Below are 144,179 nucleotides of genomic sequence, written 5' to 3'. Positions count from 1 at the left end.
GCAAAGTGGAGAAACTCCAACATTTACGCGCTAGTCTACAAGGAGCCGCTTTGGAAACAATTTGCTCACTAGAACCGGTTGAGGAGAATTATGACAAGGTCATTGCCCTATTAAAAAATCGATTTGATTATTTTTCAGGCTCACATTAGGGCGATTATCGAGTTGAAGAGTGTTGATAAAGGTTCAGCCAATCGTTTGCGCGAATTGTGCCACAATTTTAATTCCCATCTTCGTGCACTTAACACCATGGCAACACCAGAACAAATATCGGATGGTTTGCTTATACATCTGTTACTAGAAAGTTCGATCAGAAGACGCAGGAAAAGTGGGAGGAGGACTTGCCCACGCAGACATTGCCAACTTAGAATTCAATGGCCTCATTTCTGAAGAAGCGGTGCCGAATTATGGAAAATTTGGAAAGTGCTACGCAAACACTTAGCAATCAGATTGGCAAACATTCGAATGCAAATAAAGGTATTAGAAACGCTTTGGTAGCATCCTCAAGTAGCTCTAGCTTTTGCATATTTTGCGATTCGAAAGAACACTACATAAATAGCTGTTTAAAACTTTTAAATTTGTCGCCGAATTTGCGTTACAAAGAAGCTAAGCGATTGCAACTTTGCTTGAATTGCCTACGCAAGGGCCATAGTTTACAACGGTGTAAGTCTGGGCATTGTCGCCATTGCCCAGGCAAACACAATTCCCTTCTCCATATGAACCCGCTTACCTCGTCTATATCCCCGTCTTCAAACCTGCTAACAATTGAAGCTACATTCCCTTCACAGCAAACACTCATTTCATCGTTAACTTCAAGTACAGTCGCTCAAGCCCCAAAATCGGGCGCCAATAGTAATGTGTTGCGTGCTTTTCTCGACTCGGGCTCTCAAATAAATTTTGTAACCGCTCGCTTGGCAAATATGCTGCAACTTCCATTCAAACAATTTGCAATTTTGATTTCCGGTATCGGCGAATCAAACTTTGTTGCCGACAAAGAGATTGACGTTTTCGCACAGTCGCAAGATAAAGGCTACATCACTTCGTTCACTGCTGTGGTCACACCCAGTATTACAGATTATCGACCTAACTTCAGCCTTTCTTCGGAATGGATAATACCGTCAAACATTAATCTAGCAGATCCATTATTCTTTAAACTCCAGCGCATTGACTTGCTTATCGGCGCGAGTTTGTTTTTTGATTTGATGTGCGTTGGCCAAATACGCATTGCTAGTAATTTGCCATTACTGCAAAAAACTCGACTGGGCTGGGTTGTCGCTGGTGGTGTTTCATATACCAAAAAACAATCATCCTCACTCGCTGCCTGCAGCAAAAACGTATTTGAACATCAACATAATAACTCATTGAACGATATCGTAAAACGATTCTGGGAAATAGAGAATTGCTTCGACTCTGCTCCCCCTCCAACTAAAGAAGATGACTGGTGCGAGCAGCATTTCAAGAAATATTTCTCTCGGCTTACTTCGGGAGAGTATTCAGTGCGTTTGCCAACAAAAACAGGCTTTAGCGATCTTGGCGACTCATACAATCGTGCTCTTCGCAGATTTAAAAGCTTAGAGCGAAAATTGGAAAATAATCATAACTTAAGAACTCAATATATTCATTTTATGAGTGAGTACATATCGCTGAACCACATGTCACTGGCAACACCTGGGGCAACAACAAACACATTTTTTCTACCGCACCATTGCGTGCAAAAGTTTGACAGTACAACGACAAAACTTCGCGTCGTATTCGATGGCTCCGCAAAAACAACAACAGGCTACTCGTTGAATGACCTTTTGCTAGCGGGTCCAACTATTCAAGCAAAGCTGTTCAAAACTCTCTTACAATTTCGTTTTCGTAAATTCGCTCTGTGCGGAGATATATGCAAAATGGACCAATGCGTACGTATGACATCTCCAGACGAATATCTGCAATGTATTTTATGGCGCGAGAACCCACTCGATGAGGTAAAGGTATACAAGTTAAACACTGTAACATACGGAACAAAATCTGCCGCCTTTCTTGCAATACGAGCTATGCATCAATTTTCGTACGATGAAGAAGGGTCATTTCCAATAGGTGCAAAAATCGTGAGGAGAGACTTTTATGTTGACGATATCATTTCAGGCGGAGATACTATAGAAGAAGTGGTTAAGATCAGACGTCAAGTTTAAGGTTTGCTTCAGCGTGGAGGATTCAACATTCGTAAAATTTTCCTGCAAATCCTTTGGAAGGAAAAACTGCAGTGGGACGAAAGCTTGCCTCAGTTGTTGCAAACTACCTGGAACGCTTTGTATTGACGCCTAATTCTAGTTGGGAGATTCACGCATTCTGCGACGCAAGCTTGGCGGCGTTTGGTGCATGTGTATACATTCGTTCGGAGTCTGATGGTATTTTAAAATCATGCTTACTTTGTGCAAAGTCGACAATCTCGCCTCTGAAGAGTTTAACTATTCCTAAATTAGAACTGTCGGCAGCCTTGCTGCTTGTGGAATTGGTGGCACCCATTTCACTAAATTTTCCACATTCTCATACCGTTCACTGCTGGTCAGACTCAATGGTCACTCTATCATGGCTTCGCGAACAACCATCAAGTTTTAACATTTTTGTCTCAAATAGAGTTAGCCAGATACAAACACTAACCAAAGGTATGACTTGGCATCATGTGCCTACTTCTTTGAATCCGGCAGACATTCTTTCGAGGGGGTGCACTCCAAAAGAATTACTAAAATCTGAACTTTGGAGAAGTGGTCCACAATTTTTGTCAAGAAGGCAATCGGATTGGCCTAATCTCCTGGATTTGTTAACTGATTTACCCGCACGGCGACGTAAAGTCTTAGTTGCTTCTCAACTACGAGACATAACGCTCGATTGCAAGTACCACAACTCCTTTGAAAGGTTGCAGCGCATCTTTGCCTACATTTGCTATTTTTGCCAACCGCACTGTACTCGCGTTGATGGCCAACCGTTGACTCCGCTGAATATTAAAATGGGTACACATTTGCTAATCCGTAACAGTCAACAAATTCATTTTGCAGCTGAGCTCAAGGCGCTAAGATTTGACAAGAAACTTAATTCGTCAAGTAAGCTACACTCATTAAATCCGTATCGACTCATTTGGGCTTCTTCGTGTTGGAGGACGTCTGCAAAATTCTTTATTGGACTTTGAAGCAAAACATCCACCTTTGTTACCAAAACATCATCCGGTCACAAACGCAATAATTGACCACTTTCATCGCAAATATTTTATCTACACGCTGGACCGCAGAGCGTACTGGCTTCAATTCGGCAGAAATATTGGCCGATTGGCGGTCGCAAGACTGTTGCTAGCGTTATAAGTAAATGCATTCGTTGCTTCCGTTTGAAACCAATCATCTATGAGCATATCATGGGAAGCCTTCCAGCCGACAGGGTTCAGGCTAACAGAACATTTTTCACCACTGGCATCGACTATTGTGGACCATTTTACTACAAGTCGGAAGTTCGCACCAGGCCACCCATTAAATGCTACATTTGCGTTTTTGTCTGCTTCAGCACGAAGGCTTGTCATCTGGAGCTTACTCAGGACCTTTCGACATCATCGTTTTTGGCAGCTTTGAAAAGATTTATTTGCACAAGAGGCAAACCGCACACCATTTGGTCAGACAAAGCAACGAACTTCGTTGGCGCTAAAAACGAGTTGCAGGAGTTAAGTCAATTGTTCTCAAGCAATTCCCATAACACTAAAGTCACTAATCGATGCAACTTGGAAGGCATCTCTTGGAAATTTATTCCGCCTCGTTCACCACATTTTGGGGGATTATGGGAGGCGGCTGTTAAATCAGCGAAATTTCACTTTCTCCGTACTGTTGGCCTCTAAATCCTGACATTCGAAGAGCTTCGTACTCTTGTATGTGAAATCGGAGCAAAAGTTAACTCTCGTCCACTTTTTTTAATTTCAGAGAATCCATATGATTTCAAAGTGCTCACGCCCGCTCAATTTCTCATAGGTGCGCCATTTACATCTGTCGTTGAACCAGACGTAACCGGCCTCGATATCAGTCGCTTAAGCCGATGGCAGCGTGTTTGTCATATGCAGCAGGTATTTTGGAAAAGGTGCAGCAGTTCTTATCTCTCACTGCTGCAAGAACGAGTTAAGTGGCGAAAATAAACTGGGATTGTTCAAGTTGGAAATATGGTCATTTTGAAAGAAGAAAACCTTCCACCACTAAAATGGCGACTATCGCCATCATCCGCACTGCCAATGGATTGGTCAAGCAAGTTGTGGGACAAATTGCTGTGCTCCCTATTGAAACTGAAGCGGTTGGAAATTTACACCTTCCAACGGGGGGAGGATGTTCGCAGCAGCACTAATTGGTATTTTCGATATTCGCATCACTAAATGGCGTGATCATAACTATAACTCTAATTCTCTCAATGAACTAAAATTCTTCGTATTTCCCTCTTATTTCATTCTTATATAAGGCGTTTTTCAATAGGTGCGCCTCAACTTTTTTTCGATAGGGAGGGCGAACGACGCAATATTTTTTATTTTTCGCTTGTCATTTATAAACTTCATTAGTATACATTTCATCATGGAACGCTACACACTTGAGCAACGATTGCAAATCGTGCAAATTTTTTATGAAAATAATCATTCTGTTGTTGCTACTTTAAGAGCAAAAAATCCAAAAAATCATCTTCAGTGATGAAGCTCACTTTTGGCTCAATGGCTTTGTCAACAAGCAAAATATGCGTTACTGGGCAGAAAGCAATCCACACGTGATTCATGAGGCACCGTTGCATCCCGAAAAAATCACTGTTTGGTGCGGTTTACATGCCGGCGGCGTAATTGGCCCATATTTTTTCGTTGACGAGAACGATCGCCACGTTACTGTGAATGGAAATCGATACCGCGACATGATAAACGATTATTTTTGGCCGCAATTGAATGGTATGGACTTAGACGACATGTGGTTTCAACAGGACGGGGCCACAAGCCACACAGCACACGCTACAATTGATTTGTTGAAGAGTAAGTTCGATGAGCGCATTATTTCCAGAAATGGACCGGTCGAATGGCCGCCGCGCTCGTGTGATTTGACGCCTCTAGACTATTTTCTTTGGGGTTATGGGAAGTCATTGGTCTACAGTAACAAGCCGGCGACGATTTGTGAGCTCAGAGCCAATATTAAATGCGAAATTGCTGGAATTTCGGCCGATTTATGCAAAAGAGTGGTCGAAAATTGGGTTCAACGATTGGACTTCGTAAAACGTGCACGCGGTGGTCATGCAAAAGAAATCGAATTTCATACTGAAATTTATATGTTCAAACTCGATAATAAAAAAAAAATTAGGTAAAAAAGTCAAACCGTTTGTGTTTTATTCAAAAAAAAAGTTGAAGCGCTCTTACTGAAAAACGCTTTACATATATACGGGTATGTACCAACATACATAAGTGTAGCATAAATTTATATTGTGACAACTTAAAAACTCACTTCTTCCGCGATCATGAAACAATAAAGTTGTAAATCATTTTAGCGCTTATTTTTTATTTGAAATTAATAGTATACATAGGTGGTGCAAAACAGCTCCTCCTCGAAACAATTAGTTTGCGGAAAAATAAATTCATTATTTTCTCTGTAGATAGCTGCAGTTGTTCCATTCAGTTTGGAGTTACAGGGTGTTAGCAATGAAAGTCATGAAACAGGAAATTCGGTACATTTTGCACTTTTTCTTTGATCAAGGCGAAAATGCAAGCTAGGCCACTGAAATTGTGAATGGTGTTTATGACGCCGATACTATAACAAATAATTACGAGCAATTTTGGTTTCGCCGATTCCGTTCAGGCATTTTTGATGTTAAAGAATCAATGATATTAAAAAATCAGAGAAATTATTTACCGGCATGTTAGTAGGCGTAGCATCACTCAGGAGCTAAATATCGACCATAAGATGGTTTTACACCAAACTATTATATAACTTTATAAGACAATTGGCCCTTCCAAAACCACCAACCACTTTGACTAAAAACATTGCGTTCGTTAGGGAGACCATTAAGCGGACGAAGGTCATTGCATACCAATTTCAGCAGATGTTGTGTTCTTCTGTAATATATATATAGAAGGAACGGCTAAAGCGTTTTAAAAGTCGACGACATCTGTCAAATTAAGGGAAAAATATTAAAGTTTATAAAAGAAATTCCATCTTCCACTTACATTTAATTACATTCCAGTCTTTTAGCATTTTTCTTCTGTGACTTGCAGATGACCAATAACGTGCCCTTTAAGTATTAAGCCATTAATTACTGAATTTATTTACACTTAAGAAATAAATTAAGCCGCCGAATTGAAAACAAAAATATGAAAAGTTCTTGTATGTGGGAGTTTCTGTTGCTACTCATTTTTATCTGCTTATTCGCAGTAGTGAAGCCCGGTGAAATCAGTAGGCGCAATCTTGTATTCTATCAATCTTGCATGTGCCTAACAACTATCACAGTTTGTAAATGCCGCAACTCGTATTGTTTTCGTTACGGTCAAAGAATGATAGACTACAAGATTGTACCGTTCCAATACGCCGTGACGTCAAAGTTGCGAATAAACAGATAATATGAGGAGGAAAAGTAAAAGATAAAAGACGTCGGCAAAAAAACTGCATGCGGAGGTATTGTTATGACTCGCGCTTCCATAATTTAACACGCGGCATTTCATTATCACTAGTTCGATTAATTTTAAACTCACAACCAAGCCGTTCACGGAATATTCGCAATATTGTGACTTCTCTTCCTTTTGTTTCTTTCTTCGCAGAACTCATGTCTACGGTTATCAAACAGGCGGAAAATAAAGTAAGGGATTTGGAAGGTGCCACCTTCCGTATTCTGTACACCGTGGCAATGGTCGTTTAATTAAATTGATTTTGATTATTTGATTTAATATATTAAATATATAATTTGTAGAAGTTTTGAACCTGCTTGTTCTATTCTCATATAAAATATGAAGGAATTTCACAATATTTTCGCTATGTGCATTCGGAATTGTCTTTTAGCAGTTCACCTTCTCGTTCTATCTTCATCTTTTTCGTGCTGTCGAAGCAGCTTAAAGATCTACATAAAGATGGTGTGTGTCGATTTTCATTTCATGGATCTTTTCCAAGACTTGGGGTATTGTAAATATCTGGTCGATTATGGATTATCCAGGTCTGAAGCCACACTGATAAGGTCCAAGCAGTTCGTTCTTGGTGGGATTCAGCCTTGCACACAATATGCTCATTAAATCCTAATACGCGATAATTGGCACAGATTGCAGTATTACCCTTCTTATTTCAGTACCAACCTTCTGTAAGCCGCCGAGCTTTCTGGTAAAATTTTCGGACATTTTTCCTATTGATCAACATCTCAAGCTCCTCGCACTTACGTATTTCGGCCTCTCGTCTCTCTTCCTCTTTCAGCTCCTGGTAGCGAGCCCACATGAGACGCGTTGTTTTTGTTCTTTGCAATCAAATTTCTCGCATTACACACGTACACGTCACGCGAAACCGTTACAGAATGATGAGTTTTCATTTACATGACGCTCTCATATGTTTGATTGAGTCAGCTGACACGTTGCGTATGTTTACGTCGGGGAATGTGGAACGTCATCATGTAGAGTATACGCGCTCCAACCGTTATTTCAACACGTTGTACAATGATTTGGACGTATGTTTAGTATAAACGTTCCAACATGATAGAGAACGTGTTGCCCAACTTTATTATTCACTTTTTCGTGGTGTTGAACATTTCGCAAAATGCAGGAATCGAGTGAAATTTTTTCTATAATATTAATTGATGAAATTTTATTTTATTTTTATCCATTTTTTTAATTTTTAAAACTTTTGATTTTCAATTTTTTATATATATTTTTTCAATATTTTATTTTTGGTGTAAGTAACCATCTGCGTATACACGTTCCAGCTCATTATACAACCGCTAATTCCGCCACCAAAAGCTAATTATTATTTAATAATTTTTAATAATAACAGTAATATTAATTTTTTATCGTCCATGTTTACAATTTTTTGTTTTGTTTGTTTGTTTGCATTGTGTTTATTTTCGACAGTTCACTTTGCCATATGTTTTACAATTGTACAAAAAAACCTTGCTGAATCACAATTGCGGACGATTTGAACGAACGAAAAGCAAATAATATATATGATCGCCTGGCTCTCTCAATTTATGTAAAAACATAACTTAGGAATCTAAACCCTATACCATCCCAATTGTTCTAAGTTAATAAGCTAACTTTTGGAAGGCCCTATCTTTAGTATTCCGTACATGGTGGATGGAAGCAGTAGTACAAAAACAAAAAGTTATACACATATGTACTTAGTCCTGTATTCATTTTTGTGTTACAAGTTAAGTCCGTTATAGATATGCAAATATAAATAATGCTTGTTTTAATGAAGTTAGTTTAATTTAATCATGTAAATACTAAAACAAAAACTTTAAATTTTCATTAGAAATGGTCACCATTTGTTTTTACTGACACTGCTGGGTGGCTTTTGTCTTATGTTCTGGAGCGTAATCTTGCTGGAAGACCCAAAGTTCTCCACGCCTTCTAAGACATCCTCATGGTACACTTTTAACCATAACCTTAACCTGGTACTCTTAACCCCTTTTTCGCAGAAATGAATTGATGTAATGTCTTTACAAGACACTCCCCACCAAACCATTACAGAGGTCATCCAGGCCACGATGAACCCTTGGAACATTTTTAGCTTCGTTAGAAGTTTTATGATAGATTTTGTCGTTTTGCTTATTAAAAACTTCTTCACCAGTGAACATTTTCTCATTTGTGAAAATAATATTTTCGTGGTTGTTGACTGCGTGCCACCGAAGAATCTGTCTAATTTTCTTCAAGCGCGTTATTACAAGATGTCCAAGCCAGCGACGGAAGTCTTTCATGTGGATATCATCTGCAATTAGTCTTGACATGGATCTGGTCGATACATTAATTTCCGTGGATATAATTTTTTGCGAATTCTTTCTCAAATGGCCTGAATGGCTACACTGGTTCGAACCACGTGAGGACGAAAACTTCTTTTTCTGTCTGTCACTTCAGACGTTTGGAAAAAACGATGATCGTGCGGTAAACATACATTCCAGAAATATTAAGTTTTTTTAGCAGTTCGTAAATCTCACTTGCACTTTTACCACACTTATGCAATGCAATCACTGTAATGCGAATTTCCTTAGCTCCCCACTTGATTGTTAACAAGCGAAATTTGCCACGAAACTGAGTATAATTTATTAGTAGACAATACAAACGAGCAAAAGCAAAATTAACGGAACTTTTTTCTGCTAATTTGTTCTCGCCGTATGCATTGCAAAATTTGGCACAGAATTTATGGCAAGACTAAGTATATTTTGTTTTTGTTTTAGTGCAAGGATCATAAACTAAAAGATTTGGCCAACCGAATCAAAATTGTGAGGGTACCTTTGGCTTTGGTGAGGTGAGTAAATAGAGAAGAGAATGTGTAAAGTGAGGTTATTTGAATACAATCAGAATTCCAACCAGCCATTGTTCAAACGGTAACGAAGTAACATGGACAGTGGTTGCATTTATTATTTCGTATATCACCAACACAATCTTAGTTTTTCCGACCTCTATTGCAAACAAACCGCTGCCATATCCCCAGTTACGGCAGCAAATATGCTGATTCCTTCGACCTCGGTGAGAACCCGATCCGGTGATTATTTCTAAGGTGAATTGCTTGAATAAAGAAAACATGAAATGTAAGCAAAGTATTTTGAGCTTCTCGTTAGGAATTGATTCAAATATATATTAGTAAAATTTTACCCGCATTTATTATTTACTCCTGGGTGATGAACAAGTAATAGCTTTGATAGTAATAACGAAGTGCAATGTGAATTTTGGTTGTATATATATACATAAATATATATAAAATAAATATATGATATACAGGTTCAAATCATATATATTAACTACCATCAGCAGTTTACGAGAAGCACATCGTGGTCTAGAACTTTCAATTTGGTTTATTCATTTGTGGGTCCGACTATCAACTAAGGAAATTGCTTTGGTTTGCAGACTATTGGTGTATTACAAGAATGATAGAATACACGACTGCGCCTTGCGAATTCACCGTATCGTAAAAGCCCATGAATAAACAAGCAAAAGGAAGGGGAATTACTTGTTTGTGAAGAAGAAGAGTAGGCGAAAGGAATAGAAACAAACAAACACAAGAAATTGCACACACACACACACATACTGCATAAAAACGCTAACAAACTGAATTTGGCGGCTTTATATTAATTTGTGCTTTCCCAATTTAACACACGGCACTTAGTTTTCATTAGTTTGATTAGTTTTAATCTCACAAATCACATTATTACCAAGCCATTCCCTTAAATTTCACAAACATGTAATTTTTCCTACTTTTGTATTGCGAAGGGAACTGACGTAAGACTTGTCGAAATCGCGAAAAATAAAGTAACTGTTGTTTAAGGGCGCCACCTTAAATACTGAACTCGCCTTTGGTGTATTACTGATTCTTTGTTTGTTTCAGCAACTATCGCACGTGCGCGCGAAAACAAAAGCTATTACCAATATGGTCGATGTTACCACCACAGTCGGTTGTACGTTATATAAACGACTCAAATCCGGCCAAGGACTGTCACTTCAGCAGGATTCACCAAATATTTCCCTTCGGCACGCAATGTCAAAACGCCGAATGTAATTCTGCAATGAAAAAGCTTCTCATAAAAAACTATCTGGCATAAAACTTGTGGAAAAATGTCAAGACGCAAACCACAAATAGGAGGAGGAACTTGGCGGAATACCTAATAATGCGCGTAAGCGCCAAAAATGGTCCTCGACCAAAAGGCGTTTTTTAAACTAATTTGAGGTCGCTGAAACCAAAAATGAATTTCATTTTTTTTTTCAAAGAACGGTTTCCGAGATATTCCCAAAAAACCTGTTTTTTGGGCAATAGTGCAGTTAAACCTGCAAACAAAGTTAATTGTAAATTTTCCAATCAATTTATATGATAAATATATTTTGGAGTATGTACGTTTTACAATACTAACCATTAGTTTTAAAGTATTTCATCATTGTATGAATCAATTGACGGCCGTTGTTGCTCCTGTTCTTTCCCAAGAATCCATGAACAACTTTTTGGAAAGCTTTCCAAGCTTTAGCTTCGGAACTGTCAAGGCATTGTTGAAATTCTGTGTCCGTAAACAATTTCTTTATCTGTGGACCGACGAATATACCCGCTTTGATTTTCTCTGTTGGGAACTTGGTTTTCAAGTATTTAAGGGCTGTGTTTTCCGGTTTTATTGCCAAAGCTTTCACAAAATTCTTCATTAGCCCTCTGTCGACGTGCACAAATTTATACTTGCAGAAATATGGCGCCACCGAAAATTATACACAGACGAACAATGTTCATACCTAGCTCCTATTTAGCTGGAATTGGTACAATGGGCAAATAAGCCTATTCTGCGACATATATATATATATATATATACAATACACACAAACATTCGTAGGACGCTTGGTCTAAGCAAGTATTAGGTAGTGTAGTATAGGTATACATAATGCCTTCTCGCTCACCGTGGCCCCGTAATACGCAGGCGCGCACACATACGTACTAGCATACATACAAACATACATACTTATGACGCTTGAACTACCCTACAAGACAGCTGACTATCATATTAGCACTCATATTATCATCATCGCTATCATCAGCCAACTACACAATTTTGTTCTAGCCATGGGAAAGTTCTGATAGTTTCCCCTTGTCGGAGTGATATTCCATCTCTCTTTTACCAATAGCAATTTCTTATAACTGAAAAATATATCTACTATGCTCTAAAACTACTCATTTTCGTCATCAAAAAGTAATCAGCACAAACTCCTCAATAACTCCTCATTAAAAAGTAATCAGGCTGATGAGTTTCGTTAAATTGTTTTATTTAGAAATTATAAAATTTATATTTTTCATTGAGATTCGAACTCACGAATTTTGAATATTTTTTTCTTTACATTAAAAAACTTGTACACACCAATTCGGTGTTTCATCCACTGAGATTCGAACTCACAAATTTTGAGGTCTTAGCCAAGCATCTACTCGCTCGGCTATAACAACTATATAACAAACACAGCTAAATTTCACACTAGAACTTTTTCCAGAGCACCACATTATTTCCTAAAAATTAATCAACACTGATGACAAAAGCTCCTCATTTTCTTTAAAAAGTAATTAGACTGCGGAGTTTACTTAAAATGTTTTATATAGAAATTATAAAATTTATATTATTGTGTTTTCATTAAAAAAAATTTTTCACTCCAATCCGGTGTTTCATCCACTGAGATTCGAACTCACAAATTTTCAAGTCTTAACCAAGCATCTACTCGCTCGGCTATAACAAGTATGAAAAAAAACAGCTAAATCTCACACTAGAACTGTTTTCAGAGCAGCCACATTATTTCGTTAAAATTAATAAACTCTGATGCCTTGGCGTTTAAAGTACAGTAGATATATTTTTCACTTATATAAAATTGCTATTGGTAAAAGAAAGATAGAAGTCACACCGAACAGGGGAAAAGAATATCAAATGAAATATTTGATTTCCCCATTAAAAAATGTTGTATATGCTATTCTGATAATGAGCATGTATTAGAGACTAATAAAATACTTGTAAATGTGTTGGAATTTTTGTCAAAAGTGCTCAGCTCTGTCTTGTAGGGTAAAGACCAAAGCAAGTAATAGGCATACTACAATACTCACTATACTAGCGTGGCTCAGCAGTACGCAGCCACACATAGATACGTATATCAACATATAACGCTTCGTAGTGTCGCTTTTTCGTTTCATCGAGTCTCAAATCACTCCCAACGATTCTAAAGAAGTTTTCACTTCAAAAATAAAACTCATTTTTGGTTTCAGCGACCTCAAATTAGTCTAAAAAACGCTTTTTGGTCGAGGACCATTTTTGAAAGTGAAAATTCATACTAGTGTTATATATTATGTATACATGTATATAAGATTTATATCAGCAGAATATCTGATTAATTTGACTTGGTACATAAATGTCGAAACTATGTCTTTTATTTACATATGCTATTGTTTACATTCTTATTGTGAATTGAAAATCTTTATTTGAAGTGGAAATAATAGTGTCAGAAAAAAGTGAATACATTGTTTTTGATAAAAGTTTAATACAAACAAAAAATGGATAAATGTATTTTGTGCGCAAAAAGAATGGAAGACAAACTGATCAGGCGACGTCCTCTGAATAGTGATTCAGACCTTTGTATATGCTGCATTTTTCGTTTACATCACAACAACCTGGCTAGACAACCCTAGTCTGGTTTCGCCTGCTGCAGCATATGGCTCCTACTGTCTCGGTTTTGTGCCTGTGTCCTCCATGCCCGAAATCTCAAAAATCTGCACCTTCATTTATAATACTTCACATCATTACTTTGAAATTTATTGTAACTTTTCATTAAAAAATTTATTAACAATTTGCACAGTCTCTTATAAACAGTATAAGCTGCATATTTTTATTACTAAAAGTGCGACTTAGAAATGCAGTTACGAATGAACTATTTATTTTGTATTAAATATGAAAAATGCTATCGGGGGAAAAAATTTTACAATAATATAACGTTTAAGGGATATACAAGGTGAAATCCAAAATAAACAAGACTGGCGTCATAAAAATGTTTTTGATGACGCCATTTTTGATGAGTTAGTGCGTTGGAAGTTACATCCCTAGCTGACTTCCAGTGAAATCATCGAAAACTCCATCAAAATTGTTCGTAAATTTATCAAAAATGAACAGAATTCATCGTTGAAATTCATGGAATCGAAGTTGAATATCTCCACAACATCGATTTATCGTATTTTAAATAATCATTTGGGCTTACAAAAAAGCTGTGAACGATTCATTCCGCACAAGTTAACTAAGGCCCAAAAATTGCTCAGAATTTAACATTCAAAAGACCTCATTAAAGATGCGAGAAAAGATCAGAACTTCCTTTACAACATTGTAACTGGTGACGAAACGTGGTGAACCAGAAAATAAGTGTTAAAGTGCCGAATGGAAAGCCCCAGATGAGCCCACACCCAAAAAATGGCATTTGGAGGAGTCAAAAGTCTTTGCTCATTTGTTTTTACGATTCCAAGGGAATTGTCCACAAGGAGTTCATACCAACGGACCAGTATGGCGCAGAAGCTTGGACGATGACAATATCCGATGAAGCGTCGCTTGGAAGAACCTTTGCACGTTGCCTACGGCGAATATCGCAGGCGATAGCAGGATGAGCTGTATGAGCTATACGACGACATAGACATAGCGCAGCGAGTACGTAGGCTGGGTCATGTCGTTCGCATGGATACAAAAGCTCCGGCTCTGAAAATATTCGATGCGGTACCTGCTGGTGGTAGCAGGGGACGAGCAAGGCCTCCTCTGGAAAGATCAGATGGAGAAGGACTTGGCTTCACTTGGTGTGCCCGATTGGCGCTGATTAGCACGAGAAAGAAACGACTAGTGCGCTTTGTTAAACTCTCGTTAAGAAGAAGAAGAAGGGCTGGTTTGGACTAAGTAGCCAATTGAGCAGTAAAATCCTCTCTCGACTAACAAAACTAACACTCTACAAGTCTCTCATCATGCCTTTCCTAGCGTATGGCGCAGAAGCTTGGACGATGACAAATCGGACGAGGAGTCCCTTAGAGTGTTTGAGGCAAGGATTCTGCGGAAGATTTTTGGACCTTTGCACGTTGGCAGCGACGAATATCGAAGGCAATGGAATAATGAACTGCATGAACTTTACGACGATATAGCTAGAACTCCAAATACAAACTGTCCTGTCATCAAATGTTAAGTCAATTCACAAACTACCTCCCCCACCAAAAGTTCACACACATCTTCCTACCAATCTGTGAACGTGAGTATATTAAATCAATATTGATTATTTATTTACACTCACTAAACAAACATAGCATTGCCGTACCAGAAGATTTGTAAGTCACTAACCAAGTTCACTGAAGTAACCAAGTTCAAAGTATTTGACGCGCTATCACATTGTGCTTTTCGTAAATTACTAATGATGACGGTCATACATACATACATGATTTATTTTTGTATACATACTTTTACACACATCCGTGACACAGTTTCTTTCTGGACATGGAGGTTTTAGGAAATATATGCGCAGGTTCGGGCATGATGACAGCCCCTACTGCCCTGTATGCATCAATGTAGAAGAAGACGTGGAACATGCCAGTTTCCACTGCCCACGCTTTACAACATGAAGATTAATTCCAAATGCAACTGACGTAGTTTAACACCGATAACAATGTCAGCCTTGAAATCCAACGTAGAATCTCTCTTGCCAACAAGTGCTACTTTGGACTAAGTAGGCAATTGAGTAGTAAAGTCCTCTCTCGACGAACAAAACTAACACTCTACAAGACTCTCATCATGCCCGTCCTAACGTATGGCGCAGAAGCTTGGACGATGACAACATCCGATGAAGCGACGCTTGGAGTGTTCGAGAGAAAGATTCTGCGTAAGATTTTTGGACCTTTGCACGTTGGCAACAGCGAATATCGCAGACGATGGAACGATGAGCTGTATGAGCTTTACGACGACATAGACATAGCGCAGCGAATAAAGATCCAGCGGCTACGTTGGCTGGGTCATGTCGTCCGAATGGATACAAACGCTCCGGCTTTGAAAGTATTCGATGCGGTACCAGCTGGTGGTAGCAGAGGAAGAGGGCGGCCTCCTCTGCGTTGGAAAGATCAGGTGGAGAAGGACTTGGCTTCACTTGGTGTGTCCAACTGGCGCCGGTTAGCACGAGAAAGAAACGACTGGCGCGCTTTGTTAAACTCGGCCAAAATCGCGTAAGCGGTTATAGCGCCAATTAAGAAGAAGAAGAGAACTGACGTAGTCGAGTTCATGTTGCAATCGGAAGAAAAGTGGGAGGAGATAGCTGCATACGCTACTAGAGTTCAAAAAGAACTCAGATACATTGAGCAAATGAGACGCATTAACCGATTGACATTGACGAAGCTATATAGCTAACCAGCCCTGCGAAGTAATACGTTGAAGCAGTTCCGCAGGGAGAGTGGTGGAGGAGACGGAGTTCAAGAGTTTAGTACGTAGGTGTACTGTTTTGCAAGTCCAGACAGTATGAAAATTACTGACTGTGCGTGGTCCCGAATGAGGTGTATCTTAGCAAGCAGTATGAATCGTGCATGCCGTCTAAGTTGACGTTATCTATGAAAGATTCCCCCTTCGTAAACAAAAAAAAAAAAAAAAAAAACAAAAAAAAAACAAAAAAAAAAAAACACATCCGCACTATCAATTATAAATTTTCATTGTATAATAAACTAAGGCCAAAAACCACCAAACGCAAATAATTCATTTATCTATAATTAACATTATTCAACATTGTTTTTAAGTTATTTTAATAAACATTTATTTTGTTAATGATTTCAAAATGTTCTATTTGGCAAGATTGTATAGTGGAGAGCAATCATCAGTCACGGCTTCGCGGGAAAACTCAAAATTTTTTATTTCAGACATGTACAGGATACCGTCGTAAGTACGAGATGATGAGTTCTCCATGATGGAAAGAATAATGAGATGGCGCCTATCGTGGTCCCGTTACTTTGCGCTCAGCGAATTTGACAACTAGTTAAGTGATTTTAGCTCCAGTATGGCCAGATTACCATTTTCGTAACTTGATTTAGCATTTTATTTTGTTATTTAGTCTCGGAGTTTTAGTTCTTTCTTCATGACATTTTTCTAGCTGTTCTAATTAAAATGTCATGTTTATAATTTTGTAAAATATATTATAAATTTTTTAATAATTATTTAAATACAGTAGAGAGTCGATTATCCGAAAGCCGGTCATCCGAAACGTCGGTTAACCGAAAGGAAGCATGACGCCTTTTTCGGATATAAAGAATAAAAAAAAGTATGTACAAATGAAATAGAAACGTTTAATAGAAATGACTCAGAGAGCGACGCAAAGGAACATCATGATTTTGGCATTCTCCGTGTCTTCATCGATAGCATGTTATATTTAGAACATGATTCATAGGTATTGACAGCGTTGTACATATGTACATACTTGCTTTCTGTCACGCGCCTTATGAATTTAAGTTAGTATCGCAGTTCCTAAATTTAACAGCGTCGGTGGTGTTATCGTGCCGCGAAACGAACGCGCATCGAACGCTAATCCGACGCCGACAGTTTTGTTTGGGCAATCTCTCATTAAAACACGAGCGGCCGGCAAAAGTACGGATCCGCCTAATCAGTTTGTTTCTCTATTGACGTTGACAGGCTTCAGTGTTTTTTTAACGGTCCGTGCTGGTTTTTTTTGTGCTGTGTGACTCCTAGCAATGCCGAAACGTAAACGAGTTGTTCTTAGTCTTTCTGACAAACTTAAAATTTTGGAACGATTAAAAAAAGGTGCAAGTGGATCAAGCTTAGCTAGAGAGTTTGGTGTTGGGAATTCAACGATAACTGACATTAAAAAAACAGTGAATCTATTACAAAATTTACTTGCGTGCTGGACAGTGAAGATGGAAGCTTGCATAGAAAAACAATCAAAATGGCAGAAAATCAAAACCTAGACATTGCAGTTTGCTCATGGTTCATGCAGATACGTGCTCAAGGTCAACCAATAAATGGTCCTTTGATTTGCGAAAACAACAATGATTTTAAAGCATCTACTGGTTGGCTCAACAGATTCAAGTCTAGGCACGGAATTAAAGAGCTAGATATTCAAGGGGAAAAGATGTCAGCTGACATTGAAGCTGCTAAAAAGTTCAAAGAAGTTTTAAGAGTTTGCTTGTAAAGTAGTGTTATAAGGGCAGTAACGTCTACAATGCAGACGAGACTGGGTTATACTGGAAGAGAATGCCGACCAAATACCTTGCCTCTAAAAAAGAAATGGCAGCGCCTGGATTCAAAGCAAGCAAATCCCGCATAACAGCCATGGTATGTGGAAACAATACGGGCACACATAGACTACCTTTGCTGATCATAGGAAAATCTAAGAATCCAAGATGCTTCAAAGGAATAAAAAAAACTGCCGCTTATTTACAAAAACCAAAAAAACTCTTGGATGGACACTCAAGTATTTATCGAGAGGTATGACGCTATATTCATTCCAGAGGTTAAAAAACATCAGATAGAAACTGGAGATACTGGAAATGTTTTATTAGTGATTGATAATGCTCCAAGTCATCCCTCAATCCTTTCACTTGAGAGAGAAGATGGAAAATTTAAGGTGATTTTCTTGCCATCCAATGTTACCTCAGTCTTTCACCCTATGGACCAGGGGGTGATCGAAGCCTTCAAACGTTACTACAGAAAAGCGTTGCTTCATAGTGTCTTAGTCGACCAAGAGGTAGATAAAACAATTCTTGAAATCTACAAAGATATTAACTTGAAGGATGCTGTTTACATGGCAGCAGAAGCGTGGGCTAATGTCAAAGCGACTACTCTAAAGAAATCCTGGAATAAGCTTTGTCCAGCAGCTGAATCCGAAGCTAGCCCTGCATCTGAAGAACCAACAAATGAAAACTTTGTTTCAGAAACGGTTGAGTTGATGTAAAAGGTTTTAGGATTTGAAGAATGTGACCAAGAAAACGTGCATGAATGGCTAGAATTTCACGAGGATGATCCTGGCTACGAATTGTTGACAGACGACGATATAATAGCACAGGTTCAAGTTCCTGAATATGACGACGATGAAGACGAAATTAGTGATGACATCGTCTCAGTTGAAAAATGTCCGTCCAATGAAGAAGCCTTTAAAAGCCTTGAGACTGCCGTATTATCACATCTAAGTCACTTAACTAAAAAATGTTTAGACATATGTATTTATGTACCGTATGTGCAATCCCTACTTTAATGTGTATGTGTCTATTCATAATATTTACTGTACTCTAGTGTATCATTAAAAAGCATTACATACATAATATGTATTCCTAATCCAATGACGTGTTTTATTACCCTACCCTCAACAAAGAACTGGAATTTCGGAAATGTTCGTTTATCCGAAAAATCGATTATCCGAACTCCCTCTGCACCAATTGTTTCGGATAATCGGCGCTCTAATGTAATTCACTCAGTTTTATTTAGCTTTACTTTTTTTTAACATCTGGTGGCATTGCCTGCGATTGCAGGTGTTGTTGGTGTTCTTCTGCTTTCGGCAGTCAAATCTCTCTCTCGCTACTGCAGTGTTGCCTAGCTTTGGATATATAAACGCACTAAAATGCCCATTCAAAGAAAATAACCCAACAAATTTTTATTGAATCACTTAAAGAACTTTGTATGCGTGACAAATTGTCTTTAAAATGTGCGTTTTTTTAAATAAATGTGTTATGCTTATGTACAATTTAATTTATGAGGTTTTTTTGTTAAGCGAGACTCTTTTGTTAAGGGAACGACTGTTTTGCTATATTTGAAGTTATTTAACTAGATAAGGTACTCTTTTTGTAAAAATGTCAGTATGGTTTCTTTAGTATTTTCTGGTATTTTCTTGTTTATTTTTACAATGAATATAACTCTTAATGTCCTATGTCTCACTAAAGATTGATGTCTGGAAGAAACGATTACACCTCTATGGTTCGCATTCAATAAATTCAAAGGCTTTTTAAAATGTGTAAAAAGGTTTTCAATCTTAAGAAGAGTTGAGAGAGGGGCATTTAATATTTTTGCATAACCTTATGGAGCCAAAAATTAAATTTCCCTTTCAAATTATCAAATTTTATAAGAGTAACAAAATTTTCATTAGCACTAAAATCTTCTCAGAGTGACCTTTTTTAACCTTTTTTTTGTTTAATAATATAGTTTGTTTTTTAACTTAAAGTTTCGGTAGCTTTAAATTAAAAAAAAAGAAACAAACACGAAACTTAAAAATTTTTGCATTTTGGGTACAAAAACGCACTAAATTTATTGCGAAGAGCAAATGGTTTGCAATACTGCACAACTCAGCAAACGTGACGTCACGTACGCTCTGATGGGCGCAATCTTCTTTCTATCATTCTTTTGAGTTTTCATTTACATGGCGCTCTCATATGTTTGATCGTGTCAGCTGACACGGCACGTACGTTTACATCGGTGAATGTGGGCACCATTAGTGTGAAAAGTGTACATACTCAAAGAGCGCTCAGTGAAGTATTGCCTCAGATTACTGGTTTAAAGTTTAGAGCAGGGAAGCATTGCAGTATTATGCATTATTAGTATTAACGATTTAAGAAATCAAAAAATTTTGTATTTTAAAATAAAAAGTTCTGGATACAGAAAAATTTCTTCATACTCAAACTAATTAAGTCTGTCAACGTCTTTCTAACATATTTCTCATCTCTATTCTCTACCTGAAGAAAGCCATACCTTCTGCTCAAATATGAACGAGACGTTATCAATAAAATGGTCAGCGGATGACATATGGCAAAAATAATTTTTTTGTTTTTTGGTAGAGACTGTTATAAGCTTACATGGCAAATTTTAGCGTGATATGTCTAATAGTAGGTTTTCTGTGCTACTGTAAACAAGTCAAGCTCGAGTGTGTTCTTCGAATTCTCTTTTATGACTTCAATTGTCTCAAAATGTTTTCCACGGAGCGGCAACTTGAGCTTGGGAAACAGAAAAAAGTCACATGGAGCCATATCAGGCGAATACGGTGCTTGCGGAACGATATTAACATTATTTTTGTTCAAATAATCGCGAACAAGACGTGATGTGTGAGCTGGTGCATTATCGTGATGCAAGAACCATGACTTGTTGTTCCACAATTCCTTCCTTTTAAGACGAATGTTCTCGCGCAAACGCTTTAAAACGTCTAAATAATATTCAGCGTTAACCGATTTTGCGATTTGTGCGATTTTCAAGCACAATTTCCTTTACTTTTCCGATGTTTTCGTCGTTTACTGATGTTGCTGGACGACGTTCTTGAGGCAAGTTTTCAACCGATGTACGGCCCTCTTTGAACGATTTGTACCACTGGAAAACACGTGCACGCGATAGAGCAGAGTCCCCATAGGTTGTCTGCAACATTTTTAAGGCGTCTGAAACCGAAATTTTGTTGGAATAACAAAATTTCAAACAAATTCTTTGTTCAACTTGAATTTCCATCGTTAAATTCGAAGAACACACTCGAGCTTGACTTGTTTACAGTAGCACAGAAAACAAACTACGTGACATATCACGCTGAAATTTGCCATGTAAGCTTATAACAGTTTTATTGATAACGTCTCGTTCATATTTGAGCAGAAGGTACTATTAATTTCAATTAAAGTGGAAAACTTAGAAATACGTGTATTTGCCAAATTTTATTGATTCATAACTTTTATTTTATAATTTACTCCAGTATACGAGGCGTTTTTCAAATTTCGCGGGCTACGTACTTTCGACTTTCGATTATTATTAATTTATATGTTGGTACACTTATCTCGAACATATGTATGATATATTCACGGTTTTAGCAATAGGCATAAGTAAGACAAGTGTTTTGCATGTTCGGCGATTTATTGCTATTGACTCTTGGCTCTCCTGAACTCTTCCATTGGGACGATTAGGCTTTGTTTTCGATGTCGTAACCATGTACCCATGATTAGTCACCAATTATGACCCTTTTAAGCAAATCTGCATCATCGCTGACGTCATTCAACAATTCCTGAGCGATGCTCATGCGACGTTGTTTTTGGTCAATTGTTGTTTTTGGCCAATTCAACAATTTTAGAACGAACATCGTTGCCACATGCTTCTTTCTTCTTTATTTGCATATTCGATTTTGAATCATTAGCGATCGGACAAAAGTAATTCAAATCATAAAATAAGCTCATGTTAATAAATTGACTTGACTATACTCACATATAACAAATAAACAAATAAATACAATATTTTAATGTATATTATTAACTATGTTACAAAATGCTTCTCTATACCTGGCAACGTTCCATAGCTCTCTTATATTGCTCAAGCCCGTCCAGTTTCTAACTTTTCGCAGCCATGGCATCGTCTTCCGTCGACTTTACCCTCCAAGATTAGTTGCAACAGTTGGTACTTTGCATTTCTAAGGATATCACCCGAATATGTTGTCTTCCTTCGCTTAATTGCGGTTAAAAGTTGTCTATTTTGATTTATTCGGCTTAGTACTCCGGGGCCATATTTCCATTGCGTGCAGTAGTATTGACCACACGTAACACCTTCAAGGGAATATTAAAATTATGACTGCAATAATAATTAATATAGTTGTAAAATGATGCCCTTGCTCTTCCGTGCAGTCCGAGTTCCGGTTAATCCAGCTTCTAAGATTTTAAATTTAGTCACCATTTCTACCGCTTCTCCTCGAATCATCAGTGTTATGTTGTTATATTTGTCTACTAACAACTATAAATTTTGTTTTATTAACATTAATCCTTAGGCCGTATCTGTTGCTACACTCATCTAGCTGGCGTACTCGCTGCCAAATGCTTCAAGCTCAAAATTTCTTAAAATATTGCATGGCAAGAGCCAATCGATATGCCGACATCCCCAGAAACTTCTCTACTTGTAATTCAAAACACTTGTCTTATTTATGCTCTCCCACAATCAAACTAAACATGCTATATTGCTAAAGTCGCGAACATATCATCGAGACGTGTATGCCAACATAAAAAATAATAATAAGCGAAATTCGAAGTTCGTAGCCAGCGAAATTCGGAAATTCACCAAATTTTTGTACACACCTCGTAAGTAATTTTTTTTAAAAGATTTGTTAATTTGAATGGAATGTGCAAATGTCTTGTATGAATGACAGTTTTTACAGAGGCTGCACTCCCTTAGGGGGTAGGGTCACAAAATCGAAATTTTTTTTCTTCACTCATCTTATAGTAAATCATTTCAAGAATGTTGTGTCAAAATTTTAAGTGGATCGGAGCAGAACTCTCAAAGTTATAGCCTTTGTAGGCACTCTACCTCGAATGCGGAGCATCGATAGTTTTTCAGAGTCATTTTTTCAAACGCGTTTTTCCCGAAACGACTTCTTAAAAGTCGGTGCCAATCACAACTCCGAAACTATTCAACCGATTCTTTTCAAATTTGGCAAACGTTTTCTAAATCAAAAATACCTCCCCTCCCCCACTGTTTTTTTTTATTTTTTTTTTTAAGGTTGTTTTTCACTTACAAATATGGCGAAATTTTTCGCCAAAAATGCTCGTTTAACGTTTTTTTGCCACCAAAACTACAAAAATGAAAAAAAAAAAATTTTATTAATGGGGGGGGGGGGAGCATTACGTCATACTTTAACTGAAAAATTCGACTTTTTTAGTTTCAGATGATTCTACGACGAATGCCGATTGGCACCGCAGAGCACCTCTCGAAAAACATATCTCCAAAAAACTCTTTCATGGGCTTATTTGTCAATATTTTATTATTAATATTTTTTAAAAACTTATTGAAAAGATGTACAATAACATGCAACTGATCTTATTAAAGTATCTTAAGCCATATTTCTGTAAAAAATTCAAAAAAAAAGGGTTTTTTTTTAGCGCTAAACCCTACCACCCCCTTAATTTTAAACTGAAAAAGGTTTTACATTATTTAATTGAATTATAGAAATTTGCGAATTTTCTTATATTGAGTATATTTTATTTAATTTAAAGCACTTAACTGAGAAATTTTTACAATCTCTGCTCAACCTTCAACAGGACACAAATAAGATACAAACAAAAGCAAAAATTGATTCTACGAATTTCGTTCATTCATAAAATTTGGTATGTCGTAACGTTATTTTTTCAACCATCCGTAGGATCATTTGATATCACCTTGGTACCGAATTCCCTTTGTGGAACAACATCAAGACCCACGCCACAAATAAGAGGAGTAGCTCGGCCAAACACCCAAAAAGGGTGTATGCGCCAATTATATGTATATATGTACATATATATATCGGAACAAAGTATCGAGCACTGAATAAACCTCATGCATTTTGTTTTGGTATTTTAATGCGATTAATGTCAATCTGAATTTGGCTTCGGTTGTACTGTCAAAATCTGATATTTCTTTGGTAATTTGGCATTACGCCCATCAAGGTGAAAAAATAATAATGAAAAGTCACGGGACAAGTAATACATAGATTGATAAATTTGCCTTGAATTAGTTTTTTCTCTCTTGGTTCGTGCTTTTGACCTATTGTCATGTGTCGAGCGAATTCTCGATTTCTTTATTTGGGGAACCGCAACCTTTTCTTAATGAAAAGTGAAAAACTTCATAAAGCTCTTCCTAGAGATTTTTGAGGAATGCTGCTGGAGAAATAACCCTTGCCAGGATATAAATTAGGGGTTTTCCGGTTGCGTAGACGTGACTGACGTGGATCGTTTGACAGTTTATTTATTTTTACCGCTTCATCAGTAAACTTTTGTTGTTCTTAATATTTTTGCACACAAAGCAATAAATGCTATTATGAATTCGTGAATTTTCTAACATTCACACATGAGTACATTCTCTATTATAATGAAGACAATTGATCGATAGCAATTTATTGCCTGTAATGACCTAGATGAAACTCTAATATCTAACAAAAATATAAATCATTCCAAAGATTTTTTATTTATGAAATCTGATCAATATCTATAGGGTTTTTCAGTAAGAGCGCTTCAACTTTTGAGCTTTTTTGAATAAAACACAAACGGTTTGACTTTTTTATATTAACTAATTTTTTTTTTATTATCGAGTTTGAACATATACATTTAAGTATGAAATTCGATTTCTTTTGCATGACCACCGCGTGCACGTTTTACGAAGTCCAATCGTTGAACCCAATTTTCGACCACTCTTTTGCATAAATCGGCCGAAATTCCAGCAATTTCGCGTTCAATATTGGCTCTGAGCTCACAAATCGTCGCCGGCTTGTTACTGTAGACCAATGACTTCACATAACCCCAAAACGGGACGGCTTGTTAAATGGACCGTAAAATGCTCTTAAAGTAGCAGCAACAGAATGATTATTTTCATAAAAAATTTGCACGATTTGCAATCGTTGCTCAAGTGTGTAGCGTTCCATGATGAAATGTATACTAATGAAGTTTACAAATGATAAGCGAAAAATAAAAAATATTGCGTCGTTCGCCCTCCCTATCGGAAAAAAGTTGAAGCGCACCTATTGAACAACCCTTTATAACTAATTTCATTTGGCAATACCAGTGATTAATACATAGGGTATCAAATTTACAGTGTGTATCACATTTTTCAGATTACCCTTAAAAACTGATGAAAAACAATCAAATAATATATCAATGAAAGCCAGTTTTAATGTAGAAATTGTAGATAACTCTTTCATCGCACTTCGCTAGCTGTATACATATGTCCTACGAGTATACTTTGGTTACTTAGCGTTATTTGGTACTTCTCCGGATTCTTTGGTAAACTTCTTAATTGAAGAATATGAAATAAAAAAAGAATATTTTTTTTGTTCCTTATCAAAATTATAGATATTTATGTAATTCTTATTGAACACGTTTGCGATTTTTAAGGGTAAAGGTGTATGTTTCTTATTTTTAATGTATTTGAAGGGTATTTACCATACGACAAGTGTATAAAAATATTGTCTATGTAAAAAAATGTCCGACAAACCTACGCTATCTTGTTTGAAACAAGTGTCAGTATCTGCTGTTTCTGCTTCAGGTCATCTAAAAACTAAATAAATGTAGAAAATATTCATTTAATTTGTTATGAAATATAATTATGTATATGCATTTGCATGGGAAATCATATGTACTATACATAAGTGCGAAGTAATAAAACAATAGTAAAGAAAAAAAATGTTTAATGTTGGAAAAAAGAAAGTGTTCAATTCAAGCAAATGCTTTACAGGTTATGGACGAAAATGTGCCTAGGTTATACATATATATTCTATTTATTGACCTTAAAAAAATGTATGTAAAAATATACTCTACTGATGTCAAGGTATGTGTATTAATGATATTTATGTGTACATTTTTATACTTATTGCTTTGATATTCGGAATGCTCTTTAATTGTGCATATGTACATATATATGTGCGTATTCAGGGTTAACGGGAAATTATTCCTAGATACTTAAGGCCATTATTGCTTAGGTAATTTGTGATTAATTTGGTTATATGGAACGTTGTCTAAAACTTAACCGTTTTTGAGATATTGGGTTTTGAATATTATTTAAAATAAATACGTACGTCCACTTTTTTAATTTTTATTCAACGGTCCAATTCTGTTCTGTTTTACCTTAAAGGGTATGTCAGTTAATTAATATCATAAATTTGAATCAAGTGCTCCCAGTTAAAAAAGGGAGATGTGCTACACCGTGCCTATTTCTTCTTCTGACGGTGTAACTTGGCTTGTTAATTGGATTTTGATCTCTGATTGTGAGCATGACAAGCAATACGTCTACATCATAATGTGTCATGGAGTCTCGAAGAAGTGTCGTCGCGGACCAGTGATGAATACAGGGTACGGTTTCTACTCATCGAATAAGTGATGTTAGCGTCTTGGATGGAACTTACCGAAAACTACGAGAAACTGGATCTACTATGAGACGGGGTACTGATATGTGGCGAGCACGTAATTTTGACGAGGAACAAACAAACTTTGAAGCAGACTCTACCATAGTTACGAATGGTGTTGAAGAACACGTGGGTTTGTCGCAGTAGAAGGTGTGGTCTGTAATGTATTCTACTGGACAGTTCTTGTACATGCTTATACAAGAAGGGAATTCGAAGATGCATCTTTCTCCAAAAAAATCATGTGGACAAATGAGAATAAGTTCGATAAAAATTGTATGAATAACTATTATAACGCCCACTATTGGGCCTCGAAAAACGAAGCAAAGGTCACAAAGAAGATTTTGCGTCAATGTATGGATATCCAAATATTTGCTTATTGCTGGAATGGCGAGAAGTATGAACATTTTTGAAAGAACATTTTATTCGAACTAATGAAAGACGTGCCTCTTGCCGTAAACAAAACATGCATTTCCAACTTGATGGCTGCCCAACTCACTACACAGGAACTTTTCGAGCATGGCTCGACCATGGCCTGTGAGGACCCCGACCTAACGCTCGCTCTATCCAGTAGTGAGATTTTCAGTTCGTCGCAAACGTATTTATAATACAACGATATGGACCTCTTCTAATCGAAACTCCAAAAATCAAATCGAACATCATCTTATTTCAGTAGCTCGGCTTTAAAGTGAATAAATAACAATTTTGGATATCCCACAATACTTACTAAAGGGTTTTCTAATAACAGGTGATATTTTGGATAGCTCGAGATCATCGAGAGATTTTTGACGGTTTTTTATGGCCGGAATTGAATGGTTTTGATCTGGACAACGTTTATTTTCAACAAGGCGGCGCTACGTGTCACACAAGCAACGAAACCATTGATCTTTTACCGGAAAAGTTTCCGGACCGTGTTATCTCTCGAAGAGGCGATCACAATTGGCCACCGAGATCTTGTGATTTAAAACCTTGTGACTTTTTTCTTTGGGGCCACGTGAAAGAAAAGGTCTACGGCAACAACTTAGGGCCGATTCAAGACCTCAAAGATGGAATTCGTGAGGCTATAGAGGACATATGGCAGCCACTTTGCAATTCGGTTATGGAAAATTTCATGAAAAGGATATTGTCCTGTAAGCGTGGTCGTGTTGGTCATTTTCCTGACGTTATTTTAACGGCATACCTTCCTCTTTATAATGAATAAACATCATTTAACACCTCTTATTGGAAAACCCTTTATAATCAGCTGCTAAGAAAAACATCAAGTCACATAATGAGTGGTATTCCTACTAACCAGAACTTCTCAAAGCTGGCCCTAAGGTGAGAGCACGAGTTTTACTTTCCTTCCAAGAGCCATTTGTTATATTACTTTTACAAATTCATAACCCACGTAATCAATATGAGATTGTCCGACTAGCAGGTTTCTTACAACGCTGCTGATGTATTAAACTCTCAATGAGGATGCCATATGAGAAGCGCTAGCATGCAAAGGGGTCTCCAAAAAACTATAAGTTATAAAAGAGCTAAGAGCTATACTTAGGATGTATACTACCGCCACTTTTACCGCCTTACAATTCAGCAAGTGAATGCAGTAAACAGGCCATATCGTGGAGTCTGAATGGCTGTATTGAGTCTTGAAGAGACAAAAAGGTGTGATGTTTTCACCTTGCTGGACAAGATATGGGATCGTTGTACATGAAGACAGACTTTGTATGTTTGCGACACGTGGGATGTAACGACGTTTCAGGTATTTATTAATCGCTATCTTTGTAAAAGTCTTACATGTGTTTTGGTTCAATACCGGATGGATGACGAATGTCTAATCAGAGACGGGTAGGCGGCTGTACACATCGTCGCCGCTGCAGTAAAAGCTGTTAACTCAAATTTTTATCATACATATGGATTTTACTATGGTTCAATATCTTAGGAAGATCATTAACATATAAAAAAACAATAATTGCTCGGGTACCGAAACATGGGGGAACACCCTAGACACAGGCATAAAGTTTGGCATGACTTTACCTACATTGGTAGTTAGAAACTTACTGCGTTGAGAAAACTCGGCATAGGAGGCTCCGATGGAGTCTCATCGTCAGACAGTAGATGAAAGTTATGGCAGTAGCTGAAGACAAAGCGTTAAAGAAGAATAAAAACCGATGTCCAGCTCTAATAAGGCCCAAATAAATCTTTACCATGCCAAAGCTGTAATCGGAAGGGCAATTATCTGAGCATAGTGTAGGTCTAAGAACCTTGGGTTCTTAGAGGCCAGATTAGAGGTTTGGTCGCAACAAACAAATGCCCAGGTAATTTGGGTCATGATATGTCTATATACTATCGTATTATAAGGAGATTTAGCACTGCGATGTGCAAGATCTATTGTTCCTCTTTCATTGATTTAAAGTATTTCTCTGTGCTAAATTTTATAACAAATTTTATAATAGTATAATAACAAATGTTCCCAACGGTATTAAGCCGATTTTTTTGAACTGGCGTGAACAGGTTGAACTGTGAATTTTAGTCGCCGCTTACGATATCCGTTGCCGCGGGCAAATTCCAACGCCATAATTCTTTGGAGGTTGATATAACAATATAATAAGAAATTAGACAGTATCTTATTAACCGTTGATGTCCGATCATAGGATAATATGATTTGGCATTGGCGGCTCACCAACAATTAACATAATCCTTAGGAAATCGAGAAAGGCAGATATACTTACGGAATCTAAAAACGAATCTAGGCAAGCTAGGTTTAGATAAGAACATTAGAATTATTGAACTACTGTCGGAAGTGTTAATAAAGCCTTATGAGCACAGTTAACCAAAAAGTAAAGTAACTTCTGCTAAAGAAGTGCTGTAGTGGAATAATGACCTATGTTATATTATATTAGCTGAGAAATAGGTCCAAAAGAATCAAAGTCAGGTCAGAATCCGGGGATTTTAAAAGCGAACCTTACAGTTCCAGAAGTTTTTACGAAAACATTGAGCAGATCAGCGAGGATCCCAAACTCTATATACGGAGGAGATTAATATCTCAGGACAGTAGTATATTACCGACCAACCTCAAAAAAGTAGATGGCGCTTTCACCGAAAGAGAAGAGGAGAAAGATACACTACTTCTTGAGACACACTTTCTAGACTCCTCTATGACGATAGTGCCAGGAACGGAACATACTGAAACCTTGGGCTCTTCCCACTGAAATTAATGTATTATTGCCAATACGGCACCAAGATTGAAGTGGTGAAACAGAGACTATTCTCTGCCAATGTACTTCGAGATAGAAAGAAAGATGTAAACTGCAATAAGTGCCTTCTGGATTTATAGTGATAAACAAAATTATTGACACAGAAAGATACTTCCACTTTAACTTAACTTAATTTTTTGTCCACTTATGGAGTGATTTTTATTCACAAACAAAACTCACTAGACAGGAGGACAAATTATATATTATACTCATTCTAGTTCATAGTAAATATAAAAGAAAAAAAAAACTTAGTATAACGAAACAAAAGTATTGGTTAAGTTTTATCGGGCTATTTCGTCTAAATTTGATTGATCCAGCAACTTCTTTTCAAAATACCCGTTATGACTACACAAGCAATCACGTTATTGTCAAAAATAAATGTGCTAACAACATAGTGCCTTCAATTATTGCGAACTTTGCTTAATTTGTAGTAAAATTAGCAGCAAAAAAACTGAAACCACCGAATCTCAACTCGAAATAATACTATATTTGTCATACGCCGAGATTGGTGAAATGATTGACAGAAGCCGCTATACCATACGAAGTATTGTTCAACGTTTCCAAAGTGTGAAACGTACGGACAGGCCTAAGGCTGCAAACGACCGCGAACGGTGCCAAATAGTCAGGAAGATGAAAAAACCGAAGAATATTCTCTACACAAATCGCAGCGGAAGTTAAGGAAGAGATGGAAAAGGATATTCATCCAATAAGGGTCCGGAGAGCATTGCATGTGGAGAACTACAATTCTCCCGGGGTTAGACGCAAACCTCTCATTTCAAAAGTGAACCAAAAGAAACGTTTTGCTTATTTTAAGGAGTATCTAAACAAGTCATAGTGTAGGGCTGCATATTCGCTGCAGGTGTCGGTGAGCTGGAATTCATTGACGGCATCATAGATAAGAGATATTACACAGAAATCCTGAAGAGAAACGTCAATAAAAGCGCCGAAAAGCTGAAATTGCTAGACTAATTCGCATTTCAACACGATAATGACCCGGAGCATACTGCTCACGATGTGCATATATGACTTGCGCACCACATTAAACATACATACATTCTTGCATACGCCCCATTCGCCTGATCTAAACCCAATTGGACATTTGTAGGTAGAGCTATAATAAATAGGCACGTTAAGAAGCGTGTTACATCAATAAAAGCAAAGTTGAAAATTGATTTTATCGATGCCAAAATATTAATTTGTTTATATGCTACTATTTTGTTATTGCTTTTTATTTTTTAATAAAATGTTCCAATGCTTTTGTTTCGTTATAAGTTCTTTTTTCTTTTATAATTAGTGTTAATTGAATATAACAGATAATAAAATTAATTAAAGAGAATATAACCGCCCTTCGGCCGCCGTAGCCGAATGGCTTGGTGCGTGTCTACCATTCGGAATTCGGAGAACGTCGGCTCGAATCTCCGTGAAACACCAAAATGAAGAAAAACTTTTTTCTAATAGTGGTCGCCCTCGGCAAGCAATGGCAAACCTCCGAGTGTATTTCTGCCTCCTCATAAAAAATATCTGCCATTAGGAATGGCTTAAAGCTGTAGGTCCCTCTATTTATGGTAAAATATCAAGAGGCGCACCATAAATTGGAGGAGGAGCTCGGCCAAGCACTCAAAAACGGGTGTAGGCGCCAATTATATAAAGGGTGATTTTTTAAGAGCTATAGGAAAGCTTTTCAAAAAAACACACGTAAAGTTAAGAAAAATGCATGACATTTTTATTTAAATCGATAGTACAGTCCACATAATTTAATGTTTGAAGATTAATTCATGCAAATGTTGACCGCGACTGCGCTTCAAATGGTCCATCCGCTTAGTCCAATTTTGGCATACTCTCTCCAATGTTTCGGCCGGTATCACACATATAAATGCTTTAATGTTGTCTTCCAATGAGTTAATTGAAGCAGGCTTGTCTGAATAGAATAGCCCCACAAAAAATAATCTAAAGGCGTTATATCGCACGATCTGGGTGGCCAATTGGAAGGTCCCGAACGTGAAATAAAATGTTCACCCAACTCGCCTCTCAACAAATCCATTGTTACGCGTGCTGTGTGGCATGTGGCACCGTCTTGCTGACACCACATGTCATGCAAGTCAAGCTCTTGCAGTTTGGGCAAAAAAAAGTTGGATATATTTTACGGTAGCGCTCACAATTCACAGTTACGTTACGATTCGCAGCATCATAGCATCTTTGAAGAAGTACGGTCCAATGATACCTCCAGCCCATAAACCGCACCAAATCGTGACGTTTTCTGGATACATTGGTAGCTCTTGAAATTCTTCTGGCTGATCTTCACTCCAAAGTCGACAATTCTGCTTATTTACATACCCATTGATCCAAAAATGAGCTTCGTCGCTGAAGACAATTTTTCGATAAAAAAGTGGATCTTCGGCCAACTTTCCAAGAGCCCATTCACCAAAAATTCTGTTTTGCGGTAGCTCGTTCGGCTTCAATTCTAGCAGCCGCGCAAGAGGAGGGAGTGCAATTATCATCAAAAGAAACTTGAAACATCACGAAGATCAAAAAACATTCACGGAAGAATTCCAGGTAACAACTGTTACGATATACACCAAAACTGAAATATCAATTTCCGCGGTATATAGCCCTCCACGACATACAATCAAATGCGCTCAATATATTGAAATGATAAACAGCCACAAAAATAGGCGATTTTAATGCCAAGCATACTCACTGGGGATCGCGACTCACAACAACCAAAGGAAGAGAACTTTACGATGCACTTAAGAAGACAGGATGCATTTCTATATCGACGAGCAGATCAACGTACTGGCCATCAGATCCACATAAAACACCGAACTTAATTGCTTTTCTCATCGCTAAAAAAGTATCCACCGCTTATGTAAACATTGAGAATGGCATGGATATGTTATCAGATCACTCTCCTATTTATCTAACACTGCACGAAAATGTAACGACAATACAACATCCATTTAAACTGACTAACCACCTTACAGATTGGGATTACTTTAAACACATTTTGGAAGGCCCAGATGACCACCTGCCGATAATCAACACAAAGGATCAACTCGATGACGAAGTACTTCGATTGACAAATAACATCCAACGCGCAGCTTGGCAGAGTACACCAACTATAAGGAAAACCATTTCAGGTCACAAGTATACCAAAGAAATAAAGGAAATGGTATTGAAGAAACGGAAAATACGAAGAAGATGGCATCAAACAAGATCACCTCTTGACAAAGCTCAGCTAAATAAAATAACCAAAAAACTTAGCGACGAAATTAAAGCGTACAAAAACAGTTCATTCACAAAATACCTGCAAGAACTAACAAATGAACGGAAGACAAATTATTCACTGTGGAAATGTACCAAAAAATTACTACAACCATTATCTCAGAACACACCCATCAAGATACATGGCAATAAGTGGGCCAAAACAAATAAACAAAAAGCAGATACATTCGCAAACTACCTCGAGGTGAAGTTCACACCATATGCATTCGATAGCAATGCTATAAATGAGATCCCTCCGGCTTCACAAGACGAAATATTAGAAGAAATTTCATATCTAAAGATAAAAAAATCGCCAGGCTACGACCTTATTACTACTGAAATATTGAAACAGCTCCCGAACAATATTATTGCTGTATTGACGAATATCGTCAAAACCACATTTAAGCTAAAATATTTTCCAATAATATGAAAAACAGCGGAAGTCGTTATGTTCAATAAGCCAGGTAAAGATATTCATGATGTAACATCATACAGGCCTATCTCGCTTCTTCCAATACTATCGAAAATGGTGGAAAAATTGTTAATCAAAAGGATCAACATAATAATAGAAAACAAGAAAATTATACCGACGCACCAATTTGGATCCCGCACCAGTACTCGACTATCGATCAAGTACATAGGATAGTGCGAATAATAGAAAATGTTTTTGAAGAAAGAAAAACCTGCTCTGCGGTATTCCTTGATATATCCAAGGCGTTCGACAAACTATGCCACTATGGGCTACAGAAGAAAATAAATGCGTTGCTACCCAAGCAGTACTTCACCATCCTACATTCGTATTTATCCGACCTTTACTTCAGAGTAAAACAAGAAGATTCATATTTATGTCTCAAACCAATCAAAGCAGGGGTTCTCCAGGGAAGCGTACTTGGCCCTTTATTGTATTTGCTCTTTACATGCGATCTGCCATGCAATTCAAACTGCGTAACAGCTACCGACGATACAGCTATTCTTTCGATAGGAAACACGAAAAACACATGGACATCACAATTACAATTAGCCATAAATGAAATATATGACTGGACCAATAAATGGCATATTAAATTAAATGAATGCAAGTCTGTGCATATAAATTTCACCCAAAACAAAATCAAATATGTTCCAATATATTTAAATGGTAGACAGGTTCCATACTCAAATACTACAAAGTATCTGGGCATGACTCTAGACGCCAAGCTAAGATGGAACGCCCATGTAAAGAAAAAGAAAGAAGAAATGGAATTAAAATACAGAAATATGTATTGACTTATGGGAAAGGAATCAGCACTATCCACCAATAATAAAATGATTGTATACAAACAAATTCTGAAGCCTGTATGGTCCTACGGCGCACGTTTATGGGGCTGCTCCAGCAAAAGTAACATTCAATCTATACAAAGGCTCTCAAATAAAATTATTAAATATGCAGTCGGTGCTCCGTGGTATATCCGTAGCTCCGATCTTGAGCGCGACCTAAATATTGACTCGGTGGCAGACACAATAAAAAAGATAGCAAAAGCCCACGATGAAAGATTAAAAAACCACGTTAATACGGAGGCCTCTATTCTTGTTAATCCAGCTAATTGGAGAAGAAGACTGAAACGCAAAAAGCCCAAAGATTTAATGTACTAACCACACCTTAGCGTTAATTGTTGTATATACCTTATTTTTTAAATTCTAAACAAATTGCTCGTTAGTTAATAAAATTTGTCTTTGTAACTAGTCGCAATGTAAAAAAAATAAAATAAAAAATATAAAAAAATTCTTGCACCAACTGTATATGGAAAAGCTTCACACCTCAATCCTTTCGCAAAATTTTCCACGTTGCTGAGTAACAGAGGCCCAATTGCTGCGAACGGCGACGATCCATTCGGAATTCACAGAGAGATCGTTGGTTCGAATCTCGGTGAAACACCAAAATTAAGAAAAACATTTTTCTAATAGCGGTCGCCCCTCGGCAGGCAATGGCAAAACTCCGAGTGAATTTCTGCCATGAAAAAGCTCCTCATAAAAATATCTGCCGTTCGGAGTCGGCTTGAAACTCTAGGTTCCTCCATTTGTGGAACAACATCAAGACGCACACCACAAATAGGAGGAGGTGCTCGGTCAAACACCCAAAAGGGGGGCACGCGCCAATTATATACATATATAAAACTAAAAAATCACCCTTTATATATAAAGTGATTAAAAATCACTTCATAAGTGGACAAAAACTAATGTTAAAGTATGCAAAATAATGTTAAAGTGCAGATCGGCTTTATGTACTTCATTGTAAATTCATAATTGATATTGTCGGTTTATATAATGTAGATTTCTGAGATTCAGACCGAGAATCTTGCGTTTTGTAAATGTGTTTGTTCTCTAAGTAAATCTCCTATCCAGGTGCGTGCCAAATTTCATTATTTTGTAACATGAATTACATCTCACCCACATAAACAGTTATTTGGTAGGAATTAGTTAATCATTCGACGAATTAATATGATAAAATGGTAAGGGATCGGGATCAGCGGGTAATCTTCTAACAAGAGTAAAAAACATTGCCACATCCACCGCCTATTCCTAATTGTAATTTTTTTAAGCAACGACTTTTGTTACGATATACGATATATTCGGCAATTATAAGTAGAAGACTTATAAACTTTTGCGCATAACTACCTATGTAGGTCGAGTTACACGTTTTGTCTCATATGGTTTGAAAGCTCTATTAATGGAATATTTTTTCCGATTATTGCAAATCGTTTAAGACAAAATCAATTAAATATAATGAAAAATAATTAAAAATGAGCTGGAAATGAAGGAAAAGGGGTTAAATCGCTAACAAATTCGTCAGCGACTTATAAAATTAAGTAAAAAGCCCTCCGTATAATGCTTTTGACCAAATTTGTTACTTCATTTTATTCAACATATACAGAAAAGGTATTTGGTAAAAGATTCTCTACATAACTAATGTTATAAAAAGGCCAAAAAAATCTAAATAAAAAATTCGACATATTAAGTTTTCCATTGTGAATAGAAAATTAAATCTTTAGCTTCCTGTCGATGCAAGCTATCGAATTAATTCAGTTAAAGCAGCGAGGCATCGATTCTTTAATAATCGTTTTGATTAATACTTTGGTAGTTGCTTTGTTTGTTAATTCGGCAGCAACTCAGTGTTTCTGGAGTCCTTTTTTATGTATTTTTTATGCTTTACGGGGGGAAAAAAATTTAAGACAAATTCGACAAACAAGTTTACTAAGCAGTTTGATTTGTATGTTTGTTTGCTAGTGTATTTTTTCCCGATCGTCTCAAGTTGTATTATCTTGTAAAGATTTGTACTTCAACAAAGATGGCGCTAGTATGAAATAATAGAATGAATGTTGTGCCCCGCCGTAGACAGCGTCCAAACCTAGACCACACTCCTCTATGCTGAACTTTTTATACAATTTTCTGAATTTTTATTGTACAAAATTTTAGAAATATTTCTTTCTCAGAGACATCATCAAGAGCTATCCCCACAAGAAAAAGGCCAATGACCGAAACTACACTAAAAAAATCATTTAATTCATCGCACATCATTAATAAACATTTATTTTATGGCTTTGAAAAAGTAATCCCACTGAGCAAAGTGGGACACAAATAAGTGCATTAAGAGACCTACATATAGTATGTGTTGAAAATGAATGTTGACACCATAGTGTGTTCGTGCATCATACTTTTCGTATTGCCCATAAATTTGGTGGGAAATTAAAATCTGTATTTTATGAAATTATAATTTCAAAACCTGAAAATGTATTTCTGTTAATAATTAAGTAATAAATTTGCCTTAGAATTTCGTGGGGAATTGAGGGGTCACAGCATGGTCAGTTTTCTTGTAGGGATCGCATTTAATATCTGAAAATAACAATTTAAAACCAGATAATCCATGGCTATTAATAATTAAGTAATAAATTTGCTATTGAATCGATTTTGAGGTATAAATAAATTTGTTAGCTTATAAGTATTTGTAAAACTATGTGTGTGGCAAAGATCTTATGTATTAAAATATTTTCCGACATCCATATGTATATTTATATAATTATATAAAGTTTACGTACACATATACGTATTTTTTAGAAATAATGGACGTCCCGAATACATACCTGCAGGGCTTGCACCACTGGTTCTGTTGATCTAAACCAAAACGAGCACGGCATTTTTTCATATTATTACCTAGACAAAAATCAAGTATTTGGAAAAAAGGAAATTATGTAAAAAATCGAGGCAGAATTAAAATCACACAAACCTTAATTATATAAACATATGGGCATTTCCACCAGAGGGTCCATTGAAGAGAAAATATTAAAAGTTAGTAAAATTACAATACTTTCTTTTAGTATATTTTTATAGGGAAACAATAAAATTTAATGTACTTATGTATGTATATCCATAATAGGCCATTTCGAGATGTTCCTGATACTATTGTTATATAACTTTATTTTTGTTTATTATATTTAATTCTACACAATACTTTGTTCATGCTCCATATTTGTATTAAGTTTGTTGTTATTATGTGAAAATAAATACTCCGAACGCTTGTTAATTCAAAAACACTTTTAATGAGCTCATATACGATATAATATAAGGGGCAACAAACACAACACAAATATCATGTCGGAAAAAAATTTCACGTGCGACAGTGATTAAAACTTAGTGAAAGGAAGGATTAATAATTTTTTATTAAAACCATTTTCAAAAGACATCAATGCACAATATTCTAAAATTATTCACATTCAAATAATGCCTCAGGTTCGCTGATATTTACGATTGAATTGTTGGCTGCGAAACACTTATGTTCTTTCCCTGTGCGAATGCCTTGGTTTTTTGTAATTATCTTGAAAACGAAAGTTTCCCAAAATCAACTTTAGCTCGAATTATAGGACTAATTAAGATCTATATGTTAAGACTTTTGCCAAAATAAATATCGATCGTTACAATGGTTATGATGGAAATGCCAATATGTACTATGTGCCATACAATATATAAATTTACATTAAGATATTTTTAATAGAGTTACATAGACAAAACAGTAGTTTAGCTTATACGTTTTTAAAATAAAAATGATTATTTATTTTTAGAAATTTAATGGATACGACAATTACTTACTTAAGCACAAATATCCATATAAGGGTTTAAATGTATTAGTAGACGATCTAGTAAATATAGTATGATATTCGTTTGAAAATAAGATATGGTTTATATATACAAACATGCTACCAAAAATTATTCTAATGATTGTTAGTTTCTTAATATCATAACTATAAATACGGAAACCAGAATAACACCTTAACCCACATAATCCAAAGCATGGTTGAACTGCTGAAACAATTTTATGTTACAATAATACATTAAAAAATTATTAAGATTGGTGCTTTCGAACAGGATATTTTTCTTTTTATAATACCATTAAGTCTATTTCAATACTTTACCGAAGTTTTTTCTAAAAATGACTAAAAAAATGTTCCCCAAATATTGAAAATGAAGGTTTATAATGCGGAAATGGGAGGGCTTAACTAAAGCAACTATCATGGAGTATTGACCGTTGGGAAAGCATACAGCAAGAAGAGTTATTTTACAAAAAAAAGTCACAAGTTAAAATAGCCGTATTCTTTTATACACTAGTTGCAAAAGAACATTCCAACTGGGTTAACTCGGTTATGCCAGTACTGAAATACATTGTCATTGACTCACTATTGGTGATTTGGTTTCTCATAAAATATGTTGCCTTTCTGTGTTGGATTAGGTGTGAGATTCCTCGCGGTCATTTATCATGCGCTCAACATGCCTAATGTAAAGGCAGATCGATAGAGTCTGACTTCCATACTATTGTTAAGGACATCGAGGTGTCCCTCTATCAGAAGGAGTTCACTATGTTCACTCGACATTGAGGGGGCTTTTCACAATGTCCTCCCGGAGCTAATCACCAGTTCTCTGGTTAAACTAGGAGTCAGAATCGAACTTATTAGGCTTATCCACAAGATGCTTAGCGATAGAACGGTCACGGGTCAACGATCAGAGTGGGGCGGGACCTCTCTCCGCCGGCAAGTGAACAGAGGAACTCCGCAAGGCGGTGTTCTCTCGCCACTACTCGGAACTTTTGTACTTAACGACTTGATGGAGGAGCTGGAGGAGGTGGTGGAGCTGGGCTGCAATGTGATTGCTTACGCGGGTGACGTGGCACTTATTGTCAGAGGAAAGTTTTTAGATACTCTGATGGAATTAATGCAGGGTTATCTCAATCTAGTCTTGAAATGGACCGCAAATTGCGGCCTCTCGATAAAGCATCTGAAGACGGAGCTCGTCTTATTTACGAGGAGATATAAATACCTATAATTTTTCTCCCTTCAATAGCGGGCGCTCCGTTGGTGCTCTTTGACAGGGTAACGTACCTGGGACTTCGGTGAGACACTCCGCACCACTCCTACTCTGGCGCTCAACGTTATGCTGAATGTGGCAACCGTGGACATTGCAGGGAAAACTACCGCTGCACGGGCCGCAATCAGATTGAAATGTTCGAGCGGAGCTTTGTTCACTCATATTTCATCAAGAGATGAATAGGCGGGTGTAGCATTTGGCGATAAGGCATGGCAAACATGTTCACGGATGGCTCCAAGTGGGACGGAGGGACTGGTGGGGGACTATTCTTTGAGGAGCTCCCCTTAAAGCTCCAATTCAGGTTTCCGGATCCCTGTAGTGTTTTTCAAGCGGGGGTAGCCGCAGTTAAGGAAGCAGTGGATTGGTTGCTCAGGTAGCGTTAGGTATGTAAATATTTACTCCGACAGCCAAGCGGTAGCTAGGGCCTTGGACTCGTTATTTGAGCGTTCAATACCACGCTCATTTGGGTTCCCGGTCACAGCGGTATAGAGGGAAACTGCTGGACTGATAAGCTGGCTAAACAGGAGACCTTGGAGTCAGTTTCGTCGCAGAATGAGAAGTTTGAGTTCCTTTCAGAACCTGTGGTCTGCTTCTGGAAGGATGGGCCTCACGTCGACTCAGCGAGCGCTGGGCTAGTGCGTAAATGTGCAAAGTCCCGAGATCCTTCTGGCCACGGGTAGTTCAGGGGTGCTCGAGAGAACTTATATGGCTAACAAAGCCGCAGCTCTCGATTTTGGTGGGTATCCTCAGTGAACATTGTCCGTTAGGTGGCCATGCGGTGAGACTTGCCTCAAGTTCGTTCTGCAGAAGCTGTCTGGAGGACGAGGTGAAATCATCTCAGCACCTTCTTCTCAGCTGACCTGCTTTCGTCTGGCAAAGATTTGCACATCTGGGCCTTCACTTTTTGGCTACACCTTCGGATATAGCGGGATTAAATATTATACATGATGTACAATTGGCTAAGATAGATCGGGCGGAGAGAGTAAACCCTGCTAAAAAAACCGCTCCTAACTCAGGGTGTTATGTGATCCGTGCCTATTGGGTGGTTTGCAGTCAGGGGGGTTTTCCAGCCGCATTTTTATGGAGCTACCTCGATATCCGGTCTCCTCGGGGTATAACCATGGCCTTGCCGTGCAATGGAGAGCTGGTATGGTTGACCATTACGTTTCCCCTTTCCTTTATGAGATCACCATGTCTGCCACGGTGGACGGTGATCGTGCATAGTCATCGTTTCATAGACTTCTTTGGACTAACAGTTCTAAATGCAAAAGACTGAGAAAGAGAGAAAAGAATTTGCAAAAACCAAGCCCAGTGGAGTGTCAGTATAAATAAGTCTTTCTGGGCTAGTCCATTTCGTACGACGAAAGCTGGCGTTGAGAACAAACCTGCCAACAGCAGAAGTGACGGTACAAATAAAATACCTCAAATTTTCGCATCACCAAGTATAACAATACCAAAGATAACAATACTGTGGGGGCAAAAAGTGACTAGTACAAGGCAATCGCTTTTGCAAAACACTTAACAAAACCATCCAACCCAACGAAAATCAATGTGAGAGCTTGTATGCTCTTACTGTGAACGAAAACATCCCTATTTCATTAATTACCATAAAAGAACTCAAAAGAGAAATAAAATAACTAAGAGATAAAGTAGCGGCAGGATTCGATTTAATTACAGCTGAGGTGTTAAAAAAGTTACCCTACATAAGTTTGGTTAAACTAGTAAAGTTATTTAATAATTCAATTCATCTCCACTATATTCCAACACTATGAAAGTTGCAGAAATGATAATGATTCCAAAATCAGGAAAAATCTACATCTTGTTTCCTTACACCGATCAATCTCGTTGCTACCTCAAATTGGTAAACTATTTGAAAAGCTCATCCTCAATCGATTGGCGCCAATTATCGACTCTAAAAATTTGTTACCTTCGCATCAATTTGGCTTTCGCAGTAAGTACTAAACCATCGATCAGGTGCACAGAATCAAAGCTGAAATAGAAAACTCCTTTGAACAGAATAACGTGTGTTCAGCAGTACTCTTGAACGTCACGCGTTAAACAAGTAAATGAATACTCTAACCCTGAAGAAACGCTGGTGTGCCGGAAGGAATCATTCTTGGTCCGCTCTTATACCTTCTATATATCAGAGACTTGCCGATACCCCCGAATAGCTTGATCACAATTGGAAAAAGGAATGAAGAAGCTGGAACCAAACTTCAAATGGCAACAAACGCATTTGAAGATCGGACGACGACTTGGTGCATAACATTGTACAATACCAAGTCAGTTAATGTAAACTTCACCCACAAAAAAATGAATCAGTATCCAGTAATCCTGCTAGGTGCCGCTGTACCACATGAAAATACTGCCAAATACCTTGGCATAACGCTCGATACTAAGTTTCGATGGAAGGAGCATGAAACGCCACGAAATTCATCTGAAGATAATAAAAATTAAAAGGCAAATATAAACAAATTATAAAACCTACGTGGTCCTATGGCGCGCAACTATGGGGTTGCACCGGTCAAAGTAATATAAATATATATACTTCAACGACTCCAGAATAAAATCCTTCGAGATATTCTCATCTCACCTTGGTTCGTTGGCAAAAAGGATATTATGGTGACTTCAAGATCCCTACAGTCGCTGAATACATTAAAAAGAAGCAGAAGCCCACCCCCTCAGGCTTCAAAGGCACGTGAATGAGGAAGCTAGCAAACTCCTCAACACCTCAGGCCTAAACCGACGACTCCTTCGAATCAAACCACATGACCTGGCATGATGGCTGTTAACTTAAGGAAGGGACTGTGGAAATCTCTTCACAAAATTCTCTTTATATGACCAAATTATCATATTTGCAGTGTCAACAAACAATGTTATGCATTTTATATTGTAAAAATGTATGTATTAAAAAAAAAAATTAACAAAACCAACACCGGGACAGGCATTGGTAAAGGTGGCAAAACGGAGTCAGAAGCCACTGGTACTTCCGCAGTAGCAGATCCTGCACGGCATAGCTACAAGAAGAGGCGTGCTTCCTTCCGGCTACTGGAACGCTTAAAAACTGTTCTAGAGAAGGAGTGGTCTGACAAACAGAAGAACTCTTTCAGCTGTGCGACAAAGGTGACAGGTAACAGGCCCTTCGGGCCTCTGAACCGAACCTAAAACGTGAGCTGTCGGATGACGCACCCAGCAACCGCAGCACAGTGAAGAAGCCCCGACAGAGCAAGACTTCTCCAGGAATTATGGGCTGTGGTTGACAAGAGCAAAGTTGACAGCACTATCTCATTTGACAATTGGAAGAGAGTGGAACTCAGGCTCTCGAGCGTTTTCTTCCAAATTCTAAAGGAGAGTCCTGGTCCAGCTCCTTTCTGTCGCGATAGTGGATGGTATCAGAACCATGTAAAGCAACTGATCTTTATAAAAAAACCATTTCTAGGATCAGCGAGGCATGGCCTTGGTCTAAGCTTGAGGTAGTTTCAAGTGATGTTATTCTGAGTTTACCAAGAGCTAGAGCCAGCGGACCCATAAAACCCTCAAATGATACTTGAAATGCTTCAGGTATACAATCCTGAGCTTCCTTGATCGTCATAGAAGGTCACAAAGCTCGACGATCCCAAGGGTGAGTGCCGAAGCGCTACTTTCGTAGTCTGCAAAGACTCGGTGGGCGCACTGGCGAGATCTGACGGTGTAGTAAGCTACCGACTTTCGTCTATAACACTGAGGGTCTATAATAAGGACAGGACATCTAATTCAAAGGACCCGGTTGGAGATAAGGTAGGCCTCATGGTTGCATCTGGTTCTGGCCCTAATACTGCGACAAGGGCATCTGCCGATGGCAGTATCTCTTCCTTGTTAGACAGGTTTTTTGATACTACTCTCTCTGATGAAGAAGAGTTACTGGCATCAAACTCAGAAGATACTAATAAAACGGTGATGGAGATAAAGTCCAGTAACCACTCAAAGGTTGCTTCCGCCAACCTCAGAATCCACTTGTCAAAAGGTGGACATCGTATTGTCCTGATTCAAGAACAATGGGTCTTGAGTGCAGACTAAGGACTTAAAAACATAAGCTGAGGTATGCACGCAACAAAGGTAACCCTAGAGCATGTAATAAGAAAATGGACAAATGCTTTCATGATTTCCAATTACAGCGATACTGATCAATTAACCGTCAGTCTGGAGTCAGGAAACGAACGGATGTGGCTGGCTATCTTCCTGTTACCTCGCGCATGAACATGTGGAGCTACAGAGATCAATACTTAAAGATCTGTTAACGCAGGCGCAAAAGCTTGACGCAAAGCTTTGGTGCGGATGTAAATGCGCTTCAAATGATATGGGGCAGCACTGATACTAATGCTAGAGGTGAGTGTCTTTTTAACTATGTGATGGGAACTAAACAACAGATATGTACATAATGTAAGGTAATAAACCTACTTTTGTCATAAGTAATAGACAGGCCGCCGCAGTCGAATGGGTTGGCGCGTGTCTACCATTCGGAATTCAGAGAGAACATAGGTTCGAATCTCGGTGAAAGACCAAAATAACGAGTAAGTTTTTTCTAATAGCGGTCGCTCCTCGGCAGGCAATCGCAAACCTCCTAGTATATTTCCGCCATGAAAAAGCTCCTCATACAAAAAAAAAATATATATATATGTATATCTGCCGTTCGGAGTCGGCTTGAAACTGTAGGTCGCTCCATCTGTGGAGGTCCCTTCACAAATAGCAGGAGGAGCTCGGCCAAACACCCAAAAATGGTGTTCGTGCCAATTATATATATATATATATATATACATACATAATATATATGTATTAATATACAGGAAGTGTTAGAGGCTACTTTGGCTTTTGACTACGTTATTAACAAAATTAGAAACTGGAAAGTGTTTGAAGAACATTTTTTTTCTGATTATAGATAAACATAACTCATTTGAGGCTATTAACAATCTACCGAAACCTAACCCTCGCGCTAATATCAGGAATACAGACTAGGAAAAGTATATAGCCGCGAACCAAACTGGCTAGGGAGGAGTCCCGAAAAAAAACAAAAAGGTAATGGAAAACAATAGATCTATTACTCCAGGTGGAGTCCACACAAGTGGCAATCCACCCGCTTCGGTGGCAGGGGCATGGATTCTGGAGGCCCCAACCATTACCCAAGTCTTTCAGCTCTACGAGCGAGAGGGAATCCTGGAGGAGACGGGGATTGCTATCGCAATCTCCTCTCCTTCAGAGTCTGAGAAACGTTTCCTTGCTTCGGAGGGCCTGAGTTGTGAGGTCTCTTCGGTGGCTGCACGACCTCCCAAAGAAGCAGGGAAATCGAAGAGCGTGGCAAGGAGGAAGAGAAGAAAGCGGCGGGCAAGGCTCATGCGGGAGAAATCTTCATGTGGCTCTGCCGGCCCTTCTGCGTCTGTGTCTTCCAAAAGACCTCGGTCAGCGGAAGTGACACCCACGGAAGCTAGCGAATCCTCGGTGCGCATGGGCACTCCCAAGTTGTCTCGCTCTCGAGGTAAGCGTAGAAAGACGGTGGCTGAAAGCAGCACACCTCCCTGCCCTGCGGTTGCCGCCAATGGCCGAGCCACGACCCCCCAAGGTACGAGCGCGGTCTTGGCGCCAGTCAATGTGGCGGGAAAAGGTTCTGCTGAGCCACGTTCCTATCGGCGCCTCGACAAAATTCCCAGCACAGTTGTCTGCCCGGCAAAATCTTCGTCAGTGGAGGATCGGGAGCTGGACCTTCGCCCAAGCACATCCAAGGGTGCGGCCAAGCCATCTTATAGCGAGAAGGCTGGTGGCCCACGGCCTGTGGCTGTGATTGGAAAACGGGGCCTGACCATCAGCTGATGGATGCAGAAATCAAATACTGCAAAAGTCAACTGATGCGTCAGGTTATTGCCTCCCTATGGCCAACGCGAAGGGCTATGAGACAAAGGACGGCACCATAAAGGTGACGTGCGCGTCTCTGGCCCACTTCGAGTGGATCAGGACCGTGGTCAATAACGTGCCCCCCATGGGGACCACTCGCTTCGCAGTCTACAGCGAGGAGAGTGTACCCCTCAGGAAGGCCATCTGCTGGATTCCGGATCCAGACCTGTCTACGGCGGATGTCCTATCCTGTCTACGTGCCCTGATTCCGGGCATCAACTCGAGGCTTTGGCGAGTCGTCTCGTACACCAAGAGCAAAAACCGGGAAGGGAAGGAAGGGACTGTTCTTGTGGTGGGACCCAACTGCAAAGCTGGGGTCACTCAGGAAATCTGATGGCTCCTTGACGGAGCGGCAAAGTGAGACACTCAGCTTGCTGATGGAATCTCACTTTCCTGGTAATCAGATAACCATCAGCCGGCAACAGCCCTTATTGACAGAGGCAGTTGTTACACCTTCTCGGCATGACTGGTTCGTTGCCAGATCTGTGGTGAATGAGGCCGCCATTCGATTTGCCATCAAATCTTTTGGCGGCTACAAGTCGCCCGAACCAGATGGCATATATCCTACCATGCTGACGGAGGGTGTAGAGTTCGTGACAGCAGCCCTGAAGAACATCTTCTCTGCATGCCTGGCACTGGCTTATATACCACGCTCTTGGCGGATGTGAGGGCCGCTTTCATCCCAAAGGTTGGAAAAGACGACTACACCAGCCCCAAAAGCTTTAGACCCATCAGAATGACCTCTTTCATGCTGAAAAGTCTTGAACGACTGGTGGAACTGCGCATACGTCAGGAGTCGCTGAAGGCTCACCCTCTGTCTCTATTTCAGCATGCCTATCAGAGTGGAAAATCCTGCGAGCCGGCACTGCAAAATCTTGTTGCTAGGGTAGAGCTGGCCATCGACAGAAGGAACTACGCTATGGGCATCTTTTTAGACATAGAGGGGGAGTTTGATAATGCCACTTTTGACAGTATGTGTAACTCTGCTAGCAGGCACGGCATAGACCAGATGCTAGTGAATTGTATTCGTTCGATGCTGGCCCAAAGAATCGTCTCGGTACGAGCAGAGGAAGATCTGCTGGTGTCATCCGGGGTTAATAAAAGTTGCCTCCATTGCTCTGGTGCATGGTAATCGATCCTCTACTCACCACCTTAAACTATTCGGGAGTCTACGCACAAGCATATGCGGACGCTGTTGCTTGTTTGGTAACAGGCCCTTCGCTTATGAACATCTGCAGGAAAGTGCAGAAAACTCTGGATCGGATTGACACTTGGTGCTGTGCGAATGGGCTATCGGCAAATCTCGCCAAGACTGGTATTGTCCTCTTTACCAGAAGGAGGAAGCTTGATGGACTCGTTCTGCCAAAGCTAAAAGGAATCACAATCCAGCTATCCAAGGAAATTAAATATCTTGGAGTAATCCTCGATAGTAAGATCCTATGGAAATCACACGTTGAAACAAAGGCATCCAAAGCACTGACAGCTTTCTGGCAGTGCAAAGGTGTCTTTGGGAAAACGTGGGGTCTCTGTCCTAGCATGGTCCTATGGATCCACACGGTTATGATAAGACCCATTATCACCTATGCATCAGTGGTGTGGATGAGTAGACTCCCTCTAGTGGGAGTCAGGAGGACCTTATTGAGACTACAACGCACTGTGGCCATCTGTTGCACCGTAGCTTTTCCGACTACTTCAGGCCCGGCACTAGATGCTCTGATTGGTTTACCACCACTTGATGCTTTCATCCAAGGGGAGGCCTTGAAGGCCATCTGCAGACTGAAACACAGTGGGAACTGGTACGGCGCTTGTCCGGCATTGGAACACAGGGAAGGCATGGACATCGCTCCAACGATTCTCTCCATGCCCCTTGACTCCATGCCATCAAGAGTCGTACTTGAAAAGAGATACAGTGTAGTGCTACCAGAGGCTCAGTTGTGGGGAGACTCAGAAAATGAGCCCGGCAAACACTGTTTTCGCATTTTTACGGATGGCTCCAGGACCGAGCATGGCTCCGGCTCTGGGGTCTACGTGGAATCCAGCGTCTGTGTTTCAAGCGGAGGTGTATGCAGTTCAAGAAGCGATGAACTTTGTTGTGGAAAAAGATGGAGAGGCAGATCTATATGTGTCTGCAGCGACAGTGTACTCTGCCCAGCTTGTGAAGAGGAGGATGAGACGGCGGACCACTTCCTATGTGTCTGCCCCGCCTTCGCTCGAATCAGGTTTGAGGTCTTTGGCACTGATGTGTTAAGAAGCGATCATCTTGGCTGCTTGCCACCACAAGATCTACTCAGATTTCTTCGGAGATCGGGTAGATTTAAAGAAAATTAAAAGGGAATCCAAGTGTAGTAAAATGGACTCAATTAATGTCTGAGTGCTGCACTTGCTAGTTGTCCCGACAAAAACAAAAAAAAAACAAAAAAAAAAAAATATAGATTGGATCGGGGTTACCCTAGAAATTTGTCCATTTGTTATACCACAAAGCATAGAAAGACTAGAAAATTTGGTTGGCAAGATCATCTATAACATGAATGCTGCTTTAGCTGAAGACTGAACGGTAAACCCAAGCCTAAGTGATGGACGGTTGAATTAGCAAGCTTCAAAACCACAGCAGAAGACAAAGAAAACACGTCTTGCAAAAGATTGGAAAGGATATAAAGATGCTCTGAGAATATATATGAAGGAAATTAGAAATGCCCAAAGGTAATCTTGGAAATCCTTTTGCGAAGAAGTTGAAGGGGCAACTGCGACTTCTAGACTTTGAAAGATATTAGCGAGAAGTTCTCAAAATTGGGAACTGTCCGTCCCTACAACTAGTAAAGACTCTTTAAACACTAATTTTTCAGGCTGCTCCGACATTACTAGCATAGCATAGGCAGATACGGAACATTGCCGTGAAGTCAGAATAGACGCTATATCTGAGGACCGACTCTTATGGGCGATTGAAAGTTCCAAACACTTAAAATCACCGGGACCGGATGATATTTATCCCGTAGAACTGCAGAAAGTCACTGGGTACTTAGCACCTTCTTAAATGGAGACAGGACTACATTTTTTTTCATTCCAAAAGCTGGTAAAAGCTCACATTCATATTCAACCAAAAAACTTCAGATCGATATCTCTTTGTTCTTTCCTACTCAAAACCTTAGGAAGTTGATAGAATTTCACTTAAGCCTAACTATAGATAAAAATCTTATCTCGGCACAACATGCCTATACAAAGGGGCAAATCGGTAGAGACAGCTACCTTATTTACACGACAGAGAGTTCATTGCACAAACAGGAATTTACTTTACCTGCTTTTCTTGATATTGGAGGAGCCTTTAACAATGTTAAAGGGAAAGCAATCAATGCAATACTCACTGATCTTGGATAGAACCGGGCTTGGTAGGCTTCATTGGCAAAAATGCTAAATAGCAGAATCATTGAAGCGAGTCTAGGAGAATCGGTACTAAGGAGATTGGCACTTTCCAATAGGAGAGCCGATCCAGCAGTTTTTAAATGGGTAAGCAACATACTAAACCAATGGATAATCACTACCTCTCTGGGGCAAGTTACCCTAAGTGTTACAGCCGCGAAAAAATGTCTACAAGAGAGGTATAATCGACCTTGCTCTGGTATATCCTGGCTGACGGTTTGGTACAAGCCCTTAACAATAAAGGGTATAAAACAATAGAGTATACAGATAACATTTCTGTAATAATTAAAGGCAACCACGAAAGGACTATAAAGGACTTAATGCAGGATGACTTAAATATAACCTGGAAGTGGTGTAGAAAAGAGGGATTATCAATCAAGCCTTCCATAACCACTATAATCCCATTTATCAGGAAAAGGGGTTCTAAATATACCCCCCGTGGGAATAAATGGAATATACGTACCTCTAAAGGAAAAGGTTAAATATCTAGAAGTTATCTTGGATAAAACACTCAGTTGGGAGGCTCACCTCAGCTCAGTAATAAAAAAGGCAACGAAAAACTTTTGGGCAACAAAGCAACTCTTGGGTAAATCCTGGGATCTGAACCCTAAATTGACCTTATGGATCTACACCCAAATTGTAAGACCTATTGTACTATATGGGGCTTTGGTATGGTGGGTTACAACAAATCAAACTACTGATATATCAAAAATTGGTAAACTATAAAAGCTGGCGTACCTAAGCATAACAGGGGCCCTGAGAACTACACCAACTTCTGGAAAGGAAGCACGTTTTAACTACCGCTACATTTAGCAATACAAGGGGAAGCTACTATGTAAGCACTCTCTTTTCATATAAAAGCAGATCTTGCTGGACACCTCAATATTTTGAACAGGGTTCAACATGTAGTATGCATAACTCAGGCGAATGACCACACAGAACCCGTACTCAATTTTATAAAGAGATACAAGGTTATCTTCCCGTCTAGGGAAGAGTGGAACACTAACCCAACATGACTAAATGGTGACTCACAAAAATGGTACACAGATGGTTCCAAAACGCTCCAAGGAGTAGGAGCAGGAATGGTGGGTCCTAGAGCACACAAATCCCTAACACTAAGTACAGATACTATGATTTTCCTTGCGGAGCTTTTCGCCATAATGGAAACAGTGGAAATCATATCCAAAAGAGGGTTCGAGAAAGTAAAAATTAAAATACTTTCGCACAGCCAATCGGTTCTCAAAGGTTTAAATAGCTTCACATTCAAGTCAAAGGCCCTAATAGAATGTAACAATGCACTCAACAAACTAGGCACTCATAATCAGGTCTCAGCGATTAAGGTACCAGGGTCATGAGGCTATTTATTGGACCCACCCGATTTTACGGCTTTAACAAAAATTATATAAAGCAGGAAACCAAAAAATGGATCCGAACTAAAATCAGGGAACACTGGAAGGGCACAAGCGGCCTTAATCATTCCAAAAAGTTTTTGAATTTCAATGACAACAGAGCAAAATCTGCTCTAACCCTAGATACAAAGGGCCTCACTTGCTTCTGTGAAGCACTTACTGGTCACTTTGCCTGTAATAAACACTTTAACACAATAGGGTTATCTATGTAGTACAAGATCATACAGATTCAGCCGTAATGAAGAGGAGTCTTTGGAACACTTAATCACCAACTGCGAGGCGTTATGTCACAGGAGACACAGAATCCTGGGCTCGTACCTACTAAAGGGTTTTTTAATAAGAGGTGTTATTTTGATATTCAAAGAAAATTGCTATTTTTTAATATAAAGATCGGATGTTTATTTCATTGGAAAATTTTCCCGTAAAAGATCAATGGTTTCATTGCTTGTGTGGACCGAAGCGCCGTCTTGTTGAAAAGAAACGTTGTCCAGATCACTACAATCCAATTCCGGCCTTAAAAAATCGTCTCTCGATAGGGTGCTAGTTTACGCCGATGATGTTGTTAATGCGGTCTCTGGTAAATTTGTATCTACATTAAGAGACTTAATACAAAATCCTATAGATATACTTTCTAGGTGGGCAGAAAAGTGTGGTATAGGAGTCAACCCAGACAAAGCAAAACTCATAATGCTCACTAGGAAACATAGAATCCCTCAGTTAAGACCAATTATGCTTAAAGGGGAAGTTCTTATGATTTCGGAAGAAACCAAGTACATGGGACTAACCATAGATAGGAAATTGACACTTCGAAAGGGTTAGGAAAGCTAGCCTAGCTTTATATTCCTGTAAGAGAGCTTTAGGTAAGACCTGGGGAATTAAACCTAAGGTTGCTCATTGGCTTTATACTGCAGTTATCAGGCCCATTCTTCTATATGGAAATATTGCCTGGTGGTGTGCTATACAGAAAAATACCTATTCCAATTTATTGATTGAGGTGCAGAGATCAGCGGAATTATCAATATGTGAAATATAGAAATTTTGTTCATTCTATGATAAACACCATCATTCGCTGGTGGCGTCCTTAAAGAAGCCGCAGTTTTAAACGTCAAAAAGACCAAACAAAAAATTTGACTCCGCGAAGCTAAAGTCAGATAAAGTGCGGAAAGCCTTTGTGATCGAACTGAATGCCTCTTTCGTTGCAAAGCAGCAAGCTGAATGTGCTGTTGACGACCTGTGAAATAACACTAAAGAAGCCTACGCCTAAGCCAGCGAAAAAATACCTGGCTTTCGCCCATCAAGCAAAAAGCCTGCGATGAGCGAGGAGACTTAGGAGCATATGGAACACCGTATGTCAGCCAAATGTGCTGGGAATTTGGCAAAAACAGGAGTACAGAAAAATGAGACAGGAAGAAGGTTCAATGAGTCGATCAAAGAAGTCAAAAAATCATGTAAGCGAGACAAACACGCGTTGTACGGCAGTTAAGCGCAAAAAGCAGAACATGCAGCTGTCCCCAAGAACAAGAAGTTACTTTACGAACCACGCGTGAGCTGGCAGGAGGGAAACACCGACAATCGCGACCATTAAGAGACAAACGTACTCACTTATTAAACACCACTGAAGATCAATTAGATCGTTGGAAATAACACTTTCCGGCGATTCTTAACTTCCAAGCTTCCAAGCCGTCGCCTACTAGCCGTCTCTCGCCTTCTATAACAAGCAGAATTTGATCTTTGGCTTCGCAACCTCCAACCTTGCAACAGATTAAGGATGCTAAACCTAAACCTCTTGCTCAAACCCTCTCCCACAACTACCACTAAAATATTACACTCTACTTTTGTACAAATATGGGATGAAGATAAGTTGCTAGATGATTGGTTATAGGGCGTCTTAATTAGTGTGACCTTAGTGAGTGCCGAGGGGATTTTTGTTGCTACCTATCCCGTCGAAAGTTTTTACAGAGTATTTCGTGAGCGCATAAAAAAAGCTCGACATCGCAAATGCGCAGACAACAAGCGGGGTTCCGGCCACACCGTTCTTGTGTCGACCAAATCAACAGGTTAAGAATAATTGTTGAGAAATCGGCAGAATGGAGAGCGGTTTCGACAGCATTTATAGGGGAGATATAGGAGGATCTGGGACGCCCTATATCGTCCAGCCATTGGGCAGAAAATCATCCAGCTAATTAAAACCTCGTACGATAATTTTAATTACAGGGTTAAACAAAAAGGAAGTCTATCGTCCACCTTCAACTCTATATCTGGTGTTCGGCAAGGTTGCCTGATTTCTTCTATGCTGTTCCTAATCATGCTTGATGACGTGCTTTCAAGAGCTCTAGACGGATGCCGCAGAGGCATACACTAGAACTTCAGCGAACACCTTGAAGACCAAGATTACGCCGATGACATCTGCCTATTGTCAACAAAGCACTCCGACACGCAGAGGAAGCTCGACGTTTTGGTAGAAGAATCAAATAAAGTCTGGCTGAAGGTTAATGCCAAAAACCTAAATCGCTTAAAGTCAATGTCGCGGATCCAAGAACTAGCTTTAGCGTTATGAATTCCAGCATTCAAACCTCAACAACTTCACCCACCAGGGAAGTGTAATTTCTACGGACGGAAGTGCAGCAGACGACATGCAAAGCAGAATCGCAAAAGCTTGTAGTGCGTTTGCTCAACTGAACAAGATATGGAGTTCTACATCGATTTCCACACATACAAAGCTGCGTAAATGTAAATTTGGTCCTTTTGTATGGCTGTGAGATCTGGCTCATGACAGACTTGGTCGCAAATAAGCTGCAAGTTTTTGTCATCAAATGTTTAAGAATGTTTTGTCCCCATTGTTACCCATCCAGAGTGAAATAAAGCAGAAGAAGTGGAGGTGGATTGGTCACACTCTTCGAAAGGATCCCATAGAAATATGCAAGCAGACAAGCCCTCGATTGGAACCCGTAAGGTAGTACAAAAAAGGCCGCCCTAGGTGCATTTGGAAGAGAACTCTCGAAAAAGAACTAAGGCTACAGGGAAATCTTTCAAAGAAGTGAATGTTATCGCGAAGGATCGTGACCGTTGGAAGCGGTCCTCCCATCAGGAAGGACAGGATTTAAGAAATATGACAAACAACATATTAACCAAAGTTTCAAACTTTATACACGATTTATAAAAAAACGACAAATTTTCATATCTAGTAAAATCTTCCTTTAGCGATGAAAACTTGAACGGTAGATGATCAATTGATAACTTGTATGCAATAAATAAATAAATAAATAAAATAAATAAATAAATATTAAATATTCATGTCGTTGGAGTCATCTATCTCCAGTGCTACCAATCATATTGTGTCATATCATATGGTGTTAGAAAGGTGACATTTTAAGCTTCATTTAACCAAAAAAAATTAAATTTGGAGAAGTTGAAAAAAAGTTATAGCTGCTTAAAAATGAGTGAAAATAATGAAAAATTCGCTATATTTTGAAATTTTTGTATAAAAAAGGGAAGTATGCCACGCAAGCCAGCAATGAAATTTGTGAAGTTTACGGAGACGATGCTGTATTAGTTCGTGTAGCACAGCAATGGTTCACTCGATTCCGTTCGGGAAATTGCGATGTGAAAGATGCACCTCGCTTATCGTCGAAAAAGTCGATGAAATTATGGAAAAGATTGACCAGGACTGTCACATAAGCTTCCATGACATCGCCAAGGCACTAGACATTCATCATCAAACGGTTTTGAACCATTTAAAAAAGGCTGGTTACAAACAGAAGCTCGATGTTTAGGTACCACATGAATTGTCTGTGAAAAATTTAATGGACCGAATTAACATCTGCGATTCTTTGCTGAAACGAAATGAAATCGAACCATTTCTAAAGCGAATGGTAACAGGAGACGAAAAGTGGATCAAATACGACAATAATGTGCGAAAAAGATCATGGTGCAAGGGTGGTGAAGCTCAACAAATGGTCACAAAGCCAGGATTGACGCCTCGAAAGGTTATGCTGCGTGTTTGGTGGGATTGGAAAGGAATCATCCACAATGAGCTGCTCCAGCCTGCTCGAGCGATTGATTATACACTTTACTGTCAACAACTGATGAGATTGAAGCAAGCAATCGAAAAAAAACGGCCAGAACTGATCAGCAGAAAGGGCGTCGTCTTCCATCAGGACAACGCTAGGCCACACACATCTTTGATGACTCGGCAAAATCTGGGAGAGCTTGGCTGGGAAGTTTTGATGCATCCACCATATAGCCCTGACCTTGCACCATCGGACTACCATTTGTTTCGGTCAATGTAGAACTCCCTTAATGGAGTAAAGTTGGCTTTAAGAGAAGCCTGTGAAAACTACTTGTCGCAGTTTTTCGCCGAGAAACCACAAAAGTTTTACACTGATGGAATAATGTCTATAGAAGAAAAATGGCAAAAGGTGGTCGACCAAAATGGTACATATTTGGTTTAATAAAGTTCATTATAAATATAAAAAACATTAGTTGAAGTTTGATTAGAAATACGAAAAGACTTTTTCGACTACCATAAAAGCAAAGTCATAAAAAATAGTGAAAAGTAAATGTTTATGTTATTTGACCAATAATATAAGGTAAAAATTGTGTTTCAACAGTTTCTGCAGCGCTACATAAAAGAGAGTAAATACATTTATTGATACTTTTTTATAGTTAGACAACAAGTGAAGAACAATTGACAAGATTAACAAATATCCCTATATTAGCATAAGCAAAAAGAGATATAGTTATTTAACAGAGTGTATATAAGCATCTAAAATTAAGTAACACTTTGTTTGTAATGCAATACAGCCATACTTTTGCCATGTAAAATGCAATATGTTATAGTGGGTTAAATAAGGATTTAGCTTCTAGTTTCCCAGTCCTTTTTGAAGGATTGTCATATAGAAAAGGCACAGAAGTTTGAAATTGATTTTAAAATTCTAAGATTTCTAATTTCGTTTGATGTAGATATTTTCGGAAGTAATGAAAAATTGTAGACTTTGTAAAAGTTTCGTTATTTTAAATCTAGTATGATGAAATAAAATATTATACAAAATATCTCACAGCCTTAACTAAATTAAATTTGTTTATGTGGCTGTGTCAAGGAGGAAACTCCTGGAAAAGTAGAAAATAACCATTCATTCTGCTATAGAAGAAAAGAGAGAAAAGAAGGAAGTAAAAAATAAACAAATTAGGCGGTGATGATGGGTGAACTAAGAACAGCAAATCGTTCCGTACTTAAAATGTTTGGCAGGCCGCTATTAATTATCCATGATAGCTTCTCAGACGTCTATACGAGGTGTATTCAAAAAGTATCGCGAATTTTGTGTTTTTTCAAAAATTATTTATTTATTCATTAACATCTATTTAATCCCTTTCAAAGTGTGTTGTTTTTGACCAAATAGACGCGCACAAGCAACGATGTGTGAGCAGGGCCGTTATCGTGATGCAAGAGCCAATTTTTGTTCTTCCACAAATCCGGGCGCTTCTTGCGCATAACTTGCAGGTAATATTCCTTATTGACCGTTTTATCCTGTGGCAAGAACTCATGATGCACAACGCCCCTGCAATCGAAGAAAACGGTAAGCAAAACTTTTACATTCGACTGAACTTGGCGCGCTTTTTTCGGTCTTGGTTCGTACGGCAGCTTCCATTGAGATGATTGAGCTTTGCTTTTCACGTCATAACCATAAACCCACGATTCGTCACCAGTTATGACCCTCTGGAGCAAATTTGGGACGTCGCAAACAGAGTCCAACTTCTCATTAGCAATGTTCATGCGATGCTGCTTTTGGTCGAAATTGAGCAGTTTTGGTACGAATTTTGCGGCGACCAGTCTCATGTCCAAATCATTGAAAAAAATCGAATGGCACGAGCCAGTCGATATGTCTATATACTCAGCAACTTCTTTAACTGTGATTCGACGTTTGGCCAATAACCATTTTCTTCACTTCATCAATTTTTTCGTCTGTTGTTGAGGTGCTCGGCCTTCTCGGCCTTTTGTACCACCGATAAACGTTGCTTTGGCCCAAAAAAGGTTCTCCGTATGACACAGTCAACATTCGGAATGCATCCGCGCACTTTTCATACAAAATTTGATACAGGTTCTTTCATTCATCTTTTTGAATAGGTTAAAATCGAAGACGAGCCGAAACACGTGCAAGCAAAGCAGCTGTCAACAATTAACTGAACGTTCAAAATGGCCGAACTCGTCGGCATGTGTGAAAGACATGAGTACCAACATATCGCCACAAAAAAATCGAAACTCGAATATACGTAACCTGCGAAAATCCAAAATTCCCGATACTTCTTGAACACACATCGTATATGTATATAGAGTGAACACCAAATGTCTCACTAAATCGATCGCTATCGGACAGTGTCTAGTTCAAACTGTCATCAATATCAAGAGTCCCGAATCCTCTCTGCTTGGAGTAGATAGCTCATCAGCTCATCTGCATAGCTATCAGATGAGATTCAGAACGAAATAATCAGGTGAAACAGAATGAGAAATTTTTTAAATAATTTTCAGCACACCATCAGCACGGGTTGTCCGGCTGACATCGACAATGCTTTGCCGTTTCTCTTCCCCCGATTAATTATATTTTCACTATTATATGGCCCCTTCACATACCAATTTATTGCTTGTTTTGGTAGTTAATAGAGATCTTTGGGTCGATCTTACTTGTACATGGTGTGAACATTGACATGGAGCAATGATCAAGCTGGGAATTTTCTCTACTTGATTTCCTGATTTTCCTGCTGTATTAGGAACTGATAACAAACACGTTTATTTTATTAAAAAAAATAAATAAATAATGCACATAAAACGCTATCTGTATGAAGGTGAAGCTCACTGATAATCTTTCGGATGAATTGAAATAGATATAAAGCGTTTTTCAGTAAGAGCGCTTCAACTTTTGAACTTTTTTGAATAAAACACAAACGGTTTGACTTTTTTAACTAATTTTTTTTTTTATTATCGAGTTTGAACATATACATTTAAGTATGAAATTCGATTTCTTTTGCATGACCACCGCGTGCACGTTTTACGAAGTCCAATCGTTGAACCCAATTTTCGACCACTCTTTTGCATAAATCGGCCGAAATTCCAGCAATTTCGCGTTCAATATTGGCTCTGAGCTCACAAATCGTCGCCGGCTTGTTACTGTAGACCAATGACTTCCCACAACCTCAAAGAAAATAGTCTAGAGGCGTCAAATCACACGAGCGCGGCGGCCATTCGACCGGTCCATTTCTGGAAATAATGCGCTCATCGAACTTACTCTTCAACAAATCAATTGTAGCGTGTGCTGTGTGGCTTGTGACCCCGTCCTGTTGAAACCACATGTCGTCTAAGTCCATACCATTCAATTGCGGCCAAAAATAATCGTTTATCATGTCGCGGTATCGATTTCCATTCACAGTAACGTGGCGATCGTTCTCGTCAACGAAAAAATATGGGCCAATTACGCCGCCTGCATGTAAACCGCACCAAACAGTGATTTTTTCGGGATGCAACGGTGCCTCATGAATCACGTGTGGATTGCTTTCTGCCCAGTAACGCATATTTTGCTTGTTGACAAAGCCATTGAGCCAAAAGTGAGCTTCATCACTGAAGATGATTTTTTGGAAAAAATCTGGATCATTTTCGAGTTGATCTTCAGCCCAATTTACGAATCGACGTCGCTTCAAATGGTCAAACGGCTTCAGTTCTTGTGTCAGCTTGATCTTGTACGGATGTAGGCCAAGATCTTTTCGCAAAATTCGCCACAATGACGACACAGAAAGGCCCAATTGTTGAGAACGTCGTGTGAGCGACACATTTGCGTCTTCTTGAACTGAAGCCCTGGCGGCAGCAATATTCTCAGTACTTCGTGCACTTCTTGCTCTCACTGGCACCGGAACATTATGTAGCGAAAACGTAGATACAAATTTTTTCACTAGACTGTCGATTGTCGAACGGGATGGCTTGTTAAATGGACCGTAAAATGGCCGTAATGCTCTTAAAGTAGCAGCAACAGAACGATTATTTTCATAAAAAATTTGCACGACTTGCAATCGTTGCTCAAGTGTGTAGCGTTCCATGATGAAATGTATACTAATGAAGTTTACAAATGACAAGCGAAAAATAAAAAAATATTGCGTCGTTCGCCCTTCCTATCGGAAAAAAGTTGAAGCGCACCTATTGAAAAACGCCTTACAATTACACTAATGGTTACAATTAGTATTAGTATGGGGAAAAATATATAGTTTATTTTCTGCGTAGATGGCTGTAATGATCGATATCTCGTAAAGTCTCGATTATTTTGCTGTTTTTTGTTGCAGTTGTGAATTACAGAGTGTTAACAATGTAAGCCGGTAGTACACTTTACAGTTTTTCTTTGATAAAGGCGAAAAATACAAGCCAGGCCACTGAAATTGTGACTGGTGTTTATGGTGCCTATACTGTAACAACTAATTACGAGGAATTACGGTTTCGTCGAATTCGTTTAAGATAATGTCAATGAAATCGTATAAATAATCGAAGTTGACCGGCATGTTAGTGGTCGTAGCATCGCCCAAGAGCTAAAGATCGTAAAACAGTTTTAAACCATTTGCGCAAACATTTTACGCAAAAATAATGAATTTATTTTATTCCCAGCTTATATATGTATGTATATGAGCTGCCTATTAAAAGATGGTCAGATATTCAAACGTGTAATTATCCTACAAGAGTACCTTACCCTAATGAAGTGAACGTATTCACTGAATAGACTAAGCACAAACGACTTTGGAATTGTAGCAGCGACATAGAGAACTGCCGAAACAGACAGAGGTTACAGCAATTGCCGCCTAGGTGATGGCGAAGAAACTGTCAAGCATTTCGTTAATATTTTTTTCTTCCAATAGCCGACATCTATAAGCTTACGAGAGTAAAAATAATTACATTAATTGGCTACAGTAGAAATAATGTGTCATCAATTACGAGAAGTTTTATCCGAGAAACCACCATTGCACGTCTATCGCTTACCAACCTACATTATCATACAATAGTCAAATGAGTGAATGTCTATGAGAAGATTAATTTGTATTGGCGGCCAACCATTTGAAGTGGCAGTTGTGAAACAATAATCAAGACGCACACCACAAACTGGAGGAGGAGTTCGAACAAACTCTGAATAAAGAATGTGCGCTCAAATTTTATATGTGTGTATACAATATAATTTCTTTTTAAAGTTAAATGGCAACATTGGGGATTGTGTTGGACAAATGCAATTGCCAAAAGTTTTTGAAGAATGACAAACAATAAAGTTTTCCAAGTGGGTATGTGTGCGAAAACACCAGTAAGCAAGTGTATCTCCGTTAATCATAACTGTAAAATAAAAAAAAAATGACTATTTCAAAATCTTAGACCAATTTTAATGTCTTTGCGTCATTAATTTTTAGAAGCAAAAATTAGTGTAAGAACGAGTAATAATGAAACAAGTCGATCGCGAGTTTATTTTGCGTAAAAAGCTGGAAAATCATAACGACAGCGCTAAAAAAATAAAATTTCCGAAGTTAACCGTTACCTACGTGCTTAAAAGATATAACGATTGTTTATCTATTGAAAGAACTTCTGATAGTGCCAAAAAAAAAAAGGATTTGTGTCCCAAATCAAGGCAAAGAATGTGTTCTCAGCCTTTAAGAGAAATCCTGGGCTTTCGATAAGTTATGTCAACAAAAAATTAAACATGTCTTCAATATAAATGTAACAGGTACGGAAATTAGCAGGAAAAACGACTCATGCCTATGACAAAGAAAATTAACATGTGTTAAGTGAAATTTCAGTTTAAGTATAAATATATAAAATCATCATTAATTTCTTAAATCTTCTTCTTCTTAATTGGCGCGATAACCGCTTACGTGATTTTGACCAAGTTTAACAAAGTGCGCCAGTCGTTTCTTTCTCGTGCTAACCGGCGCCAGTTGGACACACCAAGTGAAGCCAAGTCCTTCTCCACCTGATATTTCCAACGCAGAGGAGGCCTTCCTCTTCCTCTACTACCACCAGCTGGTACGGCATCAAATACTTTCAGAGCCGGAGCGTTTGTATCCATTCGGACGACATGATCCAGCCAACGCAGCCGCTGGATCTTTATTCGCTGCGCTATGTCTATGTCGTCGTAAAGCTCATACAGCTCACTGATCCATCGTCTGCGATATTCGCCGTTGCCAACTTGCAAAGGTCCAAAAATATTTCGCAGAATCTTTCTCTCAAACACTCCAAGCGTCGCTTCATCGGATGTTGTCATCGTTTAAGTTTCTACGTGAGTAGAGTGTTAGTTTTGTTCGTCCAGAGAGGACTTAACTGCTCAGTTGCCTACTTAGTCCAACGTAGCACTTATTGGAAAGAGAGATTCTACGTTGGATTTCAAGGCTGACATTGTTATTGGTGTTAATGCTGGTTCCTAAATAAACGAAGTCGTTTACAACCTCGAATTCAAAACTGTCAACAGTGACGTGGGTGCCGATATGTGAGTGCGCTGACTGTTTGTTTGATGACAGGAGGTACTTCGTTTTGTCCTCGTTCACAACCAGACCCATTCGCTATGCCTCTTTATCCAGTTTGGAGAAGGCAGAACTAACAGTGCGGTTGTGTGTTGAATTTCCTAAATGCATTCATGTTTTGTTCGTGCACATACTTTAGCATAGAGTGCCTGTGCCTGAAATTGCACGATGCAAAATTATTTCAGAAATTAATTGACTTGGCCGGCGGCCCAAAAATGGTAGTCTGCAGCAATAGACTTCAGCACAAAAAGATTCATCCACGAGTTAGGTCCCGTCCGGTTAAAACCTTGGCAGGCCTCAGGTAACGCTCTCTAAGCGGCACCATTCACTTGGTCGTGTAGGTCCAGTTGAATTTTTTCCTAGTTAGTGTTGACCCGGCTGTGAACGCATGTACCCATAAAGACATGTGTCAACCCTCGCATGGCCTCCCTACATAGTATAGACAACCATGGGATCATAAGGCAACTACACTAGGATTAGAGATAACGGACCTGAGTGGGGACCCTTTTAAAATGGAGACACAACTACATACAAAAACAACAACAAAAACAACAACAATATTAAATGGCTACGAACCAAAAGAAAAATGCGGCAGCAATAACGGCAGTAGAGATAATGAGGTCGAATTGGCGGAAGCCAATGCATTCCGGAGGACATCAAAAACTCTCAGATCTCCCGTTCTTGCTGCTGTATCGATGAAAAGCAATATCGTGGACAGCGCGGATAGTAAGCGAACGGCAGAGATGCCGTAGAGAGTATCAGGGCAATATGCGAGCTGGCAGCCATTGAGGAAAACAAAAGGAAAAGGAGCAGCCGATGATCCGTCCTCGTACCGGCCGATTTGCCTACTGGACACAATACGCAAAATACTCGAGCGTATTATTTGCAATAGACTATTGCCTATACTAGAGGAGAAGGGAGCATTGAGTACCATGTAGTTTGGCTTCCGGAGAAACCGTTCGACGATTGATGCAATTACTACGGTTGTCTAAACGGCCATTAAGGCAATAGAAGGAAAGCGGTGGCGTTGGGGCACCAAGGAATACTGTGCTGTAACCACATTGGATGTCAAAAACACCTTTAATTCGGCAAGTTGGTGGCACATCTTGAATAGCCTGTTTGAAATTGGCACTCCTCCGTATCTTCTCAGGATATTAAGGAGTTACTTCTCCTAGAGAACTGATGTTTGATGAACAGTGCTGGAACAAAAATGTACAAAGTTACTGCTGGCGTGCCGCAGGGATCGGTCTTAGATCCTGTTCTCTGGAATATCATGTACGACAAATTCCTTCGCTTACCGGTATCCAGAGAGATAAGAATAATAGGCTTTGCGGATGATATAGCGATAGTGACGGTGGCTAAGCACATACAGGAAGTGGAACAAATTACAAATGGAGCGATAAAACAAGTGAAAGATTGGCTCGAACAGGCGGGACTCAAATTGGCAGAGCGAAAAACGGAGCCGGTTCTGATAACAAGTCGGAAAAAAGTAGAGCATATGAGAATCAGAGTGGGAGAGCAAAATATTCACTCACAACCGGTTCTGAAATACCTAGGAGTTTGATCGATTGTATTTTAAATTTTAAGGCCCATATTGACTACGTGATAGAGAAAACCGCTAGTATATAAGCGGCACTCTCAAGGATCTTACCTAACATAGGTGGTCCTAAGTCTACTAGGAGAAAATTGCTGGCAAATGTGGCCACTTCAGTCCTCCTGTATGCAGCCCCAGTTTGGGCAAATGCGGGGAAACTGAAGGATAACAAAAGGAAGCTATTGTCTGTATATAGACTAAGTGCCCTAAGTGCATGTTGCGGCTACAGAACAATATCGGATGACGCGGTGTTTGTCATAGCTGGTATGACCAGCGGATATTCTCGTGAATAAAATGAAGCGAGTCTATGACAGATGTGCAGCGGATGCCGAAATAAATAAAAAAGCGGTGAGAGAAGACGAGCTGCTTGTATCACTAACAAGGTGGTAACACCGATGGAATACCTCCAGTAAAGGGCGATGGACCTATAAACTGATTCCCGATTTGCGACCATGGCTAAATCGGAGTCTTGAAGATACAACCTACCATGTGACACAGTTCCTTTCTGGACATGGAGGTTTTAGGAAATATCTGCATAGGTTCAGGCATGATGACAGCCCCTACTGCCCTGTGTGCATCAATGTAGAAGAAGACGTGGAACATGCCAGTTTCCACTGCCCACGTTTTATAGCAGGAAGAATAATTCCAAATGCAACTGACGTAGTCGAGTTCATGTTGCAATCGGAAGAAAAGTGCGAGGAGGTAGCTGCATACGCTACTAGAATTCAAAAAGAGCTCAGATATATTGACCAAATGAGACGCTTTAGCCGATAGACATTGACGAAGCTATATAGCTAACCAGCCCTGCGAAGTAATACGTTGAAGCAGTTCCGCAGGGAGAGTGGTGGAGGAGACGGAGTTCAAGAGTTTAGTACGCGGGTGTACTGTTTTGCAAGTCCAGACAGTATGAAAATTACTGACTGTGCGTGGTCCCGAATGAGGTGTACACTTAGCAAGCAATATGAATCGTGCATGCCGCCTAAGTTGACGGTATCTATGAAAGATTCCCCCTGCGTTAACAAAAAAAAAAAACGTGTTAGGTCAAATGACATTGAGCAATTATTATTATTATTCCATACTCCTTTAGGAGCTTAAGGATTCAACAAAAGTATTTCAAACATTTCTATTTCTAGACATAAATCTCAGTTCATTAAACGATTTTCTCTTCTTCTCGTTCCTTGCGGGTTCCAAGTCTCAGCGGCATGCGGTATTTCCTCAAGAGGCTTTCGCAGAGTATGCCCTGTCCATCCATATTTTCTTTATTTATTTCACTGTTGATGCTATTTTGGTGCGTACTTCTCCAGAGCTCCTCGTTTGTTATAACTCTTGGCCACCATATCTTAAGTATATTACGCAGACACCTGTTTATAAACGCTTGCAGCTTTGCGTTCGTTGCCGATGTCACAAGCCAAGTTTCCGATCCATACAACAGCACAGACTTAACGCACGCGTTAAAAATGTTAACCTTTGAGCATGTTTTGATGTTGTTGGAGTGCCATATTTCATCCAAAATTTGGAAGGAACTCTCTTAGAGGTTGAGTATGAAACAACGTTCCATAGAAGGTGACCCATTTCGTGTGACTTCTTTAAGCTGAGGCTAGAGTGACTATGTTTTTAAGAGTGTACAATTGCTGACGTATGCCGATAATATTGGTACTAAATATGCAGAAACTTCTTTATGTCGCACGATACAGCCGTGAGAGTGTTCGATGCGGTGAGTGACGGTAAAGGAAGGCCTCCTTTGTGTTGGAAAGATCAAGTGGAATGTGTAATTTTCGTTAGAAGAAACGACTGTTGTTAAAACCATTTACGAGGTTATTCCGCAAATCAAGAGGAAAAAGAAGGCAACGAAGTTTTTCACAGTACCCAAGGATGACAAATTACTAGAGTTGGCCAACCGAAGCAAAATTGTAAGAGTAGCTTCAGCTCCCACGTCATCGGAGATTCATTGAGAACTCTGCTCATTCATTTCACATATATTCACACACTCGCCCAATCAGTTATTTTTCAGATGCCAACGAAGTAACATGAGTAAAGGCTCCGTTGATTATTTTCGTATATCGTCAACACAATACCAGTTACCGGTGTGATGCTGGCGACACCTTATTTTCGCCAAGAACAGTGCTATCTACTGTTGATCCAAATTCAAGCGTGTTGCTTTTGATTTGATGTCGTATGGGGGATAAACGTAGTGTATGGTATGGTAATTCATTTTCTGTTATAGTACTAGGAAGCGGGGGCAAATAAACCCTGTGCCTGTAAGTGAAAACGGTAATTTGAGCAGCCAGGGACGCAAATAACCTCAGCGTACGTCCAGTATTCTTACAAAAACGGTAGTGGTATTTTTTTAAGAATTAGTTGATTTAAATGTGCATTGTTCCTAATATATAAGTATAATGTTTATTTAATTTTTGTAACGAACTGAGGCTTTAATTTTTAAATAAGAAACTTATTTCGTCATTCATAAATGGTATAACTATTATGTTACCATATACATATGTACATAAGTAGGTATGCATTTTAAGGACTCATTTGAAGGTACCCATGTACATATATAGTAGCTGAGGTTAAAGTAATTGTTACAAGAGGGCACACTAAGCCAAATAGGTAAAAGTCCATTGTATAACTAGAAAAAGAAAAAGAATAAAGAAGAAGAAGAAAAGTAATAAGAAATTGTAACGCATTTGGTATTTTTCCCCAGGGGCCAAATGTCAAGTGCTGGTAAAACAAAGTGAGAACCAAAGTATCATATTTGAATCGTAGATCGCTAAAACAGAAGGTAGAGCATAAGATGATTATTTTTCTCATTTGTCTCGCCACATGGACTTCTATTGGACAGTGCTGTCTGCAACAATTATAGACAGTTATGGCTTGGGTACACTGATGTCTATGACGTCTGTCATTGTGTCAGCTTTATGCATAGGAAAAAAAATTACTTTTCTTCACAAAGTTAGGTTCATGTTTAGTTCGCGATAGAGTTAGAATATTTAATTTAATTTCTTTATTATTAAGTCTATGACTACGTACATAACTTTACATACGAGAAGTACAGAAAAACTTAATTGTAATTTGTTGACTAATTACAAGTGATTTCTTATAAATATAGAAATATCTAATGTTAGACAAAAACAGAGATCAAGGAAACTATATATTATATTTATTAAGCTCATTAGGTGCTCTAGTAAGAGGAGCAACGGGGTCACTAAACTTCAACGATTGAACACAGGAAACAGATTTTTAATATTAATAAAGCGACTTTCTGGTGTAGGGATCCTTGAAGTCTTTCGCGTTGTGCTTCAGGAATGCACAAGGTTGATGAAAGTAAAACTTGAATCAAACAAGACTCCTAAATCCAAAAATTCCATAACTGTTGAAAGTTCGAAATTGAAGACAGAGACATTTGAAGGGATATGAAATTTTGAGAGGATCATATGAAAACATTACAATTAGTTAATATCGTTATTTGTAAATATTTGTTTTGAGTTTTATTGTAAAATTGGTGTCGATTTACTGTATTGACATAGCCGAAAATTTCGGAAAACATTTGAAAATAAAGAAACCTTGTGGGTCGTTTTTTACGAAACTAATCTTTTTAAGGAGGCAGGATATTGGATTCAAAGAGATTATTATATATAATAAGCAGTAAAAGGATAGATACCCTCAGTTATTATTATCACGATCTTCCTGAAGAGGAACATTTTATAGAGCGTTAATATAATAGGACTATGAATAAGTTCGTGCGGTTTTTTTTCGAAATTTGAAACTTTATTGACGTAAAATGGTTACAAATTTAATATTCAAAATATTGTCCATCGCTTACTACTACTTTTTCCCATCTTTCTGGCAATTCACGGATTCCCTTTGTGAAAAATTCGGTCGGTTTTGCCGCAATCCACGAATCGATCCATTTTTTGACTTCATCGTAATTACGGAAGTGCTGGTCAGCCAGGCCATGTTGCATCGATCGGAAGAGATAGTAATCGGATGGCGCAAGGTCTGGACTATACAGCGGGTGGGGTAGGACATCCCATTTGAGCGTTTCTAAGTATGTTTTGACCACTTGTGCAACATGTGGCCGAGCATTGTCATGTTGCAAAATAACTTTGTCGTGTCTATCGGCGTATTGCGGCCGTTTTTCTCGCAGTGCTCGGCTCAAACGCATCAATTGTCGTCGGTAGACATCCCCCGTAATCGTTTCATTCGGTTTCAGTAGCTCATAATACACAACACCCAGCTGGTCCCACCAGATACACAGCATAACCTTCAGGCCATGAATATTCTGCGCCGACGTCGATGTTGAAGCATGGCCAGGGTATCCATACGTTGCCCGACGTTTTGGATTGTCGTAATGGACCCACTTTTCATCGCCAGTCACAATTCGATGCAAAAAACCCTTTCTTTTGTGCCGTTGAAGCAGTTGTTCGCATGCCATAAAACGGCGTTCAACGTCTCTTGGCTTCAATTCATACGGCACCCAATGGCCTACCTTTCGGATCATTCCCATGGCTTTTAAACGTTTGGAAATGGTTGATTGATCAACTCCCAAAGTTTTTGCAACCTCTTCTTGCGTTTGAGCCGGATCTTGATCGAGCAATTCCTCCAATTCGGTATCCATGAACTTTGGCGGCGCACCCTCGCGTTCTTCGTCTTCCAAGCCAAAATCACCACTTTTAAAGCGTGCAAACCACTTCTGGCACGTTCGCTCAGATAGAGCATGCTCACCATAAACTTCCACCAAGATACGATGACTTTCGGCTGCTTTTTTCTTCATATTAAAATAATGAAGAAGAGTTCCCCGCAAAAACACATTATTTGGCACGAAATTCGACATTTTCAAGTGTGGTAAAAATATTGTTGTTTACACTTCAAATAAAAAACTTATACTGACGTTTGTGCCTTACGACAGTAGCTCTCCAATGAATGTTTGGAAATGTGGATCGATGGAATAATAATCAAGTTACGCCATCTGTTGTAAAACCGAAACGAACTTATTCATAGTCCTATTATCTGGGAGCTAAAAGAATGAATGCAAATATCTAAAGAAAAGGAAAGAGCTAGGGATATGATATTGAACCTAAAGTGTCGAATGAATGCAAATATCTAAAGAAAAGGAAAGAGCTAAGGATATGATATTGAAGCTAAAGTGTCCATATAGTAGTCAATTAAAGTAATGCTCTAACGAATTTAGGTGCTATTAATACCGAAATAACCAGTAGTCAAAATTTTCAATAAAATATTAATTCTAGTTCTCTAGCTAGTGCTTTTCGTTCTAGTCCGAAGTCGCGGTTTCAAATCCCGGCTTTTGCAAACCTCGGAAAGTACATTATTCCTCACTCTAAGGAACTAGTCATTCGAAGCTGACGAAAACTTAAGGTAAATTCTTGTGCTAAGTGCAAGGCATGCAGTATACAATTATTTGATGTTGATTTTTTTTTTTTAACAAGCCGTTCCGGTGGCATATAATGGCCACCCAGGTCGCCAGATCTTACCCCTATGGATTTTTTCTGCTGTTCTTTCTATTTTTTCTTATTTGTAGAAAAGGTTTTATAGGTCTAAAAAACAGACCTCACTTAAAAACCCTATTATTCACCTTAAAAATAAGTAAATAATGATATATATATTTTTGCTTATAATAAGCGATCGACTGAAATGATTACACGTTTGAATATCTTTCAGGATGTATGAATAATAAATTGGAAACGTTAATATACCTGTGATTTTTAAATAATCTAAACATAAAACTATACTTAAATTTTTTATTCTATGTAAGTTTAGATGTTATGGCAGTTACTGCAAGACAGAGTAATGGAACGAACTAAAGTGACGTGCTGTACTGTTGTACATACGGTAGTAGTTATCTGTTTTACTCTACCATAAATAAGCATATATCACACATATTAATTCTAAAGCATGTTTAACTTTAAACAATCGCCCGAGTATACTTAGTATGACCTGATTTTCTTAACAAGCTTTTAATTAGGTGGATTTAAAACTGCAAATGCATATTCAGGAATATAGAGGTTAAAATATGTATATTTTGTATTTCATATTTTGTTTGTTATTTTTAAATGCTATTTATTTGATATATAAAATGAAATTTAATTATTTGCTAACCTCCACCACCAGCATCATTGGTGTCTTGCTTTCGCTTCCGTTTTTTCCCCCGGGACGTATTCGTGCGGGAGCTCCAATCTGGATACATTTGCATGTGCAATTGACGCTCCCTTCTAGCTAATTCATAATATTTGGCTTGCTCTTCACGACCTAATGCGTGCCACTATTATTTTGATTATCATTTTAATATTATTATAATTATTTTTATTTAATTATTAATATCATTTATTCGAGTGTAGTATTGGTGCGAAATGCAATTAATTTGAATAAAGATAATTGCAGATGCCATATAAATATATAAATAAAGAAAAAGAAATAGTTTGTTAATAAAAAGCAAATCATAAACGTTTTATAGACGTAATTGATATTGTTTTTGCTTTTGCTTTCTTTTTTATTTCATATTTAGTGCTTTTAATACTTTGACTTTTCCAACTTAAATTTTTTTTTCAAAAGGCGGGAGGAATTCCCAAAAACTGAATCGAAATACATTCATACACATTTATATGTATATATGTTTCTCTATGCTAGTATATGCTGTGAGTCAATTTAACTTGTAACTTGTTTTAGTTACCCTGTCTAATATCCGTTACTTTTATAGTTTATGATTAATTACGTCCCCTACAACATTATGACTAATGATATTCAAAATGAGTTTGAAGCCCAGCACCAAAAACTTAGTGCGGAAAACGCCGATTTCAGGCCCATCGCATACAAATAGTTCGCTTGTGGAGTTTTGAAACGTTTGCCAGCACTTGCTATAGTATCATTCGGATTTTTTTCTTATTTCAAGATTAGCAGTCTTAATGCCAGATTTTTTAAAATATTCTTTGCCGCCATTATAAAAATTGCCATCACAACTAATCAGAATAAAAATTACGTCAATTACGAGTTTTGGTTTTGAAAGATTTATATTGAATATTTTACATTGATTTAATAGTTTGTAAGATCAGAGACAGGTTGCTTAGTTAAGCAAGTCATAGTAGAATTGTAAAGTACATACGAGGTGTGTTCAAAACATAAGGTGAAGGTTTCAAATTTCGCGGGTAACGTACGTTCGACTTTCGATTATTATTATTTTTATTTTTTATTTTGGTACACTCGTCTTGAAGATTTGTTCACGGTTTTTGTGAGAGGCGTAAATAAGATATGTGCTTTGTGTGTACGGCGATTTTCTGCTATAGACTCTTGGCTCTCCTGAACTCTTCCATTGGGGCTATTGGACTTTGTTTTCGATGTCATAACCAATATGCCCATGATTCATCACCAATTAAGACTATTTTAAGCAAATCTGGATCATCGTTGACGTAATTCAACAATTCCTGAGCGATGCTCATGCGACGTTGTTTTTTGGTCAAAATTCAACTATTTTGGAACGAACTTCGCTGCAACACGCTTCATATCCAAAATTTCTGAAAAGATTGTATGGCATGAGCTAATCGATTAGACGATTCTCCATAACAATTTTCTTCACTTTCTCAACATTTTCATCGGTTCTTGATGTGCTGCGGCGTCCAGAGCGAGCGTCGTCATTCACATCTTCTCGACCTTCTGGGAAAAGCTCGTACCACTTGTAAACATTTTTTTTTGACTTAGAGTACTCTCACCGTATGTCAATAATAATCGAAAGTCGAACGTACGTAGCCCGCGAAATTTTAAACTTTCAACTTATTTTTTGAACACGCCTCGTAGACTAGCGCCTGATGTGCCGCCATCAGTTATACATACAATAAGTTATGCAACAATGAGTTTTATACGGTGTGAAGTTCGGTAAAAACGACACACAGCTACACGTATGATTTTCACTGATTATATTTGGCTAAGTGAAACCGTCTATGTACCCCTGGATTTCAAGAGGAGGTATGATTAAAAATTTTTCCGAAAGCTGTTAAAAGGGGCTTAGTTTCTTCATCGTGTCAGTTGAACGAAGGCATCAAGAAAGAACACGCGAATGAGTTTAAAAACTCCGTCAAATACCGCGTGGCGCAAATTTACGCTTCTGAGGTGAATATTTAATGTTAGCCTCTCCATTTACTAATTTTGTAAATCAAGGATCATATTGAATATTTTTATCCACTTGTTGAACACATTTGATTAATCAAATATATTACAATATACACATATGTACAGAGTGACTTATTTCTACAAACACGCACTCCCAAATATAACTAACTTGGCATTTTCCCCCCTCAAAAAGCACGAAAGAATTCCTACGCGCGAGCTATAGTTCGTATTGTCCGTAATCAAGCACTTGTTTCCCCTGCATCGGTAAAGGCCTGATTTTGCATACTTCGCACAACTTCGCACAAATTTTAAACTGTCAGATAAAAATCTGTTGAGTGCATTTTGTATGTGTCAGATTACCCGGATATTAGTACAACTTAGGAAAACTGAGCAGACTGTTGAATTAAGATTTTGTTTTGAGATTTAGTTAACTGACATTTCAAATAAAGTGATATCAATAGCAATATTTTTACAGATTTGTATGAAAAGTATATTAATATATGTATAATATTATATTAATTAATATAAGAAAATTACAAGTATAATATGATTATAATTTTAAGAAATATATATCATATATCATATATGTATATGATTGTATGCGACGCATAATCAGCCTTAAGTTTTCTTAAGTTGTGCGAAGTACGCTCAATCAGACCTTACGTTTCTGCAAAAAATTTATGGAGGCTAGTTTTCTGATGTAGCAGCAAAATTAATTTGCGACTTAAAACATTGAGTGAGTAACAACCAGGGTTAGGATTTTAAGGCATTTGCCTATTTTGTCTGCGTGATCCTATCTGTTAACGAAATCAAGAATTATGCGTTTGATATCTTTTTTATACAAAATATAAATTTTTATTTTGCCTTTTTTGTGCCTCTTTTGATTTTATTGCCTTTTTCCGCCTTTTTTAGGTGCTTTGACTTTTTCTTGCCTTTTTATATTTAAAGCCTGACAAAGTACCTTGGATTTGGCACAGCTTTTTTGGTTTACAACACTGCTCTCTACTCATCAGCTGATTTCTTCAGCTTGCGATATGATTAGTTTCTTTTTTTTTTTGTAGATAAAACTTGACATTTTCAAATTCGTGCGTTAATTTTCTTTGTGAGTTAAATATTTGCGATAATTTAAAATGCTTAAGGCACATTCTTATAATTCCGTGAAAATCCGCGGCTGTATAAAAGAATTTGGGGAAGACATACTTTCGACTGACGGAAAGATTCTCATCTGTTCATGCTGTGGAATAAAAGTAAATCACGACAAAAAACATCATATTCAACAACATCTTCAAACGGAAAAACACGAAAAAACGGCGACATTGAAACTGGCTGCGAAATCTATAACTTCATTTTTAAATAATGCCACATCAAACTAGTTTTTCAGAGATCTCACCAAAATGATGGTAGCCTGCGATATACCTTTAATAAAAGCCAATCATAAAGAGTTCATATCGTTTATGGAAAAATATGACCAGAAAAAAGTTCCTGATCAATCGACTATGCGGAAGCACTACTTAAAAGAAATTTATTAAAATGTTTTGGAAGAAATACCGTCGCATAGTGGAAACAGCGGAATTTTTGTGTCAATTGATGAGACTACGGACAAAGCAGGCAGATTCGTTTGCAATGTCATTGTCGGTCCTTCACGGCAAGGTGGCCGATGCTTTCAAGAAAAGCAACCAGATCTACCTCTACCACCTCAACCAGTAAGTTTTCTTTTAAATCCATGTACATATAAATGATTAAAAAATTTGGCATTTTTAAAGGTCTTGACATGCTGGGGAACTTGGTTGGAGGCAATATCATATATGCCAAAAATTTTAACGGAATCAAAGAAATTGTTGATGGTCTCAATGACGATGCGGCTTGCGTTATTTTTGCAAAGAAATTGTTTGCAAACAAGAGAATTCGAGACTTGGCTTATATTCAGGCTAACTTTGGGTTTATAGTAGGCGAGAGAAGTTCATTCAAAATTCTTCAGAAAAGAGGTTACTTTTACACCTAAACATATTTACATACTTTTATATACTAGTTCAATCCGCTATTAACTTGTTCATCATGAAATCATCATCATAAAATCGTTTTAATTTCAATATTTTCAAGTGCAGACAAAATTTTTATTTCAGAACGGTTTTTAATGACTTAAAAGTTGGATTTTAGAACGTAGATTTATACCGATTTTCTACTTTTAATATTGAAATTAAAACGACATTACATAACGACCGTCTTCACTATCTTCAGTTAACGCTAACTGGCACTATATTTGGCAGAAATCGTTCGGTCATCTGTCAGATAAGGTGCCAGTTAGCGTTAACTGAAGATGGTGAAAACGGCACTAATAAATATTGAGTAGAACAATGCACGGTCTACGAATTAGTAGTGGATTAGGCTAGTATATACTAAGATTTGTAATTTAATAATTAATATTTAGGCGAGCCAATAAATAATGTATTGGATGCACTGCAGAATATAGAAAACAATTTAAAACAGGCCAGAGGGCCAGTAGCTACAACAATATTGGAAAAATTTAGCATGGTATTTCAAGCTAATCAAGGTCTGGAAGTGATACTATAAAAAAAATTGCCGGGATTCTGGATGGTGAAAAGTCGGTAGCATGGCCAGAAAATATAAACGCAAACGAGGTGGAGTTTTTGAATTAGGCACCATTAGTCTCTGTAGATGTCGAGAGGAGCTTTAGTTCATTCAAATCAATGACTCATGATAATCGCATGAGGTTATTACCCGAAATCTTTAAAATGCACTTAGTGGCACTGTGCTACTATGATAGCAACCTCTGTATATATTTTTAAATATATTTAACTGTACGTAAAAGTGTGTACATATTTAAAAAATTGAAAAATAAATGCCTTTTTTTTGCCTTTTTTGAAAACTCATTTTGCCTATTTTCAAATGTTTGCTGCCTTTAAATCCTAACCCTGGTAATAACATAAAGTCACAAAAACTTAAATCAAGGAACACACAGGAAAGGCAAATCGTCGCGTCGAGTTGTAAAGCGACCAATGATACCATAAAAATAATTCGAAACGAAGCAAGAGTCGGGTTGTTTTGGCTTCGCTTAACAACTGAGCGACATGCGGAAAACGTGCATGCATTTGTATGTAGGTACTCGCAAACGTAGCGTACATGTGTGTACAAGCATACATTTTTTCATTAGCATATTAGCTTTACGAATATTTTTATTTCCTAATTTCTTTTTTTTTTTTTAAGATTTTTGTATCAAATATTTTATAGGTATTTTATTTTTACATTTATGTCGCAGATAATTTCATACTTATGTTAATATTTGTTTACAGAGGCACCGGCGTGCTACAGTAAAAAAGAAAAATACGATTTATGGAATTCGCGAAGTTGACAATTTTAGAGTGGTGGTCAGTGATTTCTTCAATTTTAACCCTTTCGTTACCCCTTTGCTCTATGCAATAAATTTAGTGCTTTTTATTCCCAAAAGGAGACCATTTTTGAGCCTGTTGTTTGTTTCTTTCTTTTTTTAACTTGAAGCTACCAAAATTGTAAGTTAAAAAATAAATGTTTATAATTAAAAAAAGGCTAAAAAATGCCACCCCGAGAAGATTTTAGAGCCATTGGAAACTTGTTGATTCTTATAAAGTTTAATGTTTTGAAAGTGCAAATTTAATTTTTTTCTCCTTTTAAGGTTATATTATAAGTTTTAAAAAGCCTCTGAATTTACTGAATGCAAATTAAAGCCATATAGATGCAATCAAATTAAAAAAACACCAAAAAATACCACAAAATAATGAAGAAACCATAACGACCTTTTTGAAAAAGGCTACATCACATCAAATACCGCAAATAAATGTTTGTCCCTTTTTCAAAGATGATCTCTTAACATAAGTTTTAAATACAAGAATGGATTTTTAAAAATATGTTTTTTCCATACTGTTTATTTTACATAACCATAACAAATTTGTGGCAGCTGCCGAATGGGTTGGTGCGTGAGTACGATGAGCTCCTTCTCCTATTTGTGCTGTGCGTCTTGATGTTGTTCCACAAACGTTGGGACCTACAGTTTCAAGCCGACTCCGAGCCGCAGATATTTTTTATGAGGAGCTTTTTCATGGCAGAGATACACTCGGAGGTTTGCCATTGCCTGGTGTTTCACCGAGATTCGAACCTACGTTCTCTCTGAATTCCGAATGGTAGTCACGCACCAATCCATTCGGCTACGGCGGCCGCCGAGAGAATTACACGGGTACAAAAAATGTTTCTTAAATATGCTCTAAGATCTTCAACATTTTCTGACACTTATCCCTTTGCGACCCTTATCCCTTGGAGCAGAAGGTCGGTTCATCGCTCTCTTCTGTGTTTAATTTAATTCAAGGTCACAACGAATTAATTTTCTTATTCCGGCGGGAACTTTAGGAAGCTCTTACCCTTTTTATCTATTCAGATATTCAAAACGAATTTCGAGTCCAATGCACTTATTGCTTGGACTATACGCGATTTAAAGTGATCTAGTATTCAAATCAATTTATTTCTTACATGATTTAATTCGCCAATATAATTATATTTTTTTAGTCGTAATTGTATATTTTAGTGTTATTTCGAGACTTTTAGCTCTGTCTCCAAGTTTACGTTCATTAAAATGATTCTTGCTTTGTTAGTTGAGACAGCGTTTCTCTACGGCACTCTTAATGAGGACATTTATATTCATCAACCTACTGGTTACGAAGATGGAACTGACAAGGTATGTAAGTTGAACAAAGGTCTTTACGGTTTAAATTAGTCTGAGAGATGTTGTTTTCAGAAATTTACACAGGTGCTGGAAATTTGGAACCGAAAAGTCAGTGCAGAGTATCCTTGCGTTTTTATCGGTACTTTCAACATTGTAAAATTAATTTTTGCAATTTGTATTGACGATGGCATCATGGCAGCACATTAAGCAGAAGCACATTACCATTTTCACGACCCCGTTTTTGGGACTTTATTCAACAATCCCCCTTCTGACACCAATTGTTACGAATTTTCTTACGTTAAAATTCAAATAAATCTCTGAGTTCGATCTCTGGATTGTCGATTGTGCTTAAAAACTAACGCAATTTTTAGATCTGGCAGCTCGTATCTTCTGGTGAGTTCTGTTGTAGCAGCAGCTTACTAGTCACCTGTCGTCTTCGTTTGACTCATCTAGTGGGAGACCCACAAAGCGTGCAATGCCTCGCTATCTGCTGTACCCATCAAGGCTAATTCATATTTGATGTGTTCAAAAGGCAATAGTCTTACATACTGTAACATGAATAAATAATAAAAGGTATTACATTTGTGCGTACATACGAATGTTTGGTACATATGAACGTACACGTATGTACGCTTGCTCAAAAATGTTGTTCCAAATGTTGGAATACTTCAGAAAGAAAAATGTTTAATCTTCTTCTTAGTCTTAATTTCATCGAAAATGTTAAAGCTATGAAAAACAAATCTGAATTTCAGGTTCAGCCTACTTAGTCCATAAATATATATGTATATATGTTTTCCTTTTTAATTCCTTGTAGAGCATATGGCGTCTAAAGGAACACAGTTCATTAAGGAACACATTTTTAGCAAAATCCATCAATTTTCCTATCTTTACCCACTTTTGGTAGGAATACGCAGCATTATGCGTTGTTTACTTCTTGTGTATACGAGCAAATACAGTGACCGACAAAAGTCTACATACACCCCCCATTTCCACTGGATTGAAAGTTCAAAAACTTTACTGAAAAATGTGTTTACACAGTTTTATTTGAAAGCTTTTTCTAATCATTATAAACTTAAAAGAATCCATACATTAACATAAAATAGCAAAGCTATGGGAAAAAAACCTAAAACCAACGTTGACAAAGGTCTACATACAGTACACAAATATCTTACTCCAGTGTGAAAAACTTCACTTAACTCTAAGTGATATTGCTTCTTAGTATTTAGTTGGTCCACCATTAGCATCAATTACTGCTTGAAGCCGTCGTGGCATCGAGGTGACTTAATTCGTTAACTCTGCAGAAATTATATTGTTCCAAGCTTCTATTAGTCGTTCTTTGAGTACCGAAGTGCTTGAAATCGGATTTTTTCTAATTTTTCGATCTAAACTTTCCCAGACATATTCAATAATATTCAAATCTGGGCTTTGCGGCGATGTATTTATTTGCCATGATGCATGGTAAAGCAGCCAATCCTTCACAATATGTGTTGTGTGCTTTGGATGGTTATCCTGTTGAAAGACCCACACTTTTGCTCTTCCTTCACTACCGTATGTGCATATTAAACTTCGACTCATCTGTAAACAAAACTTGTTGCCAAAAATCTATCCCCTTTTCCCTGTATGCTATGGCGAACTCCAGGCGAAGTTTACGGGTTTTTTTTCAGAAATAAGAGGCTTTTTTCGAAGTGTTCTATAATGAAAGCCGTTTTTGCTCAGAGCTCTTTGAATTGTTTTTGGATGAACACACTTGTTGGATGAGCTTGCTATATCCTCGGCCACTTTCGGAGCAGAAACTTTTGGATTTTTGTCCACGTCTTTTAGAATTAAGCTGAAGTCTTTGCGAGATAGTTTGCTCGGGCGGCCACTGCGCGGCTTATTTTCCGTGGAACCCCTATTTTTACACGTTGCACGACTGAAGTTTAAGTTTTTTGAAATTTCACCATATGATTTTTTTTCTTTCCTGTGCTGAATAACTAAATTTCTAACATCAACTGATATTTCTTTTCGAGGAGCCATTGTAGATGCTTAAGTATTAAAATTGCAACTAAAATCAATATTAGCAAGGCAACAAACATCAGAAAAGGAAAGAAATAGACAAACGGTATTTTACCGTTATCACAACTTTGGATGTCAGAGTACAAGCTAGGAAACCGCTTCGGTATGTGCACTTTTGTCAACGCTGTTTTTGTGTTTTTTTAGCATAACTGTGTTGTTTTTTGTTAAATAATGGATTTGTTTTAGTTAGGTTGATTAGAAAAAGATTTAAAATCAAATGGCATAAACACATTTTTAAGCAAAGTGTTTGTACTTTGTAAACAACGTATGTATACTTCTGTCGGCCACTGATCGTTGCTCACCTTTACAACTAGTCGCTTTTCCTCTTATTTTCATACTTCAAACTTCCCAGAAATGAGTCACACAACATGTTTGAGTGACTTTGAGCAACTGTGCCAAAAAAATTTCTTTTGAAGCCTAACAAACAAAATTGCATTTGACAATCGGAAACATAATTGTAGAGAACCTAATGCAGACGAGATAGTGCGTACTTTGGTGTGGTGGTAATTTTGGCCCATTTTTCTCAAAAAGTCCATTTTCTGGAAAGTCTATTAAGGTAGTGAATGAAAAGGCTTATCAAACCACAAAGCCGTTCAAACAGTCGATTGTTTGCAAACTCAGTTCGATAATCGAGCTATCATCAATAATAGCAATGAGCTGGCCCCGGCACCAAAATTTACCACCCGATAGGTCTGGCAATCCATAAACCTTAGGGCCTAGGTTAATATTCTACGAGTTGTTCGTGAGGTAATTCTAAAAAACTTTTAAAAAGGTCTAGCAGGCTTAAAATACCACTTGACCACTATTTAATAAAAGTACTGCATGACACACCGAAAATTGATTTTGGTTAATTTTACTTTATTTAAAAAAATTAAATTTTATTTGGGCCACCCTAAACATAAAAAATTTACTTTTTCTTAAAAGATTCTGCGAACGTCAAAAAGGGTTTTAGGTTTTGTTTAGAACGATTGATACTTCGAAAGACAATTGACGTGAACCGATTTGGCTTATATTTAAAGAATATGTTAACCACGGACAATATATTGTTTTTTGCAAGTTCCCAATTCACCGACGCGTGCTGCGAGTACACAAACTAAAACAAGAGCAAAAGTAAGCGAATGCAGTGGAAACTGCCAGACGAAATTATATGTATACACTTTGTTGCCATGGCGTCAACGGCAAAACAATTGCATTTGGAGGTATTGTTACAATTCGTGCTTTCACAATTTAATACCGGTACTTCATTTTTATTAGTTTTTTTCTTAGAAACCACAAGTCTTAAAATCACAATATTACATAACATCCAATCAATAATTCGTACCAATGACGTATTTTGCTCCTCTATGCTCCTATGCAGAGGGTCTTTTGACGCACAAAATAGCAAAATCCACCACTAAAAAACAAAATTTTTATTTCTCAGATCAATTCTTTTGTCTGTTTTCATGAATATGAATATAGAATTTTAATATGTATCTCGTTTTATTAAAAAATAAATACTCATAAGAACATACTTGAAAACTTCCCTACATATATCTTATAATTATTCAAATAAACTTTTTTTTTGACTGTATGGAATAACATAAAAATGCTCACTACAAATAGAAGGAGAAGCCCGGTTAAACATTTAAAAGAGGATGTATGTATGTATAATTGATGCTTTTATCTTCCTTCCTAAAGTTTTTTGTGAGGCTTGTAATTTACGATGCGTAGGTCAGCGAAGCAACTTGTTATGGTTTATGAAATGTTACAAAAAACAAAACACTCACACTGTATAAATCAAAAAGGTTTGTTGTGATATGGAATCGGCGGTATAAGGTGTACAAAAATTTTGATGACTTTTCCGAGCGCGGCTTGAAGCGAGTGACAACAAAAAAGCAGGATAAAGTGATCTCCCTTTTTTTAAGCGAAGTGCATCGGTTCGAGACCTCAGGCACTAAATACCAATAGATACATAGAAACAATTTTTTCTAATAGCGGACTTTCCTGGGCAGACAATAGCAAACCACATATGGAACAACATAAAGACGCACACCACAAATAAGAGGAGGAGCTCATCCAAGCACCCAAAAAGGGTGCGCAAATTATATGTACTTATACATATATAATACATTAATACATATATAATGTACATATATAATATATTAATAGTGAGGGGGTACTCAGATTTGAGCCTGACAAGAGGCCGATAGTGAAATGTTAAATATACTTCTCTGCGCTGTTTGAAAATATAAGGGCAGTCCACAATGAAATACAAATGAACTGACATCATATCATTTACAAATCTTGGCAGCAAATATATGAATTAAGTTGTTGCTTTGCCGCTGTAATTTGTCAAGACGATGGTGGCAGGTGATATTCACCTCATTATACAGGGTGGCTGATGAAAGACGCTACCAAAAAAAAATTGAATAACTTTTTTTCTTTTTAAGTTATCTGTTCCATTTTTGTTTTAATTTGCAGATTGATCTTTAAAATTTATTAAAATGGATAACTGGGACACGCAAACAAGAATTTGGATAGTCCGCCGCTATCACGCACTGGAGTCCGTAGTTTTGGTACAGAGAGAGTACAGGCGGATGTTTGGCGGCGATCCCCCGAGCAGATGGACCATAATGAGACTGGTGAATAATTTTGCTGAGCAAGGAACAGTCACAAGAAGGCCTTATCATCGAAACCCATCAGTTCGGACAGAGGAAACGATCGCTGCTGTAGCTGCAGCTATACAAAACAATCCAAGGGTTTCAACAAGAAGCTTATCTGCTCAACTTGGTGTCAGCCGACAGTCTTTGCAAACAATAATGCACAAAGATTTAGACTTATTTCCCTACAAAATTCAAATGGTTAACAAACTGAATGCAGCAGACTTGCCGATTCGCTTGGAATTTTGCCAGAAGATCCTGCAAATGGTGGAAGAAGACCAAAACATGTTAAACTGCCTTTTCATGTCTGATGAGGCCCATTTCGATTTAAACGGCAATGTGAACAAACAAAATTGTCGAATATGGAGTACTTCTAACCCACAGATACTCCACGAGACGGAATTGCATCCTCTTCGCGTGACAGTGTGGTGTGCGGTTTCTTCACGCTGTATTGCCGGGCCTTATTTTTTTGAAGAAAATGGTCACACCGTTACGATTACTGGAGACCGTTATTTGAAAATGCTGAAAGAATTTTTCTATCCAGAACTACGCCGAAAGAGAATTCCTTTCAACTCTGTGTGGTTTCAACAAGATGGGGCAACGTCTCACATAGCCCAGACTGTTATGACAGAGTTGCGACGAAAATTTCCCAATAAACTGATTTCAAGAAACTCCGAATTTCGTTGGCCCCCCAGGTCGCCTGACCTTACTGCACCTGACTTTTTCTTGTGGGGTTTATGTAAACAAGAAGTTTATAAAACAAAGCCAACAAATTTGGATGAACTAAAACAATCCATTCGGGCAACAATTGCGGCTATTCCTGTCGCAACTCTCAAAGCAGAAATGAACAACTTTTTACTAAGATGCCGCACTTGTGTCAACGAGCATGGGGGGCATTTAAATTCAATTATTTTTAAAACTAGTTAAGCTACATTTAATAAAATTTAATGACCTTCAACTTGAAAAAAAAATAAATGAATTCCATACACTAAAAAAAAGTTATTTGAGTTTCTTAATGTAGCAAAATTCATCAGCCACCCTGTATCACACGGACATTAAAATTTAATACACTTATTTCAGTTATGCGTAAAGCTCTGTGTAAAGCAAATATTGTGGCAGGCCTCATGTCACACCATGCGATACCATATATACATAACCAGGCTTTCAAAGTTACTATAAGTATAACACAAATTCTTTACTAATATTAATGTAATTAGTAAAGCAAGTAAAATTTTTTTCGTTTTTGCCAATGTTACGAGGAAAGCATTATAGCTTTATGCGTTATGGGAAAAATCTTTTTTTTCATAATAAACGAAACGAAATCGCTTCATGTATTGATTGAGTTCTGTAAGTTGGAAGGACTGTCTTCGGTGATTGGAGAAAATTCGAGCAATATCTATTATTTTGTTAATCAATTTGACTGTCACTTATTAGTTGATGTTGTTGTTGTAGCAGCTAACAAAACCCTGCTTATCGTATACCTCTTATTTTATTAAATGTTATTATAGATGACAGTTAGCGGTAGGTGCAGGAAATTTGCGGTATTATAAAGGGATCGGACTAAATGGAAAGGGATGTTAGATGCCTAGTGTCATGCGGGATATGAAGCAGTTAAACCAATACCCAGAACGTAATTATGTCAGACTATTCGCCCATGGGAATTGGTATCAGATTAAGGAGTTAATAGGGGGACAGTTAGTGTGGATTTCATTTACTGGACCATCTTGACGGAACAGACCATTATGTTGTGCCTATTGACAGGAGCATGCATGTCTCACTTTGCCGACTTTGTTTTAAAAGTGATTCTCGACTTCCATGACGAAGTAGGCGATACGGTCGGCCAACAGATCGCATTGGAAAGCAAGTTCTCGAGTTTTACTAATAATTTGACCTTCTTCTTGAGACAAGTTATCATCGAATACACTCGGGATGTCATTAGCACATTAGTATCTTTGAGTTCCTTTAGTACTTGGGATAGTTTCAAAATATAAAAGTTAACCAAAAGTACGAGAGAAAAGCATCATATGTCACCTCTGGGGTTAAAAAGTTTGATGACTGTTGATACGTGAATCTGTTCTTCTCGGTATATGCACATAATTGTTTATACACATACATACAGTGTCGGTCCAAATAAGAGCAAAGCGACATATTGCAAAGTTTTAACATTTTTTTAATTTTTTCATAAAGGCTTAGTTCGTATTACAAGAAAACCGATATAAAACTGAAAGCTTCAAACTTTGTAAAAAATGTAAAAAAGAAATCAACAAATTTTAATCCACATTTCAAACATTTTGACGGAGTGGCGGTGTTTCGCAATTTTTCATTATAAAAAATTTTAGAGTGCTCGTTATAGTAGAACAACTACATAGCATCATTAAAAAACAATTATTAAAATTTAAAATGCGAATTTTGCGTCACTTTAAATGTTGATGAAATTTTTTTTAATTTGTACTAAGTATGATGCTTTGAAGTTTAAAAATAAATAGTCAAAACATTGCAATATGTCGCGTTGCTTTATTTTGAACGCCACTATATATATATACAATTGGCGCTTACACCCTTTTTGGGTGTTTGACCGAGATCCACCTCGAGTTTGTACCGTGCGCCTTACCAGCAGTTCTAAGCCGACTCCGAACGGCAGGTGGTTTTATATGAAGAGCTTTATCATGGGAGAAATATATTCGGTGGTTCGCCATTGCCTGCCGAGGGGGGACCGTAATTAGAAAAAATCATTTGGTGTTTCATGCACGGTAGTCACGCACCAATCTATTCGGCTGCAGCGGCCGTCAAATTCGTAATACTATTAGTTTCGGGAAAAAGAAATCCATTATTTTCTTGTTACATGGATGTAGTGAGCGATATCTCGTAAAGTATGAATTAAATAATTTAAAATTTATGCACGTTGTCAAGGTGACATTTCACACTAACAAAATTCCTTTGCTGTTTTTTGTTTGTTCCATTCAGTTGTGAGGTACAAGGTGCTAACAAAGAGAAAATTAGATGCATTTTATAGTTTTTCTTTGATAAAGGCGAAAATGCAAGCCAAGCCGCTGAAACTGTGAATGGTGTTTAAGAGATAGATACTGTAACAGTTAATTACGTTCAATTTTGGTTTAGACGATTCCGTTGAGGCATTTTTGATGTTAAAGAAAGTGTCGATAAAATTACAGAAATAATCGAAGTTTACTGACTTGTTAGCGGCCGCAGCATCGCCAAGGAGCTACCATAATACATCATAACAATGGATTTCTTTTTCCCAAACTAATATTCATATGATGCGCGAAATAACCGATGCAAAGAAACGTAATTTCGAATTGAACACATGGTAGACATGCTACAGGTTCACAAGTGAGATTTTCTCTAATGTACAATATACTATATGAATATTGCCTGTATTGACTGCGACCTATGAAGGGCTATAAACTTCTGCCTAGGATACAGTTTTTCTCACTCACGGTCCTTTTTGAAGCCTTTCAATGAAATTTTTCGTATTGTTTATAAATCGGAATATTGGATGTGAAAGCATTGAAATACAGCGCGAATGGGGGTTTCGTCGAACAACATCTCCTCAGAGGGAAACGTGTTAATACTTTTATCGAACGATTAGTCTAATTGAGACAGTCACCTATGCAAAAATGGAAAACAAATGCAAAACATAAACAAAAAAACGTAAGCACTCACTCAGGAGTCATCATTGATTGTCAAAGTGAAGGGTAAAATTGAATTAATGTGTATTTTTACAATTGTTTACAAACACATGCAGAGTTGTTGATAAGCTCAATATTTTTGAAAACAAATATATATGGATGTACTAAACGTTAATTTTGGAACATTAATTTTACAGGAACAAATATCTTCTACCAATGTTTTCTACTGATTTCAGACAAATAATTAACCGTCTAGTGGTCGCGTGGTCTGCATATGTAGTCCACTCAATCAAAATCATAAATTTCCTAATAATACAATTTTTGTTTTTGTTTATTTCTCTTAAGATAAAAGATGCGTAATTTTTCTTAATATAATATATACGGATACATCAATTAAAACAAATATATATTGATATTTCCCAAGTTTGTGTGTTTTCGTTTTTGGTTTTAAACCAGCATACACATGTAGGCCACGCGACCAATTATGTAACATTTATGTTCGGACAATTGCAATGTAAAAACTCCAAATAATTATTGTAAATTATGAAATCACAAGTACAAATAAATAAAGCTGTACGTTTATGTCATCTATTCTAGCTGTATCTGGTTGGAGCTTATTGCGACTTCGACCGTAAACTGCAAAGATTTGGGTTCAACTACTGAAATTAAGGTCAACAGGAACTCTTGAGAAAAGGGTTAGCTTGGTTTTTTAAATATTCAATGCCGGTAGTACGGAGTTGCACAGTTCATTGCGCATATACATATACGAATATGTATGTAATATTTAGAATTTGTATTCACGAAAAAACATCCTCTCATCAGCTACACGCATTGATAACAACTGGAGTTCAGCATGGAGCAGCTTCGCTCAAGCCGAAAAGCTGTAATTGCTTCTTACCTTCAGTAAAAACATGAAAATGCCAAAATATTAATCTAAAATAACTCGGACATTTACCAAGCCTGCGTATGGCGTACCAGGAGCCATTACGATGGACCAAAAATATCGATGTAACGAACGTAGCTGCCGAGGGATCATTATACTCAACGGGTGTATTTGAGAATGCATAACTGACTTCTTGCGTAAAATATGATGCAAAACTGAACTTGCACGCCGAACTCAGTAGAAAGATCACGCAGGATCGCCTCTTTAAGTAGAATTTTATTTTTCACAGTGGCTCCCGTAGCCGAATGTGTTTATGTGTACCAGAATAGTCTGAACCCGATAAAACATTAAATATTTTTTTCTTAATATTGCCGAAAGGTAATGGCAAACCTCCGTATTTTCTTTCATTTGCGGATCAAGACGCACACGACAAATTGAAAAGCATGGCCTGAACACATTTCAAACGTGTAGTATTTTTATTGCCATGAATGTAAATGGTGTAGCATTCCGACAGCTAATTTTGAACTTGGCATTATACAAAAATTAATCGCAAACTTCCTCAGAAGGACCAATGTCGGATTCTGTGCTCCGTGACTGCACGTTTTATTAAAATAAAAATGACTGTAACTTTCAAATTTTAGAATACGGTATTTGAATGGTACATCATAAATATAGTAATACGACGCAGAGGCAACGCGTATAACTATGGAGCTGCCAAAACTGTACAGCGTTTGCAGATGCTAAACAACAGAAAGCGTGAAGGTTTGAACGAATGAAAATACAAAGAGCTTCTAAGGAAAAGTGACTTAATACAACAATATTTGGGGCAATACCGCTGGGCTATTTAAAAAAAATGTTAAAGTAGCTTACTAAATCAAAAAACAAACAAAAAGTTTGAGAAAAATTAGTTTATAGATAGTAAATTATTAAATAGTTAAATATGGTTTTAGTGCGAGTAAAATTAGTGGAAAATATAAAAAAATATTTATATATATATTTATGTTTTCTTGGTTTTTGGAAAATAAAAATTATCTGTTATTGGAATACCTCCCGAGTCCGCGGGCGATCGGTCTTTTTTACGTTTTTTCTTTTTCGAAACATAACCGTAGTTGTCCCGTGCGCTCCACCCTGGGTACAATTCCATATGCAACTGGCGCTCTTGCCGCGCTTTTTCGTAATATTTACTTTGATCGTCACGACTAAGTTCATGCCACTAGTTACAGAATTGTGAGTGCGTTGATTCGACGAAGATAATGCAGTCAAACGTAGTTATATGTGGTTATTTATGGTGTTAGTTGTGATATGTGTGGGTCCAACCAAAGCCAAATTTCGTCGAATTCATTTGAAACAGAAAATAAAAGCAAAAAAACGAAAACAAAAAATTGTTTCAATTTTGATACACATTTTATATGCCTGTTGAATTTTGAAAATCAAAATATAATGAATAGAATTTTTGATTGTAAACGAATAAAAAACTAACTACTATATACTTCCAACACACACATCACTTATGCAAGCTGTGTGCGCGAATGAATATTAGTGTGCGCGTGTTTGTGTATTTGATGCCCTCTTGTCGTACTTAACGCTTACATTTCCTACTTAAGTACAGTTTTTAGTAATTTTTATTTATTAATTGGGGTCTGTTGAAAGCTAGCTAATAAACATTTTTAATTAACAGCATATGAAAATTCCTTCGCTTTAAATTATTTGTATTTTTTTAGTTACATATTTTCCGATTATTTTGTATATTATAAGTGTCCAATAAATATAAAAGAAAAAACAAAGATGCAAAACAAAACGTCTATTTAACTGGCTTTTAAACAAAAGAATTTACCCAATGTCAAGCTGGGGTAAAAAAACATATTTAGTGTGTTTTTTCCAGTATTTTCTTACTGTTTGCAAATCGGGTATAGGGATTAACTCAAAAACTTTAAAATTTTAAAGCGATGACTATTCCATCGCTTCAATTGCTTTTTAACTATCTACTAGAAAATGGCAATCATTATTTACTACAGTTTATATATTTTTATAATGCAATTAAATACCTCATATTGAGAATTTGATGAAAATCAATTGCTTAAGCTAAATGAAAAATCAAGAATACGGTCGCCAACACGATTTGTGTTTAAATACATTCCACTTTTTAAAAATGAAAAATCGTTGCATACAAATTCCGAAGTCGATTTGTGTGAGATTCATTGCTTCAATTTAAGACTTTATTTGTCGAAATATGGTATACTTATCAACTCGAAAAATGGAATATTTGTGCGGCTTTCGAAGTGGAGGCGTAATCGGGTCACCCTTTTTGAGAACCTGGCAACGTATATAGTATAGAGCTATTTTTAAATATTTGTTGTTTTTCAAAAGTTCTGGTTTTAACAGAGTGGTGGTGTATGCTCTACTATCGGGAAAGTCATGAATTTATTGAAGGAAGCGTTTGTTCCTAAGATTACCAACAGAAAGTCTATAGGGCTTGCATATAGCAACCCTACGAAAGCATTTCTACCACGGAATAAGTCAGTCCCTCCATTAGTAGCACAATCCAGCCAAACACCAAACGAAGGATGTATGTATTTATAAACTATCTCTAAAACTTTAAACAGTCTTATAACTCAAGTTAAGTAAACACAGCCTTTTTATTGGCGTCACAAATTCCAAGAAAATGAAAGAAGAGAAGAAAAGACTGGAATTAACCTACACAACGCGCTGAAGGACCGCTAGCCCCAGGTCAATAACTAGTCATATTTTTTTTGCTTGATTTTAAACCGAAAATAACGGCTGTAATTTTAGCTTGAGTTTTCAGTTTTTGTTTTCAACCTTTTGCTTGGAGGACTGTACCCTTTGCGGGTGAGTAAAATTTAACCGAAACTTTCTGCGCTTCCATAATTCATTACCCATTCGAAACTGCGCGTCACAGTAGTGGAAGACGTTACATTTTTCATTTACATTTTCGGCGACTGCCAGCATAAAATGCTTGTAGGAATTTTATGAAAAAAATCTTCTCCCCACTAGATTTAACTTGTCCTAGGTTTTGTATTTGAATCTAGAGATCGATATTCCGTATGCAAGATCCAAATTATTCACTAGTAAAACGCTTTTATTCGATTACGTATATAGCGAGCTAATGTGTTTGGCAAGGGCCGATTTTTTTCGGATCTAATTTTGACAGCTCGAGTATTTGATATCTTCGTTATAATTGCGTAATTTTAGCTGAATATTTTTGAACATATTGGACTTACCCTTCGACCAAGTATTTGATTTATCGCCGCTGACTCTTTCAGTGTACACTCAGCTACCACTTTGGCACGCATCTCTTTCATGTAGAGCATGAACGCATTCAGCGGCTTTTTGATATGGGGTTTCTTCTTTTCATTTGAATTGTCTTTGCACTCGTTTCCTTGGGGATTGGCTGCTGATATTTTTGTATCCAAGTTTCTGAAAATAAGGAATGTAAACAATGCAAAGTAATACTAATTGAAAAATAAAATGCTTATATATACAAACGAGGACCGAAATATATAAATTTTAGATCAGATTGAATATCTTTGCAAGGGATGTGCGGCAGTATACATAGCTAACAGAGACTATATTTGGCAAGACTAAGAGAAAATAAATTTAGCAGCAGAATGATAACACTAGTTTACACCAAAAATGGTCCCCGACCAAAAAGCGTTTTTTAAACTAATTTGAGGTCGCTGAAACCAAGAATGAATTTTATTTTTCGTTTCAAAGAACGGTTTCCGAGATATTTCCAAAAAACCTGTTTTTTGGGCAATAGTGCAGTTATTACCTGCAATCTCGAAAACAGTGCGCGCCATTTCTTTGAAGTGCATAAATTTCGAAAGGCACACATTTAACCTACATGGCAATATATAATTCGTGTCAATGGAAGTCGTAGTTTTCGCAAAACAGCTGTTGAAAGTTTAAAAAAGGCATTTTGGCGTTTTTTACTAAATTATGAAAGTTTATTAACTTTTTCTGGAACAAAAATTTTTTTTATATCGACATAAGATAGGTTTTCTGAAAGAGAATTCTGTCACCTACATTTTAAGCCTAAGTTTGTCTGAAAAAAAAAAAAAAATTCATTTTTGGTTTAAGCGACCTCAAATTAGTCTAACAAACGCTTTTTGGTCGAGAACCATTTTTGAAAGTGAAAATTCGTAAACTAGTGTAATCTAGTGCGCTGTTTAGACATTTGATCTGTGCGAATTTACGTAAAGTTAAATCATTTAACTTCGGAAACTCTAAACAGCTTTTCATAGCCAGGCGTAATGATTCTGCTTCTTAGCCGAGGTCACCACGTCCCGGCAGTAGACAAGGATAGCGGTAGCCGATAAAAACGAAGCCTGATAAAAGAATTAATCATATGTGAATAAACAAAAGAGCTTTACGTTTGATTGGATTTTTTTGTGATGCTTAAGTCGTAAGGCCCATCTGGGGCGTGTGTTGCATTTACTGCTGCTGCGGCGGCAGCTGCCGCCGATATGCTGACTGTAGCATTCATTACAGCGGCTGCGGTGAGCGCGTTAAAGCGTGCTTTAAAAATATCGGTGAAAGCTCGCTCCTGCAGTGCCACGACTGCTGCTGCAGCTGTTGCGCTCGCGTTGGGCGTATTGCCTCCTGAACCGTGTATGCCATATATACCGTTATTACTGTTGTCATTGGCCCCACTGAATTGGTTTTGGTGCTGCTGCTGTGGTTCCGGTTGTTTCTGGAGTGTATAGTGTTTTTTCTGTTGCAGGTTATTCTGATTAATAGTTGCTGCTGATGTCGATTCGGATGCTACCTTTGGCGAGGTATCATGGTTTGTGAACCCTTTTTCTGGTAGAGTACTTGCTTGCTCGCCTTGATATCGTTTGACGCCACTATTGTTATCTCCAACATTGCCTTTGCTACAGTTTTTGCTGTAGTGCTGTATTAGAGTATGTGGGTTTTGGTTACCAAAAAAAGTGTTTTTTTTGGTTATGTGTTTAGCAGTAGTCAGAGTGGTGGTTGCTTCAATGCGTCGTGCATAATTTGATTTTCGACGACTTTTTGCAGCAACAGTAGACCCAATTGTGCTCAAAGGAGGCGTAGGTGGTGTTATTGGCGTCGATACAGGTGTCACCGTCGGCATTAAAGTGGATGTGTTCGAGGGTATTGGTGAGCTCATCAACGTTGGCGCCGACATATGTAACACAAGTGGTGGACTTTTATCTCTGGACCCTTTCAATGTACCGGCCCCATCGGTGTTATTGCATGGATTGAATTGCAACACCAAATCAGTATTTGATATTCCCGCTGCCGTTACCGCCGTTGAAAACGATTCTTGAAATAGTTCCCTATTTACAGACGTGTATTCTAGATTGCAATCTCGCATTTGTCGTCCTTCTCGCTCAGTGGTGAAGGAACTCTCAGTCATGGCATTTAATGCTGCATCGGGATCGCGCATATTCGTTTGAACCGCCAAAGCCGCACATTCTAGTATAATCTCAGCAGTAGTTAGCGCACGCTCATTTACGCTCAGGCCTCGATTATCTGGGTGCCAAAAGCATATGGGTGACACTGGTGATAGACGTGTATTAACATCGTCTTCGGTACCAAATGTGGGCATTTGCTTTCTGCCTAATTTTTCATGGGATTCGTCACAATTTGGCTCAAAATCATTCTCCTCTTTATTATTAGAACTCTTAATGAAATCTTTGGCTTTTTCGTCATTATCTTTACTTTGCATAACATTGTTTTCGTCATTTTTTACTTCACTTTCATTGCAATTTTGTTTGAAAAATGCTTTAACGTATCTCTCGATACCATCCTCTATTTCTACCAACGTACGCTTTGTGTTTATTGCAGATTGAATCCCATATTCTTTATCATCTGCCTCGCTTTTACCACTCTCGCTCACATTCTCTTGATGCATGAGCTCGGTTTTAATATACAATGGTGGTGGCAGTGGATGCGATTCGGCCGCTGCTGCTGTTGCTGCGATTGCAGATGCTGTGGCTATCTTATTCGATATATAACCAAGTGTTCGTTGCCGTGCCTGCGATTGTAATTTTATTTCAGATAACTGCCGTCGTCTCATTGCGCGTTCGCAATAGATATTTGCACTGGCGCATTGATGCTTTAGTTGGTTTACCTGGGAATGAATGCAGTCAATCAATTGCTTCCGTTGTTGCATATTCTCTTTGATAAGCGGGACAATGCACGATATTAGTTCAACGGATGAGTTCCGTATGGCTAGCTCAACAAACGTTTTGCTAAGTTCTAAGAACTTATCGAGATGCAGTTGCGCTTCCGAAAGTGCCATTTCTTGTGCAGATAATAGCTCGTTGCCGTTTAATTTTGTGTTATTGATGGTGGGGCTAGGGATGGGCGTAGTGCGATTGCAGCCATCACTGGTAATTTCGGTGGGTAAATTTGACGGTGTTGAGGAGTGGAACGCCCCAGTTTGTGTTGATGAAAGGTTTAAAGTATTATAGGAAGTACTACTGTTGCTGCTATCGTTGCCATTGGTGCTCAACAAATTATTGCGATTGTTGTTGAAACTATGCGTCGAAAACAATGTACTGCTCGGGTCAGAGCTAGGTTTTAGAACGGTGGGAGCATAGTCTATAAAGTGAAACTCGCCCTTTCGCAAATGATCCGATAATGTTGATGCATTCGTGCGCAGCACTCGGGAACATAATAATTGTGTGTCCAATAACTGGTTTGAGTCTTGTTTCTCCGGATGTCCCCACAGTTGCTGCTCGTTCGTTTGTGGCGGGGTCTTTACATATGTCCGCTCTTTGTACTCCCTGTTTGGGTTACCATATAAAAAAGCCGGAATATCGTAAGAAGCATTCTTTGTCCGCAAAGTGTTATTATTACCAAGGATAGGTAAAAATGGTAGAGGTAGAGACAAGGATAATGGTAATTGCAAAGGCAGTTGTAATTGCTGGGATTGCGGCTGTACTGCTACTGATAGCTTACTTAATTCATCTCTTTGCAAATTTGACATAACATTTGCCGTATTTGCCGCAGAGGAGAGTAGTTGTTGTCGCTGTTTTTGTTGCTGCTGATAATCATGCTGCCTCAAAAATATTTCCGTTAACAATGTGAATGCTGCAGTAGATGCTGGCTGCTCGCCCGCCTCAGTTGTTGACACCATAGGCCTTAGGTAATTGGCCTTTAATGGAGCGGGCATGGCAGTATCAGTTTCATCCTTTTCTAACACAATTCCGTTCATATCTGCATTCGTGCTCGTAATCCTGCTATTAGTTCTATGCTCAAGTGCGTCTCCTGCAAGCTCGGTGGGAATAAAAAGTGAATGATGTAAGCTTCTATTGCATACGCTTGGTGATGAATAAGCATTTAAACGCTGATAACATCTCGGAATAACTAGATCTGTAGCAAAAAGTCGAGCCAGCAGTTGGCTCTTTTTATCTATAATTGCGGTGGTGGGCTCAGTAAGATCATTCGTTGGAAGAAAAAGGTTATGTTCGCTAACAGCCTCTTCAGTGTGGTTAATATTTTTCTGCTCGATGGAGCCGCTTTCTGACGTGGGAGCTTGTTCCAAACGTGTGTCCGAAGCTGTTACTGTTGATGGGGGTAAATGTTTAAATGCAACACTTGACACTCGATCATTCAAAACTTCATCGTACAAATACGGGCTGGTGTCTTCAGTTTCAATGTCAGCGACACATTGACCGTCACCTTCGCTGCTTTCATAAAGGGAATCTGTACTGCTTACGACAATATTTTTTGGTTTTGTGTTTGCTGAAGATAGGGTATTTGTAATACTTTTCGACTTTGCCGCCAATTCGGTTTCATTGCATGGCCCCACTTCAGTACTTGGGAGATATTGTTTCTGCTGATGGTGATTAATGTAGTCAGGTGGCACTGATTCAGCTTTGAACTCTCGCTTAAAACGAGAATGTGGATTCTGTCCCCGTATACTGCGTGTAGTAGACATTGAGTTGTAGCTAGAATGCTGTACATGTACCATATGCTCGTCCGAAACTGCTGAGCGGCTAATGCCAATAACATTCAGTTTATTTGTATTGGTGATGGAAGATGGTGGTACCACTTTTTCCGGACCCGAGGTTGCTGGTGTTAACTGTAATTGCGACCGTAAAAGCGTTGATGCAACAAGATTATTGCAATCGTTCATATCTTTTGGCTTCTGCAATCCATGGACGACGGGTGGGTCATTGAGAATCAAATCGAATGCAAGAAATTTTGAATCAAGCAATTTGCTGGTGTCACTGCTAATGTTTTTGCCATTATCAGTATTGCTACTTTCGTTACTCTTTTTGCTAACAGTGGCTGCCACAACATAGTCGGTTCCATCAGGAGTCAACGTTTTCACTGCAGTCATTTGCGTAGTATCGGTCCAAAGCAGTGGCTGTTCTGATGGGGCTGGATTACCAGCTGCAGTTAGTGTCGCTGATCTGGACGTGTTACTACTGATGGGAAGAGTAGCAAATGTAGAAGCCAGCTGGGGTACGGGCGATAGAGCCGGCGACGGGGGTAACACGGCACCCGAATGAGGTATTGTTTCAAGTAATTTTTCTAAAGTCAATTGCTGATGCAATAAGGACGACATCCGACACACCTCCGCCACCGAGTATTCTTGGGCTATTTATAAGATTTTTTTTTCACTCAAAAATTATTCACACATTTTATAATATGCAAGCCGTTTGTTTTTGTTTTTTATGAGGCCTCTATCGTTCTCGCTGTTTGTAAGGTTATATACCCGTATTCTTCTTACTTAGCTGAATTTCATTTTATTTTTATTGGGTTTTGGGATTGTTCTTTATATATGTATCTTCATATGTAGATTCGCCTGCAATGCAGTAATTTTTACAAAATTTTAAATCATATATTTCAAAGTATTAATAAACAAATGTATAATACACAAAATTTATAAAACAAATGCAAAGTGAAAAACACGATAAAATTGGCTCGGAGGGCCGAAGATTATTTGAAGTTCAATGTTGTTGATGTGAATCTTTTAATATTCTTCTGTACACAAATTCTCACAGCAAACAATTAAGCAGTCTCGCAAGAAAAACTAGTTCCGTCCACAGAATTTGTCTTCCATCAAACTGCTGAATACGGATGTAGGACGGGACAGCTGTGACCCGAATTTTACATCGTAATTCTATAATATTGGCGAAGTAACAATTTATTGAATGTATGAACGGTATGTGTCGAATTCAAAATTACCACTCTGAGAAACCCACAAGTTGTGAAACAAATTTAACTGTCTCGGCACAAAATCGCGTTTTACTAACCCGCCCGTTTAGATTAGGCTTCTGTTTATATGTTCATATATTTATGGAAAATCAAAAAATAATCAATAAGTTTTATGTATGGTTAGGGTCATTGGCTAGTCAAAGCTTTTCTGCTCTAGACGTTCCATTATCTAAATGTTATCTTATCTACTGACTTTACAACTTCAATAGCTGATTTTAAGTGAAAGAGAAAAAGGTATGTTTCTTTATTACCAGCAGTTGAAATTGTTCATTGTGATTGAGCGTGGGTTGAATTTGTAAATACGTATACACAAAAGTAACCATGGCATAGCTCCTCTTCAAGTGCATGCTACATTGGCGAATATTTTCGTTAGTTAAAAATTCATCAGTTTTGGCAGAAGGTCCATAACAGCTACACTGTCGGAAGAGAAAATGGAGAGCGCTTGGACAATAGCATTGTACAGGTTCAAAATATAGGCAAAGGTTTCGATTGCACAGTGCGACATCAAAAATCAAACCGCACCGGACCTTTTTTTCTGAAAATATACCTATTCAATAGCAAAACCCTCGCTGGGTTTTTAAAAGTTAGCTCGATTTTTTTTTTTATTGCGTTTTGAAGTTTTCTATTTTCATGAGATTAATTTGATGTGAAATATTTTTTTGTGAACAATACGGTTTTTGTTAACATATTTGAATTTATTAATTTCATTTACGTGAATTTTTTATGAATTAAGAAAATAAAAAATGTACAATTGTCCTGCAAATATTAACGTTTTCTGCTATTTTCTTCACCAACATTTGGACTATTTTAGTCAACAATTGTCGACAGAATCAGATGAGCAAGGAGAGCGCTACCATCAAACTGCGATGCCATTTGAGTCAAGATACCAAGGAAAACGAGCTCCAGGTGCCATACTAGCCGAAATAATAGGACTATGAATAAGTTCGTGCGGTTTTACAACAGATGGCGTAACTTGATTATTATTCCATCGATCCACATTTCCAAACATTCATTGGAGAGCTACTGTCGTAAGGCACAAACGTCAGTATAAGTTTTTTATTTGAAGCGTAAACAACAATATTTTTACCACACTTGAAAATGTCGAATTTCGTGCCAAATAATGTGTTTTTGCGGGGAATTCTTCTTCATTATTTTAATATGAAGAAAAAAGCAGCCGAAAGTCATCGTATCTTGGTGGAAGTTTATGGTGAGCATGCTCTATCTGAGCGAACGTGCCAGAAGTGGTTTGCACGCTTCAAAAGTGGTGATTTTGGCGTGGAAGACGAAGAACGCGAGGGTGCGCCGCCAAAGTTCATGGATACCGAATTGGAGGAATTGCTCGATCAAGATCCGGCTCAAACGCAAGAAGAGGTTGCAAAAACTTTGGGAGTTGATCAATCAACCATTTCCAAACGTTTAAAAGCCATGGGAATGATCCGAAAGGTAGGCCATTGGGTGCCGTATGAATTGAAGCCAAGAGACGTTGAACGCCGTTTTATGGCATGCGAACAACTGCTTCAACGGCACAAAAGAAAGGGTTTTTTGCATCGAATTGTGACTGGCGATGAAAAGTGGGTCCATTACGACAATCCAAAACGTCGGGCAACGTATGGATACCCCGGCCATGCTTCAACATCGACGTCGGCGCAGAATATTCATGGCCTGAAGGTTATGCTGTGTATCTGGTGGGACCAGCTGGGTGTTGTGTATTATGAGCTACTGAAACCGAATGAAACGATTACGGGGGATGTCTACCGACGACAATTGATGCGTTTGAGCCGAGCACTGCGAGAAAAACGGCCGCAATACGCCGATAGACACGACAAAGTTATTTTGCAACATGACAATGCTCGGCCACATGTTGCACAAGTGGTCAAAACATACTTAGAAACGCTCAAATGGGATGTCCTACCCCACCCGCCGTATAGTCCAGACCTTGCGCCATCCGATTACTATCTCTTCCGATCGATGCAACATGGCCTGGCTGACCAGCACTTCCGTAATTACGATGAAGTCAAAAAATGGATCGATTCGTGGATTGCGGCAAAACCGACCGAATTTTTCACAAAGGGAATCCGTGAATTGCCAGAAAGATGGGAAAAAGTAGTAGTAAGCGATGGACAATATTTTGAATATTAAATTTGTAACCATTTTACGTCAATAAAGTTTCAAATTTCGAAAAAAACCGCACGAACTTATTCATAGTCCTATTATGTTGGTGGAGTAAACATATTTTTCAATACGACCAGGAAGAAAATGAAGGAAAATGGAGTAACCAGGAGGAAAAAGAATATGAGGTAGAAGAAGAAGAGACAGGCATGGAATTCTTTACTGATGAATCTGATTACTCTGATAATGATGATGTTGAAATTCAATCATTGTCGAAAAGAGCTCGTCTCTAAGGTTTTAGTACGTAAAAATTCTTTATTTTAATAAAAAAAATAAAAATTATAAGAATTCAAGTCTATATTCTTTTTACTTAATCTATTTAATATTTTTACCTACAGAGTTTTTAGATATTTAAAAAAAAATTTAAAGCAGAGTATAAAAAAATTATTTTTATGAAGAAAAATCTTGTTAAAAATTTGGTTTTTTAGAAAATAACAAACTTAAAGTTCAGTTTTATGTTTTTATCTTATAAATGACTTTTTTAGTACATTTTGCAACATTTTTGCTAGAAGAAATAGTGAGAAATTTTAATTATTTTCATAATTACAGTAAAAAATGCTAAAAACATACAATTTTTCGAAATTTTGGTATTCAAAATTGCGTATTGAGATATAGGTTCTTCTCAAAATAAGTTTATTTGTACATGTACGAAATTTCTGCATCAAGCTATGACAAAATAAATCGATTAAATCAAACAAAGGTCGATTTATAAGTCAAATTTAGCGTACAGGTAAAACTCCAAAATCTCATGAAAATAGAAAACTTCAAAACGCTATAAAAAAAAAAATCGAGCTAACTTTTAAAAACACAGCGAGGGTTTTGCTATTGAATAGGTATATTTTCAGAAAAAAAAGGTCCGGTGCGGTTTGATTTTGATGACCCCAAAATTGTCGCACAGTGTTGTTGATCTTATCTAATTGTAGTACTGTATGTACATTTAACTTTATTATGGAAAACTATTTCAATCTTAATGTATCATGTATCAATGTATATGTAAGACAATTTAATTAGAATTAATAAATTTTCCCTTTTTGGAACAAAACTTCACTTTATCTAGTGGCCATCGGATATTTTAAATCGGATTTCGAAATATATGTATTTTCACACAATCACTTCTCTGGAAGTTACATATTATAAAACAGTACTTAGCAAAACAGTCTTAAAACTGAGGGAGTTATGTATAAATATGTTTAAAAAATTAGAAATTCAAAAAATTATACAAATACCACGAAAACCCCATTGAAATGTATTGCAAATTGCAACTCATATCATTCACATACATACACGAAGATTTAAATAGATTTCTATCTCAAAAGTGTTGTCTTGTTAATTTTTAACAAAAAGAAATGCAACCAAAGGACCAAGTGAACAAAGAACATCTGCTAACAGAAAAAGAGATATCCCATGTGAATATTTAAAAAAAAATTTCGACCATGAGCCCAATGTTTATGAAAATAATAGTTATTTGCTGAAACTCTCAACTCCACTCTAAAAATTGACAATGACACAAAAAACTGTTTTCATACAGTTCAGTAAAAAGAAACTAGAAAAAAAGGATATATCCAGTTAGGTGCGTAAAAACTGCAAATGCTCAATTGTATAAGTACTGGGTTGCCCATATTCGATGGATCCATGTGTTTTTTTTTTAATCTTTGGGCCCATTCCAATCGACGAGGCTTGTCCGAGGGCAACAATCTTTGCGTCAATTGAATCTTATACGGGAATAAATGCAAATCAATGCGGATAATTCGTTGTAATGTGGTGCGAGCAATGCCCAACTGCTGAGAACTTCGATTTTGGGATGTCCTTGGCGACGTCTCAATACTGGCGCGTACAAGAGCAATATTCTCTTCCGATCACCTTGGTCGGTTTTTATTTGGCCTCTTTTTATTTGAAAGAGCATCACCAGTCGAAAACCTTTCGTACAAACGTTTAATAGTGTTCTTATAAGGCGCACTTTTCACATTATTTAATTTTTTATACGCACGTTGAGTTTTCACAATTGACTTCTTTTGTTGAATGTAAATTTCAACAATTTGGGATCGCTCGCGTGGGGTGTACTGTTCCATGGTAAAAATCTGCTTGGACTGACGCTTCCAACGCGGTATGTCATGAAGCGATCTGACGTCTTTGTCAAAAGATACAGGGTTTCCAGATGGGTCCGTCAAATATGAGCAACCCTGTATATGGTATAATGTCGAATAACGATGTGGAGTATAAATTTGAACACTGCCATTATTCCGCTTTACTAACACTTCAGTCCGCGCACAACCCAAGAAAGTGATTTCAACTGCATGCATCTGGTGAATATATGTATGTATGTCATATTTATTTACGTATTGTTGATTAAGTGGAATGGGACTGAAAAGGTATGTTCTAATATTTCTAATAGCGTCGCCCCTCGGCAGGCAATGGCAAACCTCCGAGTGTATTTTTGCCATGAAAAAACTCATCTTAAAAAAAAAAACTGTAGGCCATCAAGATGCCCGACACAAGTAGGAGGTGGAACTCGGCCAAACACCCAAAAAGGGTGTAAGCGCCAATTATATATGTACGTATCTTCACATTTATGTTTCTTATATTGAGACCATCAAAACGTGTTTGTATCATGTGTTTTTTAAACAGCTTGAAAACTTAAAATGATAATGTAATACAAAACAAATATTGCTGGAATGATTTTCTGAAGAAAGATTTTTTTGTTAAAATGTGGTATATACAGTCTGTGTTAGAAAAAAATAACCGCGATCATTCCTGAAGTATAAAATATATATATTTAAATTTTTTTATGTGAAAGTATGTACAAAACTACTAGTTTTAATTACTCAATAAGCCGTGTAGTCTTCATCGTTGTCGAGTATAACCTGGCATCTTCTTCATGCTTTGAACCAGCTTTTCTGCATAGTTCGTCGACAAACAGGACTAAATTTTGCGAACTTGACGCACGAGTTGCTTTAAATCATAGACTGATGCAAGATGCGTTTTCATAATTCCCCACACATTCTCAATGGGGTTGGCGTCTGGGGAATGGGAAGGTCAGTTCAATACTGGGACGCCATTTTGTTGTTTTGTTATTTCTCAATGTGTTTTTCTGATAGCAGTGGTTTTGATGATGTTGGACGCCTTCGTCAGTCGACGCTCGATGGTGTTGATACTCACTTTGGCGTAGTCACAAAGTCACTTTTGTTTGGTTGCGTTTACGGGAAAGTTTCGACACTAACCTGAGTTAGCACTGGCGTCGTAGCCCTTGAATGAGATTATAATGCAGCAAAAAGCAGAACGAAATATATTTTGAAGTCACAAGAAAAAAACCGGTTTTTTTCTTCCTGCACAGACTGTAATTTCTTGGCATTTATTTTTTGAATATGATATCTAGCATTTGTCCATCGCGGTTCCGAGTTAAGCGCGGTGTTTGCCAAGTTTCGCCGTCTTGTTGGAACCAAATGTCGACGATGCTTAGCTGATTAAATTCGGAAACAAAAATTCAGTCAGCTTGGCTCGATAGCAGGGTGAAAAGATTTTTAGATGTGTGCTCTTTAACAGACCATTATTTATATGTGTTTAGACGAGTGTGTAAATATGTGTGAACTTTATTTATTTATTTAAAGAGAAACAATTATAAATATTTACACTACACTTAAATTTAAAGCACTGGCTGCCAGGGCAGCCGGCAAGATAAAAATTAACATACGTAGGTAATAATATTTAGTGTAGTAAGGATATTTGATCATATGCTTATTTTACATAGAAATACGAAGTGTGATGAGTATTGACGTTGGTGGCATTAATATATTTAAGATGATCAGAAGTTTTGGAGTTAGTAAATAGAACTGTTCTGATTTGTCGATGCTCTGGGCAGTCATCGAGCAGGTGAGATACTATGATTGCAGATTTTATGGAAATGTCAGTATTTATTCCATTATATATGCTATCTTTCGTGTTGCTGTTTGTGCAGAATTTACGAATATCTGCATTTGTGAGGTAATCGTAAAAAAGGAGAGGTTCGGTGTTAGCTTCTTTTGTTCTTTTATCGACAACCTCTTTTCCTCTAATGCCTGTATGTCCAGGTAACCGTAAGTAAGTAAGTTTTTGTTTATGAGGTGACATTCGTACAATGGATTAAGAATGGCTTCTTTGAAGACTTATAGTACTGTCTGTGCATAAAATATGCTTACCATCTTTACGAGATGAGTACAGTACTGCTTCAAGCAGAGCAGGTACTCCAAGTGTAAAACCTGAGCAGTATGTGGGCAGAGCACCGAAGGTAATGGTGGCACCAAGTGTGTTTGTAACATGAAACGTTGTACTGATATCAGATTTCGGTCCATCGGTGTATATACTCTCCCAACCCTCGTTATATGGCTGAAGGATTCCTTAAATATTTGTAGGTATGCGATAGAGCTGGTTTTGTTCTTATAATAATTCTGAGCAGCGAAAATGATTTAAGTATCATGGAAGGTGGATGGGATGCTGTTTTTATTAACGTTGTTGTCGATATTATGTCCATTTCCTGTATTAATGCACTGTGATAATGTGGATTTATTCCGTGCATGGAGCAAAACAGCGTTAATGGGGGTAAATAGCAGCTGATTTCGGCAATGGAGTATTTTAGGTATTAGCATCATTGTATTGTACTCAGCTCTGTACGAGATATCAGGTAGTCCGGCTTCGGTTAGAACTGCTCTGACTGGTGACGTGGGGAACGAATGTATACTCCTTCTTGCGGCAGCGTGGAGGTCTTTGAGGATGGGGTAGGAGATTTAGGCTTGGATTCAAACTCATCTAAATTAATGGGAGCTTCTATTGCTAGAACGCTGAGAGAAGGAGAGGGGTTGCCATAGATTTCTGCTGTAATTTGTTCTTTTAGAGCGTTGAAGTGTTTGTAGAAGTTGAAGGGGTAGAAGTGTTTTGACCAAGAAAATGCAAATTCCTCCGCTATTTGAGGTAAGTTAATAAAAAGGATGAAGGAGGATGATGTACAGCCAGTAAGCATATTTATATCTGCCCAGATCTGCTTAGGACTTGAGCGGGGATTAATATTTGCGGTGATCTTTTCCAGTGATTTATATTTAGTTCTTTTCTGAACGCGGCGTTTGCTTTTTTTTATAATTGACAAGGTTTATGTCATGGATTATATCTGCTATATTCTGGTCGTTACTGTTTGTGGAAGGAGAACCCTAAAGGGGGCTCCAGGCGTTAAAGTCTCTGAGCTGAATAATCGGAGTATTGCAAATTTTAAGCATATTTAGAAGTTCCCTGTATCAATATCTACTTCGATCGACAAACAGAATATACCAGAGGCTATGGGGATTTGTCTATGGATCACGGATTTTTTCATAAAGGCAATGATATCTGGGTAGAATTCTTTAATCAATGTATTGAGGTCTGCATAAATATTAAATATACCGTTCATATTCCACTATAGGATACGAAACATTTATTCTAGCATTTCGGCTTGCGAGGAAGAAGTTAAGAAGTACCCACTGTACCCACTGATTGTTTGAGGTGGTAAGACGGGAAAGCAATGCTGAGACTATTACACTTGTTGTTGGGTCATTAACTGATAACATTGTTGGAATTGTATTCATATCATATTCTTTAGTTTCTTTTATTTCTGAGTTCGAAAAGTTATTATGCGCACGGTATGTTTCTACAGTGCTTGGGATTTCTTGCGTTGTGCTTTCGTGGGTATTGTGTATTTGCATATCAATAATTGAGGTTTGTTGTTGAAAGTTGTTATCATTCGTATTGGGTAAGCAGATTTTTATTGCGTCGTGAGTCGTTTTGTGATTTTCGTATGAGTTGTTTGGTGTATGATTTGTTTCATTGCTATTTTTATTTAGAATAATTAATTCATTTCGAGAGTTTTGTTGTTGCGAATTGGTAATATTTTTTGTGACATTAAGAAAAGTGGTAGAATGAGAGTTGAAGACAGGGGGATTTTGCATACAGTGTAATTTGATAGCTTCGCGCACAGAGCATTTTCTGTCGGTTTTTATTATTATGATTTGTTTCATCTGTGCGAACTTAGTGCATGATCAATTTGAAGCGGGGGTGAGGGCCAGAACAGTTAACACAGCACCACCAAGTGCACGGTTGAGGTAAGTGAGAAAGAGCCCACGAGTCATATACAAGGTGTTTGCTACCCCGTTTTGCTGCATGCCCGAAAATCTGACAATTCTCGCATATCATAGAATTGGGGAAATATAGCCTAATTTTGGTAGTATACCAAGAGATACGATGTCAAATGTAAGTAAGACTACACCACTCGGAGTTGGTTTACCGTGAACAAATTTCGCTTCTACTTCGTTCAGATAAGGCGAATAAACAGTTCCTTTAGTGCAATTTAGACTGTTGTGAATTTCTATTTTCAGATTGCATACCCCGATCAGATTTGTAGTAGAAATAAATTTGTTTGCAATGTTATTGTATTTAGCCTCTGTGCAGCAAAAAAACGTACATCTACCTACGCAAAGAATGTTCAACATCGAAAAGCTGCAATCACAACAGACAGCCAGAAGATTTGCCACTCGACTCTCACTCCTGCTTTCAGAGAGTACTGCCCAACCAACCAGCATGCACGAACAATGGAGCAACATTTCTCGTTCTCTACTTACCGCCGCCGAAGAAGAAATAAGATTCCGGCGAGCCCGAAAAAACAGTTGGTACGACGAGTAATGTCATGCTGCCGCAGAAAGAAAAGAAGCCGCCTATAGAGCCACGCTGCGATCGGGCGCAACGCGAGCCATGTGGGATCGCTACAGAGAGCTAAAAAAGGAAGAGAGACGTATTATCCGAAAGAAGAAACGAGAGGCCGAAATACGTGAGTGAGAAGAGCTTGAGATGCTGGCCAATAGGAACAACGCCCGAAAATTCTACCAGAAAGTTCGGTGGCTTACAGAAGGTTTTAAAACCGGGGCTTTTTCCTGTAAGAACAAAGACGGCGATCTGGTGACTGACGTACAGAGGAATTTTAAATTATGGAGGGAACACTTCTCGAACCTGTTAAATAGTGATAGCTGCGCATGTCACAGAGAATGTGAAGATCCCCATACTCCAATCGTTGACGACGGAACTGTCGTTGCGCTACCCGACCATGACGAGGTGAGAATAGCTATAACGCGGCTAAAGAACAATAAAGCCGCGGACGCCGACGGACTGCCGGCTGAGTTATTCAAACATGGCGGCGAGGAGCTGGTAAGGTGCATGCATCAGCTTCTCTGGTCGGATGAAAGCATGCCTGCCGATTGGAATTTAAGTGTGCTCTGCCCAATCCATAAGAAGGGCGATCCTGCAATTTGTGCCAATTACCGCGGGATTAGTCTTCTAAATATCACCTATAAGGTTCTAGCGAGCGTATTGTGTGAAAGGCTGAAGCCCACCGTCAATCAACTGATTGGACCTTATCAGTGTGGCTTTAGACCTGGAAAGTCTACCATCGACCAAATATTCAAAATACGCCAAATCTTGGAAAAGACCCATGAAAGGAGAATCGACACACACCATCTTTTCGTGGATTTCAAAGCTGCATTCGATAGTACGGAAAGGAGTTTCTTGTATGCCGCGATGTTTGAATTTGGAATCCCCACAAAACTAATACGGCTTTAAAAGATGGCGTTGCTCAACACCAGCAGCGCCGTCAGAATTGGGAAGGACCTCTCCAGGGCGACTCGCTGTCGTGTGACTTCTTTAACCTGATGTTGGAGAGCATCGTTCGAGCCCCAGAACATAATCGCTCAGGCACAATTTTTCATGGATTTGATTGTATTTGATGCGGTACCAGCTGGTGGTAGTAGAGGAAGAGGAAGGCCTCCTCTGTGTTGGAAAGATCAGGTGGAGAAGGACTTGGCTTCACTTGGTGTGTCCAACTGGCGCCGGTTGGCACAAGAAAGAAACGACTGGCGCGCTTTATTAAACGCGGCCAAAATCGCGTAAGCGGTTATAGCGCCAATTAAGAAGAAGAAGAAATATTTTATGATTGAAAAGCGTAGGTAAAGGAATTTGAGTTTGAGATATTTTAAAAAGTTTAAAGCGTTTTGCTTATTTATGTATGTATTTTATATAGATTTTTCTTATTTTTATTATATGTATGTAGATGTATACGGGTGATATAAGGCTACTGGAGAACCGCGCACTAAATACTAACTTCAATGGTGGTGGGCAAACTAAAATTTCCCAATTTTTGTTTAAAAAATACTCATTCAATATTTCTTCTGGTGTGGCATTACTGACGAATGTCATAAGAAATGCACCTATTTTATTGCGCTTATAAGAAAAAGAATTTCGCATCTAATCATCAATGATCTGAACAACGGCTGATTGAACGAGTGTGTACCTGCGAAATAATCGTGTAGAATTCGACTGCCAAATCTTTCTTTCGACGTGACAGTCAAAGCTCCCCTCACAATTTTCTTTTTCACCATCAGCGTTGGCGGGTCATAATTGGTAGTTTTGGGCGTTTTCCAAAACGTCTGTTGCTTTGTGTTCTTACAAAGTGTCATGTTTCTAAACACAACCCTGAAACTTTGGCGATGTGTTGTGTTCCTAAAAGTATCGTTGATATTCTCTATACGCAATAAAAAAGCAACGAAGGTAGCATTAAAAAAGCTGATGTAATATGTGTACATATACAAAAAATGGCGGAAAACAAAAAAAGGTAAGTTCTAATCAAATTGTTTTTATCATTATAAGACAATTTTATTTTATACTAGCAAAACCCACCCGTTCCGCTGGTCGTCTTTAAAAAAATCTAGATTAATTAATTAAATTAAGCCGAAAAATACTGTGTGTTTTTTATAAAAATTCTCGCGCATGAATAGTAATGAAAGAAGTTTTAAATAGTAGTAGCAATTAAAAAACGTTTGATGTGATTTACTTTATTACTTTTTTATCGTGGTTGATTTATGTTTCTCAACATAATAATCGGTGCTCCTATTTTCAAGTTTAGCATGTGTGGCGGTAATCCAGGTAAATCAAGGGAATTCAAAAATTCAGTGGGATAATTTACAATATCATCTTGATTTTTAACAGTGTCAATGGATCGATATGTTTGTTCTGGACTTGGTATGTTAGCCAAAATAGCCGTATTCATTTCATTCACATCATTATTTTTGCTAGCCATGATGGCTCATTCACTAAGCCAATCATGATTTTTGTAATTTTGAGGCAAATTTGGGAAAATACTTTGAATTAACTGTTCTTTCGTTTGACTTATTTGACAAAAGTTTGGTTGTAAAGTTATTAAGCCAGTTAAATTATCGACAGGAACTTTGCCATTTCCAATATCCAATAATTGCTGTGAAAATTCAGCAGCTGATGGATCATTTTGCATTAGAACACGTACATTTGTATATAGTTTGAGTATTTGAACATGTCTCCACAAATATGATGATTTCAAATAAGCAGACAATTCATCTGCTACAGTTGCTCGAGGAATAACAGGCAGTGTTTGTCTAAAATCACCTGCCAGCAGCACTAAGGCACGACCAAACATTTCATTTTTACTACGTAAATCTCGTAATGTCCTATCATCAAGCGCTTCCAGTGACTTTTTATGTGCCATCGTGCACTCATCCCATACAATTACGTGTGCGAAAAAGCGGAGAAGGAGAAGAGCTATGTGTTCAGGTGCAAATGACTCTTTTGCGTGAAGTCTGATATAAAATAAGTTCTATTTACTCTTCTTAAATTTATATAAACTTTTCCAGGCGAAGTAAAAAAACTGACATATATTTGCTTCAACCGTATATTTGTGAGTAAATACGTAAATATATGAATGATATAGGTAATATCTCATTTAGCATAATCTATCTGCAAAAAATTAAGGAAACGATCACCAATCACGCCGGCAATGATACAATGAATTTTTCACTATAACTGACTTCAGATTAACGTTTATATAATAAGCGTATATGTAACATTTTACATTTTTTTTAGAATTTTTTTTTTTAATTTTTAATAATAAGTGGTCTTTCTCTTCCTCTTCCTCCTCCTCTTCCTATTCCTTTTCTTCTTCCCTCTCAAGCTCCATCTCCTTTCTTTATCCCGGAAACGGGCAGTAAAAATTACTTCACTTAAAAGCTTTCATCAACAGCTTCCATCTGATACCCATATTGTACAAACACATCCAAGGGTACCTTGGTCCACCTTTTCGGCTATATCTCGAGACCCTGGTCACTCAGAGATCTAAAAAATACTCTGTATTAAAGCACTCATCAGTAACTTTGATTTGATACCCACAATGTAAAAACACATCCTAGGATTACCCGGGTCCTCGTTTTGGCCTTCGGCAGCGCCACCTGGTGGCGAGTGGAACCAATAAGCATATTCTACTAACCTTCACCGTGGAAAAATATATACATATATAGATACCAAATTTCATAATAATCGGTCCAGACACACACGACCAAAATGTATTCAATTCTAATGAATGCTATGTGCGGTACAAAAAATACGTGCGGCAAATAGCAAAAACACACTCACTTAACCGACGCACCGCACACACACGCGTTATCGAACCAAACTTCGCAGAAACCTTTGCCAAAGCAACACCAACAATGTGTGAAACTTTCATTGTTTTCCTTACACGCGTTGCTGAGATTACCCCGGACAAACGCACACTTTTTTTCGGCTTAATTTTTATATATATAGATATAATTTTTAATATTCAAAGTAAATAAAATGTTCTAAACCGTCAATAGAGTTGCAAGGCATAACATTAAAAAGTATCAATATTTTACGTATGTATTGTAGAGATATGGTACCTATTTATACAGTATCGATGCGAGACTTTTACATTGTAAACATAAGTTTTGGAAAATGGTCTTTGTTTCTTAAAAATAAATTTTAGTAGGTTAGTTGGTTTGTTGTAATTTTTGGTAGGAAAAGCCATTTATTATTATTTTTCAATATAATTTTACTTTAAAGAATTATCTTTACGAAAATTTCTAACATATCTGTGTATGTAAAAGTGCTGTGCTTAAAGAAATGTAATAAAAAAGAAAATGTCTAAGTAAGTTAGATAAGTTATCTCCTTCTAGCACATACAATTTGTAAGAAGGAAATTTGACATGCACAATGCTCAAAATAACAGTTCTTTTGTTAGAAAATTTAGATATATAAATAAAACGCCGAGAACTGATGGGTTAGCGTGCACTGAAAGCAGAAAGCAGCACTGAAATTTGTTGCCGGTAAAAGTTATATACACATGCCCCACAAAGTCTGCGTTCACCCGAATAGCCTTCTTAAATTTATTAAAAACAAAATAGAATATTATGATTAAATTGAAATCCTTACAATTTGTTTATTCACTACATTCCCAGCTTTTAAGGGCAAAAAAAAAACAAGATTCCTCACTTCAATTTTTAGATAACGGGAAAATAATTTCAGCAGCATGTAAATGTGGCGCGAAAAAGTTTGCGTTCAGCCTGTTTATTTTAATGATACCGTTAATTTGAAGATATTTTTCCTTGCTTATATAAATTTTTGATTGAATCGACTGAATGTTAACAAAGCTTTGTTGAACATTTATTTATAATTGGAGATAATTAAAGAACATGAAATGAAAGGGAAAAGAAATAAGCGTTTCTGAGAGGAAAATAATTATAAAAATGTGGAAAGACGGAAAAAGTTTTCGAAATATTGGAAAATCTATTGGGAGACCGTATTCCTCTATTCAGCGAGTTGTAATAAATTTTCGGCAAACTGGAATTTTTACATCTAAGCCCAGGTCAGGGCGTCCGAAAAAATTATCGACCCGGGAAGAGCTTTCTATAATCAACTTGCAAAGGTTAACCCCCGGATTACATCCTCAAAATTAGTTGAAAACATAAATCAAACATTTAAAAAAAGTATTTGCGCTGAAACTGCCAGAAAAGTTCTACGTCAAGCTGGATACCATGGTAGAGTCGCCCGAAGAAAGCCTCTCATTTCTTAAGTTAAGCTTTGGCTCTTGTACAACGCCCCAAAACAGCTTAAAACACCGCCACAGTCCCCAGATCTTAACCCCATCAAGTATCTGTGGGATCTATTGGAAAAAAGAAAATGTCAGCAAGTGATTACTAGTAAAGAGGTTTTGCGGAGTGTCATGCACGCAGAATGGAGGAAGATAACAGCAGAGGAAACAGAGAAACTAGTAAGTTCACTGCCAAATAGGCTGAGTGAAGTCCTGGAGCAACGTGGATAGCCAACTAAATATTAGATTTAATTTTTGCATATAGCATATCATGTTTTTGTATTAGACTTTAAGACTGAACGCAGACTTTATGGTCGCTTTATTTACTTGTTACAGCCGTTATTCACCGTTACCTAAAAACGTATGGGAGGAATCTTGAAATTTATTTTTGTTTTTGAAACTTAAACATATAATAAACATATAAATTTATAAAAATTATAAAATCAGGTTGTGTGTTTCATTCACTAAAAAGTTATTGTAGGGTGAACGCAGACTTTGTGGGGCATGTGTACGTGTAAATAAATAGTTTAACTTTTTTTAAGGTGATTTCTTCTTTACAGTGATCAAACTGATAAGCAGCCTTCAAAAAGAATACTCCGAAGCGAGTGGCTCCAAATGTTTGACTGGCTGCAATAAAAAGATGGATGCTCATTTTACGTCGAATATTCTAAAAGTAGTTTAAATCATTACACGCATCTAAAAAATCACAAGAAGAGTACATTAGATTAGATTAGATTTGTGGGGGGTACAAGTCCAAGCACTCAGTCAGTAGACCATTGTACTACACCCGGATAGATATCAGTAGAAAAAATATAGATAGAAAAGATAAAAGGTGGATGTTTACCATCGGATAAATTAGTTTGAGATCACTCTTCCACAAATCTCTTGGATTCTTTGGTGAATTTTGAGAGATCCGGTAGAGGAAGAGTATGAACTTTCTCCGTACTCAGTGTATCACAACCCAATATCCTGAGTCTGATTCTGGAAAATGCAGGACAGCTACCGAGAAAATGCTCCGCATTGTCGTCATTCTCAAGACAGGATAGGCATATCGGGCTGTCTACGACCCCCATGGTAGCCATATGCTAACCACAGACGTTGTACCCTGTGATTACACCCACCAGTACACTCAGGTCCTTCCTGCTGAGTTTTAGGAGGAAGGTCGCTGTTTTACTGTTTGGTTCTTTCACAAAGCACTAGGCTACTCTGCACGAGTTCAACTCAGACCAACGACTTCTGTGAGTGGACCTCATGAATTGACACCTAGAAAGGGTTCAGGGCCTATTGGCATACTTGCAGAGCCTTCATTTGCCAATTTATCAGCTAACTCGTTCCCTGCAATACCACAATGTCCAGGCACCCAAATAAGACTAACTTTGTTGTGTTTTGCAACACTGTGCAGTTTTGTCTCACATACCGACTCACCGACTAACTTCGAAGAGCAGCGTGGGTTAGCAAGGGCTTTCAGTGCAGCTTGACTGTCACTACAAAGTCCAATACTGTTGCCCCGCCACTTTTTCTCAATTAGCCAGTACGCCACATTCAAGATGGCATAGACTTCCGTAAGGAATACCGTGGCCATCTGTCCTGTGGCATAGGAGTACTTAGTGTCTTCATCTAAGTACCATCCAGATCCGCTTCCATCGTTGGTTTTGGATCCGTCGGTGTAGAAAGTGTGCTGGTATCCCGTTAATAGGTTATCTGGACTTAACCATTGATCTCTATCTGGAATCAAAACATCATACTTCCTACTGAAGCTAACGAGAGGCACCCGATTGTCCACCGGCATCGAGAACAGTGTGTACCGCTCCGACAACTGGTGGTATATCTGACAGTGGCCACTGCTTACTTTATTTCCCCTGACCCCGTTTAACTGGAGAATGTACGCCACCTTCATTGCTTCCTTTCGAATTTGAAGATATAGAGGTTGCAAGTTCAGAATGGCATTAAGGGCACCAGATGTCGTGCTCATGGCACCTGTGATACCCAAGCACACACTTCTCTGTAGCCTGTTTAGGGGTTTTACTCTGGAATTAACCATTGTGGCTTTCCACCATACTACAGAGGCGTATGTAGCAATGGGTCTAATCAGGGTGATGTACAGCCAGTGTACTACCGCCGGTCTTAGACCCCATGTCTTGCCAAAGGTTCTCTTACAGTGCCAGAGGACTTTTAGTGTTCGAGAGACCTTCTCCTCGACGTGCTTCTTCCAGGTAAGTTTACTATCTAGGATTACTCCTAGATATTTAACCTCAGAAGACAGTTGTAGTGTTATTCCTTTCAATGTGGATAGTAACGGGCCTTCTGTATTGCGTTTCCTAGTGAAAAGCACTAAGGTACTTTTTGTAGGATTCACCGAAAGACCATGTAACAATACTCAATCTTATTTCGAGCTACCTGCGTTTTATTGCATATAACTTCAAGTGATCGGATGTGTCCAATTTCCTGCAGATCATTAAGAAGAGAGTCCACCACGAAGCACCAAAGTAGGGAATAGAGTACACCGCCTTGTGGGCAACCCTTCTTAACCTCGACCCTGACTCCGTCATCGCTTTCTCTACCCATGGTAAGCAGTCTTTTGGATAGCATAGAGTGAATCCATCTGGCAATGATTTCTTCTACTCCATGACTTCTGATAGAAGAACACATAGAGTCAAAGGTAGCATTGTCGAAAGCTCCTTCAATTCCCACAAACACACCAGGAGTGAGTCTTCTTTGCAGCCCTTTTTCGATTATGCTAACGTACTCGTGCAGAGCCGATTCGTAAGATTTCCCACTTTGATAGGCATTTTGTCTGACGTTGAGAGGTTTTCGACTTAGAACCCTCGTCCTAATGTGCTTCTCCACTATACGTTCCAGACCCTTAAGCATAAACGATGTCAGGCTTATAAGTCTGAAACTTTTTGGTAAAGCATAGCTGTCCTTGCCTGCCTTTCGGACAAATACAACTTTCACTAAACGCCACAATTGTGGAACATAAGCATGCGCAAGACATGCCGTAAAGATTCTTTTCAAAGCCTTTATTAGTTGTTCTCCGCCTCGCTTGATCATGATTGGGTAAATGGCATCGGGTCCTGGGGACTTAAAGTTTTCGAATGACGAGAAGGCGAACCTTATCGTTTCCTCGTTAACTATCCTGGATGCAATAAACCAATCACGCCTACTGGTAATTATATTGGCATGATCAGATTGATTGATAAAGCTTTGACCAACAACATTTCTGGAGCCAGGGAAATGTGTTGAAAATAGAACATCGTACACTCCTGATTTTGAGTCCGTATGGTTTGAGCAGTGAGTCTAGTCTAGCCGTCCGGTCTCTTTGGAGGGCTTTGCATAACCTCGCTGAACTCTTCCGTTCCTCCAGTTCACTGCAGAAGGTTCTATAAGAGTCGAATTTAGATGATCTAATTTTCTTGTTATATTTCTTCCTAAGCTTTCAGTCCAATCTTTTTCCAACTGAGTTTTAAGAGCTCTGTTAAGAAGTTTCCTGGAAGTTTTCCACAGTTTTCTGAGTTCGGCGTTCCACCAAGGGACTGTTTTACCCTCTCTTCTCCTACGTTCCGGGCACACCTTGTTATAACACTCGACCAAAGTTCGCCCCAATGAGTTTGTGTCTTCTTCAATCGAAGTTATTGTCCGGAGTTTGGGAGCATCACGGATTTCCTCTTAAGTGAGATCCTCATATCGTGTCCCATCCGCTTTTCGAGGATTCTGCCCTGCTGGGGTCGAGATTGTCTCGGCTGCAAGCCTGAACTCTACATAACGATGGCCCGACAGGGAATCTTTATCGAGTACTTTCCAACCAGTGATATGATCTAATATTTTATCGTTAGATAATGTCATATCAATCACTTCCTGCCTTCTGCTGGTCACAAAAGTCGTTCTATATGACCAAGCGAGATGACAGAATGAAGTACATGAGTTTATGCCCCCTGAAGTTACATTTTGTGCTACCCCAGAGTGTGTTCTGTGAATTTGCGTCACAAATTACAATTAGACCTAGTCCCATTGATTCAGAATATCTTACAACTTCCATAAACTCCCTCGTAGGGGGAGAGAGAATGGAGTCGCAAGGAAAATAAGCCGAGACGACAATTGTCTCTACTCGCGGTTCTTGAATTAATATTATGTGAGGATTTGTGTGCAGTTTCGCTTGACTGCGTCATAAAAGAGCAGTAGCCGATGTGCAATGCTGCGAGAAGAGTACTTTTCACACGGAAAGCTACGAGGCCAAGAAGAATCATATAAGCATTAAAAACATGTTGATTTAGAAGAAACCAAACTGCAACACTGGGGAATGCGGAGCTTGCTTCAGTGATGTTTTGCATTACACATAATCTGCCATTTCATTTAATGGATTATCTCTCGGCTTTAATGGCGGAATGCTGTCCATTGCAAAGCTTCTCAAATGCGGTAGAACGAAGGCAACACAATTGACTGAATACGTTGCAAAAAAGGCACATGAAAAAACTTCGGAGGAGCTCGACCAAACACCCATATATATAATATAGCCACAGATATCGCGAATGTAAAATCTGGTGATATTGGTAGAATTAAAGCTTTACTAAAAGCTGAAACAGATATTTTTTACGTAAAACGCACATGCAATTCTCTACATTTATAATGCAATTATGCTTTTAAAAAGCTACCTAACTCTATGGAACTTCTCTCCCGAAATATATAGGGTTTTCCAAACAGAGGTGATATTTTTATATATAAAAAAAAAATACTATTTTTTAATATAAATGATCGCATGTTTATTTCATCATAAAGAGGAAGGTATGCCGTTAATAGTGGAAAATAACATCAGGCAAATGACCATGCTTACACGACAATATCCTTTTCATGAAAATTTCCATAACCGAACTGCAAAGTGGCTGCCCTAGGTCCTCGATAGCCTCACGAATTCCATCTTTGAGGTCTTGAATCGACCCTGGGCTGTTGTGTCTTTTACGTAGCCCCACAGAAAAAAGTCAAGGTGTTAATTCCCTAGATCTCGGTGGCCAATTATGATCACCTCTTCGAGAGATAACACGGTCCGGAAACTTTTTCCGTAAAAGATTAATGGTTTCGTTGCTTGTGTGGCACGTAGCGCCGTCTTGTTGAAAATAAACGTTCTCCAAATCAATACCATCCAATTAAGGCCATAAAAAATCGTTAATCATCTCTCGATAGCGCAATCCATTCACCAATAACACCTGTTATTGAAAACCCCTTTATATACTCATAGTCCCAAGCGAATCACAGAGCTTAGCGAGTTCCAAGAATAGTGCACGGAAAAGCCGCACAAAATTTTGAGAGTTTTCCAAACAAGGTGGCTATCGTTGGAAGGAGTAATTGCCCGAAATTTGGAGCAATGGGATAGCTTGAGGCTGCATTTAATTTCATGTGTTTATGAAGTTGACGGCTTATTTTCTTTTCTGAACTTATCTTTTACCAATTATTAATAACTTGAATAAAGACTTTCAATCGGAGTGTTCACAATGACCATATTTGTATACAAGTATTAAATCAAACTTTCTATTGATTTTGAGCAACTTTATACGGCAGGATCAGTTAGGGACAGGTATTGACATTAATTTTAACGAAAAAGAAAATCACAAAGTTCCATCAAAATTTTTTGTTGGAATTAAAACGAAGTCATTTATGGAAAGTAGCTTGAGTATTGACGAAGTAATCGAAGTTAAGTCAAAGATTCTCCTTTTATGTATAGAGTTATTGCCGCAAATCAAATTATTGATTATTATTGATTTCGGCAGAGAAGATCTAAAACTTTTAGATTTAACCCTTTGCACTCGAGGCCTTTTCGCTTGCGCGAACCAGCAACTCGAGACGATTTCGGCTAAATTCGGCGAACACATTACAAGTAATTGAAAAACATTTATAAGCAAACAAACGTATATAAATAATTAAATTTCACTACTTCCGGGAAAACTGTCTTAATGCATATTGTAAATAAGGAGATCCAGTTACAAAAGACCATAGCGTCGTAGCAGCGTAGTTCGATTTAAAGTTTTAAAACACTCGGGCGCCGCAGCAGCGCCGCTCGAGTTGCCGCTTCGAATCTGCCGGGGGCCGTATCGGCGCCGCTCGAGTGCAAAGGGTTAATAACACCGTATAATAATCTTTCTTAAGAATATTTGACACTTGTTCCCTCGATTTCAAAATCTAGTGGATTGTGCTCCAGACAAGATTGTTACACAGTGGGATTTACTTAAATTGAGTAGTACTTTTGTTTTGACGCGAGGTTAGCACAATTAAAAATGGTTTAAAATAGTTCTATTTCAATAATCTTGCAAATTTTGTATTCAACTTAATTTCACTTACACAGAGTTCCGCTGCTACCGAGCGAAAGTTTTCCGAACTTACACTCATTAAAACTAAGCAGAGAAATTAGACTTTGTTTCTATAAATAATATTATGCTATGTAAAAAAATAATGCATACGACTACGGCTTTCTATGTGCGGTCAGTAAAACGTAATCTTAATGTAATGATACATAATATTGTATTTATACATTATAAGTTTATTTAATGCAGTATAATAAGCTGCTTGGTTTTCAACTTGATATCTAAAATGTGATACAAATATTGTATAAATACATTATACATTTTTTTAATTCAGTTTAAAAAATAACCATATTAATGTATTCAATGAAATTGATTGCTTTTTTTTAATAAAATGTTTTCATTTATTCAACTCAAACTTTTAATACAAATTAAATTTTGGTAGGCTGAGGGCTCTTTTGGTCCAATTTTGGTAGAAAAAAAGAGGTTGTCTGTAAAGTCGGTTTACTGACGATAGTTTAACGTGACAACGTCATAAGAAAATATTGATGGAATGGTTGCAATTTTCAAAACAAAATTTTAATTTTATTTGTTTGATAGATATTTTGTATGGATATAGAGGAGGAGGTAAATGGAATTGCAATGAAATAGGTCAAGTTACATTTACACAAACGTGAAAAATGACGAAACATTTATCAAATTCATGAAAGATATGTTCAATTTCGATTGTGCATCAGACGTTAATAAGTCAACAACACTAAGAGGCAACATCATCGATTTGACTTTTTCGAGACACTTTACACTCGAAACACTCCCTTTCATCTCCTACTTTTTCTATCATCGTCCTATTCTCAACAGAGAAATGGTTCATTACCATGCACACAGGAAGAAGGCATATGCAAATACAAATATGTGAATTTATATACAAATGCGCATATAGATACATATATAATATATGCTCACTCAAGTAGGACAGAGCCAGATGTCGAACGTTGCCGAACGCGGGGGCCGATTGTGCTCTTTGTCGTTCGTTCCGCGCTCTCGCTTGCAGTTCAAGCACATTAGCTTACATTTGCTTGCGTACGGAATAGATTCGTATATTTGATATGTCCATATGATTTGTATGCATCTTTACATATATGTAGATTTGTTCTTTTTGAAAATCGCGCGAAATTGTATATGTATACGCATGTTTATATACATATATTAGTATACAACATATCTTATAAGGTATGTGGTAAATATTACCATACATTTTTTCCTTCATATAATATATAATAAAAAAATTAATAATAATAACATTAAGACAACAGGTATTATTAACAAACTTGGTTTTATTTTAAATTCTTCAAGTAAATCAAATTAATAATAATCAATAAGAAGGCATATGGAAATACAAATACGTGAATTTATATATGTACATATTGTACATATGCGCATATACATATGTACATATATACGCTCACTTAAATAGGAGAGAGCAAGATGCCGTTCGTTTGCTTTGTTTACTTTGTCGTTCGTTCCGCCCTTTCGCTTGCAGTTCATTCAAGGTAACGACAATGAGCAAGGTAACTACAAATGAGCAAGGTAACGACAAATGACTAAGGTAACGACACATTTTTTCGTGCGTGCAGCTGGCTAAATCGAATTATAAGACGTTATCACGTCAATAAATTCTGAAGTGTCAACGCTGTTCACCATTCTAAAGGAGCAAACCTCAAGGCAAATTGAGTACAATAGGCGATTTTGACAATAAGTGATTTGTGAGATTAAAACTAAACAAACTAGTGAAAACAGAGTGCCATGTGTTAAATTGTATAATCACAAATTAATATAAAGCCTTCAAATACTGTTTTTTGCGGAAGGCGCGTGGCAAAAAAGTGCTAATTCGGAAGGCGTAACCATGTACTCTATCATCCTTGAACAAACCTCGTACATCTATCATCCTTGCAAAGCAAATTTATTACAGGTTATGGCGTCCGCATATAAGTCAAAACATACATGTATTTGTTTTTGCTTTTGGTTTTCCATCACGTCCCAATCAGGGTTTTATTTTAGGGCGATTTACGTGTGCAAAGAATTCAAGAAACGTAAATAAAGCATTTTAAGCTTCGCGTTTAAATTGTCTAGTGCTTTCAATTTTCTTTATTTATTTGTGGGCCTGACTTTTAACTAAGCAAATTGCTTGATTTTCAAGGTGCCAGCATTGATAATAAACTTGGTCAATGCTGTATTTTTGTTTGTGTTACGGTGATATGTATGTAAATGCAGGTATTTAAGAGAGTACTTACCTCTACTTTCATTTAGATAATTTTTCTTCCTAAGCCCAGCGCCTTCTATGAAGATTTCGTACAATTACAATGGGCATTAGAAGCGCTCGCCAAAACTAAGCAACGATATACCTCCAAATAATAAATTTTCACTACCATCTCCTTATTGTTTTCCATACTTATTTATTTATTTAGCTAATTTACCACCTGAAGAAAAGTTAGCTGTAAAACTCCCACAGTTCGTTGAAGATTTAGTACGTAGCATATGTGTGAGTTGTAATATAAAAAAAAATCAGATATGCAATAGGTACATCGTGTGCAGTATTTTAATTATCAATAAATATTACAGCATCTGCCGCGGTCATTAAGAAGGTGAAAATGAATATAGACATTTTTTCACACGGAAAGCTTAAAATAAAGAAACAAAACGCGAAGGAACCGCCAATCAACGGCAAAATTAAAGTCTCACTGGGTACAGAAACTAATGTACGAGGTGTCTTCAAAAAATAAGGTGAAGGTTTCAAATTTGCGGGCTACGTACATTGGACTTTCGATTATTATAGTTTTTTTTTTTGGTACACTCGTCTCGAAGATGTGGTCGCGGTTTCAGCAATACAGCATGTTTAGTTTGTTTATGAGAGGCGTAAATAAGGCAAGTGTTTTGCGTGTTCTGTGATTTTCTGCTATCGACTCTTGGCACTCCGGAACTCTTGCATTGGCACGATTGGGCTTTCGTTTCGATGTCATAACCAATATAGCCATGATTCGTCACCAGTTACGACCCTTTTAAGCAAATCTGGATCATCGTTGACGTCATTCAACAATTCCTGAGCGATGCTCATGAGACATTATTTTTGGTAAAAATTCTGCAATTTTGGAACGAATTTCACTGCCACACGCTTTATGCACAAAATTTCCAAAAAATATTGCATGGCATGAGACAACCGATATGCCGACATTCTCAGCAACTTCTTTAATTGTGATTCGACGATTCTCCATAATAATTTTCTTCACTTTCTCAGCTTTTTCATCGGTTGTTGATGTCCTGGGGCGTCCAGAGCGAGCGTCATCATTCACATCTTCTCGACCTTCTGTGAAAAGCTTGTCCCACTTGTAAGCATTTTTTTGACTCAGAGTGCTCTCACCGTATGCCACTGTCAATATTTCAAGTATTTCTGAGCACTTAATTCCATCTTTTAACTTAAATAAGTACATAAATCTTTTTTTAAATTCAATTTGTTTTTATTTATTTAGCTATACTCGCATGTAGGAAGTACAGTTATAAGAATAAACTGCACTTAAATCAAAAACCATGAGAAGAATTCAATGCTGTATGAAACTATTGCCATATATGCTGTTCGCATTCATATTTTGTAGATTTCCCTTTGCTTTTTATTACCTCCTGTAAGCGCCGTGGCATACTTTCAATGAGTTTTCGGAAATAACTGGGCTCAACTTTTTTCCATTCCTCAAATACTGCTTGTTTTAAACCTGATTTAGTGGTCACGCATCTTTTAGAGTTTTTTTTGAGTTCTCGCCACAAAGGTTCAATGGGGTTCATGTCTGGAGATTGAGCAGGCGTAGCCAGAACCTTCGGAAAGTAGTACAGTAGCAAATTCCGAGCATTCCAAAAAAGTTTACTTATCATTGTGTTGATGAAATACAAAGTTTTCACGAATATCAAGTTTTTCTGCACTGCTGAGAACATTTTGTTCTGAAATGTCAATGTACCCTTTACCATCCAAAATTCCTTCAATAAAGTTAACTTTTCCGACACCAGCCCCGAAATGCAACCCCATATCATTATTGAGCCGATACCATACCTCCCCGTCTTTTTAATTTTTTTATCATCCAATTCTTTTCCAGGCATTCTCCACACAAAACGCTTGCCAAAAATATTAATTTTGGTTTCACCCGTGAATAAAACCTAGAATGCACATAAATTTTGGTGAGATTTTGAATGCTATATTGTTATTTTGCAACGAATACCTAGACCAAAAGTTAACATTATCATATTGGAACCTCTTCGCAAGCTCCAACCTAGCATAAAATTGTTTTTTTTTTTTTTTTAATAGTCGGCGAATCGTTTTTGTACAAACTTCAAAATTTCTTTCCTCTTTTAACTTTTTTTTTCAAATCAACAGCAGATAAATTTTGGATTCTGTTTTGTTAAACGGATTATAAATCTACAACTCCGGTATTTGATTTTCGCTCTTTCCTTGTACCTTTTAATAATAAACTGTAAACTTGTTTTGCTAACAATTTCACTAATTTCGCGAATGGACTTGTCTTTGTAGTTTTTTATAATAATTTCCCGTTCTTCAATTATTGTTTGATGCATTTTCGAATGGTAACGGTAACCAGCTGCCGAATTCTAACTATCCCATTTTGAGTGTGAGTGGCATATAATATATGGCATTAATTGCATACAAATTTGGTTTCTGTTTATGGTTTTTGTTTTTAATCAAGTTAATTCTTATAATTGTACTTCTTACATGCTAGTGGTACATAAATAATTAGAAATAAATTGAAATCAACTAATATTTTTTTTCTTATTTAAGTTAAAAGCTCCTCTGAAGTGTCCAATTTTGAGTGTGGCTCACTGTACATATTTTCTTATATGTATACGAGATGAATTATACGGAGAAGCCGAAAAAGAAACAAGAGGCTTTCCGAAATTTCTAAAAACAATCTTTAATTTAGACTTTATGTAAATCGCGACAGTTTTCATTAGCGTAAAAACAAATTGTTTTCGTCAGTTATTTTGGGCGCCTTGTTTGTGGCAGCGCGCATTTCACTGATTATCAGCCTAGGGACTCGCAGTACTGCCAAGTACTCAAACGAGTTCCTGGGCGCCTCTCACACACAGTGAGGGAGTTTCGCTTCTTTAGTTCTTTTAATTCCCGAGTTATTTCCGCAAACTACCTAATGGTAATAAAAACATTTTTTTTAATCGCAATCAAATTTGAAATTTAGAAGAAAGTGAAGAACGTTCCATCTAGGGCGAGAGAGAGATAGATAGAGAGAATTGTAATCACATAGTTTTCTTATTGCACTTCCCCATACCCAAAATAAAATAATAAAAACTAACAAAATAACCAAAAACTTAATATAGAACCATATTCTTCAAATGAGTAGATCAAGTACTAGGAATCCTACATCTGTTTAATTACCCCCTTTCGCTCTTCTTTCCTTATGCATTTACCCAAGATAAAGTTATTTGGGGTTATTCTCTTTTTGAATATTTCATCCCTGTGGCTTTATTTCTTGACTAGCTCCTTATCAGTTATGAAACAAGTATGTATATACATATACAGGTTTACCCTGAAGTCTAATATGTACGTGCTAAAAAGGATCCACTGCCTAAGAAAAATGTTTCTAATATTTGATTTTACTTCTGCCATGAAAAGGTTTTCCTTAAAAGCCTTCTTTCATCAAGGTGCTGCTTCCCATTAGCTGCTTATTATTAGTCTTTTATTAGAGTCTATTCTTAGAGATATCTCAATAGATCAACACTGGTCGTATTAATTCCGGGGTTTTTACACTCCTTTCCAATTTATTCGAGAAATCCCGAAAAGCCAGTCTTCTCTCCCCACTTCTCGAACCTGTTAAACAGTGATAGCTGCGCATGTCACAGGGAATGTGAAGATCCCGATAGCCCAATCGTCAACGACGGAATTGACGTTCCGCTACCCGAACATGACGAGGTAAAAATAGCGATAACGCGGCTAAAGAACAATAAAGCCGTGGGCGCCGACGGACTGCCGGCTGAGCTATTCAAACATGGCGGCGAGGAGCTGGTAAGGTGCATGCATCAGCTTCTCTGGTCGGATGAAAGCATGCCTGCCGATTGGAATTTAAGTGTGCTCTGCCCAACCCATAAGAAGGGCGATCCTGCAATTTGTACCAATTACCGCGGAATTAGTCTTCTAAATATCACCTATAATGTTCTAGCGAGCGTATTGTTTGAAAGGCTGAATCCCACCGTCAACCAACTGGTTGGACCTTATCAGTGTGGCTTTAGATCTGGAAAGTCTACCATCGGCCAAATATTTACAATACGCCAAATCTTGGAAAAGGCCCATGAAAGGAGAATAGAAAAACACCATATTTTCCTCGATTCAAAGCTGCATTCGACAGTACGGAAAGGAGTTTCTTGTATGCCGCGATGTCTGAATTTGGTATCACCACAAAACTAATACGGCTATGCAAGATGACGTTGCTCAACACCAGCAGCGCCGTCAGAATTGGGAAGGACCTCTCCGAGTCGTTTGATATCGAACGAGGTTTCAGACAGGGTGACTCGCTGTCGTGCGACTTCTATAACCTAATGTTGGAGTGGATCGTACGAGCCGTAGAACTTAATCGCTCAGGCATAATACTTTATCAGAGCGTATAATTGTTGGCGTATGCCGATGAGATCGATATCATCTGTCTTAACAACAGCGCTGTTAGTTCTGCCTTCTCCAAACTGGATAAAGAGGCAAAAAGAATAGGTCTGGTAGTGATCGAGGACAAAACGAAGAACCTCCTGTCTTCAAACAAACAGTCGGCGCACGCGCGTATCGGCACCCACGTCACTGTAGATAGTTATAATTTCGAGGTGGTAAAAACTTCGTTTATTTAGGAGCCAGCATTAGCACCCATACCAATGTCAGCCTTGAAATCCAACGTAGAATCTCTCTGGCCAACAAGTGCTACTGTGGACTAAGTAGGCAACTGAGCAGTAAAGTCCTCTCTCGACGAATAAAACAAACACTCTACTGACGTAGAAACTTGGACGATGACAACATCCGATGAGGCGTCGTTTGAAGTGTTTGAGAGAAAGATTCTGCGTAAGATTTTTCGACCTTTGCACATTGGCAGCGGCGAATATCCCAGGCGGTGGAACGATGAGCTGTATGAGCTTTACGGCTACGTTGGCTGGGTCATGTCGTCCGAATGGATACAAACGCTCCGGCTTTGAAAGTATTCGATGCGGTACCAGCTGGTGGTAGCACAGGAAGAGGAAGGCCTCCTCTGTGTTGGAAAGATCAGGTGGAGAAGGACTTGGCTTCACTTGGTGTGTCCAACTAGCGCCGGTTAGCACGAGAAAGGAACGACTGGCGCGCTTTGTTGAACTCGAAGAAGAAGAAGAAATGTTTCGTTAGAGTAATAGCTGGCACCAATCTGCAAAAGAACGTTCGAACTGGTTACGTTATGTAGTGCCAACTGGCCTTTATATTCTAGGAGCGCATACACAAATGTATATTTTCTTTACTTTGCAGCACAATTAATCAGGTCCCCTATATAAGTAGCGGGTGATTGTTTAGCTATTATCTTTTCAAACAGTTGGTTCAAACAGCTGACGCACGTTTCGTGTTTTGTTTCACTGTCAAACATCTTCAGTTTGGTCTATAATTTAACCATGAATCGTCTTACAAACGAACAACGCTTGCAAACCATTGAATTTTATTATAAAAATGTGTGTTCTGTTAAGAAAGTTTAAGATCCACTTTTTTATCGAAAAATTGTGTTCAGCGACGAAGCTCATTTTTGTATCAATGGCTACGTAAATAAGCAGAATTGTCGATTTTGGAGTGAAGATCAGCCAAAAGAGTTGCAAAAGCTACCATTGAATCCAGAAAAGGTCACAGTTTGGTGAGGTTTATGGGCTGAAGGTATCATTGGACCGTACTTCTTCAAAGATGCTGCGATGCTGCGAATCGTAACGTAACTGTGAATCTTGAGCGCTATCGTGAAATGATATCCAACTTTTTTTGTCCAAAATGCAAGAGCTTGACTTGCATGACATGTGGTTTCAGCAAGACGGTGCCACATGCCACACAGCACGCGTAGCAATGGACTTGTTGAGAAGCGAGTTGGGTGAACATTTTATTTCACGTTCGGGACCTGTGAATTGGCCACCCAGATCGTGCGCTATAACGCCTTTAGATTATTTTTTGTGGGGCTATTCTATTCAGACAAGCCTGCTTCAATTAAAGCATTGGAAGACAACATTAAAGCATTTATATGTGAGATACCGGCCGAAACATTGGAAAGAGTATGCTAAAATTGGACAAAGCGGATGGACCATTTAAAGCGCAGTCGCGGTCAACATTCGCATGAAATAATCTTCAAACATTAAACTAAATGGACTGTACTATCAATATAAATAAAAATTTCATGCATTTTTTGTAATTTTACGTAATTTTTTAAAAAATCACCCTTTAGTTAAGCGCGTTCAACTCAAAATAGTTATAAAAACCTTACTTTGTGTTGCTGCTTTCACTGTAGTTCGCTAAATCGTCTAGGATTCTTTTGCAGGTCATTTACAAATTTATAAAACAATAAGGGTATTCATTTAAGCATTATGATTTAGGCAATGAAATCGTCGTGAGATCTTAAATTGGTTTAAAAGGCGCTTAATATTTGATACTTTTATATAACACTTAAAAAATAAACGATATTTTCTAAAATGTGTATTTATTTTTAATAAACGGCTAGCTATCTTAGTCAACTGCGCTTGTTTGTGATTTCCGTTTGGTGGGGCCAGCGTCGAAGTTCACAATAGAGATGAAAAATCTAATAATGGAAATATTTTTTTGTGGTGCTCCCCCGCAGGCAATTTAAAGCTTCCAAGTATATTTCTGCCATGACAAAGCTTCTCATAAAAATCATTTGCCGTTGGGAGTCGGCATATCATTTTATAGATCTCACTATTTGTAGGACATCATCAGACACACACCGAAAATTCTGGGAACCCCCTAAATTTTAAAAGAAGCTATTGTTGGCAAATGAAATTTAAAGTTTCTTTATAATGCTACTCTTTAATACAATCTGAATTCTGAACCAACGTTGCGCACTCATTCCTCTTCGTATTTCTTTTGATTTCTATTTTCCTTTTTCACTTCTATTGTAAGAGCACTGTATAAAACGGGTTTTAATCTAGAACGGTGCATTTAACGAAGGAAGGTGCAAAACTACGGTAAGGTTCCTAAATTAATAAAATACTTAATGTATAATATTGAATTCATTTCAGAATAAACATTCATACATATTTAGAGCAAACCATTTCATTTAGCCAAGTCGTAGCCGCGTAAAAATTTGAAAGCTTTGGAGCCGTTTAACACGTTGTGATGAAAATGACGTCAATGCTATAGCATTCAAATTTTAAAGCTTAAGTTTTTGTAGTTAATATACATTTCAAAATGATGACTAATTGATTCATTAAGTATTTTCATATTATTTTATCTTTTCTCCGTGAATGCTCAAATTAACTTAAGCCGGCTCATTGAGTAAACTAGAAGTGTAATACTTGACGTGATTGCTATGGCATCTATGTTTTGTAGAATTCTCAGAAAGAGCTTACTCTATCATTGTACATTTTTTTTTTCTGAAAATTTCCGTTTCTTTCAACAGTGTGCATTATAACTGCTTAGACATTTCATTATTTGCCTCAGGTAGACGTTTGAGATTAAAGCAAAAATATCAGTTTTTTGAACGATAACTTTGTTCATATCAAGATAGGTCTATTACGGAAATAATTGGAAATTAAATCAGTAAATTTTATAAAGACCTTTATGATAGAATATGGACAATTCAGAGAAAACTCAAGAGAGTGTACCCCTAATATATTTTGGTCAAGCAATATGGTTTATCGACATCATCATCTTCTGATTCACAAGATTCTAACAACATAAATATTTGAAATAGAATAGATGAGGCAACTACCTTGTGGAACGAAGATACTGTAGAAATACAAGACTTTCATTTTGATCACCTAAAATTCATTCAATTTGGTCTAAAAATTTTCGGGGCATCCATGACTGGGCGCAGGTTTGAACAGCTACTGCGTTCCTTAAATTGTGACAAAATTGTAACAAATTATGACTTTCTAATATTTCTGAACTTCTGAATCTTATAAATAGTTCATTTCGGACGACATATAAACCTTAAAAAAATGTATCGTTAGATGAATCTATGAGCTGCACCGAGGCAATTTATAAAACCAAAGAAAAATAAGTACGGAATTAAATTCTATATATAATTGGAGTTCAGCTTAAATATTGTATCTCAATGAAAAAGCTTTTGCTATTGGTAACGCAAATATATCTGGCATAGACAGATGTGATCAAATGATATTATTTTTGTCCTACCTAAAAAATCTATCCGTTGGTAAAAGAAGGCTCTATTCTATCTATTAGAAATTTCTGTGTGAAATTCTTATTACAGCTGTAAGAAAATAAATAATTCAAATATTGGTTTCAAACTGATAACTTTCGACAATTGCACGTACCTCTAGAAGATCGCAATACCTCCAATTCGGATATGGAATCCTAACAACATTGAATCATAATTGTGGAGAGAAATATGTAGTTTTGTTTTCATATATAATTTCTATCAAATTATGGATTTTATTTATATATTTTTTTTTAAAGTAGACAGATCAATTCATAAATGAAAAATGTAATGAAACCATATGCTATAGCATTCATGTCATTTTAAAAATAAAGTAAGTTGCCGACTCCGAACGGCAAATGGCTTTTTATGAGAAGCTTCTTCATGGTAAAAATACACTCGGAGGTTTGCTATTGCCTGTCGAGGGGCGACCACTACTAGAAAAAACTTTTAATTCTGGTATTTCATGCAAGGTGATTTCAACCAAAAATAATTGCCTGCTTAATTAGCGTCCGCAAACATGTTAAATGAAGGAACCGGACCACATCATTCAAAAATGCCGCAGTCCCCACCTCAACAGATTGGAAGCAGAGTCAGGTGAACTACAGCCTAATTCCCCCGCCATCAGAAAGATCGCTTATTCCGGCGCCAGTACGTATTCCAACGTCGCAACTGCTGCCAGTACGTGTGCGTGCGTCACAACTACCGCCCTTCGTCAGAATCTGTAAGTTTAACATTGAAATTCCATAATCAAATCGCCACTCTTCTAAGACGGCTATAATCGCAGGTAAAATTAAGTGAGCAAAACCGCCATTGACAAAGACTAGAAATTGCTTTGCGTAGCTTATGTAGTTTCACACGACAGCGAGTAAACCTTGTCTGAAACCTCGCTTGGTATTAAACGGTTCAGACTGGTGGCAGTCCGTCAGCTCTCGCGGCCTTGTTGTTCTTTGGCCGCCTTATTACTGTTCTCACCTCGTTATGGTTGGTTAGCGGAACGACAGTTCCGTCGTCAACGAGTGGAGCATAGGGATCTTCATATTCTCTGTCACATGCGAAGTTGTCACTGTTTAAATAGTTCAAGAAATGTTCCCTTTATAATTTAAGCCCTATCTGGATGTCAGTCACCACATGGCCGTGTTTGTTCTTACAGGAAAACGCTCAGTCTTGACACCATCTGTAAGCCGCCAAAATTTCTGGTAGAATTTTCGGGCGGTTTCTTCTTCGGCTGCGATTCGTAAAGAACGAGAGATGTTGTTCCTTTGCTCGTGCATGCCGGTTTGTTGGGTAGTGCTCTCAAAGAGCAGGAGTGAGAGTCGAGTGGCGACTCTTCGGGCTGCCCGTTGCGATTGCATCTTTTCGATGTCGAACATTCTTTGCGTAGGTAGATGTACGTTATTTTGTTGCACAGAGGCGTGTACGTAGTTTGGTTTCAACAAGGTACTGATTCGAGTCGATGTTGGGTCCTCGGATCGTACGTACATCTAAAACACTAGAGGAGTGTCGTCCATCTATCGCGACATGATCGTCTCGCGAAGTCTATCAGTATCTGTCCGTTACCGGATATTTCGTTGTGCAGGCTGAATTTTCCGACTGTGGAACCAAAAATTCACTCGTTGTCCACCCTAGCATTGAGGTCGCCAAGCACAACTTTTGTCGTGGCGAGGGCAGCGCTCATAGACACGTTCCAGGCGCTCGTAGAAGGAATTGATAATTACCTCGTGTTTCTCTTCCGTCGGAGTGAGGACGCAAATGAGGAAGATGTTAAACAATCTCTCTTTGGTTAGGATTATTGCGAGACGCTCATCCACCGGAGTGAACGACAGTACATGGCGACGAAGTCTCTCTCCCACTGTAAATCCAACACCGAGTTTGCAAAGTCCAATGCTCTTCTTGCCTTGCCCCGTCTCTTGCAAGGACATTAACCAGCCGGGCAGAGGCACTTCCGCATTAGGGGACCGGACATTCCAGCTGCATGCCCTCAAATCAAAGTCCTTAGTTTGTTTGCAAGGGTCGTCATCGGAATAAGCAGTTCTCATTCGAGTCGTTGTTTGGTTTTTCGTTAGGGGAAGAATTTTACGTTGTGGGCCTCAAACCCAGCGCAAAACCAGATATCCTGGGTCGCCTTTACTTATTAGCTCGCTCTCAAACGGATGTTCGAAAGTGGATACTTGGGCGAAGCGCTTCACTGAAACCCGTAACCATTCCACGCCTGGAATTGTAAGCAGCCGTCCTAGGAGTACGTGTGCGGAAACTGATATTCGAAAATCACCAAATACGCCTTTAACAATGTTTCTTATGGAGCGACTGCAGAACTGTCTTGAAGTGGAGTGGTAGTGAACATGGACGCTACAAACCGTATGTGGCGCACCGCATTCCAGAAATTTTAGACGGGAGCGAAGTTCGCGAGCGGCGATGGGTGTCAACGAAAGACAATGCAGTCGATGATGCGACAGGAAACCACGGGAGAGGTGATTTCTCACTAAAATCTCCGTGATTACAAGGACCGAAGTTTCTGAGACGCGATGAGAGTATATGACCTGCTGAAGAAAACATCAGCAAGATCTTCGTAGAAGCAGATGAAGAACTCCAGTCCACATTTTCTTTAAATTTTTCGCGTTCAATCGAAACCATTTGCTTCAGAACGCTACAGTATCGAAATTGGGAAAATAATTTCTAATGACAGCACATTGAAACAACTTTCACTATATCTGGACGATATGGTACTACTTCTTGTTCAAGGTCGTATAGATGTAGCTAGATTGACCAAAAGACCTTTCATACTGCCTTATGCCCAGCATATTTACGCAGCTGGTCGTTAATTATCATTTTTGCCAGATGAAACACCAGAATCAAGAGGCGATTTTAAACAAAATACGTCAGAAATACTGGATTCTCCGAATAAGAGAGCTGCTACGACGTATAATAGCCGGACATTGTCGAATCAGGAAAGCAGAACCTCACGCGCCCATGATGGGTGCTCTACCTAAGAATCGTTTGAAACACTATGTAGGACCCTTGATTATATGGGATTGGAAAAGCACTGGGTTGCGTTGTTTACATGCCTTAATTTGCGCGCAATCATCCTAGTAATCGCCCACGACCTATCAACGGATTCCTGTATAATAGTCATACGCAACTTCATTAATAGGAGAGGGGTTCCAGCACGTCTGCGAGCTCACAATGGGAAATTTTATTGGGGCCAGAGAAGAGGTTAAAAGTTTTCTTGAAGGTTTTGACATTGAGCGAGCATGAAACAAATTGCCAACCAAGGAAGGTGAGTGGTTCTTCGACATTCATTGAAAGAAAACGCGCCACGTGAGCATGTCTTTGATAGTAGCGGAGAATATAGTAATATAGTAAAGAAGGTGATGTAGTATTTATTTGCGATCCGTATATGCCAAAGTATCAGTGGCGATGTGGTGTTGTTGAGCTTGTGCACACTTGCGCATATGGTGTGACTCGGCGTGCGGACGTGCGTTCGGCTGGCGGACTTCTGCAACGAGCAATATGTTATCTAAACTGGCAATCCTGGATCTGAAAAGTGGTGAAGCTGATCGCTCCACGGGGGTGAGGGTGTTGGTCTTTTAAAATTTTTTTTTAATTATACTCCTAATACAACTCTGAGTTGTGATACAACGTTGCGCACTCATTCTTCTTCGTATTTCTTTTGAGATCTATTTTCCTTTTGCACTTCTAAGAACACTACATAAAACGGTTTATAAATCTAAAACGGTGCATTCAACGAACCAAGGGTGCAAAGAGCGGTAAGATTTCTAAATTAATAAAACACATAATGTACAATATTTAATTAATTTTAGAATAAACATTCATAAACGCTTAAAGCAAACACTTTTATTTAGCCAAGTCATAGCCGCGGCAGCTATCTTAACTTTAACACAAAGTTAATATGGAGAATAATATTTACTTAACCCTTCTGCTATGTTAGGAAAAAATTACACATATAGTGTTTTGGGTCAATTTGACCCACTTATAAAAACTCCACTAATAACACTATTTTATTGAAAGAATTCATATTTTTTTTATTTGAATCAAATTAAGTGTATGTTAATTGTAGAAAATAGTTGAGATATGTATGTTTTAACGGCAATTTTCACAAACTAAGTTGCTATGTTCCTTGCAAACAAATTTTTGGCACATACTGCAAACAGCTGAATATTTGTTCGAATTTTTTATATGAAGACAGAAGAAACATCGCTGATGCTTTCCATTTCAATTCAACCGGGCTATTCGGGTCATGTTCTTCGATTTCGATGTAACTTAAATATGTTGCTCTCTGGTCAAAATAATGAGACACGTATCTTTTTTTTCGCCCGAAAAAAATTTTTTCCAAGAGTTATCGGCAATTTTGTTTTTCGCCTCAAACTCGATTTTTTTTAATTATATAAGAAAATTTTTTTTTTAAATTCCCATAACATAGTCAAAAATGAACCGATTTTAATAATTCTGGGTTAAAAATGATCGTAATTACTTACACAAGCGACTTCATGTAGAAACAATTGCAAAAAAGTAGTTGAAAATTTTTTATTTAACAAAAAAAAATTGAAATTTTTTCAAAATTCAATATTTTAAAAAGCGTATTTTTTTTTTTATAACTTTTTCCAAATCAAAAAAAAACATCTCAAACTTTAAGGGAGGGGTCTAGGGTTTGAGCATTTTTTTTAATGAATTTTTGAGACTTTGCTTTAGAGATATGAATAGTGAAAATGTATTTAAACTTTTTGTACATTATAAAGCATCATTTCAACAATATTGTACTAAATTTTTGTAAGAAAATATCGGGAAATAAGCCGGTGAGGTAACTTTTCCGAAAAGGCCTTTTCCAAAAGGTGATTTGCGGTGACTATCGTATCTAGTTGTAGAATCACCTGAAATAAAAAAAACAGAATTATTTGGTTAAATTATCACCAAAACCTCCCCCCCACTGGCTCCTTTTTTTTTTTTTTCATTTTTAATTACTTTGCCAGCGCGTTTTTGAAGCAAAAAGTGCGATTTTCACTGATTTTTTCGCTGTATAAGTGGAAACCGCCCTTAATGTAAAACAAAAAAGTGAAAAATCTCTCAGTGGGGGGGAGGTATTTTATATATAGAAGTTGTATACCAAATTTGAAAAGGATCGGTTAAATATTGTTGAAGTTCTAATAGTCACGGACTTTGAAAAAGTGGTTTCGAGAAAAACGCGTTTGAAAAAAACGCTCCGCTCCAAGCGCTCGCAGCTGTCGCAGAGGAGTGGGGACAAAAACGTCTATAACTCCAAAAGTTTTGCTCCGATTGAGCTGAAATTTTGGGACAATATTTTTGAGATGATTTACTATAAGAAAAAGCTATTTCCAAAAAATCGATTTTTTGAAAGTCAAACCCTAGACCCCTCCCTTAATTGAGCTGCATGCCTAGTAGCTAAAATGAGTTGTTTTTGAGTAATGAATTTTTGAGTAAAAACCCTGTTTCGCACTTTTTGTTTTTTGAAAAATAAAAAATTTTCAACTACTTTTTTGCAACTATTTCTAAATGAAGTCGCTCGTGTAAGTAATGACGATCATTTGAACCCAAAATTATTAAAATCGGTTCATTTTTGACTAAGTTATGAGCATTTAAAAAAAAAAATCTTATATTATTAAAAAAAAATCAATTTTGAGCCGAAAAACAAAATTGCCGACAAAGCTTGAAAATAAATTTTTTCGGGCGAACAACAAAATACGTGTCTCATTATTTTGACCAGAGAGCAACATATTTGAGTTACATCGAAATCGAAGAACATGTCCCGAATAGCCCTTTTGAATTGAAATGGAAAGAATCTATATAAGAAAATTTTTTTTAACTGCTCATAACTTAGTCAAAAATACGCCGATTTGAATGATTCTGGGTTAAAAATAATCGTAATTACTTACACGAGTGACTTCATTTAGAAATAGTTGCAAAAAAGTAGTTGAAAATTTTTTATTTTTCAAAAAACAAAAAGTGCGAAACAGGGTTTTTACTCAAAAATTCATTACTCAAAAACAACTCATTTTAGCTACTAGGCATGCAGCTCAATTAAAGTTTGAGATGTTTTTTTGATTTGGAAAAAGTTATAAAAAAAAAAAATACACTTTTTGAAATATTGAATTTTGAAAAAATTTCAATTTTTTTTTGTTAAATAAAAAATTTTCAACTACTTTTTTGCAATTGTTTCTACATGAAGTCGCTTGTGTAAGTAATTACGATCATTTTGAACCCAGAATTATTAAAATCGGTTCATTTTTGACTATGTTATGGGAATTAAAAAAAAAAATTTTCTTATATAATAAAAAAAAATCGAGTTTGAGGCGAAGAAAAAAAATTGCCATAACTCTTGAAAAAAAATTTTTTTCGGGCGAACAAAACAATACGTGTCTCATTATTTTGACCAGAGAGCAACATATTTAAGTTACATCGAAATCGAAGAACATGACCCGAATAGCCCGGTTGAATTGAAATGGAAAGCATCCGCTGTCGTTTTTTGGTGGATTCATTTCTGGCAGAAATATTAGAGGTAGACGCTTCTTCTGCAGATTTGGAGTTTTCTTGAATATTTTTTACCATATTCTTAGCAGCGATTCCTCGCGGCAGTCTCTCTCTGCGGACAATATTTGGTTCGATCATTTGCTTTCCCAGCTCTTCAAGAAAAAGTCTTCGCTTATAAAGCTTGTTGGAGTTCCATGAGGGATTTATCTCTGTCCATATTACGTATGCGTTATATGCCGAAATATCTAACATATTCGAAAAGAGGGCAACTGGCCAACGTTTGGTCTGACGTTTACATGTATAGTTAGCAACCAGCTGATCAAGCGCATCCACACCAGCTTTTGTTTCATTATAGTGAAGTATTATTTCAGGTTTTTTTCTGTCACCCTCATCAACAAGTGGAGAATGGTGAAGGGAGCTCAATGCTACAACAAAAAAAGCTTATTTTTCCTCACTGTACCGCCTAAAGTAATGTTCCTGCGAAGTAGCTGAACGGCGAGATTGTACGTCGTAAAAAGTTATCGCAAGTAATAGTGTGACCTCTGGGAAGGGGTTCTGACAGGGATAGAACAACACGTTCACCTAAAAATATTTGTATAGAGACGGTTTATTTATACTGTACATAGGTTTGGTACAGGTAGGTATTTCTTGCCCGTCCTAAATAAACTTCCATGTTCCAGGCATACCTGCTTTTTGCATCACATAAAGCCTATATTTTTAAGCCGCGTTTTGCGGGCTTCGATGGAATGCCTGAAGATGCAACGACCACGAAAAGGTACTAACTGCTCATCTATTGTTACATTTTCATGTAAGTGATAATATGACCTGAGCTGCCGATTCAATTGATCCCAAATGTTTCTTATTGGTGCTAATTTATCACGCTGTCTTCTCTCATCCCTGTCTGCAGCGGAGTCAAAACGAAGGCATCGTGATATGTTCATAAATCTTTCCCCTTTTTCGAAAAGGCTATAAATTTATCGAGAATATACATAAGTATAAACATAGAGCTGTGCAAAATATACTCGATCTCCGATAACTAGCTTTCTTTGTCTGCGTTTTTAATCGAGGGATGTAATAATAAACGGCAAAATGTTTTAAAATACTAGGTGGGTCAAATTGACCCAACAACGTAATAAGTGTAATGAAATTACATTTGGCATCCTCCAGCAGATGTTATATTAATTTTCATATTTATCTATTCCTTTTACTGCAGTTAACAAATAGAAGAAGAATCAATACAATACGACTAGACTAACAGGCGAATTTCGATGAGTTTTACTGAAAATTGGGTCAAATTGAACCAAACATAGTAGAAGGGTTAAGTATTATGACTGTTATTTCTCTTAATTCAAACTTGTACTTGGAATTTTTTGGTACGAATAATTTCTTTTTAAGTATCTATATATTTTTTAAGAAACGCAGGATAGTGCCAAATGTTAATAATATTTTTTTTTGTATAAGTTTGCATATAAAAAAGAATTATAATAGAAACGTTTCCTATTACAGTATTAAACAAATTCATATAATTTGCTTTGTAACGCCATCTTGCATGAAAGAGTATTCTCACTGTATATGCAAAAAAATTATGAAAAATCAACGCACTTTTTCAGTAACTCTAACTTCAAAAAATTGTGATTATAAATTTTAAAATTTTGGAGGCAATTTTCTAAAATTTGCAAAATTTTTGTGAATTTTGTTTAAAGTTTGGAGGTTTTATTTATAAGAGTTTTGTTATACAATACAATGAACTATATTTATATATATAAATAATAATAAAGTGTTTTTCAATAAGAGCGGGTAGATGTTGAAATGGAATAAAATGGCTGTGTGGCACGTAGCGTCGTCCTGCTGGAACCACATGTCGTCTAGGTCCATATGGCTCAATATGGGCCATAAGAAATAGGAAGGGCCACCCCCTCTACCGAATAATAAACAAAAGATTTGACAGATGTCACCAAAACAAAATGGCTGCCACAGGGCGCCAAAATCGACCCGCGCCAATTGAAAAACCCTTTATAAAAAGAATAAATGAGTTAAGTTAGCAGTGAATAATAAGTGAATAAGTTAGCACAAATTTACCTTTTCTTAAAATTTAGGAGCTCGAAGTTGACTTTTGAGATATGTTCTAATAAATTTGTTTCCTATAACTTTGTATAGAATACGAGTCTGTTCTTACAATATGGAAAAAATAGTTCCATACCAATTAACCCACCCCAATATACATACCATATTTGTATTAAAACCATTTAATAAGTGTATGGTGATCACACGAATGAGAGTCTGAAAGTATTAGTTTGGATTACCTTCAAGCATAGGTTCACGTTTGCTTCAGTTTTCCAGATAGTTCTGTTATTCCAGTCTTCGCACTTTATGGAAGAAAAACTAGAGGGGACGACGACCAATATGATGGAATATGCAGATGATGTGGCAATTGCCATTAGAAATAGCTACTCTCAACGCTCCGCGACCTGATTTAATCAGTACAATTAAAACTTTCACTTATTTCAAGGTAATGGCAAACATTTGAGTGAATTTCTGATTTATGTATAAAAGTGTTTCATACAAACCGCCTGCCGTTGCAAGCCTCCATTAGCAGGACAAAACCACGACGTACGCCCAAATTGGAGAATAAGCATGACGCAATACATCAGTTTGCACTTTGCATAATATGCAGTGCATATATACATATGATATAATATCAATATAATATAAATTCAAAGCACTACGTTCCATGCCTAGTAAAGTTCTCTATATATACTAAAATGTCCCTATACCTGGTTGCAAAATACCAAAATATGTGTGGTCATATAATCGTTTTGGGCCCGTTTATGACGGCACAAAAACTAACAGTTGTCGGCGGTCTTTTTCTATGAAACGTATACTAATATATGACGACAACATTCCAAAAAGATTATCAGCCTATGTCTTACCAAAGCTGATAAGTCGGGGAGGAGTACTACAGTATTTAACATTTTCTTATAAAGAACCATTTGATAATCTTTTGCAGTGGCGTTTAAATATACTCGTACATGCAGGACATAACCACTGTCGTCTAACACCTACCATGCTAAGGAGAAAAATTAGGCGTCTTACCGAAGAAGCAGCAGCAGCTGCCCATGTTCTGAAAGTTGATAACTACTTGATAACTGCAACATCTTTTATGACGAACTCGCAGCTGTTTGACTAAACATTTTGTCATATTACAATTTACTTTTCATTACACCTCTACAAACTGACAGTACGAATGTAAATGGAACCTAAACATTCTTAGAAATTGTATAGCGAATGAGCTAGCAAGGAAAGGAATTGAAATGCGCCTACAATGCAAATATCGCCAATAATACAAGCTTTCTTCTTCTAAGTACGGACTTTAATAAATTTTTATTGAAAGGCAAATGACGGCCACCCTATACGAAAGGGTTGGTGAGTGACTATCGTTGCGTAAGTGCGTTGGTTTGAATCTTCGTGTATGAAACACCAAATCGTTAGAACACGTTTTTTTTCTAATAGCGGCCGCCCCTCGGCAGGCAATATATATGTATATATATATTGCATTTAATGCGGCCGCCGTGGCCGAATGGGTTGGTGCGTGACTACCATTCGGAATTCACACAGAGAACGTAGGTTCGAATCTCGGTGAAAGATCAAAAATTTAGAAAAGTTTTTTTCTAATAGCGGTCGCCCCTCGGTAGACAATGGCAAACCTCCGAGTGCATTTCGGCCATGAAAAAGCTCCTCATAAAAAAATATCTGCCATTCGGAATCGGCTTGAAACTGTAGGTCCCTCCATTTGTGAAACAACATCAAGATTCCTACCACAAATAGGGGAAGGAGCTCGGCCAAACACTCAAAAAGGGTGCACGCGCCAATTATATATATATATATACATATATATATTGCATTTAATGACTTGATAAAAAAATTGGAGGTTAATCTCATCACCAGTGGGTTTCATGTCCCATCTACCATTTACATATATTTATTTATACAATATATATATATAAAGAGTGATTTTTTAAGAGCTATAGGAAAGTTTTTCAAAAAAACACACTTAAAATTCAGAAAAATTCAGAAAATTTGTATTTAAGTCGATAGTACAGTCCATATAATTTAATGTTTGAAGATTATTTCACGCAAATGTTCACCGCGACTGCGCTTCAAATGATCCATCCGCTTAGTCCAATTTTGGCATACTCTTTCCAATGTTTCGGCCGGTATCTCACGTATAATTGCTTTAATGTTGTCTTCCAATGCGTTAATTGAAAGAGGTTTGTCAGAATAGACATGAGCTTTAACATAGCCCCACAAAAAATAATCTAAAGGCGTTATATCGCACGATCTAGGTGGCCAATTCACAGGTCCCGAACGTGAAATAAAAGCCCATTGTTACGCGTGCTGTGTAGCATGTGGCACCGTCTTGCTGAAACCACATAGCATGCATGTCAAGCTCTTGCATTTTGGGCAAAAAAAAGTTGGATATCATTTCACGATAGCGCTCACCATTCACAGTTGCGTTACGATTCGCAGCATCTTTGAAGAAGTACGGTCCAATGATACCTCCAGCCCATAAACCTCACCAAACTGTGACCTTTTCTGGATACATTGGTAGCTCTTGCAATTCTCCTGGCTGATCTTCACTCCAAAATCGACAATTCTGCTTATTTACGTAGCCATTGATCCAAAAATGAGCTTCGTCGCTGAACACAATTTTTCGATAAAAAAGTGGATCTTAAACTTTCTTAACAGAACACGCATTTTTATAATAAAATTCAATGGTTTGTAAGCATTGTCCGTGTTAAGACGATTCATGGTTAAATTATAGACCAAACTGAAGATGTTTGACAGTGAAACAAAACACGAAACGTGCGTCAGCTGTTTAAACCAACTGATTAAAAAGATAATAGCTAAAAAATCATCCTTTATATATGGTGATGGGATTAACGTCCAAACTTTTGATCAAGTCATTAAATGCAGACTACAGTATCTCACGAGCAGTGGTGGGAATTGACCAACCTCGGTCGAATAGGGCTGAGGAAGAAAGGTTTGATAGTGTATAATTGTCGAGGATAGATGAGGATTCTGCCAAGTAGAGATGAGAAGGAAGTAGAATTTACTGTTCCGACGATACACTTTACATTTGAAATCACCTCAACCTTGCCTAACAAATCCTAGTTTTAAGTTAAAAAGCATTTCACTATTGCTGATATTGTAGTCTTATTTATTGTATGATATTTAAGCTTCAATTTTTATGTACGTACTTCTCTACATAATTATCATTTCAACTGACTCCAAGTTATAGTCTACTTTTAGGCGTGCTACAAAGTAGCTGCATATATGCACGCACACGGGGCAATGCGCACAAGGTCTTTGAAAAAACCTCTCGGTTGTTGATGTGTGTGGATATAATTAAGTTAGTGTATTTGTAATATCTCAGGAATTTTAGATGAAGCTTCAGTGTCAATACACTGGCGCTAAATAAAAAAATCGCAGCTCTCTCCTGATAAATAGTGAATTTCAATAGCATGAGCGTTCTCTAGTTTCCTTAAGTTTATATGTATGTGTGTTAAAGTATGCCTGAAAGTTTGCTTGCTTCTATACCATGTGAAGAGTGTGTGTATGAGTGAGTTTATTGATTTGCTGATAAAACTTTGGCAGATTCTTAATACAAAACTGCAACGTTAGCTAATAAGCAATGAAGGTATTGACATACAATAAGAATTAAAATCAAAAATATACACAAAGCCAAATCGTATATGGCAAATGTTGTTCAGGCACTCAAAAGTACGCTCTTAGCAAAAAGAACAAATAGACAGGTGGACCATACGTGCAAACGTAGTCTAGTTTGCTTCGTGGAAAATCGTTTTTCCGCCGTCGTCGTTGTTTCTTTATATTATTATTTAAATCCTTTTAATTTCACTATGTTGCCGCTAATGGGAGTGTGACGCAAATATGGAGGGGTTGCCGCAGCATTGCCATCAATTTTACAGAAGAATTTATTTTTTTTGTTTTTAAAGTTTTTTAGTTTTCGTACTTGTACACACTTCAATCACAGTAAGCTTTACATTATTTACTACTTCCGCAAGTATTCGTACACTTTTTTTGTCGATTACTTTCACTTTTTCTTGTACTTGCTTATTCTTACGTAGTGAGTTTGACTCGCTTTTGCAATACCATTTGCAGCAGAAAAAATTAAATAAAATTCACATCGCAAATGTATTCGCAAATCCCACTACATATCGTACATTCGGACAAAACAAAAATATATACACGCACACAAGCTTGCATGCTTCGACTCACGGACACATGTATACTGAAACATATGCATCGATGCGAAGCGATTCGGTCCAACAACGAGTGTATTTTCAATTTGCCTCTGCAGCCACTACCAATTCTGCCATTAGCTTGCTGGTTCTTGATTTTTTGTTTCTTTCATGCATTAAATTTTACCAGCGCATTTGGCATACCCTCACTGTATGAGTGCATCAATTATTAAATATGCACTTTTTGCTTAACGTTTTCTTCACTTTTTCACAGCACTTATGCATATTTGTTAACACTTTATCGTCTATTCACGCATGCTGCACAAGACGGCACAACCATCAGCCATATACATACATAAGGAATTTGGCGAAACGCACGATTCCCAATATACGCTTTCCACACTTTATTTGCTTCTACTTTATTTTACTTCACTTTGCGCTAGCGTTAGCCCTGTTCTGCATTATTTCTTGAGACGTGTCTCGAATGTTGTCGTCGCTGCAAATCACGCGCTTGAACTTTTCTGAAATGTAGTAAATGGCAATTATTGTACAATTTGGCTGGTGCTGACTTCGTATTGACACATCGTTTGCAGGGTCGGGAAATCGTTAGTTTGTGATAAGCACAGTTGGTTGCTGGACTTAAATTACTGAACGAACTGTTGGAATGCAAACGTAGCAACATAAACAAACAGCGAGTGAGACTGCCCGCGGAGTTGCATGCCTTTTTTATGAAATTAGTCAGCAATAATTTTCGTGCTCAATGCTTTTTCGTTATTATCATGAATGGAAAACCATATACACGTATGTAAAATTGTATCCGTTTTACTCTATTTCGGCATGAGTACAAAATTTCGCAGATTATTTCGAATATATTCTGCATCACTTTTTCGACAATTCGGAACACGTACTCCATTCAACAAATTAAATGTATTACGGCATACATCATTTTTTTGACAATTGACGAACAGTGTTAAATTCGATAAATTGTAAATAATGTATGTATCTACAAAAAACCAACTGCAACCTAACTGGTATTACTTGTGTGTCAGAATAATTAATGGGTTAGACTATGAGGATACCATTCAAGATGTTCTGGGTAAAAAAGATTTAGTTTTTTATTTAAAACTTTTCATAAATAATTGTACTAAATACACTGTAAATTTTTATTCAGCAAAACAATCAAAATAATAATTGTGTCTGGCATACATCCCTGACATATTCTTAGAATATGCTATCAGATTTTTTAAAGACAATTTTGTATTTAAAATAAACATTTTCTTAATTTTTCCTGAGCTTCTCCATGTAAAAATACATGTGTTAAACAAATTTTTTTTATTATATGATATTACCATACTATAGGTGGCGACCGCTAAAGTCGAGTAGGTTTGTGCTTTTCGGCAGGTAATAGCTAATATCCAGTTGCATTCCTGCCATGAAAGTAGGTTATAGTAAAAAGCCATCTGCAGTTGGGAGGAGGCATTTAGAGGACAAGGCAGCAAATTGGAGCACAAGATTACCCAAACACCTAACAAAACAAGTACGCGGAAGAGTTATAATCGGTTCACGTCTTTGAGCCATACTTTGCGTTAATTTCTCCGCAAGTTGTGAAGGTTCTAAATAAGCCGAATTTCCATTGACAACTGTTTGACCGTCAGTATTTGAGTTTTTGCTCAACTATTGCAGAACATTTTCAATAGGGTTGGCATCAGGCGACTGTGAAAACCAATGTAACATTTAAATCCCATTTTGCTGTTTTCAGTCCACACCTTCGATTTCGATGCTTGGGATCGTTGTCTTCTTGTAAAATCTAAGGCTGTATAGTTCTTCCAAACATCTCGTAATTTTATAGAAATAAACGACCAAATCTTTTTACTTAGACTTAGCCCAACATGAACCTTACTTGGATGCTTAAGAGTTCGTTGAAGTTGTCGACTATCAGCAGTACACCAGGACTGACGTGTGCAACTATTCATCCAAAATGAAGGACATTACGTTTGTCCTATCCCGTTCTGAATTTGCCTTAACCCATGCAAATATTTTTTCGATGCGTGATAATGGAAGCAATTCATTGTGCTCCGGAATTTGAGGACTTCTGAACGTAAAGTATACGCCTATTTAGCAACATATAAATTTTTTTTATAAGGGAACTCTAAACAAATAACAAATTAATTATAATGCTAAAATTCTGTTTACGAGAAATACCTAGATAAAATGGTTTATTCCATACACGTATCTGTTTAGCTAGAATAATTCAATATTTTACCTAAGTGACTTTAACTTACCAAAGCAGTTTTTACAAGTACATATCAGGTCAGTTCATAAGTTCGTGCGTATTTTACCCATAATATCACTTTTGTACGATTTTTGCATACAAAAAATTATTCGCAGAATATAACGGAACTATTTATATTTTCTTTGATATATTGTGCATTCAACAAGTGATTTTAATAGCGGATAGAAGCACGTGTTATCAAAAAATAAAATGGAATCTTCGAACGCGTATAAGATGCATATATATATATAATTGGCGCGTACACCCTTTTTGGGTGTTTGGCCGAGCACCTCCTCCTATTTGTGGTGTGCGTCTTGATGTTGTTCCACAAATGGAGGGACCTACAGTTTTAAGCCGACTCCGAATGGCAGATATTTTTATGAGGAGCTTTTTCATGGCGGAAATGCACTCGAAGGTTTGCCATTGCCTACCGAGGGGCGACCGCTATTAGAAAAATGTTTTTCTTAATTTCGGTGTTTCACCGAGATTCGAACCTACGTTCTCTCTGTGAATTCCGAATGGTAGTCACGCACCAACCCATTCGGCTACGGCGGCCGCCCATGAGTATAAGAGGCATAATTAGTATTTTTTTTATAAAAGTGGTAAAAATGCAACAACTGCTGCTGCAGAAATAAACACTGTCCACGGAGAGGATACCGTGAGTGTACGGACTGCGCAAAAGTGGTTTTCAAAATTCAGAAGTGGTAACTGCGACGTGGAGGATGTCCCACGCGCTGGTCGTCCTGAAATCTTTAACCCCGACGCCTTGCTCGAACTCGTGAAAGCTAAGCCAAATTTCACAGTCGATATGATAGCTCAGAGGTTAAATTCATCGCTTGAAACAGTTCACAGGCTCCTGGTTCAGTTGGGAAAGGTTTCAAAGCTGGGAAAATGGGTTCCGCATAGACTTTCCGTCGCCAGCCTTCAGCAGAGAGTGAATGTGTGTTCTCAGCTGCTGCAACGCATTGAAAATGGAGGTTTTTTAAACCGTATCGTTGGTGATGAAAAATGGGTCCTTTACAATAATCCTGTTCGCAAACGCCAATGGTTAGATAAAGACGAAACACCAGAACCGACCCCTAGAGATAGCCTTCACCTCAAGAAGATTCTCCTCTCTATTTGGTGGGATATGGCCGGTACTGTTTATTATGAACTTCTGGAACTAAACCAGACGATAACTTCCGATTATTATTCCCATCAGCTATCAAACCTGAAAGAGGCACTTTAAAAAAATCGACCGTCATTAGTGAATAGACGCAAAGTTTTGTTTCACCACGACAACGCAAGACCTCATACCGCAAGGCAAACATTAAGCAAGCTAAACGAGCTCGGATGGGAGCTAATGCCGCATCCACCATACTCTCCGGATATTGCACCTTGTGATTATCACCTTTTCCGTGGACTTCAATCCCATATGAGTAACAAGAACTGCTCCTCAAAAGAAGCTATAAAAAAGGATATCGAAGCGTATTTTGGCTCCAAGGGCAAAACATTTTTTGAGCAGCGAATTAAAAATTTGCCTAAACGTTGGGAAGACATTGTGAATAATGAAGGAAAATATATTATTGAGTAATAAATACTTTAAACATATTTTTTATTAATTTTAAAACCACCTTTAAAAACGCACGAACTTATGGACTGACTGATAACTTTTTATTTCATAATTTAACACAAATTAGTTCTATATTGAACGAAATAAATCGGATATTGGATTTAGTTTTTACTTCTGCTGAATCGACTTTGTCTTGAAAGCACGATTATCGCCAATTCAGAATATTAGGAAGATTATTGGCTTATGTATATTGATGTTGCATAATAAAGTTTTGATAAAACGTTATCGGATGATACATTTTCGGTGATTTTGTTCTTTATAATTTTGTTTCTGGCAATATTGCTGTTCCTCAGAACTTCTACTCAAATTTATATACTTCCCTCAAGTTCCAGGAATTTGTTTTTACGGATGAGGATATACCTATGTAATGGTATTGCTAAAATTTTCTATTAATATTGATATCGATGGCTTGTCAGTTATTTTATTTAAAAGGTGTCCTTCTCTGAGTAGGTCTTTAAGTCAAATGTTTAACATTTTATCTGTTATTATATGACATTGTGAGTTATAGACCGATCTGCAAGCTTACTAACGATTCTAAACTTTTGGAGTATTTAGTTAAGGATACAACAAATTTTTCGGTTAAAAACATACGTTTATTACGGGTACGTTAACTAATGTAGCTATTTTTGTGGAGAACTGTTTGGAAATCTTTCAAAATGGAAACTTGGTGCCATTTATAGGGATTTCTCTAAGGCTGTTGATAGGGTATCATATGGAATATTGATAGCTAAACTTACATGTATAGGTTTTAACTCTACATTTGTGAAATGGACTTAGTCTTATCTACCAGCGTATATATATATATATATATACGAGTAATAGGTGCTGTGTTGTTGTAGTTGATAATGGATCGTTGCATTCTCTTGTTGCTTCCTCAGGTATTCCCCAGAGCAATATTTTATATTATGTTCTTTAATATTTGTGATTGTTATAAATGTGGATGACCTGAATATTTATTACGAAACTAAATGTTTGGAAGATTCGTGAAGAAAGCACATTTTTTTCAAATTAGCTTTATTGATCAACGAAATTTCCATTAAGAACAAAGCAATCATTCCAGCGTCGCTGTAACATTTCAATACCACTTTTGTAGAACCCTTTATCTTTAACTTTTTCATTCGACCGAAATTTCATACCGGCGAGCATTTTTGTAGGCCTGCAAACAGCCAGTAGTCACTGGGAGCCAAATCTGTCGAACGCGGTCGATGTGGGAGCAACTCGAAGTTCAATTCGTGTAGTTTCGTCATTGTATCGATTGACTTGTGACACGGTGCGTTGTCTTGATGAAAAAGAAATTTTTTCTTGCAATTTCGGGCTTCAAACGCTCCTATAATGTTTTCTGGTATTGCAGCCTCATTTAAACGTCCACTGCGTTGTGCATCATGAGCATCTCTACGACCAAGTTTGAAGTCAGCAAACCATCGTTTTATTGTTGTTTCTGATGGAGTGGAGTCCCCATAAAAATATTCAAGCCAAACTTGTGCCATCTATGTGTTAGGTCCAAGACTTTTCAGCTCATGTGTTACATATATTATCAAGGAATCTTTTGACGCTAAATGCTAGATGTACTTTTATGTCGATGAGTTGTCGAATACTATTGATTTTCCGTACCTTCTTCAACGTATTCTTCGCTGCAATTGAGTTTTTTTGTGGGAGTTGTTAAAACTTTTTATGGTGTCAATGCTTCATTAAGAAAGGCGCAATCTCAGTTCAATACTTGTTCTTCTTCTGCGTGAGGCAGTGGCAAACCTCCGAGTGTACTTAGTCTTGCCATAAATTATATGACAAATTTTACAATGCATACGGCGGGAACAAATTCGCAGAAAAGTTCCATTATTTTTGCTTTTGTTCGTAAGCATGTCTACTCATAAATTATACTCAGTTTCGTGGCAAATTTCGATTGTTAACAATGAAGTGGGGAGGTAAGGAAAATCGCATTGCAGTTATTGCATTACATAAGAATGGTAAAAGTGCAAGTGAGATTTACGAATTGCTGAAAATACTTAATTTTTCGAAAATATTTGGTTACCGTATGACCAATAGTTTGTCCCAAACGTCTGAAGTGACTGACAGAAAAGAAGACGTGCTCGCGTAGTTCAAACCAGTGCAGCCATAAAAGCCGTTCGAGAAAGAGTTCGCAAAAATTCCCGTAGAAGCCAGAAAATCATATCCAGGGAAATTAATGTATCGACCAGATCCATGTCAAGACTAATTAGAGATGATCTCCACATGAAAAGTTTCCGCCGCTCAATTAGTCATTTTTGACAACGTGCTTGAAGAAAATTAGACTCTACAGATGCAAGCAGCTTCTTCGGTGGCACACGGCCAACGGCCATGAAAATATTATTTTGGCAGATAAGACAATTTTCACTGCTGAAGAAGTTTTCAACAAGGAAAACGACAAAGTCTGAGCTAAAACTTCTGAAGACGCAAAAAATTTTATTCCAAGGGTTCAGCGTCGCCACCATCCATCCTCCGTAATCGTTTGGTGTGGAGTGAAACCGTGTTATATCTCTTCATTTCTCCTGGGATCACATCCGCAAAAAATTGGCAGTCTAGAAGTCTAGATCTACATCCATTGGATTACAGTTTATGGTCAGAATTGGAGAACATGGCCCGTTGAAGACCTCTCAGGAATTTGTAGAGTCTCAAACAATCTTTGGTTCAGGCAATATCTATGGAAACCGTGGGTGCTGCTATAGCTGAATGCCCTAATCGTTTGAAGGCTTGAATTGAAATTTTTTAAAAGATTAAATAAAACTAACTTCATTAAAAAAAGTATTATAATTTCATATCTATAACGGACTTAACGTAACAGAACTTATGGCAGGACTCAGTATTTCTGCCATGAAAAAGCTCCTCGTAAAAAGAGCCATTTCCAGTCCAGGGTCGGCTCAAAACTGCTGGCCTCTGCATTTTTGGAACAACATCAAGACGCACGTCACAAATAAGAGGAGGCCAAACACCTAACAGAATTGTAGGATCCAATTATAATATTTTTTTTAATTTAATATATTCTAACGCCGCCAGCGGTGTTGAGTTTTTAATATATTGCTTAGCAACAGCTCACGAGGAATTCGGTCCAATATTTTTTAGTTCAATCGTGTTCTATAATTCACATGGGCAATCAAGCTTGCGGATCTTGT

At 37.7% G+C, this 144,179-nt stretch overlaps 2 protein-coding genes across 2 annotated transcripts; one reads left to right on the top strand and one right to left on the bottom strand.

The window, feature by feature from the left end:
* The first annotated feature begins 404 nt into the window (after positions 1-404).
* LOC128870008 (uncharacterized) lies at positions 405-2,174 on the top strand. The gene has a single exon (XM_054112605.1). It carries the CDS (start codon positions 405-407, stop codon positions 2,172-2,174), a length of 1,770 nt encoding a protein of 589 aa, XP_053968580.1.
* Positions 2,175-33,202: 31,028 nt separating this feature from the next.
* On the bottom strand, positions 33,203-93,107 carry LOC128870007 (uncharacterized). The gene is made up of 5 exons (XM_054112604.1): positions 88,722-93,107; positions 87,570-87,765; positions 85,378-85,543; positions 37,143-37,212; positions 33,203-36,894 (listed from the first exon to the last, which is right to left on the bottom strand). Exons 1-5 carry the CDS (start codon positions 92,894-92,896, stop codon positions 36,888-36,890), a joined length of 4,614 nt encoding a protein of 1,537 aa, XP_053968579.1. The 5' UTR covers positions 92,897-93,107; the 3' UTR covers positions 33,203-36,887.
* Positions 93,108-144,179: the final 51,072 nt, after the last annotated feature.

The sequence above is a fragment of the Anastrepha ludens genome, chromosome X, assembly GCF_028408465.1.
Source record: "Anastrepha ludens isolate Willacy chromosome X, idAnaLude1.1, whole genome shotgun sequence".
Classification (NCBI taxonomy): domain Eukaryota; kingdom Metazoa; phylum Arthropoda; class Insecta; order Diptera; family Tephritidae; genus Anastrepha; species Anastrepha ludens.
This window is presented reverse-complemented; position numbering and strand designations above follow the sequence as displayed.

Bases quoted from the DNA above. Each gene is read 5' to 3' on its own strand.
- LOC128870007 (XM_054112604.1), bottom strand. From the start codon at position 92,896: ATGTCGTCCTTATTGCATCAGCAATTGACTTTAGAAAAATTACTTGAA. The intron at 87,766-88,721 runs GTAAAGCTCTTT...CCTTATTTTCAG, and splicing joins ACAAAAAAATCCAATCAAAC to AAACTTGGATACAAAAATAT. The intron at 85,544-87,569 runs GTAAGTCCAATA...TTCTGTAACTAG, and splicing joins ATCAAATACTTGGTCGAAGG to TGGCATGAACTTAGTCGTGA.
- LOC128870008 (XM_054112605.1), top strand. From the start codon at position 405: ATGGAAAATTTGGAAAGTGCTACGCAAACACTTAGCAATCAGATTGGC.